At 42.9% G+C, this 109,059-nt stretch overlaps 4 protein-coding genes across 4 annotated transcripts; 2 read left to right on the forward strand and 2 right to left on the reverse strand.

The window, feature by feature from the left end:
- The first annotated feature begins 2,199 nt into the window (after positions 1-2,199).
- On the forward strand, positions 2,200-18,361 carry APCDD1L (APC down-regulated 1 like). The gene is given in 5 exon segments (XM_058814798.1): positions 2,200-2,426; positions 12,917-13,028; positions 13,512-14,070; positions 16,308-17,046; positions 17,049-18,361. Coding segments are annotated over 5 exon segments (1,470 nt in total). The 5' UTR covers positions 2,200-2,389; the 3' UTR covers positions 17,072-18,361.
- A 939-nt stretch (positions 18,362-19,300) lies between these two features.
- VAPB (VAMP associated protein B and C) lies at positions 19,301-56,585 on the reverse strand. The gene is made up of 6 exons (XM_058815004.1): positions 56,294-56,585; positions 40,650-40,802; positions 33,259-33,362; positions 30,995-31,075; positions 29,645-29,821; positions 19,301-27,519 (listed from the first exon to the last, which is right to left on the reverse strand). Exons 1-6 carry the CDS (start codon positions 56,349-56,351, stop codon positions 27,361-27,363), a joined length of 732 nt encoding a protein of 243 aa, XP_058670987.1. The 5' UTR covers positions 56,352-56,585; the 3' UTR covers positions 19,301-27,360.
- A 4,635-nt stretch (positions 56,586-61,220) lies between these two features.
- Positions 61,221-78,059, reverse strand: RAB22A (RAB22A, member RAS oncogene family). The gene is made up of 7 exons (XM_058814435.1): positions 77,873-78,059; positions 75,996-76,075; positions 73,774-73,855; positions 69,804-69,875; positions 69,573-69,679; positions 67,617-67,726; positions 61,221-66,266 (listed from the first exon to the last, which is right to left on the reverse strand). Exons 1-7 carry the CDS (start codon positions 77,906-77,908, stop codon positions 66,169-66,171), a joined length of 585 nt encoding a protein of 194 aa, XP_058670418.1. The 5' UTR covers positions 77,909-78,059; the 3' UTR covers positions 61,221-66,168.
- On the forward strand, positions 77,907-98,891 carry LOC131564221 (serine/threonine-protein phosphatase 4 regulatory subunit 1-like). The gene is made up of 20 exons (XM_058814559.1): positions 77,907-77,934; positions 78,257-78,391; positions 82,182-82,314; positions 82,642-82,748; positions 83,343-83,485; positions 84,019-84,165; positions 85,716-85,823; positions 86,949-87,014; positions 87,583-87,741; positions 88,202-88,395; positions 88,728-89,149; positions 89,812-90,044; positions 90,601-90,693; positions 91,184-91,369; positions 91,643-91,804; positions 92,397-92,497; positions 93,591-93,711; positions 94,207-94,341; positions 95,003-95,144; positions 95,840-98,891. Exons 1-20 carry the CDS (start codon positions 77,907-77,909, stop codon positions 95,989-95,991), a joined length of 2,967 nt encoding a protein of 988 aa, XP_058670542.1. The 3' UTR covers positions 95,992-98,891.
- Positions 98,892-109,059: the final 10,168 nt, after the last annotated feature.

Consider the following 109,059-nt stretch of genomic DNA (forward strand, 5'->3'; position numbering starts at 1 on the left):
CCTCCCGGGACAGTGCACGGCCCAACAGCTGCATTGCTGTTCTGCAGCACCAGGGTGGCGGGAGGAATTCTTCCCAAAAAAAAGAGAGAGGAGGGCTCAGGGCTCGGTTACTTTGATAAGGTCCCTTGGGAGCCACAGGGATGAAAGAGGCCAGATGAATGAAATCTATCACTATGCCCTGTGGGGCTGATATGTGATAGAAGCTTGCGATGGTTTACGTATGATTATTAAAATTTTCAGACACCTGCGTGAAAATTACTCTGCTTTGGTTTTATTCCTTCACCCCAAAAAATGCTTTTAGAATACTCTGAAAGAAATCAAGATTAGTGTTAGAGGCTGGAAGTGTCATATGAGAGGTGTGTAGCCAAAATAAAAGTTTGTTAGTGGTAAAAGACTACCTGTTCCATTATTTTCCTCATTTAAGTTGGCTATGCCTGAAAAGAGTAAGTGCTGGTTTATAAAGAAAACTTCTTGCAAAACTATTTTTTTTCTCTCTATTGTCATTATAAAGGACAAAATTTTTTGCCTATGCATTTGAGAATTTATGTATTTGTAAATATAATAAAACCGCAGTGGTTTGGACATTTACCGAGAATGACTGGTTTGGGGAATTTGAGAAACAAAAAGAGATAAAAACATCAGCTAGAAAAAGGAGTGCCTGCATTACAAATGGACTTTGTTATTTTTTATCTTGGCAAGTATCATTAAACTTTAATTCTTTATGCACCCAGGACAGATAAGTTTGTCTCACTTCACATTAAAGATGTTATGCATTATTTTTGACAAAGTCATTAAACCCATTGCAGTGAGACCTCACCCCAGCATGCTGAAGGTCCTGCTTAGAAAATATGGGACTGTGGAATAAGGCCTCAACTTCTCCCCACTGCAATCAGCAGGAATACTGCTGTGAACTTGGCGACAAGCTTCCTTATTTTCCCCTAAAGTTTCCTTTTATTTGGTGAAACAGCCAGTTTCACCAGGAAAAGTGAGTGTGCAAGGTCCTGGGGTTCTGCCGGGGGCATACATGTGTTTTGATTTCTTTGCCTCATTTGCAAATACTGAAACTAGTTTTTCAGTCTGGAAAAATGCATTAAACTTCTGCCTTTAGTGCCAGCACCACAAGTGTTGGCCTGGCAGAGCCATGGCAGCTCAGCCTCTTCTCTCACTGCTTCCAAAGGCAGCCTGGCCCTCACACTATGGGACACACGCGTTGTTTTATGTGCTCAAAGGGAGAGAACAAGAGGGTTCATCGATACTCACCGAAACAAAGAAAAGTGTTGTTCTGTCCCAGACACATCTAGGTTCAGATTTGTGCTTTGCTTCGTGCCGACAGCTGATTCTGAGTCCTTTGTCAGTTGCAGCTCTGTCCCACAGGCCTGGTTTGAGGAATGGAGAGGGAATGGCTGGCATGGGCAAGCACCACCTGAGGTGGGCATTCTGACTTGCCCTCAAAGGGTCCCGTATCTTTTCTGTCTAGAGTGTTGAGAGGATTTTTAAGGGATTTACCCCATTCTTTTGATGACCCTGGTGACAATGAAGGGTCTGAGGGTGCTAGGGACACAGTGTGCAAGAGGACCAGGCTGTGGGGATGTGGGGACAATTCCCTCATGGATGATCCCCTCGTGGTGTGGGGCATGGGGATGATCCCCTCATAGCTTGGGGACAGAGAGACGATCCCCTCATGGTCCCGGGCTGACGAGATGATCCTCTCATGGCTTGGGGATGGAGGAATGATCACTTCATGGCGTGGGGATGACGAGACGATCCCCTCATGGCGTGGGGACAGAGGGACTATTCCCTCATGGCGTCCCACAGCGCAGACTTGGCCCGCGTTCCCCAACGGCCTCCAAGAGCTCGGGGGCCAGGGCAGCCCCAGGGCCGCAGGGCGGGTGAGGTGGGGCCGGTCCCTGAGGGAGAAGGGCCAGTCCCGAGGCGGGCGCCCACCTCGATCTGTGGTGCCGGGCCGGGACTGCCCTTCTCCTTCTCCTCCTCCTTCTCCTCCTCCTCCTCCTCCTCCCCCGCGTGTGCGGTGCGCGGCCGCATGTGGGGCGCAGGCGGCGGAGTCTCCACCTCTTCTGGCAGCGGGAACCTGTGGCTGCCAAGCTCCATTAAAGCCATCAGCAGCCGGGGGGACGCGCTCCCCGGCGAAGGCGGGGTGGGCTGCGGGGCTTTATTTTAAAATATATACTTTTCTTTTTTCGCCCCCCCTTTATCTCTTCGCAAGGCTCGGGCTGAGCAGGACGCCTGCGGGCTGAAGCCGGGGTGCCGCCGCCGCGGGCACCGGAGCGCCGGAGGCGGCCCATGGCTGCACCGCCGGGCGCCGCGCCCCGCTGAGCTCCGCGGGCACCGGCGGCGATCGCGCCTCTGGCCGGGACACACAGCGGGCACCATGGTCCGGTGCTGGTGGCTCGCAGGGCTGCTCGTAGGTAGGTGCCACTGGCGGCCGGTGCCTTCCCGCGGCGAGAGGACGGGAGGGCGAGCGGGTGGCGGATCCGGGGTCTCTCATGAGGTTCCCTGTCACCTCCCTCACCCATCCGGGCACGGTGAAGGGGCAGGAGCGGGCAGGAGGGTGCAAGGGGTTGGAATGCGAGGGGACTGACTTTATGGGGAATGCGGAGGGACAGCAAGGAGTGTGCAAGAAGTGTGCGAGGAGAGCGCAGCGGACTGGGCAGGAGGATGCAGGAAAATGCAAGGGGAGTGCGAAGAGGGTGCAAAGAAGCGGCGAGGAGGGGGCGAGGGGACCAGAGGAAGTCGCACGGCGGGTCGCGGTGTGGCCGGCGCCGGGACGGGGATACCGGGGTGCCCCCGCCCGGGCAGAGGCACCTGGCGCCCGGAGCTCCCTGCCCAGGTCACTCTCGGTGCCCGCCCGGCCCGAGCAGAGTTTCCCTCAGCCTCGGTGCCCGGGCGGGGGCACTTCCCTCTGTCCGGCCGGGGCAGAGTTTCCCTCAGCCTCGGTGCCCGCCGGCCCGGGCAGGGTTTCCCTCAGCCTCGGTGCCCACCGGCCCAGGCAGGGTTTCCCTCAGCCTCGGTGCCCACCGGCCCGGGCAGGGTTTCCCTCAGCCTCGGTGCCCACCGGCCCGGGCAGGGTTTCCCTCAGCCTCGGTGCCCACCGGCCCGGGCAGGGTTTCCGCGCCATGCGCCCGCGAGGTGCCGGGGGCTCCGCAGCCCCAGCGCCGCTCGCCGGGGCAGGGACGGGAGGGAGAGCCGCGGAGCCCAGGGTTGCTGCCCCCGAGCTGTGCGATTGGGAGCGGGGACAGAACCCCTGGAGCCTTTTCCGAGGGAGTGAGCGCCGTGCAGGGGTGCCAGAAGGGCTGGCCGTCCGGTGCTGAACTGCCCAGGGAGGTGCTGGCAGAGGCAGTCGGGGATCCCCTTTGTCACCGCAGCTCACTCCTGTCCCGCGTTTGGTGCACGGAGAGCATCGAGCAGAGTTTGGCGGCAGGAAGGGCTTAGAGGTGATTTTCACTGGAGCTGGGGATTCTCCTTGGGAGGCTGCAGCACCTGCTCTGGCAAGGGGCAGCCTCACAAGTAGCCTCCTGCTCCAGGGACGTGATTGTGAGCCCCAGCTGTGCAGACTCGCGGAGCAGCACAAGCTGCATCTTTGGAGCTCTCTTTCAGAAAGGCATCTTTCAACCCCATGGTTCTTGGAGCAGTTTCAGAAGAAAAGGATCTGGCTTAAGAGACCATATGGGAAAACAAAGGCAACTGTGCTGTGAAAAATACACAAAATTATTTCTGTTTATGACAAAGAGCAAAGTCTGAGGGAGACTCCTCCATCCTCAGACAGTATTTTCCTAGGAAGTGCAGAGAAGACCCTTGGTTGAGACTCCTGAACAGAAGGGACAGGTGAAAGGAAGGATGGGAGGATGTCCTTGAGGGCCCTGTGCAGTCTGGACACTGAAAATCCAGGCACTTGGCTTCTACTGCTCTTTCTACCACTTAGTTCACTCATCTGAGGTTTTGGGCAGCAAATACCACACTGGCTCGCCTCTCCAGCTCAGGGTTTAGTGATCAAGGCAAAAGAACTGTGTAGTGAGAGCTATTGGACATTACTTGAATTAAGTGTAAAGGACCAGACTATAGAAAGAAATCTCTGAGCAGGGCACTTCTGTAGAGTTGCTTTCCTGTTCTCCTTATGTGGGATCTTTGTCATGTGTTTGCAAAATAAAGCTGAGAAATATGAATCCTCTAAGTATCTTACTAGCTCAAGTTGCTCTGCTCAGGGATCTGTTATACTGCATTATGTAAGTTTACTCACTGAAGTCTAATTAGAATAATTCTTTCTTAAATCCTTATGCAGTTTCTCTTAGTCTGCTCTAACCTAAACTCTCTGCTTCTTGCATCTGATGTCAGTGAAAGAATTTCCATTGATTTCAGTAAGAGCAGAAACTGAACCTCAAAGTAACTGTTTAAATACCTAAGGCAGATCCAGAACTCATTAAAATCAAAGCCAGCTTTGCTGACTGTGAGCAAGACTGGCATTCTGCATTTTGCATAAGGCTGAACATTAGCATGAGCATGACACCAGTGCATAATTAGTTGAAAAACCACTTCAGTTAGGAAACTGGATCTGACTTTGGAGTCTCCTCCAGAAAAGAATCACTCATTCCTGGAAATGTCCCCAGAGACCTGCTGAGTTTTACCTAAGCTTTCATGAAAGTCTGTACATTCCAATAACACTGCACTGATATTTTTCATGTGTAGCTTCTCCTACATGGTTTTAACACAAAAGATCTATTCTTGCTTTCAATGTTTATTTTTAAGTTTAAAAGTGACAATGTTGAGATAAAATAAGATCACCAGTTGCATTCAGTTAAGAGATTTGCAAGAGAATCCCGTAAGAGATAGTACAACACTCAGCACAGAGATGTGTGTCTATTTACACAATAATATATCTGTTCTTACTACCAAACCAACATAATTGTCTTTGGTTCAAATATTTATTTGGTTAATGTTTACTTAGCTAATTTTTTTTTACCCAGTTGGTGGTTATTATTCTTCATTTCTCAGGCCAAAAAAAATCAACAACTAATGTGCTATGCTGGATTGTGTGATATGACTCTATTTGTTCAATAATTATAGGGTTAGCCACGTTTCAGAGTATATGGATATAGATAAAAACAGAGCTCAGAGGTAAAAAAAGCACAAGTGAAAAAAATATTGTGTGGTTTCTATATTTTCCCCACAAGCACAAATTGTTGAGTAAGGAGATTTTCAAAAGCCAGAAATTGCTGTGAAGAAAACCAAAGCTGGAATCCAATGCTAGGGGAGGCTGCATCTGGCAGAACAAAGTTTGGAAGGAGGTTTTGCTTTCAGTGGGATCCTGTGTTTCCCCACAACAGAGCATATGTCATCTATAAAGACAAAGCTTTCATGGGTGAGATACAATCACTGCTAAAATCAACCTCAAAATTAGGAAGCACCTATACAATGCTCTTACACAAGTGCTTTGGTTTTCTTACTCATTTGCTGAGGAAGATAAAGGTATGAAAGAAGAGAAACTTCCTGATTTTAAGTTGGTGTGTCTCAGATATAATAATCCCAAGAAACTGACAGTGAGAACGTGACAATTTCAATGTGTAACCCTTCTTCTGTAGGCTAAGAGTGCTGCCAGAAACTGAAAATATGATTCATAGAACAGCTCCTTCTCTTCCCATTTTAATTTGTGAAAGATCTGAGGGGTTAGTAAGCTGCAATCTGTGGGTTTTTTGCTTTAAGGAGTTAAAAAATCTCATGGTTTAAAATGCAAAATTAGAGAAGTTCTGTTTCTGTGTCTTAGAAAAGAAGCTCTGATATCTATTTGAAATTCCAGAGCTTCAGGGTGTTAAGTGATAAGAGGGCTGAAATCCATCATTATTTTTGAGTTTTAGCAGGGTGATGGTGTGATAATTGTGGCTTTCATAGTGGTGTTTTCTCATTTTCAGTGAATAGCTTATTGAATCATCACGGTTTGAATTCAGCTGAAACTGAGTGCTGCAAAGAAGCTCAGCTCCCATGGCACTGTTAAATAGATATTTGGATTGGTGCAACTTCTACTTAGAGCTGGTGTGAGGGGACATAAATCAACAGGAGAAGGAAGTCTCACCACAGAGTGCTTGAAGAGATTTGCTTGAGTTTAGATTTTAAAATAATGCTTTAAACTTGAACGTATGTCAAGCACTGGAAAAGTCCCCCATGGTTTCTCCTGGGTTAATAAGAAACATTGACAAATGTGTGACATTTTGGCCTTGTCTAACTCCAAGACTGTGGTCTTGGAAGCAGCTTTCTCCTGGCACTCTGGGATCAATGTATACACCAAGCTCCCCACTGAGACAATTGGATTCACCTTGTTCACACTCTCACTAAATCCACAAGTGCTGGACAAGCAAGTTATGGCTTGGCTCTCCCCTGTTGATACAAAAACACAATGACATGTTATTTTTAAAGCTTTTCAGAGAAAAAAAAAACCATATTTCCCAGTTAGGCTGCCTGGAAAAGACAGATGAGAATATAAATGACAGCAAGGTTTTGCTGCAGAAAAGCTCCCAGAGTTTGTTAGTTTTGAGTAGCACAAGTCCTGCTATTAGATTATGCAGCACGTAGGTTGAATGTCAGCTCTGATTTTAGCATCTGTCGGCAGAGTTTAGGAGAACTGGAACACATCAAAACTTGGCTGATGTGGACAGGCAAAACAGTAGACTGAAATTTCAGGCTATCTAGAAACCACACCCAGACCCCAAAACACATGTTAGAAGTAACTTTAATTCTGTGCTCCAGCTGAACAAGTAACCTTTTTCTGTGGTCACTGGTGGCTCTAAGTTAAACATGTGTGTATTGCTGGTGTGGGCTCTGGATCAGTTTCCCTCCTTTCTGCAGAGCTTTTTTCCTGAGGATGCCTTCTGCTATGACTGCTTTTGAATGCCCTTCTCATCCTTGGCTTTGCAGGAGCCAAGTAGCCTCAGAATATTAGATCCTATTAGATCCTATTTTTATTACTATAAACAGTATCCTTGCAGCAGTGCCAAGAGTCCTGTTGTGTTAGGTGCTAAATAAAGAGAGAACAAAAGGATTGCTCTTGCTTTAGTGGGTTTATAACCTAATTTCCTGGACTTAGATTTTCAGCAGTGAGTACTTGACATGGCAGGGACCTGCTGGGATTCCCAGCTGTGTCCAGCAGTTTAGTACCTATTGCAGTTGCTTAGGTCTGTACATCCCTAAATGCCTTTGTGCATCCAGCCTTCATTTCTAGTCCTGTGGAGGCCAGGCAGGGATTCTGAAGAGCAGGACAGTGAACAATGTGCTTACACAGGAGAGCAGCTGTCCCCCGTGGGAGCAGGGAACTGGGACAGCTCCATAGCAGTGGGAGACTGAAAGGCCACTCAGATTATCCTGCCAGCTCCCTGCCAAGAGCGGGCTGTTCCCTGCTGAACTAATGCTTTGCTCAATCCCTCAAATCCTGCCAAGCAAGTGGACTTAGGTTGCCTACTACATTGTGCCTCGAGAAGTTCACTCTGCCACACAAGCCACATGTTTTTCCTCTCTTCATTCACTCCCAACAGAATCCTTTTATTCACTGCAAGGAATTCCTTCCTTTCCTTGGTGTTTGTGCTTTGTGAATATTTATAGGCTGTTATCATATCCATCTTGCTCAGCCAGGCTATATGTACTCTGCTCTTTTAATCTTCCTTTGTAACTCAATCCCTCCCACCCCCTCATCATTTTTGTTGTTCTACTCTCAACTCCCGCCAGTTCCAGTTGCTCATTTTGCTTTGGGTAAATGCTGTATTTATGTTAATATTTTGTGGTGGGTGGTCCTCTCTGCACTCTTGGTCCATGTGAGTGATTTAGACGTCTGAAATGAGGTTGACATTTTATAGCCAAGCCATGGTTGATTACTGGTTCTGCTCTTCAAAGCACTCCAGGAAAAAATATGCTTAGCCATCACTATTACAAATGGCCATGATAGCCACTAATAAAATGTCTGTGCAGGGGTTCAGGGTGCTGCCAAAACCTGCATGGGTGCTCTATACATCCATAACAACAGTGTGCCATTAATTTCACATCCATGGGCTGTTTTTTCTGTTGAGTTTCTAACTCATCTGAATTAAAGAATATAGATTAAATATTTGCCATTTACGGACTTCAGTAAAACTGGGATCAAGCCCTTGAATCCCCTTTGCAGTGTTAGGCTTGGTTGTCTTTGGGGTAAACAGCCAGAGAGGCAGTTTGAAGAAGCCATTTTATTTAAATGTAGTTTATACTGAAGAAGATCTTTGGGGTACTTCTCCTTCCTCCCCTTCCCTACCACAAATCCCATCTGTCTTGTCATCTGTTGCTGGACCTGACACTTAATGAGAAAAAGACATGATTCCATTATTCCAAGAGCAAAATATTTACTTCTCTAGTGCCTTTAAAACCCCCAGGCAACTCACCACAAGCCCTTCACTATTTTAATTTTGGATATGAGACAGATCAGGCAGTGCTCACAGCCTTAGAACAAAGCCAGGCTAAAACCATAGAATGGGATGTCTGAGCTCATGTGCCATTGTGCTAAATGTATGTGGTGAAAGTATGTTTTGAAAACTTCTCTAAAATCCCAAACTACTTGGGACTTTGGAGTCGGCTGAGTTTCCTCTTAGTGTCTGCAGGATTTCACGTGTGATTATGCTCAGCTGTGCAGAGGAAACTGAGGGTGATGCTCTGCAATGATAGCTCATGGGTAGTACAGTTACTGTGCCAGCCCTGAGGGCATAACTGAGAAACATTTAGTTCTCAGTTAGAATTTAGAATTCAAAGCATTTTATGAATATCATGAACTGAGCACCAGAATGGTGAAACAACTAAATGTGAATATACCCATTTTACAGACAAATAAGAGAATGGATGAATAATAGAAATACTTTTCCAGAAACCAAACAGTGCTCCAGTGAAAGCACTGGCATCTCCCTCAACCACTTGACCACATTCTGGCTTCAGTTCAGGGAGGCATTACTAATCAGGAAAAATGCTCATGCACTGGCTTAATTTCAAGCACATGCTTAAGTTTCACTGCAACCAATTAGACTTAAGCGTGTGCTTAAGTCCTGCCCTGAACTGTGTTCAGTTTGCATATAGGCAAAATGCAAGGTTCTGCTGTGATATACTTTTCCATCCCCAGTGGGTTATATTTAAATTTTATAACTTTATAATATTATAATATAAAATTTATCTCTTCCCACAGAGCTGTTCTCTTGAGAATGCCTTTTTCCGAGTGAATTAAAGGCACCACTAACTTAATCTCCACACAAATGCAAGAAAAATTGATTTGCTAAATACAACCATTTTGTTTGCTCCTAAAAGAATGCTTATTCCTTCAGTGGCTAACCCCACATCCATTCTGTGTGCTCTCAGGAGAGAAAAATGCTAAAGAAACACTGTTTTGCTGTGTTAATGAAGTCTGTGTGGAAAAGTATAATTCACTTATGCAAAATACATTGATACATTTCTTATCGTCTATTTCTTTCCAGTCTGAACATTCCTCAGAAAATATCAAAGGTTTTATGTCATCTCTAGATGAAGAAATGTGTAATGCTCCGTGACTTCAGGCCCTGATCTTATCCCTGCGAATGGGTGACTAACTGAAACATTAGAATTATAATTGGGAATGATAAATTCTGGCCATAGGAGGCAATAACATGTAACAGATTAAACAATCTAGCTCTGGAGAAGAGCTGATCCACAGTAACTAATTTGTTGCAAACTAATATATGCATTTTCTCCTCCATTTATGAAGAAACAGATGTGTGACTCAACTTTGCTTTTTTCCAGAGTCAATCTGCTTGGGGGAGCACAAACAAGATTTGTTTCCAAGGAGGAATACGACAGCATTTCTCTCTTGGTTGATGGTTTTTTCCTTTAGAAGTGAGAAGTGGCTCTGCATCTGGAGCACACAGCTCTTGTGTAGCACAAGGCTCTCATTTCCAGGCTTGGCTGTTGCCTCAAAATCTTCCACCTTAATTTTACCAGCAATTTACAGTGAGGAGAATTTGAGAATTTCCAGTTCTGCCCTTTTGATAATTTGATGCCATGGATCTGATTTTCCTGGAAGTGGTTTACACAAGTGAGGGTTGGAATGGTTGGTCAGCAGCTCAGCAGCTGCTGCTGGTGCTGTTTGCTCCAGGCTTGCTTGGGTTTGTGCTGATGGTGGTGACGAGCAGTTCCCAGCTCTGCCACTCCCTGCCTGGGTGCTTGTGCTGCTCCGAGGCTTTGGGCTGCTCTTTGGGATGCAGCACACATGGAAAGCTGGGAAAAGCCCCTGTTTTGTCTAAGGGCTGTGCTGGGAGCTCTCTGGAAACACTTGTGGTTAATCGATACAGACGGATGGCAAAGCGAGAGAGGGGAGAGATCACAGTTGGGCATTTTTTTAGAGTTTCCCATGAATGAGGATTTTTGTCTTGAAGATGAATTGTGAATAATTCCTTCCTCCTGCCTGAGAACTCTATAGAGCAGTTAATTTGTGTCTCTCTTAAGAAAGAGGAGCTGCTCTGATGCGCTTTACCAGGGGCTGAGTAACAGAGTGACATATGAGTGACAGCCACTTTATGCTGCTCTTGGAATAGAGAGGTGCTCTAACTACAGATTTTAGGTCTGGGACTAAACTTTTCCAGCTTGAAAGGATGTTTGGATCTGGTGGGGCTGGAGTATTTGAGAGAGAAAAAAGCAGCCACAAATTTTGGACACAAGCCAATAGCTTTTGGTTTGAGGATGCATCCAGCTTGGAGTCTTGTGCACAATTAAGTAAGACAAAATCCCTAGGAATTCCCATCATGTCAGATATTTACATTCTGGAGGCTGTTTTTTTTTTCCCCATGAAGTTTGGTCCCGATTATAAAAATTCCCTTTTGTATTGAATGTGTCAAAATGCAGTGCTTGCATTGCCAAAGTGTCTCTGCTCCCAAACAATGCGGACTATTAGTGCTTCTGCCAAGAGTAGCACGAAGGGTTCAGCGAGATATTGAAGCTTCTGCTGCAATAAACACACGCAGAGCTCAGTTTGTGACTTCACTGTGTGTATTTTATAGCTGCATTCTGTGTATCTATAGACTGCACTGATACCTCTGGAGTCTTTCTGTGGTTATGGGCAAGAGCAAATTTGACCCTAATGTCCATTATTACCTCTAATACAAATACAGTTATTTCTTAGTTTACTGTATTCTCTAGGATAATAATTTTGTGTTTGTTTGAAGTGTGGTTCAGTTTGGACTGCCCTTGTTCTGATGACTCTCCAGTGTTTAGGCCTCTTAGGGCAGTCAAATGAATCTTGGCATATTGTGAGTGTGAGTTTAAAAAAAAGCCCTGGGAGTAGGAAGCACAGAGGACCACAGAGTAAAGTCATGGCGGAGCTGGGGTGAGGGAGGATACAGATCCCCAGCTCCTCATGGCTCTCCTAAATAGGCACCCATGGGGCAGCCTCACACACACTGCAGCTGCCAAATTAGAGGTTTAACTAATAGCAGTGGGTTTTGTCATCCCATATTTTTCCATTTTCAGATGAATCACAGGAACTGCATTTTAGGAAGCACGAGCGCAAGCAATTGTGAAGGAGTTGGCTGTGCCTGCTCACCTTGTCCAGCCCTTAAGGATGGTGAGAGCAGCGCAGTTGTGAGCCTGCTCCCAAAAGAGCCCTGAACTCTAATAATGTGACTTTCCAGCTGTTTCATACACTCCAGTGCAGGGTGAGGCACCAGAAAATGCAAGGCTGGTTTCCCTGGCCTTTGGGTACTGCTCTCCTGCTTCACTGGGGGCTTCCCTTTCCAAGTATTTATTCCTTTTGTGGTAGTTCAGGCTTTGTGTGCTCAAGTCTACACAAATACATTTCAAGTGCCCTGTAAAACCTTCGCAAATGGCAGCACCATAGTGAAGTGGCTGAATTTGTCCATCAGATAAAAGTCTGAAGTTATTGAGTGGGATTCCCTCTCCTTTTAGAAGGGTTTTAGTGGGGCTCCTTCTCCAGGAGACTCTGACTTGCACAGCAGACATTTAATTACTGAATTCCTCCTACCTGACTTGGTCCAGAGCTTGTATATTGTGACTCTGTGTGTTCATCTCCTTGACTTAGGCACGGGGTGTGCAAACCTTTCACATCCTCATTCAGTGGGAAGGCAACACAGAGATGTTGGATCTTTTGTTCCAGCTGATAAGTGGGCTAGAAAGGAACCTGTGTCCTAACACTGGTATGGAGTGAGTAAGAGTTGGCTTCAAAATGTCCAGCGCACTCCTGGGTAAAATGCAAAGTACAGCTGGAGCAAACGAACCCCATCTGGGCTCGTAAAGCCCTGGCTGGGCTGAGCTCCACTGGAACCAGGGTCAGTTGTACCACAGAGAATCAGTGGGGGTTCGGGAGGAGCTTCACCAACAGCTCATTCCGTGGTGCCATGAAGAGGGAAATCCTGAGTTTCTCAGAGAAGCAGGCCCGCAATGAGTGCCACGGAGAGCTTAAGCAGAGAGTGAATAATGCATAGGAATATATGTACATATGTGTGCGTGCATGTAAAGGTCTTCAGGATTTAGCTGAGTGTTCACACATTCCCTAAGCCAATAACATCCGTTGTTATGGGAAATGAGGTAAGTGACAGAATTACTGTCCTTATGGCGGGCGACAGGCGAGGCCAGCGTTCCCATGCTGTAATTCCCCGTTCCAGCCACTGCCTCAACAATAGCATCAGAGGGGAAGAACACGAACAAAGAGCGCTCCTTGTTATTTGAAGATTTCATCTAAAAACCAGTTGGATTCAGATGAAACTCAAATCGGAAAACTTGAGTGAACTAAAACCCCGTGTGTCCTTAGCTCAGGGTTTGGTGCTGAGCGGGGTCCGTGCACTGTCGGGGGCTCGGCGGTCGGGGGGCTCCGCTCGGCGCTGCCCCGGCCGCGCTGACCCCGCGCCCCCTCCGTGTCCCGCAGCCTGCGCGGCCGCGGAGCCGCCCTGCCGCCAGCAGCTGCGCCACCTGCAGGACAGCGCCGGGATCGCCGCGCGGCTGCCGCCCCGCCTGGAGGGGCGCTGGGTCTCCACCGGGTAAGGCACCCCCGGAGCCCGGGTGAGGCACCCCCACACCCCGGGTAAGGCATCCCCACACCCCGGGTAAGGCACCCCCACACCCCGGGTAAGGCACCCCCGGAGCCCGGGTAAGGCATCCCCGGAGCCCGGGTAAGGCACCCCCACACCCCGGGTAAGGCACCCCCAGAGCCCGGGTAAGGCACTCCCGGAGCCCGGGTAAGGCACTCCCGGAGCCCGGGTAAGGCACCCCCAGAGCCCGGGAACGCGCCCCAAACCCCGGGAAGGCACTCCCAGACCCTGGGAAGCTGCCCCTCTCCCCTGACAATGCGCCCCTAAAACCACGGGGAAGGCACCCCAAACCTGGGAAGGAACATCCATCTCAAGGCGCCCCAGATCCCTGGGAACTCGCCCTTAATACCCTGGGTAAGCCACGTCCTTCTCCTGGGAAGGCACCGCCATCCACTGGGGGCGCATCCCCAGACCTCGCTGCCTTCCCCACAGGTGTGAGGTGCGGCCGGGGCCCGAGTTCCTGACCCGATCCTACCTCTTCTACACCAACCGGCTCTTCAAGGCCCTGCAGTTCTACTACTGGGACCCGTCCTGCCGCGACCCCTCCTACTCGCTGGTGATCAAGGGCAAGCTCCGGCTGCGCCAGGCCTCCTGGATCACCCGCGGCGCCACCGAGGCCGACTACCACCTGCACAAAGTGGGCATCGTGTTCCACAGCCCGAGGGCCATGCGGGAGGTGGCCTCCCGGATCAACCAGACCTCAGGCGAGGGCTGCCGCGGGTTCCTGCCCCCGGGGCGCTCCTGGGCTCCCGGAGCCCTGTACGAGGTGCTGAGCGCCAAGACCGAGCGCGACTGCACCGCGGCGCTGGGCTTCGCCATGCACGAGCTGAGCCTGGTGCGAGTGGAGGGGCACTTGCAGCCGCTGCTGCAGCCGCAGCACAGCGGGAGCCGCATGGTGGAGGAGCTCTACCTGGGGGACATCCACACGGACTGGGCCGAGAGGCTGCACTACCGCCCCACCGGCTACCAGCGCCCCTTGCAGAGCGCCCTGGTAAGGATGAGGCCTTTGCACAGTCCCCTCCTCGCTGTGTCAGGGCTTGGCCAGCAATTCCCTGCCTGTTCCAGCCGCTCCTTGCAGCACTGGGCCCCCGCAGTCCTAAGGACACGCGGGTGAGGTGGGGTGGGACCCTGGGGCATGTGGGGCTCACCCTCTGCCTCAGCAAAGCCAACACGGGAAACAAGGCTGCACTGACATGGGCCTGGAGCTACCAACTTTTGTTTGGCCGTGTTTTCCTAGGAAATGCATTTTCCTTGTCTCCAGCACCAAAGTCAGTGAAGGCTTCAGGCTGCACATTGTTAGAGCCCGTCTGCTCTGCCCTTCATTTGCTCTGCCCTCTCCTTGCTCCTCGGGGTGTGCTCCCGGCTGAGGGGAACAAGGGATCTGCCTTTAGCTCTTCAGCCCTGGCTGCAATGCCAGTAGCACAGGAACTTGTCCCCAATACAATAATGTTATTACATAGGAATCAGACTTCCATTTTGATGTACATAAAACTGAACAGCAGACTTTGGTTGCCTTCTATTCTATTTTGGTTTATAGCAACTTAGTTTATTCCCACGAAAGCAGCTTTCCATCCGAATTGAAGCTGATCAAATCAGAAATATGGTGGTGAAAAAATCTCTCTGAACTTTGTCAGATAGAAAGAAAATAAATGAAAAAAAAATTATTTTGGGGCAGCATTTCCCCACACCTTGAACCACACCAACTGAACTTCAAAAAACACAGAGCAACACTCCTCTCCCTCTCAAAAGTAACATTCTCAAATTGGTTAAACTTGTATTATCTTGGGCCAAAACCATATATATGAGCAAAACCAGATGGTAAACATAAACACTTTTAAAAGTTAATTTAAACCCAAACCTAAAGATACTGAAATTCACTCTCTGAATGCAGCCCTGTAATTAATCAGCCAACAGCTCTCCAATGGACCCGCACATGATGTCACCACTTGGCCATAATTAGAAGCTGCCATACATTAGAAATAACTTCACACAACTGGTTTAAGCAAGTAAGGGTTTTGGCTCTATGTCCATAGTGATAATTTTATTGGGCACAGGATTTTTCTTTTTTAATTTTTTTTTTTATTTTCTGTGAACTGACATCCATTTGCCAGTGCTAGCGAGTTACACAGGTATGTCAGAAATTATTTTTTAACTCTCTTTTTGAAAATATCACTCTTTTCCCCTTAAATTTATATCTGTTTTAAAGAAACCCATTCTCCCCAAATTACCTTTCATTATCAAAGAATTTCCTGCCTAAGGAGAGCATATATATTTGCCAACTTCTGGGATTATTTAGCCATAATGTACTGTGTACTGTCAGCACTCATTACTGTGACAGTAGCAGTAAAGCAAGCTGAAAATGACTAAATTACAGTAGACTCCAATCAACTTGCATGTAAATTACCCACCCTACAGTTAACTACTGAGTTATTTAACCTTCTTGCCTATGACAGTTCAGTAAAGATTAGCTCGTGTTCTAGAAAATTATATAATGTTCCAACCCTGCTTATTTAAAAATAAATCAGTTGTGATATATGAAGTACAAGAAAAATTTCCAAGCTACACAAAACCCCTGCTGGCAGCGGATCAGGGCAGGGCTGGTTTGACTCAGAGCTCTGCCCCGGCGGGGAAGGGAAGGTCAGGGCCTCCTTCTGCACAGGGTGCCTGAGTTTCCTTCCCCCGTTCTGGCTGCTGGGAAACCCTCCCTCCTTCCCGGCTTATCCCGGTCCTCCCCCGCAGCCCTGGATGTGGGACCAGGGGCAGGAACGGGGCCAGGGGAGGCAGAACACCTTGGGCTGTGCTGGAGGCGCTGCAGCCGCAGAGCTCTCCCCGGCCAGGTGTCACCTTGGCTTCATTGCCAAAAGCTGCGGCGTGGTTCTGTTCTGGCACCGCCCAGCGCCCTCATCCTCACCCAGCTCTCCATGGAAACCTGATGGGAGCACCCTGATGTCCCCAGGGAGCGCTCCCCGTCCTGGCAGCGGCTCTGCCCTTGCCCCGGGCTCCTCCCGGGCTGTCCTCAGCAGGGCGCAGCGCGGTGTCCTGCGGCTACCAGAATAGCAAAGAGCAGGGCAGCGCTTTATCCCTTAATCTGTTCGGCAGCCCTGCCAAGCTCCCCGCAGCTCGCACCCTGCTGCGGCCGAGGGGAGTCGCGGCTTTTGAAATATTCTGGAAGGGTTTTTTATTTTTATGCTTCCCAGTTGCAGAACTGTTATTTTCTGTCTCCTGCAGCACCACGTGCACCCCTGCCCGGCGTGCGGGATCATCTCCAGGGCCGATGAGCATCACCCCCCGATCCTGCCCGCCCGAGCCGCGCTGCCCATGCAGCTCAGCGGCAGCTGGGTCAGCACCCACTGCGAGGTGCGCCCGGCCGTGCTCTTCCTCACCAGGTACTTCACATTCCACGGCAACAACCACACCTGGGAAGGGCACTACTACCACTACTCCGACCCGCTCTGCAGGCAGCCCACGTTCACCATCTACGCCTCCGGGCACTACAGCCAGGGCATCCCCTCCTCCAAGGTGCGCGGCGGCACCGAGCTGGCTTTTAAGGTCACCCAGGCCCGGGTGACGCCCATGGACCAGGTGACGGTGCTGATGCTCAACTCCTCGGAAGCCGGGAGCTGCGGGCTGCAGGGCTCCTGGAGCGCCGGCGTGGAGCAGGATATCACAGCCACGAACGGCTGCTTGGCTCTGGGCATCAAGCTGCCCCACACCGAGTACGAGCTGTTCAAAACGGAGCAGGACACGCAGGAGCGCAGCCTCCTCTACATCGGGGAGCGGCCCACGGACGGCTCCAGCCCCGACAGCCCCGACAAGCGACCCACCTCCTACCAGGCCCCTCTGATCCAGTGTGCTGCAGCCTCAGAGGAATTCTCCAACTACATCAGTCTGAAATACGTGGGAAGAAAGGATGCTAACGGGATTGAAGCACTAAAACCTTTGCCTGTGGCCTTTTTATTGTTTATAGCACTCTGTTTTTAAGATGGGACTAGTTATCTCTTCAGGTACAATGCAGAATTCAGATAAATCTTGGTGCTAGCGTGATTTTTATATCCTTCAGATGAGCACATCTGGAATCAGTTTTACTCAGATTTGGAAACACTTTTTAAAAACACCCAATAGTGAATGAAGCCAAGGAGATATGCCTGACTCCACACTGTTTGTCCTGTGGCTTTATTGCCTAATCTCCCCTCTTTGCGTGCAAATTTAATGTACTGACACGGATGCACTGCACATTGCAACAGATAATTTAGCAACATGAGGGGGGAAAATAGTGACATCAATTAAAATTGCTGCTTTGAGCTTTTGACATTGCTAAGATTTAATCAAGAGCTTGATTCAAATGTAATTCAAACATCCCAAGTGTTGGCTGCTGAGTTTCTGTGAGGTTAAGTTCCCTCCCATCACACTCCTTTTTGCTGTTCATGCAAATTTAATCTGCAGAGTCAGTCAGCAATAAACAGTCAGCAAGTGTTCTTGAGAAGGGCACGGTTCACATGCCTCTTGCAGTTTACAGATATTTTCTGCACTTTGCCTGTGTATGTCACATACAGGGACCCACAAACAATCTTTGCACTTGGAGATGCCCAAAACAGCTCTCACTGAGGGCTCGACTTTTCCACCTGACCCCGGGCATAGATTACAGTGGATGGAAAACACTTCTGTGCACAGCTCAGAGCCTCAGCATTCCCTGGCTGCAGCACTGCATCCCTGCTGTGTTACCCAGGGCAGAGCTGGCCTGGCTGTGAGCCACCAGCAGTGTCCCCGTGTCACTGCTGCCGTGCCCAGCACAGGCACTGTCACTGTGAGCCCTGGGAAGGGAAAGATCCCTCATCCCTCTCAGGCCATGCATTCCCACTGCCTCCTCTGCAGTTCTGGCACAGCAGTTGTTAATCCAGCTCTCCTCTCAAAGTGTCACTTCCAGCCTCGTTCCTGTACAGATGTTTTATAAATCTGCCTCTGGTGAACAATGAGCTGAAGAGATGCTCAGATCAGACAGCACAGTCAGGTCAAACTGATTCCTACTGACAAGCAGGACAAACTATGAAATTATATTCCCTGTCTGCTGCAGCTAAGCATCATATAATTTCCTCGAGAAGCCCTTCTCCAGCAGCTAAATCCTCGCCAAATAAGCCTATATATCTTACCCACAAAAGATATTTTGTTAAAGCAGCTATGCAATAGCCACCTTCTTAATGCTGTATTTACGAACTTGCAGCTTGTACTTAGATAAATTATGGGGTTTATAACACAAAAATACTTTGGGGGGATCTGTACATTAATAATTCAAATGAGAAGCTTATTAAATGCATTACAGTTGTGACATAAATGTTGTCAGCATGTTCACATGTTCCAGGCATGACCCAATATTAGTCATGCACATGAACAGTTCTACTTGAAGGTGATAACACAAAAGGGCCAGGCTTGGCTGCCTTGCCCTGGGTTCCCTCCCTAATCCCTGGAGACTTCAGCAGGCAAATCTTATTTCCAATCTTGTTGGCTGTGCTCTGTTCCCTGCTGCTGCACGGAGAGCCACGGGCCACTGAAGTGATCTCAGAGCAGGTGGTGTCTCCTTGGGGATGTTCCCTTCAGGATGCTGAGAACTGGGCAAGTCCTGGGCAGCTCAGCTGCACCTCCTGAGAGCCACACACTGGCAGAACTTTTCCTTCAGGAGTTTCCCATCACTGTGCTCAGCACAGCCCAGGGAGAGGCTCCTGTGGCTCCCATCAGCACAGGTACCTGTTCTGCAGGACAGATCCCATGGCAGGAACAGGAACAGCCTTGTGCTGCCTTTGGAGCTTGGCTGGGAGAGGCACAAGGCAATTCCTGCCGTACATTTACCCCCATGAATCTGAGTTGTGTGCAGATACTTTTTTCATTTACATGGCACCAAAATGGATTAAACTTAACAAGAGTCCAGGCCCTGCACGGTGTAAAAGCTCTTACAAGGCCACAGATCCTCTCCAGGTGGGGATGAGATTAAGGTGGTGTGAAACACCATCCCACACTTACGCAATGTCAGCACAAGCCCTCGGGAGGCTCTGCCCTGCAGCAGCTCAGGCACCACTGGCTCCAGCAGCACCAGTGCCCCACTGCTCTGCTGGCTGCACTGCCCTGTGAAACCTCATCAGGAGCTCCTTCCCCCCTCTAAGGACACCTCTGAGAGGAAAAAAACCCACAGAAGAGCTATTTGCATAAATATCATAACTTTTATTGTTCTGTTCACAGTTTTTGAAGACACATTCCTAAATTACACAGTTATTCTCTCTTAAGAATTTGTGCCTTTTTCCAATTTGAATTTGCCTGGCTTTGACTGCCAGTTGGTGATTCTTGTGTTGCTTTCTAAGATCAGAGAGCTGCAGTGTGCAGTATTTTCTGCCTGTGAAGGTACTAGTGCACTGTAATCAAGACAGTCTCAATTCTGGTAGAAAATCTCAGCCAACTGAGTTTTCTCTCACCCTCTCTAAGGCATTTTCACACTCCACCAGTAATTTCTGAATCATATTTTTTGCATCCATTCCAATTACTCAGCTTCTCTTGTAGAATGTAAATATCCAAATTGCATCCAAAATTCCCAACTCTCGCAGCTGAGACATACAGAAGGATAATCACTTACAGCTAACAGTAATTAAAAACAAGAACACATTCGTATTCATTAGGCTTTTACCCTGGGACTGCACTGGGAATGTGCATGGAGCTGTTCTCATTCTGGTCCTGGCCATGGATATTTCTGTAATGTTTTATCAGTAGTGATTTTGTGCTGTGTTCCTCAGTGATCTGGAAGCACAGAATGTGCCAGGTCCCTGCAGAACCCTGCTCTGGGCATCCCCATTTCGTGGTGGTTGTGTCTGAGCTGCAGCAGTGTGTGACTGAGGGAGCACACAGCTCTGCAGGGCCCTGACACACCCAGCTCACTCTGATCCCAAAGGAACCCAAAAGACAGAATGAGAGGACTCACACCAGGCTCCATCAGGAACATCCATGTCCTTTGCCATCTCTTTCCAGGCTGTCCCACTGCCCACCCCCAGCAGCAGCTCACACACTGCCCCAGGCTCCTCCCTTCCAAATGCTGATCGAGGTTTTTGGGCCTCCTGAATTAAAAACTGTTAATTTTAAATCCTGACCATTGCTAAGGAATGACATCACCTTTCCAGTTCTCTTACATCATCCCTAGGTTTTATCTCCTGCATCTATTTCTTAACAGTTCTTATCCTATTGCAGATTTCCTCTGAACTTCAGCTCCTCATCACCCTCTCCAAGAACTCCAACCCAGATTTTTCTTTTCCTTTGGGTTGTGCTTTCCTTATTTTCTGCATTTCCTAACTCCCATTTTGAATGGATTGCTGTCTGCTTCCCTTTTTCTTATTTGTTTTATATTACTTTCCATCTAATTTCCCCCCTCATTTCATCACTGAAGTAGGATGGGCAGTTAGCCAAAGTTGTCCCCCTTCTCAATTGCAAAATTATTGTTTTTTGGCCATTTAATACCTTTCACTTAGAAAACTGTCAATTCTACTTCAGTTTTTCATCTAATTTCCTCCCCACTTCCAGATCTGGTATGAAATTTGCTCAGCTATGCCCTTTTGAAGCACCAATTAAATTTATTAGCAACTCACATGGCTGTTTGCTGAGCTCCACTGCAATCAGGATTCCAACCTCATTTCTGACATTCATTTATCTTTATCTGGCATAAACAAGACCAAATAATTTCATCCTTCATGTCTAGCACTGCTTCAGAAAAACAGGTCTAGGACACAGACCAGGAGCTTTAATCCTGACTACTGGATTCCTTTCCACCACAAAACAAATAAATACATTTTTACTGTCCCTGTGAAAACCCAAGCCAGTGTGTGCTGGAAGTTGATGGTAACAGGCACATGTGTCTTAGTAAACTCTTCCACATTCACTTCTCTTAGAATAATTTTTAAAAGATTAATTATTTTTTAACCACCCCAAAAATAAAAAATAAAATAATTTCCCAAGTCTCAAACAATTTTCTGGCTTCCTGCACTGAGACTGAGCCTTCAGTACCTTCTTTAATATCACAATCTCCTCAGACAAGCTGCCTTTCCAATTTTCTGCTTCTTTAGCAGGTGCAGAAGTTTAAAGTGTGAGCCAAGTCTGCCAGACAAACAGTCCTGGGTCTGACACACAGCTCAATTAACAGTAACTTATTTTTCCAATTAACCACCTTCATGCCTCCCTGTTTAAAATACCTCAGAATGCATTTTTGCATTCTAGATTTCCCAGATAAAATGAAACCAAAAAATCTGAAGCACTTTTGGATACATTAACAGCATTGTGCTACTGCTTTGAGAAACAATCCACATGGAATATCAAAGTCTGTCCCACACTATAAATAAATCCACTGCACTGGAACAGCAGGGGGAAGCTGGAGACAGAAAGGACATGGGTGACAAGGCTTGTTGCTCCAAACTCCCCAGAGAGTGAGGAGGAAGAGAAAACAAAGAGGAAGCAGGAGGTGAGTGAGTGGCTGTGGGGATGGGGAAGGCACCAGGAGCAGCCAGGTCTGTGCCAGGGAGAGCCCAGGCAGGGCAGGGCAAGCCTGGAAGGGTGATGGGAAGAGAGACCCAGATGGAAAAGGGGCAGCAGGGAAGAAAAGCCATTAAAGATGCTTGGCTGAACAAGGTTCTTTGCCAAGGAGCAGGGAAGAACGAGGATGACTTGGCCTGGAGCACAGCGCTGAGGGAGGGGATGGAGCGAGATGTGACAGCTCAGGCAGAGCAGAGCAGGAGGCAGATTGGGCAGCAGAGCCTCCAGCCCCCACAGAAATGCTCCTCTGGGCTCAGCACCGAGGCAGAGATTCCTGGCTGCAATCACACTTGTGTGTGGCCTCCCAGTGAAATGTGGAAACAGAAATTGCTGCTTCAGCTCCGGGTTCCTCCCCAGCAGGAGCTCAGGTCAAGAATGGGGATCCACACACAGAACACACATGGGGGGTTACACCCAACACCACAGTGCCACATTGGAAATCCAACTTTTAAAAACCTATTATACATAACTTCAGAGAATTTAGGGGTCTCCAAGTCCAGGCACACAAAGCTGGGCAGTTTTGGACAATTTCTGAGCAGTGTCAGCTCAGTTTTTGATCACTGAAATGATCAGACACTGCACTGTGCTTCCCAAACTCACAGAGCACAAACCTGGTTCTGCCATTTCCTACCTCCTGAGTGCTTGACTTTGTACAGCCTTAATAAGGGTCTTTCAAAAGTAGCTCTCTGTGGGTAATTGTGTGTAGGACATTTGCCAAACTAAACATGAGGGAGTTCAAGAGGCTTTTCTAATCTTGTGAGTTTATCCACTAAAGAAAAAGATTTGATTAAAAAAATGAAGTACAGCTAAACTGGGAACAATACTTTACTACAGGCTGTTCTTCATAGGCACTTCAGAATCTTGAAAAAAACCCCACAAAATTAGGAACTTATTAAATCAGAATGAAATGTACCAATGCAGAAACATAAACAGAAATGCCAGATGTATAATGTCAACTTGTAATACACAGCTTCAATTATTTCTTCTTAATTCATTTGTTTTCTTAACTTCTTTTGTTTTGCTCTCTGGAAAAGGCCATTTTCTAATGACAGATCACAGGAGGAAAGATCCAAAGTTCAAGTTTACTCCAAGGAAAAGCAGCCTCATTTCTGTGCTCACAGATCCCGTGTCCCTTTTGTACTTTTCACTCTGTGGAGGCTTCAGGACAAATCCAGGCCTGGACTGTAGCAAAGAGAGCTATGTGGAAGTTTAGGAAAGGTTTTAAAGTTTTACTCTTCAAGTACAAATGTGAAATTAGTTCTTGAACGGGAACTGAAGCCACAGGAAATGGCAGAGAGAGTGACAGGCACACAGTCACCAGCAAGTGTGCAGGTGTGTGCTCACTGGAGTACCATGTGCAAGATTCCTAGCTGGCTCTCACTTGTGTTATTTTAAAAATAATCTTCATTTATCCAGTAAAAACCCCCAACCCATTAATCAACCAACTTTTATAGTTAAGCAGATTTGAGCAGTGGAAACACAATTACTTTGTTCTGTGAAGCTGATCTTCTCCAAATCCCAAACACATAAACTGAATTTCACCCACCACCTGTCACTTCTCAACTTGCTCACTCCAGGACTTGGGCCAGGGATGCTTCCCCATTCCCAAAGCTGGCACAGTGGCTCTTCAGGCTCTGTGCAGCAGCAGTGCAGCAGCAGTGCAGCACCCGTGCAGCTGTGACCCAGCCACAACAAACAGGAGCCTCAGAGTGTTGTTTTACAGGGGCTTTAATTTCAAATGAGGGATTTTTGGTGGTGCTTTTTTCCTCACTTATTTTTTATAGAAAACAGAACTCAGGATGTGGAATTTCAGGATATCACATAGGGCAAGAGAAATATAATTTCAAATTAGGAGCACTACAGTGAAGCCACTATTGTGCCTGAAAATGAGGGACATTCCACTGAAGAGGCAGAAGTGCCATCTTCTGAAGAAAAGGGATGACAGTTTTCTTCCACTGGCAATGAAACATCAAGTAAGCCAAGACACAAATGATCCATTCCTTGTGCACACCATGATGTAAAATTGCTGACAAGAATTGCAAGTTCACATGTGCAGCAGATACAAACCCTTCATAGTTTATTGATGAAAAGAAATTCTAGTGAATTGCTAAGTGAAATTCCAACTTTATCCCACTAACAGCATTTCAGGAGGAAAAAGTAACACCACCATTGAGCTTTACAATCCTGTATTTTTAGAAAATGACATTATGGTACATCAATCCCCCTCAACATAACAACATGACATGATCTTGCTCTTCAGCCCCCAGGCTACTCCCCAGTAACCTGAGCTGCTCCTGGCTTGCAGTGCAGCTGTTCCAGCTGTGCACTCCCAGCTGACAACTGCCATGCACAGCAATAGTTATGATCATCCATGCACGGAGTATTTGCTTTAAGATGTGGAGAACTACATCTTAAAATAGAAGAAATCATTTTCCATTTGTTTCCCAGCTCTAGGCTTCGAGATATTTCAGGTTTCTGTTTATCCCAAATTCGCCAAGAGTGCACCAAGCAGCCTCTGCTGGGTGTTACAAAAATCAACAATAAATGTGCAAGTGGTCATGTTAAAGTAACAGCAAGGACAATAATCAGATTAGTAATAACTTGATTTCTACTACCATGAATCAATCACAGGTTTCTAACATCTGATGTTGTGTGAGGACCCCAGACAATTATCTTATTTAGAAACTCTACATTTTGTGCACAACTTCCTAAGATACACAGTGTCCTTCAGAATAATTCACTTTCTGTGAATACTTCATGAGAACATTTGCTCTTGTGTTGCCATGAAAGGAACAACTTACAAAAAGAGCCAGATGGCTTAGGAATATCCATCCAATCTATATTTGCACTCTATCTACAAACTGGCCTTTTAGGAACCTTGGAAGAAAAAAAAATCCTTAAGATTTCTCTCTACTGCCTATGAAGGAAGGGTTTGGTCAAACAGGGGCTGAGAATTCCCCTGATCAGTGACTTTATTTCAAGCTCAGCAAAGCAAAGCATTACCCAGACAATTCAGGGCTACTGTGTTCAGGCTCTTGTGAAAAATGGTGAGGGAAAACCTCAGGATTTTGCTAAATTCCAAAATACAAGCAGTTAATTTGAGAGTCTTGTTTAGGACTGATGGTGTGGGTCAGCCCAGCTGCAGGTTACAGATGTGACCAACACTGAAATCCTCTCCTGGTCTCCTTGCTCAGTGGAAAAGCATGAGAAGGTTTTCTGGGACCTCTTTATGATCCCAGAGTGCAAACACCAGGCACAGCTTTGCTCATGAACAGCTCCAGGCTGGCTCAGATCACCAAGAGGTCCCTGCTGAGCCCTGGGGAGGACAGAGCTGCTCTTGGCCCTGCCCTGGGCCAGCAAAGGCAGCTTACACTGGGTGTGAAACCTGCCTGAACATTACTTCAGACACCCTCCCAGGAGACCAGTTTAAATCTAAAATCCTCCCCCTTTATCCTGCAAAGATAGCAATTTTTTTTTTTCTTAAACCAACCACTTTTAGGCTGTTTTTAAGCTGAACAAAGGACTCAAAAAAGCCTTATTTTTTTCAAAGTGAATCAGAAATTCTGATAAGAAAACAAGATATTTACAGCCACTTAAAAAAATCTACTTCATATCTCAGTCTTCCTTCAGCAAAGGTTTTCTCAAATATATTCTTCAAAGCCATGAAAATTAATTTTGCAGTGTCACTCACAACCCTGCCTTTCTGAAAAGAATGCTTCATTAGAAAGTTTTCTTCAGCTTCTACTGCCCAGGCAGTATCTTCTTTATCAATTCTGCCCAATTTGTGCCATGAACTCCCTGCTTTGTCCTTTCCAGCTCCTCTCCCTCCTGCCCTGCCCTTTGCAGCCAGGCTGCAGTGGCTCTGTCCCTTCCCTCTGAGCAGACAAGGCACCAGCACTTCAAAATGCCAAAAATACACCTCTCCTTTCTGTTGAATCTCCTAGAAATACTTCCAGACTCATGTTCAGAAGCCGAACACACCAATCACAAGGTTTTTTTCCCACCTATTTTTCTTATTAAGCCTTACATTAAATTTCACTTATTTGCACTTGCAGAGGAGGAAGCCCTTGAGACACAAGTGGGACAAACACAAAGGTCAAGGGTGCAGCAGAGAGGCTGCAGCCCCACAGCTCTCACAGAACCCCAGAACAGGCAAGGAATGACACAAGTCATCTGTAAAAGACTCAGCTTCATCTTGTAACATGCTGCAACAAATTTTGCCACTGAATGGTTTTGGGTCTCCCATTTGAGAATAGATGTGAATTTACCTGCTCAAAAACTGTTTAATCTATTGAATCCATCATGTTAAAACACACTGAGTTTGCTTATACACCTTGTGGTAAAAGGAAGCTTAGAAACAAAATCTCCTGATTCTAAAGGCGCTGTCAAGTGTCTGAACTGCTGAACCCAACTAACCTGGAAGGTGGGATGTTACCTTGTACCTCAGCATGGAGACTCTGAACAACTTTTGTGTGTCAGGCTCACCATGGGATGGTTTGCTTTGATATTAAAATTAGTCTGGAAAAAAAGAGAAATTCACCCTGAAATCAGACTGCAAGCTTCCTTATGCTATGAACAAAGCTGACAAGAGAACACTGCTTCCTCCCCACCTCTAAAACTGTGAGAACAGGACAAAAGTAACAAAGGAAACATTAATTTGGGGGCTTTATTTAATTTTTCTTTTCTTTCTTTTTTTCTTTTTGTTTTTAAGATGCTACATAGTCAAACAAGATTGGTCTTTTTACGGCATAGGACTAATTTACTACTGATATCTTTGTTTCTCCCCTAAATAGACTTATTTACATACAAAAACAGTTTCCTGACCACTGTTTTTCCCAATGCTCAGATGATCAAAACTCCAACAATGGTGTAGTGCCCAAAACACCAGGAGGCAGAAGGATCTTGCACCACTACAGCAGCAAATTTTTAGTTCTCGTCACTGGCTTTGAACAGGCGCCTTCTCATACCACAAAGAATCAGTCAATTTCGTGATAATAAGGAAACATGAGATGAAATACATTAAATAAGTCAAATATGCATTAAACATCTCTGAATAACATTTTAATTCAACTAAATGAACCAACAGCAATGTAGCTTGGTCCCTTGGTGAGAACAAGGCATTGACCTTTATTCTGAACGAGCCCCTCGGTGCTGCCCAGCTCCCTCAGTGCTGCCACACCCAAGGCTTTGCAGCTTCTCACTACTCACTGAAGTGCCAAGAAATTGGTAACTTGCACAGAGTTGAAGACACTGACAGAAACTGTTAAATTCATGAGCAGAATGGTGGATTAACGTATTTTACAGAAGTTATCAACACCTCCTGCCTAACCCAGCTCCAAACATCCCTAGGGCCAGCTCCAGCAGTGGAGGAAGAGGTTTTTCTAGTTTTCCTTTTTTTTAAATTTTTTTTTTTAAAAAAGAGGTAATCCAGCAACATGTACCAGGGCCTAAGAATGTTTAAAATGACATATACAATATTCCATTGTAGTGTTAAATCAGGATTTTCTCCCCCTTTCATCATTGAAGCATATTCTCTTTCATTCATTCCCTCACCGTACATTTTGAACTTTCTAGATTATGTTACATAGTATTTGTGCAGGGGTAATTTAAAGGCAAGACCTGTGAGATGTCATACATTAATTTTTTTTTTAAACATTGTTATGAATAAATTTAATCCAATGATATGGCAGAACCATCAAACCAATTTACAATTTCCAGCATGCTGCCTCTACAAGGCTATTTTTCCTATAATTACACCAAAGACAAAGAACAAAACCACCAAAGCAAGTAGTCTGGAGCTGAGCCCTTCGTCCTTGACAGCAGCTGCAGAAGGAGAGATTGGGTTGTTTGTCTGGGGTACCTTCCTCATCCGCAGTCCATCTTCTTCCTAAAGGAGGAGAGATTGGTTATCTCTACAAAAAAAAAGCTTTAAATATTCATATTTAAATGATATTCTCGTATTTATTTGGGTGGGTGTTACAGAATACGTGAAAGCAAATTGACAGCTAAGTTAGAGCTCTGTGTCCTGAATGATCCTGAGAAGGAAGGGCAGTGAGGCAGGAGGGGAAAGCCAAGCGAGGGGGGAAGCACTGAGGAACCTGCAGGAACTCCTGCCCAAAGCCATCTGGAGATGGCTCCAGAACTTCAGAAAAATGATGGAGGAAATGCCATGAAGGTGCTTTTCTTGCTCTGTAACAAAGGTGCTGTTGGGGAAAACGTTTCTCAGTATAACTAAGAGGAAGTTGCATGTTTTTCACAAGCCAAGGCAATTACACTCCTCATTTTCCATGTCAGATGTCACAAGCAGATCTCCCAGCCCTTGAAGGGAAATCAGCTTCCCCATCATATTAACGCTGACATTTTGACATGAATCTAATGGCAATAATTAGGATATTTTACTTGATAGGAATTTGGCAGCTCACCTGATTTAAAGATGAGACAACAGATAAAACAAAGCAACACCAGCAGAAATTCTCATTCCAGGTGGGAATGATGCTCCCCTCAGCTCTCCCTGAGCTGCTGCACAGCACAGCTGTGTGTTAGCACACTCCACTCACACACACACACTCTGAGCACTCCAGGAGAGGGGAAATGAGTCTTTTGTGACTTAATTTGCGTCCAGCTGAAGCAACAGTGTTAGACTTCTTAATGTGATACAGTATTATAGTGCAAAAGTATAAGGTATCAAAGCAAAAGTCTCCAGTCTCTATCTAAATACTCAAGGAACCCAATTGTAATGAAAGTTACTGCAGTCTTCAAAATTGCCAGGTAAGTGGAGTTCAACGGGCTTGGGGTATGTCAGTGTTTCTCACTTTTGAATTTAAAGGGACACCTACATGATCTGAAGGTGAACTTATTTTTCTATTAATAATTTATTTATTGACTAATTGAAAGCCACAGGCTACCCAACACCTCACTGCTGCTCTAATTCTGAATGGAGACAACTGACTTTTGTAAACAATAAAATGCTGTTTAAATACAAAACACTTGATATAGAAACAACAAATTTTCATTTAAAATATTTTAATTTCCTTCTGACAGTGACTCCAGCCTGACACTGACAGCACTGACAGCAGGCAGTGATTCAGCATTGCTTCCTGGTATTTTACAGGTGTTTTTAACACTCCACAAAGGGACAAAGAGCTCACCTATCTGGGATGTTTATGTAAGACATCAGCTCAATTCTAGATAGCTCTTGTACAGTGTTTAGTCAAGAACAATTTGGTAAAAAATTAAATAAAATCATACAGAATTTAACAGTACTGAGTCACTGGCAAAACAAGAACACAAGGGGAAGTTAGGGCCATGTCTGTTACGTACACATATTATTTCTGTGCAAAACAAAACTGTTTTCAAGAATTCCTTCATGCGTCAGCCAGCCAAGCAGCACCAGAGCTGAGAGAACAGAGCTCCTTTCACTGGGCTGCAGGAGTCACAGCATCCACACTTTCCTTGGTGCTGATACCCATGGAAGTAGACACTTACAGCAAGTCAAGCTACTGTAAAAAGAATTTTTCAGCAGAGTGATAAAGGCTTCTCAATTACTGGATTTCCCAGCCATGTGCTGGATATGACAGGAAGCCCATTTCCCATTCATCTGTCTTAATTTGGCCATTTCAGCAGCACATTACAGGTGCAATTACTGAAACACTCAGTATTTGCACAACACTGCCCTCAAGCTCCCATGGTTTGGGAGAAGGGGCCAAGTCCAACACTGAATGCTTAATTCAGACTGAGAAATTAGGTGGGAAAAGAAAAAAGAGGGGGAATTCACTCCTCTGGGCTCTGGGTTGCTACCCAATCTCCTTCTGTGACTGCATGACTTGTGCCTCCTTTCAAAGGAACCATTGATTTCAGCACCTTCTCGCAGTTTACAGAGAAACCTGAATTATCTTTTACTTTATAGACAGCAGTAAAATATTGTGCTAAGGTCAGGTAACCAAACCTTTAAGATGGAAGCTTCTTTTTCAGGAAAGGGGTAAATCTGAAAAGAAAACAACAGCAATCTTTACCTTAAACTGTTTATTCTCCTCCCGTAACCTCTGAACTTCTACTTGAAGCCTCTTATAGTCTTCCATTACTCTCTTAACTTCAGTGTCATCCAAAGAAGAACTTATTGATTTAGACATTATAGAGGAATCTGTCTTTGTTGCAGTTGTGGATGCAATTTTATTTATTTCTATGTCATGCTGTTAAAAAAGGATAGAGTGATTTTTGGTTAGTTATTAACACCACACCACACACCTGATACATAGGAGGAGAATCAGGTAAAATTGTCTGTGCACACCTGACACGTGCCTGTATCAAAAGAAATAAACAACATTTTGCTTTCTGTAACTTTACTGCTATCCCAGAAAACATCAGATCAGCAGCAGTAAGTGAAGAGAGAATAACCTTGACTTTTCAGACCCTGCATGTACAGAAATGTCCCTAAACCAGGTGCACAACCACGGGTCCCTCCCCAGGCACAGCACAAGCAGCCACTGCAGCACCAGCACAGGCTGCAGCTCCCTCCCCTGCACTCCTGGCTGTCCCCTCTCCCTATTTCTGAGTTTCTGTGAGGATGCAGGAATTTGCAACCCAAGCTGGAAACAAAGTTCAGATCTCCCAACCCAACCCTGCTCCCTCTCCTGCCTTTGGATCTCCTCCATGCTCTGCACTTTGGAAAGGGTCTCCCATAAAACCAAACCTCTCCCCAGCCAATTACATAATCCTAATTACAGATGTTCAGTGCAAGGTAGAACAACTGTGCCTTTAGTACCCGCACACTAGGAAGCATTTTTCAGTTTATTCAATCCATTACCAGTTTTATACTGGACAAGACATATTTGCATTACAAATTATCGTGTCTATTACCCTAACAAGAAAGGATCCTACAATATTACAGATAATAATTTCAATACAATTCCTAACTGCATTTGTGTCTTCCTCATGAGTTTTCTATCAATTCACCTGACAAAATCAGAATTGTTCTAAGGAATGTTGGACAGGCAGTGAAATTTATATTGCTGATGATTATAACTGCTTCACTATAAACTCTGAGCTTCACAACCAGCAATCAGCACCTCTAATTTTTTTAAGTATTCTTTATCCTGTGACCTTTCACTAAATGACAACAGATCAACTCAAAAATTGCTTTGTGCCACTGTTGTATTTATGAAGTTTAAACTGGCTGTTAGTTACACCAAGGATTACCAAGATTTTAAATAGTTTACATTGTGTTTTTAAAGGGTGATGCCATCCAGGCAGTGAACAGAGGGCTCTGTCTTGTGCTTATCCAGCTGTCTGTACAAACATGCCATTTTACAGGATTTACTGTGGTATTAAGTCAAATCACTCAGTATGCATCTGAAAATACTCACAGGCTTATCATTCTCTGCTGGCAGCTCAAACACACACCTAAGTTTCGAATCCATGAGTTCTTCTGGTTTTGCTTCTTTCCACTGGAATAAGTTAATATTAATTTCATATTAAACATATGAGTACAATCAGGCAGATTGGAAATGCAGTGCATTATGTAAACAAATCACATCATTTCACTCAGAAAAAACCCACAGGTGTTTATCACACCACACTCAGGATGAAAAATGAGATCAAAACCAAAACTGAGTGGTATCATAAAGACAGACCAGATACTATGAAGCAAATCATTCTAAATAGTCTGAAACTTCCACAGGTAATTTATGAGAACTGGGAGCTGTATCAGAGTAATTAGCAGAGACTGGGGGGAGTAATGAGCCTGCTAAAAAAAAAAAAAGAAGGAAAAAAATTAAAGAGAGGGATGAATTCAAGGGAAGGGAAAGATAACAAGCCCCCCAAAAAAATCACAGAGTAATATCTCAACTCTCTGGCCAGTGGAGTTCCTATTCAAACTTCTCCAATTTCACATGAGCTTTTCTTCCTGACTGGAATGAATACAGGACTGCTCTTCCCCCTCCTTGTTTTCCAGCATCAATGTCTGAACAGCACCCGATGTGCAGCACACAGAGGGACAACTTCCCCTCACTCCTCCTCTCCCCTTCAGCTGGGGACTCTGCCATAAACAAGATTCCTTGCAACCTTTTTAACAGGGATCAGCAGTAATAAACCATTGCTCAGTATCAGCTGTAACCCTGAAGTGAAGAGATTTATTCTCAGCGATAACAAACAGCAAGAAGTGTCCACTCTTCTATCCTGGAGTTCTCACGTGCTCCTCTTCACTCTGACCATCCTCCTGGTAGCTTGGTATTCCTCAGCATATCTCAAGTAGGTGACAAATTATGGCTAAGCCCATGCAAGCTGGAGTAGTATTTAACTCATCCTAAACAGCTGAATCCAAGTTCAGCTCTGTTGGGGCTGAAGTCAGATCTATTTCGAGCTCCTTGGCTGCCTGGGAAGTGTTGAAAGCTTTATAGTACTCCCATAACTGGTCTCACCTGTTCATCCAGAATAGGAAGAGATCTGGAGAGTGGTAACAAAACTGAGAACTGATCAAAGTGTTACAGGAAAAGGAATCCTATCGGTCTGCAGAGCTTTGGAAAATTGCAAGGCCCATCTAGGTCCTAAAAAACATTCTTTGCCAGCAGAATAACATTTGTCATGGTATAAAGTAACTCATAAAAATTAAAGAGCTCAAAAGAAAGGCAGACTGACATCTTTCTACTGATGCAGACATTTTATTACTATTGCTGTTTCTCCCACTGGATCTTATTTTGAGCCCATTAAACAAATATAGTTCCATAAATCAGTTTCAGAAGGGAAATTATTAACCTGCATAGTGCCACAGCCTTAAGAAGCTATTCAGAAGAAGACACATATTGTGAAGACTACTGTAGAGTATTTCTGGGTTGGCTTTTTTGTTTTTAAGTAGCACACAAAAGCCACACACTTTTAGAAAAATGATCTTTTTCCTTTTTACACTGTGTCCTCAACAGCCACTGGATGCTCTCTCAAGCTAACAAAAGCCAGGCTACAGAGAGCTTCCTTGTGCCTTCTTCTGGGGGCAAATCTTGCTGAAAAAGGAAAGCCAGCAGTTGACATAGTGGTTTACTCCTCTGCAGGTTGTCTTACTGTAGCCTGACATTTTTATGTCTTTTGTCCTTCTCTGCTCCAGCTCCTACATAATTCTACTGCTCTCATTTGTAATCCACAGGACAGAATCTGTGAGGGCCTTTCATTTACAAAGCCACAGCAGACACAGGTAGGGATAAAATAAAACACAATATTTGTAAATCATCCTCTCGCATCTTGCCAAAGGAGCTGCTCAAGAGAAGACTCAAGACTGAGAGTAGGTACATCAAAATGATGCCACAGACTTAGAATATATTCTGTATATCCTTAGAATATATTCAAGCTGCCCTTTCTAAAGAAGGATATAAGGCAAAAACTACAGCTACTTGTTTCATGGTGTGGCATCCCATTACTGACAGCAGCTTCCTAAAGCAGCAACCACAGACAACAACTCAGTGCAAGATTCCTGGGGCTCAAAATAACAGAAAACTCCTTGCCATGCAGAGATGAAAATCTGGAAAAGCTTTTAATGACTATTCTAGTGTGGTTTGACAACACCCCTTAAACAATGCAGTCAAAGGACTTACAACATTCTACAATTAGAAAGAAATCCATTTAAAATAATTTCAATACTTACTACTGCTTCCATATCTGAAGTATCAGCTGGAGCAAACATAGACTGAACCATAAACTTGTGTTTACTTTTCTCATTAGGGTCATAGTCAAAAGGCTGTAGCATCACTGGAAGAAAAAAACCCAGAACACATTGCATTAACATTGCTCTGCTGCAGTCATGCACTGATGACACAGTCACCAGATTCCAGAAAAACAAACATTAAAATGGTTTCAAGTTGTCTGTTGTTAAGACCAAAGCAGCAGCTGAGATCAGGAACCTACTTTAAACCAGAATTTTGAAAGGAGGCAAGAGAAACAGATTTCCTCAGTCTGTCTAGACTTTGGTCTGAGAAATGCTGATCACTCCACATAATTCTGTACACAGCTATAGAAGACAACAATAGTCATTTATAGGAAATAGGATCATTTACATATCTTCTGAGACAGAGGGAAACATTTTCCAAGACAGCATCTTTTTGTCTTGCTCCATCCTTGGGGCAGGAGTAAGGAGCATTTTGATGAGCTGTACACACAATATTGCTGATGGTGCCCGAGAAAAGCTACAGAGGCAAAGTCAAACATTGTAAACCTTGAGGTTCAAGTCTCAGGATGGAAATTTCCTCTGAAAAGTTTAAGAGTCTCGTGGCATTTGATTTATCAAGTACAAGTATTTTGCTTCCACAAATAAGTTACTGAAAGTTTGTTACCAATTTATAGCTTGAAGTTTATAGTTAAATGGGATGCAAACTTTGCCTATGAAAGGTATGCAAGGAATGTATTTCTCTTCACTCAAAAAATAAAAAGCATTCCAAAATTTACTTATGCAGAAAATTACTCTCTTTGGAGAAAGAGAGGAAGGAACAGCAGGTTTAGGGAGTGTGTGTGCTTTAATTTATTTTTTTAAGCAATGTTGGGAATTTCCATGACTTTGCTTTTGGGTTAAAGCAACCTGAAGAGGGACAGATGGGAATTTCATTTACACAGAATAATCTTTAATCACAGTGGTCACTTGGAACTCCCACATTTGCAAATAACACCTGGATGTTCAGCTACTGGGGCATTAAAAACCATGAGCTTGGCTTCACCATGAGACAGAACATGTGGAAATCAGCAGCACAGTTTACACAAACATGTTATTAGACACTGCAAAAAGCCTCCACCCCCTCAAACTGAAAACAAAGCTTGCAAATACTGCCATTACTGCTAACAGAAAAAAATGGTGTAAGGTTTAAAAATTCACATTTTATGACCTCTCTTACTTCAGCCCCTCAATTCAATCACTAAGAAGAGAAGCAGGTCAAAAATTAGGAACATTTTCAAGTACTGGTGCTATTACCATTATGTGCCCAAATTCATGTGCACGAATTGTAGGGGTTTGTTGTATAAAAGCAATATCCAAAATCCCATTTATTGCAAATGAAGGCAAGTCAAACCAATCTGCCTCCCTTAATGAGCAGGGTATGTTATGGCTGTGCCATCTTTACTGTGCACACAGTCTGTGGCCATCAACAACCACATGCCTGTTAAAGCCCAGGGAGAAGGCAGGCAATAAATTCTCTCAGATGAGGTGCTTTAAAAATTATTATACATTTTAAACTCACCTTGCAGTAGTTGGATATTATTAAAAAAAAAAGTTTGCAAATTAACTGGCTACCTTTAAAACTATTTCCCAAACAGGAGTGACTGCACTGTGAAAGCACAACTATTTCAACACTGCCTGACACATCACTGAGAAGCAGCAGCATTGTTTTTTTCCTCTGGAGCAGACACTTAAATAATTTCAATTGTAAGATCCAACTGGATAGCCAGAACTACTCAGCATTTATGGAACTTCCACAGTTGTGGCTTTTTCAGCTTGCTTTGCTGAGTGCACCTATCAGCTCATTTGAAAATCCTCATTTCCCAAGGGACAGTGCTGAATCCATCCTGGAATGCCAAATGATCACTGCTCCCAGCTCCATTCACTGAACCACAAGAGCCAGAGAGGGCTTGACAGCACAGGCGTTGTTAGCACTTGTATTTTTAGATCAATACATGAAAGCCACACTGACACAAATTATTCAGCAAATGTCTTGTAAGCCAGATGGGAAGCTCAAAAAGATGTACTTTTTTCAAGAGGAAACCAAACCATTTTAATATTTATCCACACACTATTGGGGTTTCTGTGAAAGATTAGTTCCATAAAATTGCCCTAATTGCTGGAGAAATTGCCAGTGAGAATGTGGCTCCTTTGTTCTGAATGGAAATCACAAACCTTATGCAAAAATTATGTGAGAAGTATGTTCCTACAGAATGCCTTATCACATCACAGGTCCCATCTGGTCAGAAGCTTCAATTTTCATCAGCAATCAGGCTTTTAAAAAACAAAATTATTAATGTGATCTTCAGGTTTACAGTCAGCAGCATCCATCAGGCAGAGATCCTCAACCACTTCCCAGGCTGCTCACCCCAGAGCTCGAGCACCAGCACTGCTCTACCACAAGCAAAAACTGCAGAGTCACTGAGAGACCCATGCACATGGGGTTTCTCACACATTCCTGCAATATCCCCACATTTTATCCTCAGTAGAGAGGCACTGACCATCCAATGTGCTCTTTCTTTTCCATAGAACAGTTCACTGGCAAAGTTAGTTACAATTAGTTAGTTACAATGATAGAAGCATTAAACTCCTGTGGTTTTCCTAGAATAAACCAGATTTTCCAAAGAACAGAGGAAATCTGAAGCAGGGAACCCCTTTAACACCTGCTAGGATCTAGCTGTCCTTTCCAAGAGCAGAAGGAACAGAAAAGTCTCCCAGCTCAGATGGTCAGCAACCTTCCTCTAGTTTCCATCTAAATTTATTAATGGCCTGTTTACTTGGTCCTGGACCAGCACTGCCCTAATGCTGAAATAGCAGAGAAGGGGAAGAGTCATTTACTTCTGGTGCCCTCCAGGCCATCAATCACAGTAGCTCCTGGCCTAGTGGTAAACCTAAGCCAGACTTGGTGGGTTCTCTCCAGGCCAGGCTCCCCATTCATCCTCTGCACCTGTTTTGGTTTGAGCTCCTCTGATTACACGTGCAGGAAACTTTACTAGAGCCTTGAAGCACAGCATTGATGCCCTCTCACCTCTTCCCTTATCCAGATGTACGGTGCTACATCTGCCTTCCTCACAGCCACATTATGTCTTACTATTATTATTATTATTTCTATTATCTTGCTCACCCCAATCAGGTCCCTTCATTCAACAAGCCTGCAACTGTAGCAAGACTATTTTATTCTCCAAATATGTGATTCTGCAGTTTTTCTAATGAAACTCATCCCATTTCTCTTATTGTAGCCTTCAAGGACACCTAATTCTGCTGTATATCTTCAATCTCTCAACTCTACAACATCATCAGTTTTTAGAGTACTCTTTGTTCCAGAATTGCTTGTAAAAGCATCAAACAAGATTGGAACCAAGAATCACTCTCAAGAAACATCACTAGTAGCTCCCTGCTTTCACATTTCCATCCACATCACTGTTCATTCTTAAGCAGGCTCAATGAACAGCTCAATGCTACCTTTATCAATCATTTTCCCAAATGGCACTGCATGGAATTCTTCATGGTCTGGATGGATCAAATCTACCACACTTATATCACATAAAATACCCCAACCAGAAACAGGGGCAAGCCTCAAGATCCTTGTGGAATTCCATTAGCTCTGGCAGAGGTGAGCAAAGGACTCACATCTGCAGAAACGAGCAGAATCCATTGCACCATCCCACCTTGTTCCATGTTCTCATAAATAAACATAAAATTTCTGTAAATATTTCAATGTTACTAAGAAGTGTTGAATTTGTGAAGATCAAGATAGAATTTTAAAGCAGGCAGGCAAGAACAACCCAGAACAGGGCACAGGAGTTTCCTGCCAAGGAAAGCTTGGGAATGCAGCAGTGGATGGGACACAGTCCGTGCCTGAGGGAATGGGGCAGACCCACTGTGATTGCAGAGCACAGGGCTGCAGCTCCATTCCTGCCTTTCCAAAGTCAGGAAAGCTCAGAAAAGACTAAAAATCCCCCCCCTGATATTCGACAGCAAACTCAGCTGCTCCTCCCTCCCAGGAGGCGTGTTCAGACTGCTCTCTTCAGTGGGACTGAGCACAGATGGTGCCATCTGCAATTCCTCTCTCCTCCTGATCCATCCACTGCAGACTCACCAGCGTCTGCTGGCATTCCTTCACTTCTCCTTTGTAATCCATTCACGGCTTTTATTTTGGTTTCAAAGCCACAAAATCAGCTCTCTGTGCTGGAATCAGAGGTGCTGAGCAGCAATGTGTGCAAGTGGTGCTTTCCCAGCACTGCAGCCCCAGTGCAATGGAATCAGATGACAGAGCTCACACACAGTTACATAAACTCAGCTGTTAAAATTACATGCCATTATATAACAGGTGAAAACACGGGCTCCAAACCCGACATCCCAGCAGGCAGCACATGCTGACAGGGCCTCAAATGCTGGTATTTAGCAAAAGCTGTGATATGGCATAAGAAGGCAGCATTTGAGACTCCACTAGATTAAAGTGAGCTTTATTTTTCTAGCATTTTGTTAAGTCTTTAAATGAGCCATCATATTAATGTGAAATAAAGTGGAACTGCTGCTTCTTAGAGCAAAATATCTTCTCATACACTCACAGCAAAATAGTACAGGCACAGTTTCACAGGAATATAACAAAGGCATCTGGTTACTACAGAGCAAGAAGGAAGAGGCTGCCCCAAATTCAGCTCCAGGCAATAATATTCTCTATTCTAGACTAACAAATGCTGAGGCACTGATTTTTTTGGAGACAAGGTGCAGCACCAATGCAGGGCTATCAGTGGCTGTGAAGGGAACAGATTGCATTTAGTAAACACAACCCAATTAGCTTAAGTGTCCAGAAGTTACTGTATTAACTATATTTTAAATAATTTCCCATCAGTAGTATTTTCACTAGGTTTGAAGGAATTCAAGTCCTATTTATTCAAGTCCTATTTTTATGCCCCTGTGCAAGACTTGAATTAAATGACTGAAAAGATAACTGATTTAGAGGCAAAGAAACAAATTCTATTTATTTTTCACTTCATTAACTCCAAAATCAGTCTTTTGTTCTCGAGCAATATTACTCCAAAGTAAAGGTTAAACACATCTTCCTCCCTTTCTGTGAATCTGAAAACAATTTTATTTTGCAAGTTAATAACAGTCCCCTCTTTGATGCCTCCCATCCAAAGGATCCCATCTGCTGATCAAAACCAAAGACACTGCCATCCCCAAGACCAAAATCAGGTCCCACGCATGGTTTGAAGGAGCTTATCTATTACCTAAGGAACAATGAAAGTGTGCTACTTGCATTTTAAAATACAATGTTAATATAAGGACTGACAATTTAAGATTGTTATTTATTACTACTCTTAATATCAGCATGGAAATATTAGAACACACATGTGAGCTTGTGATTAAATATACCACAGCCATTTTCCACACTAACCAAATCATAAATCACTACAAATAAGGTTATCAGAAAAGGGAAATTCTTAAAGCTGTGTAAGCAAGAGCAGAGCACAACTCAGGGTTAGCACAGCAGTCTCATAAGGGGATACTTTACTCATAAGATCCACACTGTAGCTGGTGTGCCACAGGGAAGGGCCAGGCTGGAAAAGCAATCTGCTGGCAGCACAACAAGAGATGGCTCCTACAACACTTGCCTGCACTGTATTTGCTCAGGGTGGAGCTAAGGGGCACTTGTGAGCAAAACTCAACACTGAGATCAAGACAACATTTCAAAAAGCCTGGTAAGAGCCTGCAAAGGAAGTAGGCTTTTAATTTTCAAAGTTCATCTGCAAGATGAAAAGCATCCACATCTTTATAGCACAAAGATAATTTGTAGCTAGAAACCATGCTAATTTTCATTATCATTTCATTGATTTTAGTGCATTTGATATGCTTGCCTGCAGCTAGTATAGATGACAGACAGCTTTACTTGGGAATTGTTCCGACTTTTAAAAATCTCCATTTCTCTCCAGAGAGCTTTTCCATTTACATATTAGTCATTCCAGAGCTCACTGGGTAGTGCTGGCCCTCTCCTGAAGCACAAGTGCTTTGCCTGCCCCACCTGGAGCTGCCACCACTCCCTGGTTACCTCCCCACTGCCATTCCCCTGGGATTAACTGCAAGGGAGGCACAATCCTGCAGCCCTTTGCACACTCAATTTGACACCACAGAAATCCCAAAGACAACAGATCAATGAGTGTGCAAATATGGGCATGTATAAGAAGACTCATAGGATGAGAGTTGCTTAATTTTACAGTGCAAAGTGGTTTCAGGATCAATTTTTATTTTGTTGAAGCAAGCTCTCTCTAAGGGTGAGGTGTTTAAATATTTTGAATTTTATTAAGTAAGAAACTGAAGTCAATTTTTACATGTTAATTTTTTTCAAGTAAAAAGCATTGGTTTTGGCATCCCAAAGTTTTATCCCAGGCTAAAAGAGGCTGGTAGGAGCAAACTGTATAACCTATCAATAATATTTCTTATCATGCCAATATTAATTTTTTTAGGAATAGCAAAGCAAATCTGAATCTGCAGGTTTACAGGAATAATTTTCTTAACTCAAGTCTGACCTCATTCATCCAATATGCCACAACTACATCCTTTGACAGAATTCTTTATTAAGAACATGCATCAGAGAAGTTATTGAGAGAATATATTATCAGTAAGTTAATAACACACAGATACTGTTTGTAAGAATACTCAGCTCTTTATGCTTTCAAAGTAAGCCACTCCTTTGCCTTTCCATTACCAAACTTAGGCAAGTGAAGAGCTACTGACTCATTAGAGAAAATCATTAACTTTTCCCATGCAACAGCAAAGATTTAGTCATTTGACATTTTTAACACCAAAGGATACTGAATCTTCAAGGCACACAAAACAAGCATGGTTTGAAAGTAAATGTTTTCACTGTTGGTTAAATCAAAGGCAGTTTGCCATCAGCCCACACCAGCCCAAACCAGTGGCTACCATCCACCCAGTTTTATTCCTCCCTCAATGTGCTCAACCAAGCACTTGTTTGACCCCGTGGTGAGCTGGTTCAGGAAGTTAAGCTGGCAAAAAACTGACTGTACAAAAATAATCCCACAGGGAGGGCAGGGCTGCAGCAGGACTGGTCTGGATACGCTGGCTGAGGCTGTTAATGAACCATATCAATCATTTGTGTATTTCTGCCTTTTTCCTCTCCGAAACAAGAAGACCAAACTTGTTCCTGCTAGACCAGGAGAAAGAGAAGTAAGGATACATGAAATTGCTGCTTCTCCATGAAAACAACCTCTTGGATTCACCAAAACACTTTCAGGCTGGAAGGCATTCCAAGAAATAATTGATCATAAGAAGCTATTTTCAATCAGCAAAGAACTGCTTGAATGGCTTACCAGAAACATTAATTGATGTTCCTGCATCGATAATTCCACTGTTGGGCCTTACACAGTATCTACGTGGTGCTGTGGTCTTAACTTTGAAGCACACATTTCTGTCCGTGGGGTTGCCGAGCTTCAGGTTTGTAGTGACCACATCTGTGAAAGGACCTGGGGAGGAGAGCAAAAGCAGACTTGAAATCACACAGAAAGCACTTTTCAAGCAGAGGCTAAGCAGGCTCTAAATCTCTGTTCACAAATCTTATAAAGTAATTAGATGTTCAATTTCCATCTGCAGCACGTCCAGATAATCGTGCACGCAAAGCTGAGGCTGCAGCCAGGCCCCAGCCCGAGAGCTCATCATTAACAGCAAAACAAAAGGGGGAAATCATCCACACATGGTACCAACACCACAACATGGCATTCAAAGGATGCCAAATTCCCTGCTGTGTCACAGTTGCTCCATTCTAGTCCCAGAAGCCCAGGCTAGCAGAGACACCACATACACCCATGCTGTAGGTGTAAGCAGTGAGTACAGCACAGTTTGTTAACCAAGGACTACCTCAGATCCATCTGCACATGAAGCTGGACCTCCACAGAGCCAGGACTCCTCCAGGTTTTCAGGAATGCCATATCAAAACCAGCAAGACAAGCATACAGAGTGCATCTCCTTTTGCCTACCAAGTTCTTTTATTTTTTTAATAAACTGTCTTGGCAACTAGAAATTATAAAGCAAAAGAAATAAAGTAGCCTACCTCGCCCAGGACAGGAAATAACCATGTGGAAATAGGAAAATTTTTAGACATTGAGAGCACTGGTGAAAATTTCCATATTAGCAAAGCCAAAATCAAACCATTGTCAAGTTCTGCAAAACCAAGTGCAGGCAAATCCTTTTCTCTCAGGGTCACCACCGAATTGAAACTCCCAAATCCCTCAGGCTGATTTCCTACAAGACACTGATAAATCAGACAGGTAGCACACAACTACAGTGCTTCACAGATGGTAAAGAAGTAAAATTAAAAGAAATATAACCACACTTTGATAAACTGTCTTCTCCATAGAAGTGATTAATTTGAGGCCTGAATAAAATATCTTCATTTGTTCTCAGGAGTAAAAATAAATTAGTCCAAAAAAAGCATCAAACTTTTCCTTGCAGAAATGGCAACCCTCAAATTGAAAAAGGGTGAATGATGATGATAATAAAAATACTGGCAGGCAGCATTCCACCACCCTCCTCTGCCAGCATGGATGCCTTGATGTAATTTAAGTTTGCTTCTTATTCTACACAAATTTGTCTCCTAAAACAATATTTAATGCAGCTGTAACAGTACTACAGTCCTGCAACCTCTATCCTTGATCCAATTTGTTTAAAGTAATTAGAAGGGGAAAAACCTCAAAAGAATCACACACATAATAACTCCAACCAGGCAACAAGGCAGCACCACTTCTGTCTGCACCCTGAGCAGACCAGCTTGGCAATGCAATGGGAGCTAAAAAATCTGAAGTAATAAAATTTTCAAATCCCATGGCAAAGGTTTCACTAGACCTGTGCCTGGTGAAACACTGAGATGTGAAAGAGAATGAAACACAGCTGTAAAGTTTTCTCTGTGTTCTGCATGCAGGGAGAGACTTTAAGCTAATGGAAAATAACTGGCCAGAAGCAGCCATGAGTTGTTAAAGAAGTTAAAATAAGCCAAATCATCAGAAAAATCCAGCAAACATTTAGGTGTGTAACGACAGTAGCAGATCTTCAAAACAGACCTAACAGGGAGAAATCAAACGTTTCAGAAGAAATTATAGGATGCCTATGCAATAAAGATGTGTCTTTACTAAAAAAATTACAGCTTGAGTTGTTCCAGCACAGGGGGAGGGTTGGCTGTACAAAGCCCTTCATCTGTGGCTGCATCCTCAGCAGTGCTTTACTAGTCTGCATGCTGGGATAGATTTCCTGGGGGAAATACCGTGTTTTGACTTGGCTGATCCACGAATGTGTGCGGGATTTGTGTGCCCCAGCACAGAGCTGCTGTTTGAAATTGTAATATGACAACGATTCTGTGTGGAAAATAATTTCCAAATGGAATTACTTATTGCTAACATAGATCACACCAAAATATTTGGCAGCAAAACCTTTCAGCAGACGGAACTCATTTCTTCTTGTCTGCTTGGTGTTTCCTCTTCTGTTCTGTCCACTAAACCCTAAACATTTTCTTTAGCTACATTTCCCCCAAATTACAGGTTTTACAGCCACCACAACTGTACTAGAAGGTTGACATCTGCTTCCAGCAAACCTGTGGGCAAGCACACTCATTCTTATGGCCCTGCTGCTCAAACTCTGCAGCAAGGCAAAACACAGCAGACAAATGCAGGATTAACGTGCCAATTAAGGTCTCCTGAAGAAAAAAATAAACAGACCACAGGGTATTACTCAGGGGTAACTGGGGCATGGCAGTGAAATATTATCACTTGGCTGGCCTGCCTTTTAAGAGCAAGGCCCATGGACTGCCAGCTGAAATGAAATCTTGGTTGCCTGTAGTTGGATTACTACAGCCAAGGTTACAGGTTTTTGGGGAGGTTGGTGTATGTGGGAGAACTTATCCCAGGAGAGACACAAGGTAATTCTGCACTGGAAATACACCTTTGCTTTCCAGCATCTGGACTTGAGCACTGCAGATAAAGCTGGTGTGGGTTTTAACAGTCATGTGAGATGCACATCAACCCTGCAGCTTCATTTTTCAATGCAAGGCATTGGGACTTTGGGAATCCTACCCAAATACAGGAAGAGAAAACACTACAATCTTTCTGGTAACTTTGTCCTCATTACAAGTGGATGAACTATTGATACAAATTTATGCAACATCTGGACAATGCTTGTACTCCCAAGGTGGGCTGAGAGCACAGTGAAGCCAGACTGGTGCATCTGGATGGTCCTGGGGTGAAAGCAACAAGTGAAGATGAAGATTGACTCTTAAAACCCACAATCCTAACTTAATCACATTATTTTGTTTTGAATGTTTTTTCGATTGCTTATAATAATATTTCTAGGTAAGTGGAACTGATACTAAGGCAGGGTGCTTTCCAAATGACAATTTGCTCTTTAAAATCATCCCAACTGTTTTTCTCACAGGTTTTTTAAAGATCATGAGAAGAATGCCACTGGTGTCATCCCAAGGACAAAGTTATGGGAAACAGGGTCTGTACATGCATCATCTGACATGGGGGTGTCATGGGAGCATGGAAGAATGTAGTAAATTGAATTTGGTGCTGAAAGTCTGAAATACTCCACAAGGGCTTGGTGACTTTCTCCTGCCAAAATAAAGTCAACTCATGTTAATGCAAAGTGGGCATCTAGTGATACACAAACTAGCAGTACTACTGAAAGAAAACGAAATATCACCTTCTATACTCATAAAACAACAAATAGGAAGAGGTATCCTGGTTTTTCACAGGACTACTTTTCAGCAGGATTGTTACTGAACTGTGGCTTTTCACCCACAAATCCAACCCTTCACATTTGAAGATCACAATGTTACCTCAGAATTTTACAGTCCATTTCCTATTCAAACACCAGTGCTGTATCAACCTTTCCTTAGAGAGCCATGCTGCAGTGTATGGCACTGTAATATCCCACACCATTTTAGTAATGATAAAAAAGTCTGGGAATTAGGTCAAAAGATCATGATGTCAACTCTATTTAAATTTTAAATAACCCTCACTGCAATAGAAATTGCCCATAATTGTTTCAGCAAATTCAGGCTGATAACTTTTTGATGAGCACAGTACTCACTGGGAGTTCCTTGCCACTCACTCCTCAGAGAAACCACGTTAACACAGCCCCATCATTTGTACTACATCTGAACACAACCATCCTCACCTTAACCAAAATTCCACGCTTTGGTATGGCAAATAATCAGACCTCATGCTGTTTGGCACATGAAGGAATTCAGCATAAGCGCCAGCAGAGGGAAAGCTTTGATGGCACAGGCTTGGGCAGGAACGTTCAAACCCAGCAGGGACAGTCTCTGCAGATCTGTACCTGCAATTATCACTACATCTTTATCACTAACTACACACATCAGCTGGCCCACAGGGTTGCTTCATTCCTGCATGAGCCCATCTCACTGCTGAGAGGGGAGGTGGTCTGGCCCTCATCTCCACCAGCTGCCTGTGCAAGCTGCACTGCGCTCCTCTGCTTGGCCAAGAGCAGAGCCAGGAGCTGCTGGGGCTGGAAATTAATCCCTCACCAGAGAGAGGGAGGGGGCAGTGGGGAGAGAAAAAGGAGAATCAGTTTTCAGCCAGAACCAGCAGCACTCAGAGCTGGCATCAGGAAAACTGCATTTTCCTGCACAGCATTCTGCCAATTTAAGGCCTCACAGTTGCAGGTTAAAGCTTGCAAGCACATCTGGGCATACGTGCTGCAGTCACACTTGTAGTGCTGGCATAGCTGCTGAAAGTAATTAAGGCACATTCATCATTTTGTCTGTACTTAAATTTAATGCAAATTCTCATCTGCTAAAAGCTAGGCTTTTCTAAAAAATGTAGTGAACTTTCCAAAGAAGAGCACTGCAGGAATACTTGATACAACTGGCAACCATTGATCCACAAGACTAGGAATAAATTCTTATCCAGTTGCCCATTCCCAGAGTGTTTTAGATGCACTTTCAGCATCTTGCCCTGAACAACTTTTGCAACTCCAGCTCACCACAGACATGTATCCAACAGCAAGGTAATTGGAAACAGCCAGCAATACAGGCAGAGCCTCTCATGAGATAACCTCTCTTGTACTTCCTTTGTGGAAAGCAGTGGAATGCAATATTAGGAGGGGAAGGATGTATTTCACCATGGTTTAATCCCACTGATGTGTCAGATGAAAGTCATTAATCACCTGACACATTAATCAGCCATACAAAGGTAACTGAAGAATCTTTAATAAGGGAGATGGTAGAAAGCAATAGAGGGGGAACTTAAATTGTTTTGTGACTATTCTCAAGAGCCCAAATCCTCCATGTGACTGGTAGATGTCCACATGCAGCAGTAATTAATCCAGTGAAAGAGTCACCCTGGCCCTGTGTGAGGGGAAAGGATGGGGCCTGAACATGACACTCATCCCTTCCCCACCCTACACCTACACTGGCCCCTCTCCCATGGCATTAAGTGCCTCCCCCAGCTCTGCCAGCCCCTCAAACTGGGATGCCCCTTGCCCTGCTCTAGAAGGAGGTGTCAGCACCATCAAACAGCCACCATACCCCTGTCTCCATCTCATCACTTCAGTCTTTCCACCTGCAACTTTTCTCATCTTCACATCCGAGTGGTTTCTCAATTCCTTTACTGCCCCTGACAACACCAAGTGATTTCATTTTATTTCCATGGGCTCTCCCATTTTATTTCTGTGGATGTCTATCAGAATAAGAGAGGCAAAATAAAACCAGCAGTGATGTGCAAGAGGGCTCAATAACAGGTGAGGACCCTGACTTACTGCAGGCTTCTTTTAAAGTCATATATAAAGCTGATGACCTTTGAAGATAAACACTGAAATGAAAAGAGCTGAAATGTCAAGCAAGACATCTTGAGCTATCAGCCAGGTGCCTGAGAATCAACAACACCCAAGATCCAATCAAACTCTCCCACCACCTTACTTGTCTTTAGACAAATCACTTAAGGGCTTGATCTTCTGCTATTAAGAGCCTTAAGAGTTGACAGCAGCTCCAAAACAGAAGCAGGTTTGGACCCTTATAGTTTCCCTCTCAGTCAAGTAAGGAGAATACTTACCTAATTACACAGAATCTTGTGAAGATTAGTGTTTTAAAAAGCACTGTGTGCCAAGGTTTAATCATCATCATCATCTGGCTCTGGAGACTCTCATAATTAAGTGAGCATCCGCAACTTTTGAAATCAAAGAAGCCAAAAAATCAGAAGCAAGAAAAGCCTGTGTTGCATAAATATCTGATTTCACAAGTAACTCACTGAGACAGCCCAAATCCCCCAAATTTGGTAATTATTTTTTTAAAAATCCTTGTGTAAACCACATGCCAACCTTTTGACCTCAGCTCAGATTTTAAAAGGAACTAGCTACAACCCTCCAGCCCTGTGGAATCAATATCTTCACTCCCAGCACCCACATCCTCATCCAAAAGAGCCCTTGAAACAAAGTGACAGGAGGAGAGTGGTCCCTTCCACTTCTGCTGTATCAAACAGTGGATGCCTGCATGAAAAAATATTACAAAAATAGAAGCAACATCTACATCACTGCCTATGCAATAGCTGATGCAGTGGAGCAATTTTTTTAAGAAGTATGCAATCAATAAAGTGACCTAAGAGGGGAAAAAAAAAAGGGTGCAGAAACCCAACAAAATTACATGATTCAGATGCCAAAGTTGGAGCAAGGTTGGCAGCAAGTTACTCCATTTAGATGGATTAATCAGTGTCCTTCTCTGGCCTATTCTAGCATAAACTATTTTTCTCAGAGCACGCCTCATGCTTAATTGGGAAAAAAGCCCAAACCCCAAACAAACATGAGACTGAAGACTATTTTCAGGGTATTTGTTAGTATGTAATTTTTGTCACCTTTTATCCCTCAGAGGATCATTAACAGTCTGACTTCACAGCTGTAAGAACTGAGAGGCCACACATAAGCTTGCCAAGAGAAATAGAAGAATATGTCCTTCATATAATTTTGGTACCAATGTCATTTGTTTTTTCCCCAGTTGATCTATTCAGAGTTTTTTTATGACCAAACATTACCTACAGCAAACTTCAGCAACAAAATCACAGAACATGAAATATCTTCTGTGCATCATGGAGTCAAACCAGATTTCTGCACACACTGGCATGAACAAGAGACTGCGAGCAGCCCTGGTGAGCTCTCAGAGGTGGATCTCTGTTTCAGCTGTGCTTTCAGATCCTTTCAGGAGCGAGTGCCAGACAGATTGTATTACCTTGCTCATTCTGCACACAAATATCACAGGAGCCAACTCTGTCCAGGTATGAAAACAGCTCAGGAAACACTGGGACAGCAGCTGCAGCTCTTTCAATAACCATGACGTAGCCAGACTCACTCAGGTAAGACATCTCCTTCTTGCACATAGCCTGGAGCTCCATCCACGGGCTATGGGAAGGACAAAAACAAAGCCCTGGCTCCCAGGAGAAGTGGGGATGCAGCAACACAGCAATGAAGCCTTGATGTGCAAACCTCCCTGACAAAAACACTGCCAAAGACTGAAATCAATGTAAAATGTTTCCCTGGAAGAACCATCCTGATTTTAATCACCAATCCAAGCTACACTTTTTCTTCTAAAGTGATTTTTTCCTGGTCTAATTTCATCACTAATCTCCATTTCAAATGCACATCAAAATGTTAGGGAAGGAGCAACTTAACTGCTCTAATTTTACTCTCACATATACTCCTCAAATAGAGAAATTTGATGTGCAGCTTAAATAGCAAATGAGCAAATATTTTAAAGTGCAAAACTGTGCATAAGTCGAAAATACCAGAAGAAACAAACACAATTAGATATTCAGGGGATGCACAAAGAATAGCTGCTTTGCTAATAAGTTAAAAAACCCAAGCCACATAAAATAGGCAGTGGGATACTATTTATGGCAACAAAAAAAGGAAGGAATCCTGAGCTTAGCAAGATATATTCCAGGGAGCTACTCAGGAAAGGAAAAAAAATGAAAAAAAAAAGGAAAAAAAAACCAAAACAAAATCAGAAATTTAGCCAGCAGCAGAGAGAAAACGTAATCAGAAAAAAAAAAAAAAAAATCTGACGGTTTATATGTGTGGCATAGAACAAGAAACAAATGTCAAGTTGTGTTCTTGAAGCCTAAACTTCTGCCTTTTCCAACCTAAACAATTCCATGATTCTGTGATCATCTGCACCACTGTATGACATCACTAAGCACAGTGTAAAACCAGCTATACAAAAATTAAGGGGGAAAAAATATTACTGCCTTTATATCTCTGCTCCTAGTCTGGTAAAAATACAGAAAGCCCAGAAGAAGAGAAATCACAATTCAGAGGAAATGCAAATGTTTTGAGAAAACACAAAATATATTGTTAATTCACATATCAGAAGAAGCACTAACTGCAAATATCAACAGACAACAAACTGAAACTGCACAAGGGGGAGGGTGAACAGCTGGGAGAAACATCAGAAGCACCAGCAAGGATGAAGGTAACCAGTGTGATGAAAAAAGTAGCAGTCTTGGGAAAAACAAGAAAGTGCATTTTTTTTTCTTAAAAGAATTACATAGTCATTTGACATGCCTTCTACAAGCACAACTAATTTGTCTTTTCAATTGCTTGCAAAAACATAAGATTTGGCTCCACAGTGATCCCCACACCTACATGATTTTATAATCTGCATCCTAAATAACTGGATCACCAGGCAAACCTCCTCCTTCTCCATTTTTCCACCCCTCGTGGAAACCAACCAAGAAAACAGGATTAAATTTAGAATGATAAAATCTTTAATCCATGCACCATGGTATGAGGGACTCAGAAAACTAGACACTAAAGTAGTTTAGCAAAGAGATTATTTTCATAAAGTATTTATGAAAACGTGGGGTAAGTACTGCAGGCAGCAGCAGTACCCAATCTGTACAAATGCGTTTGAGGCCACGAGAATTCCAGCTGAACTGAGCAATTTTCAGAACAGCTCTAATAGAGAAAGAACAGAGCATCCTCAGGCTGGTGGGTGCTGCTGGTGTGAACACAGAGCCACACTCAGGGCAGGTGTGCAGCCCTGAATCCCACAGGGCAGTGGGGATTTGCTGTGCACACACTGCCAGGGACACCAAGGACTGGGACAGCTGCTCCAGACCCACGGCACAAATCCCTCCTTACAAAAGGCTGCCTAGCAGGCCAAATTTTAAACTCAACAACATCCCAGAAAATAACTTACATGGCTCTACATCTTGGTTAGCAGAGCACTGAAAGAGTTTATATATTGAAAAAATACTGGGTCAAATGCCAGAGGAAAAGACTTAGCATGAATCTAACCCCTAGCTCGGACAAACTGGTAGTTAAATATTCATATATGAATAAAAAATAAGCTTTCCTTTCTGCCTCTGGTCATCACAAGGAAGACAAAGGACCTCCAGTGCTGTGGCAGGAACTGTCACAGCAGTGCCAGTCCCTCACCTAGAGGGGAGAGGGCTCTGACTGGGAAGAGTTCCTGACCTCATCAGTGAGGATTTACTGGCAGAAAAAACCCAACAAAACAACTATTGCAGCAGCAAGATGATAATGTTAAAGATCGCGTTTCTTACAAACACAAAGATGAAATTTAAGTCTGAAACAACAGCTGTCACCACAAACAGAAGTGTTGCAAACACCACCAATAAGGCTTTCAAAGCCAAGCAGTCACACTGACAGGCAAAGTAAAGAGGCTGTTATTGTACCAACTATGAAATGCATTCAGTAGTTATTAGCTGTACCCAGCAGGCAGCAAACATAAGACCAATATGGTAACAAGATAGTAGAAAATGAGTGTGACTGCAAGATGTGGGCAGAATTAGCAAGGGTCATTTGATGCCTGCACGGCCTCAGCTGGGCAGAAAGCTGCTCAGAGGCACTCAGCAACAGGACAAACCCTCCCTCGCCCTGCTTCCTACAAAAACTGCATTATAACATATGTACAAGTTGCTCATTTGATCCAAAACTCATTTGATGCAATCAATACCTTCCAGAGCTGGCTGCATAGAACAAATTAAGCTGCTTTTAAAATTGGGTATTTGTTCATAGATGTAAGCTGACCTGAGCTCATGAAGTTGGATCATTTGCTATGGTGATGATGCCTTTTTTCCAGCTAAGTTTCAAAACAGATCTGACAATCTATTTAAAGGTTTGTACTTGAATTTTTACAATCCTAATTCTGAATTAGAGAGCAATTAAACAGAATTCACTCTTGTATTTAATGGTAGCTAACCTATTTTAAAAGAAATAAGGCATTACACGGTTACTGGTAAGTTTTTAATTTATGAATCTTGCACTGTGAGGAAAAATAGGTAATAATTTATTTTCCAATGAGGAGGCACTATCAGGAGCTGCTGTTTAAATTTCTACTCTATATTCCTTTCACGGGTGACAGGACACTGCACATGGCATGCAGGGCAGCAGCTGGTAAATACAATTTACTGCTAAGTACCAGTGTGAACCTGCATCCACTCTGACACATTAAGTGTGTCTTCATTTTGCCATGATAGCCATGCTCCCAGGACTTGAGAGAGCCACCCCTTCCATCTGTATTTTCAATATAATCTGTTATCAGATCTATCTTCTGAAGTGATGAATAGAGGTCACAGCACAGCAACCAAATCAGACTGGCAGGCTGCCATCCTGATGAGCTTTAAATAACAAACTTGAAAAACTTTTTCATGTATCATTACAATAGCTCCATAGCTCAAAGTGAGCTGAAAATCCATGGACAAACACAGGATTCCCAAGGAACAGGAAGTTGTGAATGTATGTGGCCCATTCTGTACAGTAAAGGCAATGAGTTGACCACATTTAAAACACAAAATCCCACAAAACTAAGAAAAGCAATGGCCAAGTAACAATTTTTGTCACTGCATTAGGTCTTTCCCTGAAATAGTAATACTTTGATCCTATTAATGCTCATAACTTCAACTGGAATTCTTAAAATCTGTGCAGTACAAAATTATTCAAAAGTCCTTAACCCGTAAATCACATTGACCAAAGCCTTCAAGGAGATTGTGGTATTTTTGGAAATAGTCTTGGGAGACCTAAATGCATTAATTAAATTTAACAGAAAATGCAGTTATACCTCCTTGACTGCTTCACACATCTCAATTGTTCTTTGGTGCTCCAACCATCCTATTCAAAGTTCCAAATTTCTGTTAATCCTATTCGAAGTTCCAAATTTCTGTTAGTCCCACATGTACAACTCCTCTCTCATTTCCCAGTGGAGCTGTTGAGTGCTGTGTCTCTACTGTACAGGACATCAGCAGATTAAGAAAGCACAAGAGAAGCACAATCTTCAACTTAATTCTACCTTTCAAAAAAGGGATGTATTGTAAGAAATGCACAATGCATCACTACCCTCTCTTACCTCCAGTTTTTTCCCTCAACACCTCTCTTCTAAAGTGAAGAGACTATGCAAAGTGATGAATTAATTCTAAAACCAATGGAGCACGTGAAATCAGAGTAATTCAGTGAGATGCAGCAGGTCTGTGCAACTAAACAAATGTTTAATAGAATAAGTTATTGATTTTAGCTAAGCTGCAAGAAAATTGAGTGCATCATTAACTGCACCAGAAAAAGACTGATTTTCTTTGATAACTGGGATATATTTTAGGATAAATTTGTGTAGATTTAGGAAGCCTGCCTGTTATTTAAATACTATGTCCCCTTTTCAAGACTATGATTTGATAATTAAATTCAAATATGTAGAGAGATGCAAAGGTTTACTCGTATTTAATGCGGTAATGACTTGACTTGGAATCAGGCCAGACAAAGGAAAGCAAGGGCTGGTACATTTTTCAGCAGGAAAGCAGACAGCCATTGGCACAGCAGCCTTCAAAGAGTAAAGAAATGCTAGAACTGGCTGCCATTCTGCTCTGAATACCAGGAGGCCTTTAAGAATTTAAAGAAAACAGCATATAAACATTCAACTTCAAAGATGCACATTAATTATCCTAAACAGCCAACTACTCACAATAATGTCCCTATTTTACATTCTTAAACATGGCCTGTGACTAGAAATTCCTATTTATCCAATACAGGAGACAATGAGCACGAAGTCAAATTCCTCCCAATACCTTCAGTGCAGGAGTGATTCAACCATTCCCAGTGGATCAGGACAGGGACAGAGATGTAAGTGAACAGTGCACATGCCCTGAACCTCTCTTCTGAGACTTGGCAGCAGCAGCTTCAGCAAACACTAATCTCACATCCCAAATGTTACTGGCCTGTTGCACTGAAGAGCCTTAGCCTGCTGTCTGGTAGAAGGGGATATTCCTGTCACACACAGGAGGCTCTGCACACCCTCACTGCAATGAGCAGATCTGGCTGGAGTTCACTCAGCCTGACCTGGAGGAGCTCCGAGTGTCTCAGTAGGGAGTGGCAGCCACCCCACCATGCAAACACAAACTGCACAGGACTGGGGTAAACACTAAATTCTGAACATTTCAATGCTGCAGATGCACTCCTTGACTCAGTACACCGACACAGGCCGAGGCCACACCTTTGGGCTGCAGCTCTGAGGTAGCCAGGGCTTGTCCCCGAGCCAGTGACAGGTGACAGCCCCAGGTCAGGGGCTCTGTTAGCAGCAGAGAGGATCGGTTCATTGCTCTGGTTCATTGTTGTGCCCCTAGCAGAAAGCAAAGCTACACAGTGACATATTGCATAGGTCCAGGATCACATACTGGGGACAGGAACCTGCATTTCCAACTGGCACGACCTGCAGAGTTTAGCAGGCACTAATCCCTGCTTGGCAGTACTGCCGGGAGCCACTTGGGGAGCACGGACAGAGTGCTGAGTCATAAGTCCAGCCTAACCTGGAGCAAACCTCCAGAAACGCCACCAAAATGTCCCTCAGCCTCCGCCACCGCCCATCTGTGCCACCCCTCCTGAGCAACACTGCCCCAGCAGCATCTCAAACACTACAAACCCAGGGCAGTCCTAAAATACCTATATTTTAAAAAATTTTACTTGCTGGCATTAAACAGCCGATCTCTAGTCCTGGTGGGCACATATGGTGAAAAGACAGATCAGCCTCGGTGGGCAGCCATCCTGTGAGGGGCAGGAGGCTCCTGCAGCACAATTCCACATCCTTGTTCAGCTTTAAATCTAGCAATTCTTAAAGTCAGAGCCCCGAATGTTGTAACAAATTCTTGGCAGATTAATGTCATCTCTTAGATTGAAAAAAAGAAGAAAGGGAAACATAAATGTAAATGTCACGTATACCAACAACGCTCTTTTTCACCATTTGTTACCAGTGAATGCTGAGCTGTAAACCTTTAGCTGGATAATTTTTTTGCAACCCTACAATGACCAAGAAGTGGAGGAAGTCACTGGCAAGCCAGTGAAGCTCCTATTTCACACGGCACCAGAGAGGAGGGCAAGAAGTGGGCACCTTCAGCCACCTAATGGTGTTCTGCCTCCCACGACTCACAGCTGCATTTCAGCACAGCACACGCTGATGCTATTTTGGAGCATGTGTGCTCTGCTGTAGGAGATGCGAGGCGGGAGGAAAGACAACCCCTGCTCATGTTCACATGCTGTGAAAAAAAATTCCAGCATGAAAAACTCCTTTGATATTTTTTTCAAACGAGACACAAGCACGGTATTTTGAAACAGAGCACCAAATGAATTTATGAGATTCACTGCAAAACTAAGGGGCTACAAAAGCTTCTATAAAATGGTTTTCAACCCTTAAGAAGTGAAAGTGCAGGCCATGGTTGCAACCCCAAAGTGACTGGGATACATTATAGAAGACATCCTTATTCACTATATTATTCCTGACATCCTACCTCCCTCTAAATTTTATACTGAAGAGCTACACAGAGCCTTTCAACAGCATCAGAGTGAACAATTTTCTGCTTTTTCTACCTTTCTGCATTTGGATTCAGCCCTTCCCCATTTTCAGTATTAGGTTTAGAGCCCAATCTCAGTTTCCCACATTGAGTACCATGTCTTTCAGCACACACCACAAGGATGCCTGTACCAGTCAGCAGCTCCATGACCTCTGTCAGCCTGGATCTACTTGTACGGGGCCAAGGAACACTCTGGAAATAAATGCAACTATTTACAAAGGTAACAATATCATTTCACCCCTATCACCAGGCAGTATGTCATCACAAGATTAGTAGGGCAAGAAATGCTTAGAGCACAATTTACTTCATGAATACTTCAACCTGGTGTTTCCTGAATGAAGGGCAGCGGTCAGCACTGTTTGCTAGAAAGGACTGTAAGGCACAGGTACTGCCAAAGCATATGAACGCTGCCCACAGCACTAAGTCTGTTTGAACATTAATATTTAAGTGTACTTTGAAACTAAGCCATTTAATAGCTGCAGTTAGTCAAGCAGCATTTTATGCCGTAAGGAGCGCGCGCTGCTGGCTAAAGATCTGGCAACCAAAAGCGCTATGGTTAGTTGATTTAACTTCAATGGCTACTGGTTCTTTAGCCCAGAACCTCATCTGAAAGAAAGACAGCCTGACAAGAAAAAGCAGAGTCTGGCAAGGTTTATATCTACTTGTGATGAAGCAAAGAATGAAAAACAAACCCTGAACCACAATTATGTCTCATTAGCAAGTCAGCGCCAATTAAGGGCCCACTTTTTGCCCACCTGAGCTTGGATTTGCTTGTTTGCTGAAAGCAATTTTATCCAGAACAAAAGGTGATTTTAATCTAATCATACTTAACACAAAGAATGTCAAAACAACAATAGTTTCCTTCTTAAGCATGTTTGATACTGCTGCCATAACAACTTCAGCTTACAACAAAGATATATTCATTCCCCCCAGTGTTTATTAACAGGCTGTTTGAGAAAACCCACTTTGTATTAATAGTTCAAATATATTTACTAATAAAAACTGGTAAAGACCTCCTCTATATTTAAAAATGTACATGGAAGCTTTTTTAAAAGGAGTATTATTTTTGCCAGAGGCCAATAAACAGATTCCCATTTTTAAAAAAAGAAGCTTATTTGCCAGATAATCAAGTGAAGCTATAAAACACCTCTGACTCTGGTGGCATAAATAAACTTGCTGATTGCTTATTTGTAATCCCAGAATATTGTATTACAGCTGTGCTGTCAGGCTGCAAGGCAGGAATTTCAGTGCCAGTGGGAGCCCAAACCCATTCAAGACTTTTATTTAAACGATGGATTTTTGCACAGGCAGCCTATTCGTGACTTATTTAGCCAAACAGCTTGCTAAATTATAATAATAAGCAGGAAAAGCCAGGAAGTGCTGCCCAGCACCTGGCCAGAGGCCTCGTGTTTTTGGCCAGAGACATGATTGAAACCCCACACTGCCTGGGACACATTACAGAAGAAACCCTTATTCGTTATCTTATTCCCACCATCCTTCCTGGGTCTAGATTCTATACAGAAGACCCACGCAGAACACTTAAACGGCTCCATCGCTAGCAATTTCCCGATTTTGTCTTTTGATTAAGCCCTTTATCCGTTCCTGGGGTTTGTGGCACCTGAGTTCCCAGTCCCACCTCACGGACATCGCTGTCCTACATTACAGCATCAGATCTTTCGGCCGGGGCCGCGCACACACCCCCGGCGGGGCCTGGGGACGCAGCCCAGCTCCGCCGCTGCCCCGCGGGGTCCCCCCCGTCCGCGGCCGCCGCCCCCGGGAAGGTCAGGCGGGCACAGCCCGGTGTTCCCGCTGCCGCCCGGGCAAGGCGCGGCCGGGACCCCCCCGCGCCGGCCCCGCGGGCCGCCCCCACCCGCGCCGCGGCTGCGGCAGCGCTGAGGGAGGCGCGGGGAGACCCCCGCGGGCCGGGGGCGGCTCCGCGGCGGGCGGGGGGCCCCGGCGGGGCGGCGGGCGCGGCGCTGAAGGACATTTTAGCTGCCGGCGGTGCCCGGCCCCCGGAAAATGGCTGCCGGGAGCGGGCCCCGAGCGCGGCCGCGCCGCCCGCCCGGCGCGGGGAGCGGCGGCGAGGGATGGCGGCGGCCGCCTCGTACCTTTGAATTTGAGCTCGTGCTGCGGTTCGAGGCTCAGGACCTGCTCCGCTTTCGCCATGTTCCTCCTCCTCCTCCTCGGCGGTGGCGGCACCAGGCGGAGAGAGGAAGGGACGGGGAGGGAGGGGAAGGAAGAGGGGAGGGAGGGAGGAAGGGAGGGAGGAGGGAAGGCGGGCGGCGGGCGCGCCCGGTGCCGGGTTCACTCCTCGCCCGGGTGCCGGTTCACCCTCTCCCGGCTGCTCGTTCGCTCTTCGCTCGGGCGCTGTTTCACCCTCCCCTGGGTGGTTGTTCACACTGTCCCGGCGGCCCCGGAGCGGGGACAGGCGCGGGCGGCGGTCGGGCGGCGGCTGGCGGCGCACACGCTGCCGGGCAGGGCGGGCGGGAGGCGGGATGATGCAGCACCGAGGGGCCCGCGGAGAGGCTGCGGCGGCGGCTGACGTGAGCCCGGCCCCGCCGTGAGGGGCCGCGGGGGGAGGCTCCGCGCCGCCGCTCCTCGGGCGCTCCCGTGGCCGGAGGTGCCTCCCCGGAGCGTTTCGGGAACAAAGAGGGCTAATAAACAACGTTTAATCGTCACTGGAAAGCGTGGTTTGTAATAAACGCCTTTTAACCAGAAGCAGCGTGGCTTTTTAGGCCTCTATTCTCTGCGCCCTCAGGGCTGCAGGGGAAGCCCTCGGGCCCCTCGCCGCCCTGCCCGGCTCCCAGCGGAGCTCCGGCCGGGCTCGGGGGAGGGCAGGGAAGCGCTCCCGGGAACAGGAGGAGCTCCCGGGGCCGCCCAGCGCCAGGGCAGCCCTGGGAACCGGCACCGAGCTGCAGGCAATACTCGCTTTTTAATGAATCAAACCAGAACTTCAGGTCACCTCAGATTTTAAGACATCCCTCCTCCCCTTTTTAAAGTTTTGGGTAACTCGTTGGGGTTTTTATGTTTGTTTTGAGGTGGTTTGTGGTGGTTGTGTTTTGGGAATTTTTGTTTGTGTTTAGCTTTGGTTGGTTGGTTTTTACTCCAATGTTTTAAAACATTTCTTTGAAACTTACAGCATGGTTTAATATAGAGTGCAGCTTTATTGATAGCCCTAGGCCAGTGTAATTACAGCAACATTACACTTTTTGCTCCCCTCTCTCCTCGGTTGTTTTAAACATTTGAAAAGTTCCTAAGAATTTATAAAGCATTGCTATAACCTGTCAGAGGCATGAGTTTGGGATGCCCCTCTTAAGAGGAGAAATATGCTGGTCTTAAAAACTGGTAATTTATGTACACTAAAAAGTATTCATTGGACTTTAAACATACTGGACTTTATACATACATGACTTCTGGAAAAGATGAAATAAAAAGATTCCAAAGAAAATTAATTTCTCACACCAGTATAATCTACATGCAGGGCACCTTTCCCTCACACAAATTCTTTGTATCATGTTATTTGACTTAATAAATTCCAAAAATGCGTAAGGTAGCTAAAAGGATCTAGAATTACAACAAGAGTATTGTTCTCTTCCTGGCACTAAGAGCAATGTCAAATGAGTGATGTGTATGTTAAAATTAACACCCCAGAGCAGGACAGTGGCATTCCCTGCTCTGAGCACATCTGCAGTGTTTATACCTCACCTTCAGCTGCTCCTGTCCACCACAATCCCTGTTCTGCTCATGTGCTTTACCACCTCCCATCCTATTTCATCTTTTTTGTTCTCTGTCATCTTTCATTCCATGCCAAAACAAACCAAACCCACACCTGTGTTTAGTACAAAACTTATAGTTTTGCATGATACAAGTGAAACCTGCCAACTCCTTCCAGGCAGGATGATGGGACTGATTTATTCCTTCTCTTTTGGGGAAAGGATGGTCACATAACATCATAAAGGGGTGTATTTTCTTTTCCAGAAAACTAGATTTGGATGGTATTTTTACTCCTTGAGGGGATGTGGCATAATTTTTAGCCTAAGCAACAGGTTGTCATAACATTTTAGATCTCAAGTCAGGAGAGAATTCAGTTCTTACTTAGCAGCTTTCTTGGCTGGTACTGTGGGAAGGTTACAGATTCTCTCTGTAAACCAGGCAGGCTTGGAGCAGTAATTAGTAGAAAAGACAAGCTTTATACATATCAGTAAGTTATTTGCAAACTAACTCGGGGAGTAAGAGAGAAAGCTTTACACAGCATATAGTCATGCATAATAAAAGCCCTAAAGTAAACAACCATTAAGTGTTGCTGCCCAGACCTTTCCGAGTTCTACTTTTCCTGAAAGAAGTACAAAGAAGCCCCTGAAGCGTTATGATCCACCTCTCAAAGGAGTTGCCAAGATGTATCACCTTGCCCTAATTGGCAGCTCTGAACTTACCTGTTTGTATTTGAAGGACTCGCCCATGTTTTCATCCAGGCTGAAGGTTTTATAAAGCACAGCATTGTTTAAGTTGAAAATTTATGAAGTCTAATGAATGTAGGTTGTCACGATTTTGTTGCATGTAAATAATGTGTGTACATTTAATTTTGTACCGGGTGTGCATGGAGGCCACCTGCAGTACCCCATCCCTGTCCCACAGACAGCTCTCACTGGGGACAATTCAGCCACAAGACTAAAAGGCAACATTGTGCCCACAAGAATTTTTGATTTAAAAGAGAAAATTGGGATGAACACTGCAGGGAAATGCTGGACAGCACCTGAAAGCTTTGTACTGGAACAATTTTAAAGAACAAGTTCATTGGTTGCAAAACTTCTACCTAGGAAGCTGTGAAAGTGAAACATTCTCATTGTGTGTGTGCAAACCAGGTGGTTTGCATTTAGTTCTCAGATTCCCTATGCAAACACATGCAAATGGTTTTTTCTCTCTTCCAGCATATTCCTTGTGTCTACATTTCTTATGCTCTCCCTGATGCACATTCATGCCATCTTAGACAAACCCATCTGACACTACTCAAAAGCAGTTCTTTCACATCTAAGAGCATAACTGCAAAATTGCAGGTAAAAACAAATTTAAATCATTCCAGGTGTCTGTTAAACAAAAGATGACATGGTATGTGTTTCCTGCATAGGAACTGCAGCCACTTGCTTAATAAAAACTTGTACCCAACCTTTTCATGTGAAAGAGCAGTTCAGAAACAGGACTTTGTTTATTTAGCTTTTGAAGGCTGCCTTTAAGTCAACAGGTTAGATATGCATCCCAGATTAAAGCAACCAAACCACATCTTTTAAGCATCATGTAAGACAAGTGAGTTAACTGCAGCCAAATCCATATTTTTGAGAACTACATAAGCACCAGAGTAGTGGTTTATAAAAAGCAAGCTACCAACCAGCTGGCTGTATTAACAAACAGGAGAAATCCCTTCCCAGCACAACAGGCCCACAACACTCTGCAGATATTAAAAGCACTTTACAGTTTTGATTGACAGAAACCTGGCCTAAGCAGTTGAGAACTGTGCATTTCATGCAGTCCAAGGTAAAAACAATGTATTAAATAACTTGGCCTTGATAGAATTTGTCAGGCCTTGCCCTGCTAGAGAAGCCTGTGTGTGGCCTGCAGTTTCTCAGGCATGGTGCTGCAAAGAAAGGAAGAGTTACACAAAAGCTGCATTCTCTCTGCTGTTTGCCCACATCCCTTCTTTGCACAGGATCTTCTGCCTTTGTCTGTGTGTACACAGACCAGGGAAAAGCTCCAGTTTCTGCACACCAGTAGTCAGGACTTCTGGAAAACAGCTATTCCAGTCATTTGTACATGTAAGCTATTGCTTACATTCCTCTTCTGTAATTATATTGCTATAGAGACTGTTTTCTAAGATATGGAGAATTTTGGAAGCATTTATAAACAAGCCAGCATATTTATAAACAAAGCATTTTATTAATAAAATGTTTACACCTTTTTTTTTTTTTGCACAATATATCAGACTGGTAGTGATTTAGCATGTTATTACACTATAAAAGTTTATTATGAATGCTTAGGCTGAAAAGGCTGTTTACATTATGTCAAATCAACATTTCTTTATTTGCATTCTATGCACTATATGGGAGTGTAAGGACTCAAACAAAAAGGAGAGAACAAAAGCCTGGTTTTCCTCATTAGCATCTACAAACCAACAATACAGACAAACCTATACACGCTCTCAGGACCAGCCCAAGAGAAGACTAAAAAAAGTCTTAAAACATTCATAAGCTTGGGAATTCATCACTACAATATTTCATCACTAGTAATCTGACTACACTTCATGCAGTGAAGCAATGGGTGGGAATTTGTGCAGTTTACAGTGCTGCAAATGCTCTGTAACTTGGAGCGGCTTAAGTTTGTTTTAGTAAGAGATAACAGAGTAAGAAGGCACAGACCTTTCAACCCTTGGAACAGGTTAGCCCATCCTAGAATGAAAAGGCAGAATGTTGTTACGAGTGACAAGAATTGCTGACACAAAGGTTAACCTTTACACATTTTACAGGCAAACATCTACTACACTGCAAGAGCTCTATGCATATCAGGTTATTTTTATGTCCTGAACACACAAATGAAGTTTCTCTTTCAGAAAAAAAACCTTTTTTTCTTCATTGTCCTCAGTGTGGAGGGTACAAGTGGGAAGATTGCCAGGAGGTCTTAAGCATCTTAGCTACAGAAATGCAATCCATTCCTGTGCTTCAAATCAATTAACTCACCCTCACAGTGTCAGTGTTGGATACACAATTTCAGAAAGAGGAAGTACAAGAAAGGAAGTTAAAATACAGAAGAGTGGACTAGAGGCTTACAATAACTTGTTCCTCCAGGTGAATTTAGCCTTCACTATGTGGTAAAATACAGTCATGGCACAGGTCTCAGCTGCTGGGACAGTTTCATAAGGCTGTGCTAATGAATTACCCTTTTGCTTACAAATATTTGCTGCTGTGACAAATACTTCTAGAACTTTGTGGCAAAAGAGACACTCACCACCTATCCTTGTCTAAATCCCATAAGGAAACAAAGAACAAATTGCCAAGAAAACATAATGGATTTAATAGGAAATACATACTGTAACATGAGTAAAAGTGAGGCAAGATAGTAGCAGTGAATCTATCAAGGTGTCAGAGTTACAGAATATTCAAGTGCAACAACTGGATGGAGTATCACACCCACAGTGAAGAGCATGACAGAAGGGTGGTCTGTGTCCTTCAACATTTGAAAAAGTTGGTTTGTTCAACAATACTTATGTGAAAACATCAACAAAAGCCAAGCAAAGCAAACCCCAAACTTTTTAAAAGAAAATCTTTACAAAGGTAATTAGCTCCTTAAATAAAATTTATACTTAGTGTTTAAGCAAAAACTTAGGAACATCAATTTGCGGGTTGATGTAACAGGAACAGCAAGACTGTTTCTTTCAAGAAGTCTTAATTCTACACTGAGAAAACTCATCCTACTGCCTCGATCCCTCATGTAAAATAGGGAGCACCAAGTAACTCTCAGCCATTAGAACTTCTCTAAGTATTTCTGAATAGATCTTTTAGCATGTACACTCTGACAACACTATGTTAAAAATTCAGGATTGGGTGTGGTGGGAGGAAATGGAGGGGGGAAGGAGGAAAAAGCTGACCCTAAGAACATTTTGACATGTCAGAGGCTAAGCTCATCAGTATTCTTGGATTTCAGGATAGTCTTATGTCCTTGAAAGATTTGTATCCATGACACTTTAGGGATAAAGACTGGTCATGCTTGTTCAAACTTTTCCAAATTGTGCATTTCTGATGGTAGCTGAGCAAAAAGTGGTTTGCATTCAGATTTTTGAGACCTCCAGAATATCAGAAGGGATTTTTCAGAAACAAACATTAGTGTCAGAAGGCCTAAAATAATTTTAGAGAATTACATTTTGGCACCTGAATTTTTGTATGATACACAAATATGTATTTTCAAGCATATTCCTTTCGACAAGCTGGAGCCATATGACTCAAAGGAAAGCTAACATGACTATTTTAACACTAGAACCTTTATTTCCATCTTACATTGGTAATTCACACCATCATCATAGTTCTGTAAATCTGCTGTCACCTACCATCACTAGGCTGTGATCTATTACCAGAGATGGGATCTGAACATGAAACACCAACAGTTTTCTATAGGAATTTTTTGCAGTTTTAGAGACTTAATTCCAAGTATACAATTCTTCTCCCTTGAGTGACTGACTTGTGATGTACAAACCACCTCAGTACAATGACTCCCTGCTAGAAAAGTTAAGCAAGTTTGTCCTTTTCTCTCAACTATGAGCCAAAAGCCATTTCTAGAGGCTGTAAGTATTCAGGAGAGATACATGAAGCCTGTTTACAAAATGAGCAGGCAGTGCAGAAGTTGAAGCCAGTGAATTAGGCAGATTCCCCTTGTTTTGGAGATGATTTTGCCCTGCTTGTCTGCGGCTATTGCTGCTGAGTGAGGTTCACTCCAGGGTGAGCAGCTCCACTGTTCTGACAGCTTCTGTCCTGTAAATCATCCATTCCTGTGCAGATTGCTGACACAGCTCACCACAAATAGCCTACACCATCCTTAACACACACTAAAGACTGTTTCACAAGCAAGTATTCAAACATCACTGCTAAAGCTTCCTTTTCCAACTACTAATGTGTTCTGCTGGAACTAAACACTAATGTGAAGGAATAATTTACCCTTAACAGTGTAAGAAAAAAAATCTTGCTGAGGCCAACTTTTAAACCATTCAAGATTTTCACCGTGAATTACTTTTTGATAATTAAAATGAAGCTTTAACCAAGATTGTAGCTCTCCCTCAACCAGGTTGAAGGATTAGACTTCCAAATCAATAAGTAGGTCCTGTCTCCTCTCCTCTTACCCTCTTCCCAAGCAAGTAAATAATCCTTCTTGAGCAGGCTGGTAGCATTAAATGTAAAGCAACACATCAAAGACTCCAGTCTGCATAAAACACCCTCTAAACCATTAACTGTCTGATCCTGCAGCACCTAAAGGAAGGGTCTCACTGATGGCAGCAGGGATCTGGAGTGCAGTGATTTGTTGGACCTAAAATAAAGTCTTTACCTTCACAGTAACAGCAAAAGTTGTTAGAATTGTCTTAGAACTTTTCAAAGCACCTATACCAATTTTCAGTAGTATGATTACTAAATGTCAGCTTCCAAATTTCACCTACTTGGACACTTGACATACCAGTTTTCAGCATGTATATAAAATATTCTACAAAACTACCTGCAGCACAGATTAAGAACCTGGCAAGTCAGCTAAGTGGCTGTTTCAAGAGAGGGTCAGATGAAGACACCCTCCAAAACTGGAGAGCACATTCAGGTTGCTCCAAAGCTTAAGAATGAAATATTTATCAAATTTAATTCAATTCTATAACTTTCATGAGAAAGAACTGGTGGTGTTCAGAAGTTGCATTAGTCATATTTTTTCAGCTAAAAATGCTCTGGATCAATGATATAACATACACCTTGTTACATTTTTACATACATGACACTTTGCCCTTCCAAACATGTTCTGCAGAAATTAATCTGTGCAATGTGCTCTGGAATGACCCTGCTTGAGCAGGGAGGTTGAAGCAGATTACTCACTGTGGTCCCTTTCAACCTGAACCATTCTGAGATTGTGTAATCCCCTTTGACACCATCTGAAAGTTGAGTCTCTCTGGTGAGCTCCACTCATTAAACAGAAAGACATGGTGGAATAAAACTTTAATCCTGAGCTTTTTTAACAACTTCTTACCAGGAAAAAAGTTATTAAAAATTTAGCTGGAATGGTTGATAATCTGCACTCCAAACACTCCAATACCAACGTATCTCCAAATAGAGAAGCTATGTTAGGACAAAATATAATCAATTCCAGCAAGCCTAGTGCAAGATCAAAGCAGCTGACCTAACAAATTATTAATACAAAAGAAACCACTTTTCTCTACCAAAAATGAAGCAATGAGCATGTGCATCTCATGCAGAGAAGATTGCATTCCAGCATTCAGCAGGGCCAGTGATCAATAAACACTTATCTGGACTCAGAAGAACTTACATCAACTGTCTGATTTTTAAACAGGCAAATATTAAGAAGCAGCCTCACTCCAGGGCTGGCAGTTTGGGCAATCTGGAACACTGGCTGTTACACTTTACCTGCAGCAATCCAAGATCAGAACTGCAGAAAGAGCAGGGTGTATACCCTTGAAGTTGGATTTCTTGGGCTCTCAAGAAGCATGGAGCCTGTGGGACTATGGCAAAGAAGGCAGAATTGGCAATGCAGCAGAGGAAGCAAAATGCATGACCAAAATGTAGTCACCAAATATCATTAAACTCACTGATCTGTCCAAAAACCACCATGTACCAGTTTGCCTGTTCTGCTCCAGCTCTCCAACAATTTTCAGTAACACAAATGAATCTGAAGTACAAGTCCTTTCATTTCTTACAATTTTTTCTACATTTCCTTCAGAGAAAATACTTGAGATGATAGAAAACCAGATTAAAAAAAAAAAAGAATAAGCATCATCATGAGCTCAGTTGGATACTAAAGCTAACCAGCATATTTTAGTATATACTCAAGTCTATTAAGCTCTTTTTCTTCAAAAGTATAAAAGTTTCTCACTAGTGCTGGTAAGAAACAAAAAGTAAAAATAAATAAAATAGCACAAACAGGTATGGTCAACCTATAGTTTAATTGAAAGCCTACTAAAATCCATACAGAATAAGCTAAACACTGATTTGCTAAAAACCCTCACAGATGAAAAACCCCAGGAACCAAGAGGTAATGATCTACATTACCACGTCTTAAGGTTACTTCCTATGTGTATTTTTGTGCCTAAAATAGGAAAGACTGGTGCACCCTAGATGAAAGCTTGTTCAACAGACAGGCCATGTGCTGCCCCAACAGGATGTTCTATTGGCCCTTTCAAATGTCATTGAAAGAGAAAGAACTTCATCTGCTTCTGGATGAACTCACAGTGACAATATCTAAAATGCAGGAAAAAACCCTGATGGAGATTCCCCAAGAGTTTATCCCTAGGTGTGGAATGGAAGGAGTGTAGAAGACTTTATTATTTTTTACCGTTTTTACATAATTTATAACACTTTAAACACTGGTCTCATAAATATAATATGAACACTTTACACATGCCAAGCAATTAAAATCTTCCCCAAAACCTTGTAGGTCTTATCAGAACCACTGGCAGCATCTGTTTACAGCATCTCTTTTTAGTCAGTAACCACTTCATTTAGTCAGATCTACGAGTAATTTTCTTTAACCAATATCTTAATATTAAAAAAACTCATAACAACAAAAAGATGCCTATCAGCATACCAGTTTGCCTTAAAGTGATTACAGTCAGCATGAAAAAGAAGATTGTCTGTGGTTTAAGATCTGTTGCTTGTGTCCCCACCCCCAGTGCAGATCATCCTTAAATAAAAAGTGCAAATGGGATTTGGGGACTGGATGGACTGATTTGCCTACTATTTGTCTTCAGCTGCTTATTCTGTAGCCATCTCACATCAACTGTCCCATCATACTTTGGAGCAGCTACACCAAAATTTAAAATAGGCTCACTGAAGAAAAGGAAGAAATGCCATCTAACTTCCAGACTCCTCCTAACCCAATCTCCCACAAAAGTGCTCATTTCCCTTTTTACAAAAACCCTCCCAAAACCTTGTTTACAAAGCTACGAAAAGATTTCAGTTCTACCATCCATGTAGTCACCTTCCAATCGAGCAAGGCCAAAGAAGTGATGGTGGATTCCCTTTGAAGGCAGGCACACTGCACGCTGTGGAGGCCAGCAGGCTGCCCTGCCCTCTGCAGTCCTTGCTGCGCGCAGGTGTCCGACGAGCCGGGCCCTTCTCGGGGACCTCGCGTGTTTGAACACCAGCAGATAAAGATCTAAGACTGATAGATAAACCCAACGTGAACTATTAACTTCCAAGACCACCTACTGTATATAAAGTTTGACTTTCTAAGGGGTCAGTCAACAGCAGCTGCGCTTTGTCACCGATGGCTGTCGTCGAAGCTTGAAGCCCTTCCCACTGGAGGCGGGGTTGGTGTCAGTGGATGGAATTCTGCGACCTATAAGGAGGCAGGAAAAAGAAATATATAGGAAATGTTAGATTTGATTCTAAGCATCTGGTGTATGCTCTGTATACAAAAATGTGCCTTCAATTAGCTGTAGGTCACTAGGGATGACATTCCTGCCCAGCAGGATGGCAGCAACAGTCTGTGTTATGTCTGTAAGAGGGACGGCTGCACAAAAGGACAGCACAGGCAGTCTGAAGTCAATTTAGCAGCAGTTCCACTTCAGATTCATCTAGACCTGGACAGCTAAGCTGTAAAAGCACTTGGAGAATACTTTGCAGGATGCAATACCATCTGGAATAGCTTGAGAACAACCATGTTGACCTGGATTTCCACAGATTACCTGCATTGGGCTTAACAAAGGAGTGCTTGTAGAGAGAGCTGCTTTACTCATCTCATCAGTCTTTACAATGGACTGTTCCTGCTTGAGCATTCTCTTCTGAGGAGGATTTATTATTTTTTCCCCCCATAATTTATTCAAGACCAATTTCAGAGAGCAACTATTAAGTCAATAAATCAGGAAGCTAATCTACAGCACATAGTTTCTACATCAGCTTCAATATATTCAGCTGCTTCTATAGACCTTTTTTTTTTCCTTAAGTCTGATGTTTCTGTAGTTAGTCCTCTTTTCACAAACAGGCTGACACACCTGCACATTGGTGCTGCTACTTGATACAAATCCTCCAAATAGTATTGCATAGAATTCACTTTGGAATACTGTCTTTTTATTCATACATATAAAAAGTATCATTGTTGTCTTCACCACAAATGGGACAGAAAAGATTTGCAATTTAATATAAAAAACCCCCAAGGTACTACAAAAATACTTGAGGAAAATTTACGTGCAGTAGTTGCTATTCCCCATGTAGTAATTTGGCATTTATGAATTTTTATATTTTTAAAAATACATTTTTTTTAGCCTAAGTACAAGCACTAAGAGTGAGAACTTAATTCATTTTCTCAGATGTATAAAGTCTGGATTGTCCTCATGCCATTTCTTTCCTCCTCCATAACCTTGGAAGCACTAATTGGAACATTCAATAACAGACATGGTAAGATGACACTGACTTCTGACAGGAGTACCAGGCCTGCTGTTTATCCAGCAGCATCACAGTATGCTGAAAACCTCTAGAAGGAATATTTAGAGGTCATTAGGTGACCAGAAATTCATGCGGCCCATTTTGCAGTTTGTAGCCATGTCAGATTGTAATGACTTTAGTATAAAGTCTGTAAATTTTCACCCAAACAGCAAAAAAAAGTAATATAGAAATCAAATTTCTACTCAAGCTTTTTGCAGAAGAAAGTAGTTTAAATACTTACTAATTAAACTGTTTAAATACTTACTGATTTCTATAAAGAGTTCATTAATGTTTATTGCATTTTTCGCACTTGTCTCTACAAATATTGCATGAATGGAATCTGCATAGTCTTTAGCATCTTTTTCCATGACTTCTCTGGGAAAAAAAAAAAATCATGAATGCACAAGAAACCATTACTCAAAACCTTAAGGGACAGATAAAGTTTTTTAGTGTCTCCTATTATGAATATTTTAGCTGTTTAGCATCACAGTGCTCCCTCATGCTGAAGCTGATGCTCATTCTTTGCCCTGTGCTGTCTCCCTGCCTTGAGGTATGAGCACAGTCATGAACTACCCAAGGCCTTCATCCCTCTGACAACACTGCAGTGAATTTGTCTGGAGTGCTCTAAGCTTAGGCCTGCAATCAATCCTTCTGGTGTGCTATTCACCCCACTACCTTTATATGTCCTAAGATCCTAAAGCATTATTTCCAATCATGTTGTGCATTTCTTATGACTGTTTACCAAACCAAAGTATCTCCCAACACTGCACAAATCATCAGCACAGCATTTACTTTGCATGAATATTTAGCTATAAAAAAGGAATGTTTTTATACTGAGCACACAGGTGTACAAGTTATTCTGCACCCCAAAGTAGGCAAGTTGATGATTTTGTATATTTCCTGAAACAAAATGAAAAATACAAACCCCAGTAGCTGCAAGGAACTCTGGACTTTACATTGTATCACTTCATGTACAATTTCTACCACACACAGGCTACTTTCAGTAATGAGGGACTTTAGGATATCAAGAACATGGACTTTGAGCAGTCACTCAAATATTGCCTCTGACTAAAGTACAAGGAATCTTCCTCATTAGCTTGAAGAGCAATGTTTACACTTCTGATGCCAGCTGAGCATGGGAGATGTGAATTCTGTTTCAAAGAATTTTACACCCTATTTCCTTCAAAAAACATGCTACTTCTAATGAAAGTTGTTAGAGCTCACTAGATAACTTCTAGGTATTAACAATTTGTAAAACCATACTCAGAGTAACCTTTGCAGTGGTTCTTTAAACATATAACCAGCTGTCTCCTTTGAGACACCAGCTGTGGTGCCTTTTCCAGCAAAACCTAAATCCAAGAAGTTTACACACACCTTCTTTCTGAATTTTGGCTTATTTAACCAGGACATCAATAAAAAAGGCCTTCTTTTGTTTTTAGTACATGCCTTCCTGAAAGTTTGGCTGTTCATAAAGTTTCTCAAGAGCTTTTCCCGCTCCCTGCAACTATTTTGGCCACAGCCAATTCCACCCCAATATTTCAGCAGGGAAGGAGGGCACCTGAACAAGCAAGTTAGAAAAACCTACACAATGCTTTCCAACAGGCTTGGTGTTTTTCCTAACAAAATGAGGTGCTACAGACTGACAGGGGCACTTCTTGTAAAGTGAGGTAAACAGCTTCTATTACACTATCGTTTCACAGGCAGTTTAGGTTTGTGTAACTTGGCACTGCCACCAGAAAAGGTAATCCTGTCTCCCTGTAAACTGCTCATTCCTAACTCTGCTATCCCCACACCGCTATGCCAGCAAGTGTTCATGGTGTGAGAAAGATAAATATACTTGGATCAGGTTTTTTGGTTTTTTTTTTTAAGGGTTAGTTTTAATCTGGATCTATTTTACAGCCCAATTTACTGCCCAATCACATGTGTACTCACACCAGCACAGGGGAGGAAGTGGGTGAGACCATCCAAGGGCAGACTAACCACATCTTCTGACAGCACAAGCAGCTCAAACCCCATGTCCTCTGACAGCCGAAACAGCTCAAATCCCTTGTGAAACTACAACACTACAGCAGAACAGCTTAAATTGTTCTATACCTTTCAGCTGCTCTAAAATATTAAAATATTTAATGCTAGGGCTTAAGAAAAAGCCTCAAAATATATAATATATAAAAAATATAAAAATATACAAAATATAAAATATATAATAACAGCAGTTATTTACCTGACATCATTAAGATCACACTTATTTCCTGCAATAGCTACAACAATGTTGGGAGGTCCATGCTGGCGAAGCTCTTTAACCCAGTTCTTTAATGTTGAGAAAGTTTCCTAATGTGAGAAAAAAAAAAAGAAGAGGATGGAAAGAATTAAGAAATTAAGAGTCAGAACTGGCCCATGACACAAATAAAAAACCCCAGAAGTTGTAATGCTGGGTCAAGATCAGGTTTCTTACCTCTTTTGTGATGTCATACACTATAATGGCTGCTGCTGACCCTCGGTAATACATCGGGGCTAAAGCTCGGAACTGGAAAAGAGAGCAAACACAAACCTGATCTTCCACTGCCTCCAGAGCCTCACTAGCAGCAGTGGTACTACTGAAAAAAGGGAAAACCAAGATCACAGCAGCGAGAAACTTTCCTTTACAGTCACAACTAGCCTGTGCAGTAGAGCACATAATCTCCCAGGAAGGCATTGTTCTCCTAAGGACAGGCAATAAATCCTGTGGGGCTCAGCAGCACCTACTGCAAACAGCAGCAAAGCAAACTTGATCTTATTTTGCCCAGATTAGAACCTCTCCCTGAACACACTGTCTACACAAACATGCATGTGCTCAACTTCAAACACCAAACAAGGGCAAAAATGCAGGGAGAAGCAAGGTCAACTTTGACTAAGACAAAAATGCTAGTTAAGAAAACTAGCATTTATTAATTTTGATCTGAAATGTTCAGAAACTGCTGTCAACTTCTAGCCCCATGGATCAATCACCAGTCTTCAATACTAGAAATGTTGATTTCTTCAGAATCTAACTTATGGCTTTAAGGCTTTTGCTTCAGTTTTTCCCTCAAATTTAGAAGCATGTTTAAACCAAAAAATTGCAAAAGCCCACACCTATCTGCCCTGTCGCAAATAGAGCTTTAAGGAACATGCTAGATAAAAGGCTGCTTTCTTGTGATTTTCAGAATGAAATCTACAGCAGGTCTGCTTGCTTTGCAGGGCTGTACTTTTGAGTAGACAGAACCTTATGAATCCAGTGCTAAAATAAAGTATTAAAGTAGACAATCAAGTTGCATCAAAAATCTCAATGAAGCATTCTTAAGAACAGTGGAATATTCTGCCAACTTTAAAAAAGCCAAGACAACCAATCTAGCAATCAGAACTCTCCTTCAAAGTGCAGAATAAACTGCATGTATTGGTTTCATGTAAGCATTATGATTTAGAGCTTTTGTGCATCTTATTACTCAGGGTAAAAATAATGAATTGGATACAGTTTTTCATAAAGGCTTATTCATTTCTAATAAAATACCAATTTCCTTTTGCTTAGTACAGTTCAACTGAGAGCAATATAATAAATCATAAAAATCTTGCTATAAAGCAGAATTCCAGACCATTTACATTTGGCTCTCAAATTCTGTTTTGAAAATAGGATTTTGAATGTAAAGTTCAGAATATAAAAATATTTAATAGTGGGAAAGGGAAACATGGGCAGGCATTCAGTTCACATTGGGACATAATCCCTCTCTTCCATCTAAGTACTAAAATATAAAGGGAAACATATTTGGTAAACCACCACTTGGACTGGTTGCAACCTGGCTTTTTGATTATTCACTATTTACATTGGGAATAAACCAACTTTCACTTGCTGATTTTGTATTACTCTCATTTCCTGTCTGCTAACACTTAGATACTTTTTTCCACCTAAGAGCAGTCAGCAGATAAAATATATTAACAAAACAGATGTTACCAGGAACACTGGATTTTCCTTTTGCAATTTTTCCAAAGACTTCAACTTGCCCCCCAGCCTCCAATTTGTGTTTTGAGAGAATTATTAATGCAATTATGCATAATGTAACTATGCAGGGAAACTCAAAACTGTTAGGTAAGAAGGCAAAAGCAAAAATCCTAATTACCATAAGTGACCTCCTATCAATTGAACTCAGTGCAGAAGAAATGAGAGAAGAAATAAGGTATGTGTGTAAATGAGGAGTGTGAATGACTTGGTGCACATTTCCAGCTCTGGAACAAGGCTGTCCAGCCACCCCAAAGCCACTGAGAGCAAGGGGGTGCCCAGTGCAGTGCAGCACTATCTGCATCTGGGCTTTTGAAATGGGAAACAGCAAACACTCCTCAAGAAGCCAGGACTGTGAATTCCATGCATTCCACACCATAGCTCAGCAGAGACATTTCACTTCCAAGAATGGTGTGGACATTTTTAGTATTCCAGATCTATTCCACAGAGGGAATCCCTTCCATAATTCATTGGCAGATATGTTGCATGACCAGAAAACTGCTACAGATTTCAGGACAGGCAGGTGTACAGCCCACTTGTGACAACAGTGACAGTGCTGCCCTGCTCTGGAAAAGGAATCTTTGTGAAGATACTGAATCATTTCAAAGTAAACATCCCTGCTCACATTTCACTGATTCCCTTGATTATATTGCAGTCTCAAGTGACTTCTCTCAGATATGGAATATAAACTGCACAGGTATCACAGCTCCTGGCTCAGAGTCCTGTAAAGACACCTTTCCTTTTTTGATTCAATAAAGATATCAAGCAACTTGTATGGAAGAAAAGTAAGAGGTATCACTGAGAGTCCAAAAATAGACCAGGAACATGCTGGTCATGTACAGAGATGCTTCCTCAGATTAGATGTGCTGAAGCCAAATTCCAGGGTCCTCCCATTGCCTGCACAGTTAAAGTGAACAGGATGGAATGTTAAAACATAATGGATGCTTCCTGCCAAATAGTGGCAGGCATGTTTATAAAGCTTTTCATTTAAGAGTACCAACCTCTAAAAATTCATACTCTACCTCTCAGAATATCACTTTGCAGCAATAACATTCCAGAATGGGCTATGATGTTCACTCAAGACAAACTATTTACAGCAAATGCTGACTGACTGCTGGGAATGGAAGGGCTCAGGATATTTTTGATAACACAGATACTATTGGACATATTCCTAGGAAACATCCCTGACAACTTCAGTTTGCTTTATATGGTGCTGCTGGAAGGAAATAAATTGTCATTCAAAACTGACAGCACTAAATCACAATACAAATACACTTGAGTTACTTCCTAGGCTGTTATCAAGCCAAAAAGCTGGCAGCTCAGCTCCACCAGGAACCCTAAAGGTCAGGTCCCTGTGGACAGGGATGACTGAGGCTTTACAAAGTGTTTGTTTTGTTTGTTATTATTGGGAGGATTATTTTGTTGGTTTGTTTGTTTGGGTTGTTTCTCAAGCCAATCCTGAAAAGCAGTACAGCTGTATTTGCCAATTCTTATCCTAAAGTTCTAAGCCAACCTTTATCACAGTTACCTCACATCCTAAATAAACTCATCTCCAGTAATTGGCAGCTGCCAGCAGTTCACTTGCAGTCAGAGCAAGAATAAGCACTGTTAATGCAGCTACTGTAATTTCTACCACTCTTACTAGTAATCCATAAGCAATCAAGCTCCCTAGAAAAGTCTTCCTTTTAATTCCAAGTGAAAATCATGCAAATTAATTAGCTGGGATTTCATCTGATTAGTCATTTTCTTCAAAGCTTTTGTTGCTTCCCTCAGAACTATTCATGCTGCAGAGATCAAAACCCCAAACTACCAAATTAAAATTTAAATTTCAAAAGAGATTGGACACAGCTTCTAACACCATCAGATTTGATTAGTAAAACTTTACAAAAGAATAAGAGTAGTTATCACCTGCAACACTGCTTGAAACTGCTCTGGAAAACCTAACTCTACATCCTACTCACATTTACAACCCCAACAGTGAAGCTAACAGAATGTGTCAGCAGTTGTATATTTTTCCAGAATACTTGTACTATGAAACATGGTAATTCATCTCACTTTGATTCTTGTGTTGCTGCACTGACAGCAAATATTGCAGTTGGAGGTTTAAAACAGCTCAGAAATGGTACTGGAGAGAGCTGCTGGCTTCCCCCCACAGCAGCCTTGTTCTCTGTGGAAAGACCATTCCCTTTCAGTGAATCTAAACTCAGAATATTGTTTCATAAACTCCTCCTAGGTAATCTTCCTTACCTTTACACTTAAATCATGACAATGAAAAATAAAAACATATCTACAGCACCCACATCTTGACAGGAATCTGCACAGAAAAAAGTGTTCTAATACATGCCAGATCACTTGTGACTGAGGGGCAGAGTAGAAAACAACCCAAACTTTCTCCACAAATATTGGTTATACTTACCCTCTCCTGTCCAGCTGTATCCCAAATCAGGAATTTATGCAGCTCATTTTGATACTGTACAGTCTTGGTCATAAATGAGGCTCTGAAAAAAAAGACACAGTTCATGCTTTTTGAGAATGTAAATATATCCTCAGAACATTATATATATATAATTGAGAATATAAACATATCTTCAGAACATTCATTACCACCATGAGCTTTCAAGAAGGTTCACATTCCAATAAAAGTGAGCCTAGTTGCATTTCAACACCATTAATTAGCTGATGTATTTCTGCAATGAGGGAAGAACACCAAAGTGAGAGGACAGCTCTTGTAAAGCACAGCAGAGACTTTCACTTCCTTCAAGATTGCTGCAAATTATGCATCAAATCTGAATTCTCTGGTCAATAGGGAAACAGTTTCCTGAATCATAGATTCTCACTGAATTTATCTTACTTGGTTCTACAAGCCAAAACATCCTGTGCAGTCAATTTGAACTGTAAAGTTGTGTTTCTGTAATTCACATCCCAACTACACCATCCCCAGTGGTACCTGACAAGAGGCTTCTCAAAATCCTTTGACAATTGAGTGGACAAACCCCTCCAAACAGGAGTTATCCTTGATGACTTTTAGTAGGAATAATGTCTGCTTTGTTATTAAATTTCCCAGCTGCTTCTCCCAGCCAAGTAGGCACTATAACTTGTTTGATATTCCTTTTTGATGCTATAATAAATATCTGGCAGTACCTAAAGTATTTGCTGGTTAAATCTGCCCTCTGCATCCTGAGGGGAGAAAAGCTGCAGAATTGTGACAAGGCTTCTGCAGCTGCCCATGTCAGGAATTGAGCAATGAACATTGACAACAACAAAGTGTGATTGCTCAGCTGATTCTAAGAGGAATGAAAACAGGACAGGAAACAAGATTGTATCTCATGAACTCAAAGACCCAGAGAATAAAGTTGAAACATTCTCAGCTTTAGTTTTGCAAGACACTCTTCTAATCCTTACTTTGTCTTTTCCACCTACTATTCCCAATTGGGAATTAAAAGCAAGGCAAAAAAAAAAAAAAGGTAAAAATTAATTTACTTTAAGTTTTTGGACTGTGTATCTTGTTGGAGCTTTACATAATCCCTACATTTGGGCAAGTTTTGATTCTTTAATATAGCAAATTACCAAAATAACCAGTCCTAAGAGCAGTGAATGATTTTGCTAAGGCTGGTAAAACATAGATTTTCGGTCTATCACTTCAAGCAGCTATAATGATCTCAGTACTACCAATAAACCTCTGTTAACAGAGAAATTCAAACAAAAGCACACTTCTACAGAACATTTTGCAGTTCAACATCAGTATTTATGCTCAAAAAAAGAGGAGGGTGTAAGGGAAAAGAGAGAGACCACAGAGACCCCAATTTTTCAGAAGGACAGGATGAGACACAGCTGATCTTTATCAGCAGGATCTTTTTTGGTAGAAGCTGCAGCAGAGCCTGTGGGACACCACACCTGAGACAGGAAGTTGTACTGACACTCCCACATACCTCTTGGCATCAAGCAAAGTTCCCTAAGCCAAAAATTGATTCTCATCAAAGCAGCCCAAAAAAAAAAGACAGCAAAAGAAAGAAAAAGATCCAGCCACTCCAAGAATTCCTGATGCTTGCTCTTCCTTCCATCCATTCAAAGATTTGAGATCAATAATGTTGCTACTCTGAGGCTCAAATTTCAAATATTCCCCTTACCTATGAGACTTACTGCAAAAACAGTTTCATCAGTTAGATCTGTGTGTGCATTGCCTACAGATGTGTAACACTTTAACTAATTAATGGTGAGACCTACCTGAACTAGTATGTTAACCATCCTCAAAAACCTAGGAGACTTACAGTACTTGAGTCTTAAAATACATGAATTAGAAACCGTGGAGTTGCATAATAATTAGAATTTGAAATTTAAGAGCTGTCCATAAGAAAAGCATGCTGTCCCTTTAGAAGAAGCATCTGTAGTGTAATTTATCCATTGTTAGCTCAGATTAACAATACAAAAATGGGTCCAGACATTACACCTGAAAATGGAAGCTGCAGGAGTGCTGAGAACACTCCCACATGTCCTGAGGTAGCTCACCAGCTTAATTAAGGCTGCAGTTATGTTTATTACCACATTCAGCTGCCACACACGAAGAACTCCCAAGTGATCCATTCAGGTAATTTCATTTAATTCTTGCATAAATCACATTTACTTCATTTAGTTTCTTACCCTATTGTTGGGTTGATGTTGGGATCAAAGCTATCTTCAACAAATCTCCACACAATACTTGATTTGCCCACACCAGTGTCCTAAGGAAAGAACAGAAACAGTTGAAAGCATTATTAATTACTACAGACTGATGATTCTTTTGTCCTCAAATCCTGCAGTAAACTGCAGTGAATAACACATTCCTGCAGAGAATCTCAGAGAAGTTGTGAAATCCTTCAGGTATTACATTAATTTAGTAGAAAATGAAAGGTCTGTAACAAGTTACAGTTTTCTAAACAAAATTGTTAAAATCTGCATTCACATATTATTACTCAAACTTTAAGCTTTTTTACAAAGCTATGCACACCTTCCAATAGAAAAGCAGCAGGAAAAGACCACTTTTGGTAAAACATACAGCAACTGAGTACAGCTTACCAGGATAGAGGACCAGTGGAGTACATGAAATTATACAAGTGTGACACATGCATTCAACCTCTGACTAATGCTGTCCCACCCTGCTTAATGAAAGACTTGAAATTTCTTCTGTGACACACCTGAAACACATTGCAAATGCAACTCTACGTGCTAAAAATGGTGAAAGAGGAAACAAACCATGAAGATTCTGGATTGTGTATATCTTTGCACCATCAACTCCATGGTTAAAAAGCAAAAGATATAGAGAAGTCACATTTAGAAGTGAAATTAAACTCTTAGTGGTAAAACACTTCTCAGTAGAAGCTGGACATTTGAAATTGTATTTTATTTAAGATGTGTGAAGACAAACTTTTTACTTTACATTTCCTGAGTCATTAAAACTTTAAAAAAATAAACCCTTGAAGAATTGCTTCACTGAAAATGAAGTTTTACATCATTCATGCTTTTTTTTTAAACCTCCTGAATATTGCAGTAATTTGGGTACACTATGTACAATTGTGTTCATCTTGCCAAGTTATTTTCCTTTTGAAAAAAAGCACATCACAGCTCTGTATTTTTCACTGTTTGCAGTCTCATTAATCAGAGCAAATCTTAAAAAGACAAACGCAGATGTGGCTCCTGGCTCAGGGAATTCAAGGACAAGTTTTCCTGAGTGCTTATTCTCCTTTTCTTTTGTACCAAAAGGTTTCTCAGGCCAGGCAAACACAAATAGTAGTTATCCCAAGTACCTGCACAACACGAAGGGCACACAAACATATAATCTTCCCCTCTGAAGGGCAGGGTGGCCATTTAAAGCAGAAGACAACTCTGAACAGAGAGTTTCAATGCTGGTAGTGACACCTCCACCTGTTCACCGTGGGGCCCTCCAACCAAACCAAGCCAACAAGCAGCTTCATATTCTTAAATTTTTAAACTTCTGCTTCGCTTTACTCCGCGTCTCCTCCTTCCACCACCTGCCAGACTTTCCTGCAAATGTTCCTACAATATAAGTTCAGGCCCCTCCCTCTCTCCCACCAGTTAGAGTTCAGGTGCTTCTATTTATTTTGTGCACTCCAAGCCCGAAAAGGCCTGCGAGGAAGAGCGAAGGACGCATTGGATAATCATCTTATTTTTTAAAAAGGACAACAGGGCAGAAAAGAAGCGATATTGACCCCTGGCAGACACCTCCCTCGCGGAGAGGAAGGCGCGTCCGCCCGGTCCCCTCAGAGGGACGGGGCGAGGGCCCGGCAGCGCCCGGGGAGCGCTCAGCACACTCGGCGCCCCTCCGGGCTCTGGCAGAGGCTCTCCAGGCTCTGAGAGAAGCTTTCCGCCATCACCACGGAGCCTCTCCAGCCCCTGACAGAGGCTCTCCGCCATCACCAGAGGCTTCCCGAGCTCTGACAAGAGGCTCCCCGCCACCACAGAGCTTCTCCAGTCAGCCCCTCATTTCCCTCCCACGCTCTCTCCCGCCGCCCAGCACTTACCCCCAGAAGGCAAACTTTCAGCTCCCTCAGAGCCATGGCCGGGCAGGCAGCGCCTTCAGCGAGCGCCTGAGACGCGGCCCAGCACGATCATCGCCGTCCCCGCGGCGGCCGCCCCCCGCCCGCCCCGGTTACCCGCACACCGCGCTCCTCCTCAGGCTGCGCGGACGCGCCGCCATCTTGGGCGGCCGCCGGAGTCCCCGCCCGTGCCCCCCGCTCGCTGTTGTCCCCCTTGGGCGCTGAGGGATCACTCGACCCCCGGCAGCCGCTGCTCCTTCACCCGGTGGCGTTTCGGGGCTGACCCGGCGACAGGAAGCACCCGCGGCTCCTCCCTGTGCCCTCCCGCTCCTCCTCCTCGCCCATGTCCATTCCAAGATGGCCGGTAAGTGGGGCCGGCGGGCGGGCGGCTCAGCCCGGGCTGCCGCCGTCCCTCCGAAACCAACCCCCTGGTATCTCTCTTCTGTTTTTTGTTTGTAGGGATCCCTTTGTATTTTGTGGATTTGCAGGATGACTTAGATGATTGTGAGTAACTGTTTTTTATTTTTCTGCTCCCTGTTCAGGCCCGCGCTCCCCTCCCGGGGTCCTCCTGTCGCCCTCTTTCCCCCTCCGCATTTGCACCCCGGTGAGGGCGAGGGGAGGATTTTGTGGCAGTTCTGGCAGGTGAAGGCTCCCGGGGTGTTGGGACTATCCCCGCTGCTTCCAGTGCCCGGTGGGCTCGGTGTAAACAGCAGCTCCGGCAGCCTGGGAAAGGCGCACGGAGGGACGAGGGGATCAGCCCCGCTCCTGTTGTCAGTGGGAATTAGGATACTTAGCCCAGGGATTGCTCAGCTCAGCAAGGAGACTTTCCAAAGCTGCAGGGGCTGTGAGGACGCGTTTTCCGCTGCTCCTGCATCCCGGGGATGTGCTGCGAGCGCACCTCGGGGTGAACCGAAGATCTCCGTGCGTGCTCCGGTTGGATCGCACAAATTCGGGTCTGGGTTGGGTACCGAGCCACGGTCCCAGAGCAGGGAACGGCTCCGTCACACACCCCGGTGATCCCGGGCTGTGTTCCAGAGGAGCTGGACACCTGTCAGACCTGAGCCAGCCTGGTCAGCGCTGTGACTTCAGGAGATAAAGCTTTGACTGACAGTGATACGAACTCCCGATGCCTTAGAAAGCAGCTCTCTCTGTGGGGTGGCTTCCTTGACGCTTTCGATTGACTTTTCTATTTAAAAAGAAAGATGTTGTATTCATTTCTTGTGTGAAACTTTGTTTCTCACAAGACTTTTATTGCTTGATACCGCTTGGAAATGTGAAACAAGTTGACCCATCCCACCCACCTTCCCAGCTGAGCGTGAGAAAGCTGATTTAGGAGAAAGGTGGGGAAATATTGGAATACAACTGGGATCTAAAGTCTTTCGTTTGGAAGATGCGCAGGGATGTTGCCTCTGTGGGAGGAGCTGCTTCTGTGGAATTCTGTTGGTTGTTGCTCTCAGCCTCTGAGGTTTCTGCTTTTCCCTAGTAGGTAGCACTGTGTAAAGTGTGAGAAGCAAAAATAAAGGCAAACTTCAAGGTTGTTTCCTTATGGGTTTTGGCCTTGGACCATCCCTGGGTGTGTTTGTTGTCCATTAGTGTTCACTCCTTGGCTGTTCTGTTTAGACTGTAACAGATTTGTCTGCTAAGTTGATTAAGAGGCTTGATGCTTGTAAGGCAAAACTTGAGTGAATAAAAATGTCCAGATAAAGGCAGTTGTGCCATAAGTGGTAATTCATTAAAGAAGTTACCCATTCCAGGATGAGCATGGAAATAAATGTACCTGTTAGAGATTTATGAAAATTGAACTATTTAAAAATATTCTTTGATTATGTTAATTAATTTGACATTGCCTTTAGAATTATGGAATTAAGAGCTCTGTTGTAGCAGAGTTCAGGTGTCCCATGACTAAGGTAACGTTGTCCAGAGACCAGGCTAGGAGAGAGGTCAGGGTGTGTTTTAGGAAAGCCTCAGTGAAATAAATCACTGGAACTGGATTCTTACTTGCTTGAGTAAATAGGTGCAATAGTGTCATGCACAGTGAAGGTCAATTGTGTTGAAACAGGAAGTCTAGGGACTTATTCTGAATATGAGAAAAAGCTGTAGTAAAATCTAGCTAAAATCAAGTGCAGCTTAAAACTTGTTTTTCATAAGGTAATGGGTCATCTGGAAGAAAGAATTAGCTTATTTATGCCCTTTGTGTAATTAATAAGAAAGTATTTAAATAATTTGTTTTTCCTTCTACAAACACCAAGAGGGAAAATTACCTTCTTGAGCTGATTAAAGCATGGTGCTGGGTGCTGGTATTTACTGGTTTGTGCTGTGAAATCTGAATGGTGACACTGGGGGATGACATTGAATTGCTGCACTAGGTCCTGTGACCCTGAGTTTCTCACACCTCTGAGCAGCTTTTAAGCACAGTGAACTCAAGTTCAGCTGTGAATACTGTCACATTTATTTCTGTTTATGGGTGAACAAATTTCAAGCTCACTTTTTTGATCTAGTTAGAGGAGAAAATACTGAATAATAGATGTACCTGTGAAGGAACATTAGAATAAGAAATACTGGTTCAGTATTTGGGATTTACTTTGTAGGACTTGATGTATTCTGAAACCTCTGAGTATCCATGGTGTCCTATTTTATGGAAAAAGAAAACTAAAATTCTTGAGAGAAGACAAAATGGATTCTGCCATGATTATTTCTTACTTATGTGTAGTGAGAGTGTATGGAAAAAATGTCAGGTATTTAACTCTCAATCCTGAGCATAAGTAGTGGTGCTCTGTTTTCTCTCTGCTCTTGGAAGCACTGGTGTGTGCTTAAGAACTTTAAATGAATAATGGAGCTGCTCCATGCAGTAAAATTAAACATGTACATCATGTTTACAAGATTAGTCCCAGGTGTGGTATTGTAGTCAAAGTTAGAACTGGGATTTATTTAATTGTTGTTTGAATTGGTAGGAATTCTGCACTATTTGAAGTGAACTAATAGCTTTAATTGTTAAAGTGTTTCTAATTAGGGACAGGTGGGAACTAGGCAAAGCTAATGACAAGTATATTGATTCTAATCAGTCTTTCTTTGTGTAACAGGTGACTAAGCTCAAAAATCAGCTACTGAGTGTCTGGTCTGTGTGAATTTCAAATATATACACAATAATTGCACAGACATAAGGATGGCCAGAGTTTGTTGCAACCTCAGAAGGGAAATGTGCAATGCTGCAGACACTGTAACTCCCCTGAGCTGTCAGGGACACAGCAAATCTGCATCTTCCCTCTTCAGCTGCTCTGACTGGGGGAAGTCCTGGAGCAGATTTATCCCAGACAGACCTGAGCTCTGTAAATTGTTTACACTTGTGCAGAAAAATGTTTTGAACCAGACAGACCCTGCTGTAAGGAGCGGGCATGAGAAATAATAATGACCAGTGGAGGGGAATAAGGGTGCCAGTGCAATATGTCATCATTTTAAAAAGCTGGGAATCATTAGCATCTGTTTCCTATTGTGTGGCTGTGGGTTCACTTGTATCTGTGTGCACATTTGAAATGTCAATGTTTAATCTAACCCCACGGTTCTGTTTGTTTGAAATCTATTTGATTTGTTGAGCACGTTCTCTGCGAGAAAAGCAGATTTTGGAGCTTCTGTAGTATTTTAACTCACCTGGGCTCCTTGGAGACCTTAAACCAATCTGCTTTTTTTTTTCTCCTGAAGACCCAGATATAGCATTTTTCTCCAAGTATGTTCAGATGACTTCCTTTTTTACTGAGTTCTATTTCTGACAGTATTTTGACTTTTGCTGAATAATTGGAAAGCAGGGTTTTACATAGGAAATTTGGGAACAAACTGAGGCTTGGAACAGAAGGATTTTTAACATATAAAGTGTGAGAAGAGTGGGTTTACACAAAAAAAAGCCCATAGCTGATAGGTGCAGCAGGGAGCTCCCAGCACCTTCACAAGTTCTGTGAAGCTGAAGTTTTTTCCCAAAGTTTGTGATCTGCAATTGTGTCAGCTGAGCCCTCTTAACTCAATGCATGTGGATCCTCCACTGAAAGGGCAAAGTAAAGTGTTTAAAGCCAAGGATTTTGGCAGTTAAATTTTAAAGCTTGGATTTACAAGTCTGTGTGCAAGTGTTATACTCAACTTCATTAGATACAGTTTAAGATGATTTTGTAAGCTGTTTGCAGTGATGTGCAATTACTTTTCTTTTAAAGAAATAGTTACTGGTTTCTTGTATTTTACATTGTAACATCTCTTGCTGACTCTTGGATTTTTTTTTTTTTTTTTTGGGTTACTTTTCATGTCTTTCAAGTTGGCTTTGAAGATTATGGACCAGACTGTGATAGCATGAGGATAACAGCATTCTTGGATATTCCTGGCCAGGATAACTTAACTCCACTGGCTCGTCTGGAGAAATATGCCTTCAGTGATAATGTATTTAACAGGTAAGGGCACAGCTGGCACACCTGGTGGTGCCTGAGTCTGAGTGCACTGTGCATGTTAAGATGTTACTGTCTTTCATTATTCTCCCAAATACATGCCTGATGTTATTTCTATTTGAATAACTTGTATAACACTTCCATGAAAAGAGATTTTCAGCCTTGATTATCAAATAAGATCTCTTGATTCCATCTTTATTTTGTTGGTATTGCAATGTTCAGAGAACAGCTTGATCTGTTTTATGGTGCCATTTACATGTGATAAGTTCCCCTTGCATCCCATCTAAGAGGCACTGGCTGGATTTTAAGGCAATTGTTGTGTTCACTCCACAGACAAATTATTGCCAGGGGTCTTCTGGATGTCTTTCGAGATTTCAGTAACAATGAAGAGGACTTTCTGACTGTGATGGAAATAGTGGTCAGGCTCTCTGAAGATGCAGGTTTGAAAGTTTGCTTTTGTTTGTTTTTTAATTTGTGTAAGTTATTTTATGTAAATTGCAACATAGGAAATGCTGACTTCCGATTTTGAGAAGACAATGAATGAACTAAGGAAGTTGAATCATCCAGCAGGAAGATCTGTCAGTGGAAACAGATTCATTTTTATCTCTTGGTTTTGAAATATTTTGTATGGTAAATGTTAAATAAAAGGCCTATTCTTAGTATAGGGCCTCAAGCAACATTTTTCAAGAAATTTGTTAAATTTGATTTGTTGTATTTGGTTTAAGTGGCACAGAGCAGTTTTGTGTTTTAATAGTTCTTATGCATACATTCATGGTGACTGATTTTCTAGCTTATCTCATTTTATTGGATCGATTTGGGACCTGCTCCCAAGTCTCTGAACTGTGATGTATGTAAGGCTACTCTGTTTTATTCAGCTTTCTTTTAAGAGCAGGCAATCTCAGTGATGCTATTTCTATGTTTCAGTTATTTTAATTTTCCTCTGTTATGAAAACATAAAGAAAAATGCTACCTTTTTTTTAAGATACCTGATCTTCATTTCATGTTTACCAATGTAACCTGACTTGTATTTCCAGAGCCCACTGTTCGCACAGAGCTGATAGAGCAGATTCCTCCCATTGCCATCTTTCTACAAGAAAGTCGACCAAAATTCCCAACAGCATTTTTTGAATACCTTATGCCCATAGTAGTGAGGTACCTCACAGATGTTAACAATCAGGTAGGAAAAACAAACAACAGGAGTTGAATCCTTGGAAAATTGTGTGGTTCAGTGAATTTAAGGCATGAGAAAGGATAAGAGAAAATTCCATGTTGGTTGATATCTGGCTGTTATGTAGAGCTCTGTGTTTATTGGTTTCAGTACATTCTGCTAGGGAGGTCTGATTTTTTTTTTTTGTATTTTTGGTTTTTGTTTTTAGTACTTCCCTTAGCAGATAGATAATGGGAGACTTCAGGATTTGTCTGACAGCACATGGACAGAATCTGTTACTGGAGTTATGACTTGAAAACTCTGTCTTCTACTTCATCTTTTATCTTATTTTCAGAATGTGATGAAATGCCATCTAATGATTGTATTAAACTTTAATATTTGTTACTAATTCCTTATGATAATAAAACTAAGACTTTTTTTCTGGTTTTTTTTTTTTTTTTTTTTTTTTTTGTGTCCATTCAAAGCATAGAGGCTTTTGTGGTTCTTGTATCTGTAAATGTTGTTTTTATAGTGACAGACTGGTTTTGTGTGTTTGTTTATAGGTCAGAAAGGCAGGCCAGGAAGCACTGCTGATTCTGCTGGAACAAGATCTTGTGGCTCAGAGTGACATTGAAAATAAGGTGTGTCCAATTCTGCTGGACCTCTCTGCTCCTGACAGTGATGATGAGTACAAGGTGGAAGCTGTCAATGTAAGTTGATAACATTAATTTATAGTGGTGATTAAGATGAGGTCCAGGAATAGTGCTGACATTAAAAAAGTAAGCCATCAAACTCTGTGTTTATTCAGTAAGATGTTTGGATTTTTCCTTTAACAAAGCAAGTCTTTAATTTTTATTCTGCATTTTTGAAAATATCAGATTTAAAGAGACCATCTTTATGCTTCAGGATGCCAAATGATGTCAAAATAGTAGCTGAATAGCTTTAAAATACAATTGGTCCTTGGCAGCCTTTTTTAAAATTCTTGTTAGGATTGTTACATTCCCCAGAGTGTTCTTTACATTTGCTTTACCAGGTTTCACAGTAATGTTGTGGAAATGTGACCTGATCTCTGTTCTGAAGTGTTCTGAAAAAAACATTGCCTGGTGACTTTCAAGAAACCAGTTGACTCCACAGAAAAGTGCTGGTGTGTAATTACATTTCAGCATGGATATCTGACACTTGACCTGTAAAATATTTTACCAGCTAGATTTTCCTCTTCCTTGTTTGAGAGTTGGGAATTGCTTAGGCAATTTTCCAGGATGACATCTGAGCACCAGATGCCTTTTAGGAGTTTGAAAATTTGTAGGAAAGTCCTTGAATGGTCTCTTCCTTAGTTGCTGAGCATTCTATTACAAGGACAAGCATTCCTAGAAAGGAATAAAGCTTCTTTTTTGTGAAGGTAGAAAGCTTCAATATTTTTTTAAAAATAAAACCAGAAAGATGGGGACTGTAATCTGATGATGTTTGTGTAAGCATTAAACCCCTGGTGCATCAGAGCCCCTCACTTTCTCCTTTTGCAAACACAAGAATTACAGCTGAAAGGAAACACCCAACCCAAAGCACATGATTTTCACAGCAGAAACATGGTTTGTGTTGGTAGAGGAAACTGATGGTTCCTCAGAGAAAGCTGAATTAAGGAGCATGTTGCTAACTTCCTTTACACTGTTAACTCCTAAAATTCCGTTCATCATTCCTGCAGAGTGTGCAGTGGCTCACATAAATAACTCATTTTTCTTGCACTCCCTTTTTTGTCTCCTGCTGTATGGCAAACTTCTATTTTATTGTGGTATCTGAGCCTATAGAGCTGGGACTGTGCACTTTAAGTATCTGAGCTGTTAAAGACCAATCTCTTATTGCATGCTGAAGCTTGGGATGTTTCTAATATGCTCCAAGAATGTGGTTTTTATAAGATCCTTAGTGCAATGGAGCTTTTTTTCTTCATACAAAATGCCAGTGTTTGCACATTGCAAACACCTTGAAAACAAATCTATTAATAAAAAGTCTATTTAAATCAGATAAAAAAGACAAGGAGTTAAATGCAGAAATGTTATGTTCTGGCATATAATGATTGAAAGTAAAGCTGTGTTTGTGCTTTACATAAAACAGGTGTATGGAAATACAAATAATGTGTAGCAGTTTCATCTGTTTGATTGTAATCACTGTCTTGCTCTCTGAGGTAATTTTTAGGAGGAATATTTGGCTGTGCTTAAAAGCTTTATAATGTTCTTCTCTTTACTCATATTCCTTTCCTGATTTTCAGATAATCTGTAAAATGGCTTCAATGTTGAGCAGAACAACAGTTGAGCACATGCTGCTCCCTCGTTTCTGTGAGCTGTGCAGTGATGGGAAATTGTTCCAAGTCCGAAAGGTTGGTGTGTGTCAAGCCCTAAACCACCTGACAATGAGTTTGTGCTGCTGCTCAAATGCTTTCCTGCATAGCTTAGTTATAACTCTACTTGATGGACTTTCAAAGCACCTGGAAGAGAAGTTTTGATTTATTGACATGGTTCTAGTTTCTGTGCCTCAGTAAGGAACAGACTTTGGCCAGTAGGTCGGGTCCAGTAGTTAAACTGATAACTGGTCTTGCACATTTAATAGTTTTGCACAATGTCTTTTTGTAAGCTGCTGTGCTTGATTATAGGATAGTAGCAACTTTTATAATTTCTAGCATCTTATTTCAAAATTCAGAAGTAATGGACATTTGAGAAATCCTTCCTTTAAAAAGAAATTTGTTATTATTGAAAGGAGAAATCCCCAAAGTGTAAGACTTACTTTAACTCATGTTTGAGTTCAAAAGGAAACTTGTAGCATAAGAAGTATTAAAATAGTTGTGTAGACTTAAGGGTCACACCAAGCTGCAGCTTGGTTTGCAATATAAGCTGCACTTGCTGGAATTTGAGCTGCTTTTAGTGCCTTCTAAATAAGCACAGGGAGTGACTAAAATGTGTATGAACACAGCTCTATCTTAAATGATTTCAGATTTTGCCAACATCTTTTTCTGAGGGGATGTCCCTTTTGCCTTAATGAGAGCTCTGTAGTGGCCTGTAAATGGCACGAACTCGAGACCTTGATTAAACCTTGCTTCAGCAAAGCACTTAAGCCACCTTGAGCCAGGGTAGTGCTGTCAGTACACCTAAGTCCTGACCCTGGTATCATGTTCTGGCCTGCTTTGGGTTTGACAGCTGTTGCTCAAAGTGATTTAAACTTTCATGGGGGCTTATTGTCCCTTCTGGTGGTTACTGGAGCAGATGATTCTCCTCATGCAGAAACCTTTATTGCTATTGATCCCAGAGGCATGTGGTGTATGGACACTTGCTCCAGTGACTCTTTGTTTGGATGAGTTAATATTACATGACGCAGTTACAGGCCTGAAATTGGAAGAGTCAAAACATGTGCAGTTGTTTGATGGGATAAATAATGCATGGTGGAGTTGATAATCAAACTAATGCCCTTGAAAGAGACACAGTGTTATTAATGACTTTTTATTTCTTAGATTTGTGCAGCTAATTTTGGTGACATCTGTAATGCAGTTGGGCAAGAAGCCACTGAAAGACTGCTGGTATGTAAAAACCAAATCAATTTGCAAGACCTGTATTTCTCAGTTCAGAAAGTTTAATAATGAGTTCCTTTATTGTCTTCTCTATAAATTAATCAGTGTGCATGCATTTTTTAATGGATTTGGCTAAGGCCTTGGTTGCAATTACACAGCAAAACTGGGAATTAAGATAAATGCAAAGTTCTTCCTTTGCAAAACATGTTTAACAATGTAATTGACAGCAGATATATATATATACACATATATTTATGTATGCACACATGTTGTAGAATTACCACTTTTATTTTTTCCTGAACTAGATGATCATCAATTCAATTATGATTTCAGGGAAAATTGGCCATTAATAATTCTTTCTATTCTTCCTTTCTGCAAATAGTTGTGTACATATTCCTAATGGAGTAAGTGACAGACAGATGGGTTTTTTCCAATTCCTTTAATTAGTGTATGCATTTAACCTGTCCCTGTTTCTTCTGTTCTTTACTTATTGTCTCCAGTTTTCAAACAAATACTTTGATATTACTGCAGTCTTTGTTTAGTCTTCAATTGGTTTTGGATTGGTGTTTTTTGGCAGATTCCCAAGTTCTTTGAGCTGTGTTCTGATAGTGTGTGGGGAATGAGGAAGGCTTGTGCTGAATGCTTTATGGCAGTGTCTTACACCACGTCCCCAGAGGTTCGCAGGAGCAAACTGTCCCCACTGTTCATCAGCCTGATCAGTGACACCTGCAGATGGGTGAGTAACTCCCTCTGGGCTGGATGCCTCCTCCCAGGCACATCCTAAACAAATAATGGACACATTTAGTAGTGCTCTGAAGTGCATTTGCTGAGATCAGAGCTTCATGTGCTAAAAACTAATCTCTAATGAGACAGTTTGTTTTCTCTCTCTCAACAGTTTATGAATTTAAATACTCTTCTGAGAAAAGGTTGCTTGTGTTAAATAGATGAGTTGAAGTAAACAGATGTCCTTCAAATTTATAACTCCCAAAAGATTTCTGTATAGTGATTGTAGATACATGCATAGTGTATCACCCTTTGCTTAAGTGGCACTTACTTGGTAATTGGTTATAGCTGGTATTAAATGAAGCTGTTATATTAAGAACACATTGATTCTTACTAAAAATTGCACCAAATTTAGATTTTTCAACTCTGTGAGACTTGCACGAAGCCTGACTGTTGCTCTCACACCACCACAGGTTCGTCAGGCTGCTTTTCAGTCTCTTGGCCCATTTATTTCTACCTTTGCAAACCCTTCAAGTGCTGGTCTGTACATTCGAGAGGATGGGACACTGAGTATCCGACCACCAGCACAAGATGTGAATTCCAATCCCTGTCAGCCAAGCAACAATATCACTGTGATGTCTTCCAGTGCCAATGCTGCACTGTCCAGGTAAATCCTGGGAAAGATGGGATGTAGTGGAAGGGGTTAAAAAAAGTGGGTTTTGTTGTTTGGCAAAGATAAAAATTCAATTTGAGAATGCAGTTCCAGAAAAGGTCTGAAGAGTGAGGTCACCCATTGGAGTGTAAACCAGATTATTGAAAAATTCACTTTGGCTTCACAGGAGGGCAAAGGGATAACTAGTGAAGTAAAGCATAGTGGTAGCAAATTGTCTTTCTTGAGAGAAAAGCTTCTGTTGTTGCTGCTGTCTTTTATGAAGTATTTAACTGAAAACTTCTTGTTACAGAGTACTTAAAATTTACTTTCAATAACTTTGTTTCTAGCTCAGAACAACCAATGGAAATCAAACCAGAATCATCGACTTTGGGGACTTCAGCAGAAGTTCATACAAAGCTCTCTGAGGACCTAAATAAAAATTCATTGGAACAAAGTTCAGATTGTTGTGCCAGCCCAGGAGAAGATGTGTCTGGCTTGTGTCAGGGTGACAAAGCTGCTGCTGGTGGCTCTGAAGGCACGAAGGAGAGCAGTGTTCCGGGGCTGCCGCCTGCCGAGGACGTGTTTAACACATTCCTGTACTGGCGCCCTCCTCTGCCCGACATCAGTCAGGACCTGGAGCTGCTGCAGTTCAAGGCTGACAAGCACAGCGATGGCTGCTCTGGGCCATGCAATAACTGTGTTGCTAGCAATGAAATAAAAAAGGTTCTAGAAAGCTTACAGGAGCACATAGATGATCCAGATGTTCAAGGTGGGACTCTGACAGTAAAACTGTGTTTTCTCTGAGCAGGTTTTCTGGCCTTTACAAAACACTGGACTGCATTTTAATTAGCTTGATCTTCATAGGGTGATGAACCTACCTTGAGTAGTAAATTATAGTAGAAGGTTGTGTAACAGCTTTTTTCATAAGACCTAAATTATTTCTAGAGTAACTGGGGAATTGTTCCTGGCTTCTGTTTGCATAAAAATAAATTGATTTAAAGACAAAAGGGAAAACAGCTTGTTAAAGACAGTTTTAACAGGTTTTGAGTACTGTAGATACTGTGGGTTTAGGGACAGTGCTACCTGTTACAAGCTGAATTCATCTAATATTGGCTGACTGAGAATGGCCCTCATTTCAGTTCTTCCTCCTTACCCACCTGAAACAGGCCCTTTGGCCTGATAGTGGGATCTGTGCTTCATGGACCAAATCCTTCTTGTCATCCATAGCCAGCTCAGTTTCTTGTGTTCACCAAGTCTCTGGAGTGCTCTGCAGTAAAATGCCTTTTCTTTCCAAGAGCAAAGGTTTGCTAATACAGCATTTGTGTGCAGCTCCTACTGGGCTACCTTTTCTCTTTTCAGATGAGTTAATTACAAGTTTAATGCCTTTAAATGCAGAAAGAAGACTAAATAACCAGCTTTTGCTTTCTACAGCTCAGGTCCAAGTGCTGTCTGCTGCTCTCAGAGCTGCTCAGTTTGATTCTGTTGGTGACTGTGACACCAAAAAAATGGAAGAAAGTGGTGACAATCTTCAGAACAAAATGAATTTGGATGAAACAGTGGTTTCAGATGCTGCCTGCAAGCAGGTGCAGGGGAACACTCTTTCATCCCCTGCCTCCCAGGGTGACATCAGTGACCAGTCAAGCACCAGTGTGCTGAAAAGCACAGTAAGTACACATTGTGCTCCATGTCTGAGCTGTGTGGGGTTATGTAGTCCTGGCATAACTGATCCACTTTTGATCCAAAGCCTTTGAACATTACTAGACCAAGCTATCACATTCTACTTACTCTAATTAACAAAAGAAAAGCCATTAAGGGTTATCATTTCTGTTTGCACACAAATGACCCAGGAGGTAAAGATTTGCAGTAGTCTTGTGCAAGATTTTTTTCTGATTAAATTCTGTTGAATATAATTTAAGTTAATTTCAAGAATAAAAACTATTTAAAAGTAACCATCCAAAATGTGTATGAATGTTAGGTTTGAGATGTTAGATTGCTTTCTTTAGAAGTAAACCTTAACTACTGCTGCCCTTGTTGCTGCTACAGTCTGTTTGCCTCAGTGTGCAACTGTTGTCTTTTTGTACTTACATAAACACACTGAACAAGGCTCTGCCTGTGCAGGGCTGTTCTGAATCTGAGCTCTGTTCTGCACTGTGATGCTTTGAAATAGCCCAAACACCACCAAATCTCCTTCATTTCACTACCTGGTACCTTCTTTTACAGGACTCAGAGGAAAAACACAGAGGAACCAGTGTCTTTTTGAGGAAAGAGCAAGAAAATAATCCACCATTTGAAGATGACAAGTCAAAATTACAGGTGATTAAAATGGCATCTAATGGATTTAGTGGAGTACTGGAGTAATTCATCTTACCCTTAAAGCAGTGATACCTTGTGCAATGGATCAGCTGCAGAATGTGAAGGAATGCTCCAGAACTCAAGGAGAGCCCTGGTTTAGATGGGAAAATTAGCAACATTCTGTTGCCTTTTTGGTGCCTTAGAGGCAACCTGTGCAAGCAAGGTAGGCACTGAGTGTCTGCTCTGTCACTGATTCTCTGTTTGGCATCACCATAGAAGGAACTTTGAGCTTGGTGGGTGCAAGGTGTTGATAAAGCTGTAATGACTGTTCCTTGCTGACTGCTCTGTCCTGACGAGAGGATAAATAACCACTGGAGCCATGTACCCTTGGTGAGGGTAACACACAGGGGGTGCTGTGTCTCTTGTGTTTTGGTGCTGGCTGATGGGTAGAACTGTAGCACAGCAGCTGTATTTTCTTTCTGCTCCTAAATGGAAGTGTGTCTGTCTGTAGGACATCATCCCCCAGCCTTTACTGGACCAGTACCTGTCCATGACTGACCCTGCTCGGGCCCAGACTGTTGACACTGAGATTGCCAAGCACTGTGCCTACAGCCTGCCTGGGGTGGCCCTGACACTGGGCAGGCAGAACTGGCACTGCCTCAAGGACACCTACGAGACACTGGCTTCAGATGTACAGGTAAGAAAAAAAAGTTTGTAACAAAAATCAGAATTTTGAGGAGGAGATTTTTTTCTTCAGTCTGTACTGTAGTTATAAGATCACATAATTTCATATAGAGGAATAAATGTGCACTAAAAATACAAAATTCCAGATTTAAAGCAGACTTCATAAATATGATTAACATTTCTCCTAGCCCTGTTTGTCCTGCTCTCAGCCCTCACCCAGGGGTAGTTGAAAAGCTTGTTTGTTGTAGTCCTGGTGCCTCACGGTTCCCTTGCTGCCCGTTTGCAGTGGAAGGTGCGGCGCACTCTGGCCTTCTCCATCCACGAGCTGGCTGTGATCCTGGGGGATCAGCTCACAGCTGCTGATCTGGTGCCAATTTTCAATGGCTTCCTGAAAGACCTGGATGAAGTGCGAATCGGTGTCCTCAAACACCTCTATGACTTTCTGAAGGTAGGAAAATGTAATAAATTTCTCAACATGAAATTTTTTCTGACTCCATTTTATGAAGAGTTTTGAATGACCTGTGCATGTCTCAGTATCTAATCAATGTTTAGTTTTTCACCATGCTACCATTTTGTGTGTGTGCCTCGATTCCTTCTTTTAATGTGCCTTGCTTCTCTTTTCTCCATATCCCAACAAAATACCAAGCTGAAAACCCTTTGTAAATGTGGTTGTAAGTGCTGCTGCCTGTTGTAAACTGGGAGAATTGGCCCAGTAGCAATTTGTGTTTGGGGCTGGGAGAGAAGAGAGCAGATCCTGGTGGGCTGCTGTGGAATGCACACAGATCCTCAGCTTTTGGTTCCTCACTCTCATATCCAGAGATGGTGCTTTGGGTGTTGCTGAAGGGATGACTTCTTGTGCTTTGGATGTCACTTGTGTGTGTCCAGGCACTCAGCTGACTGTGCACAGCTTTTAGGGAGCACCTTGTGATTGGTCACTGGCTTTCAAGTAGGAAAATGCACATTGGTGTGAATAGTGACACACCAGAGAACTGCAAGTCTGAAGTTTTATCAGTTTGATACCAGTAATGTTTTTCCTTTAGCTACTTCATGCAGACAAAAGGAGGGAGTATCTTTACCAGCTGCAAGAATTTGTGGTGACTGATAACAGCAGGAACTGGAGGTTTCGTTACGAGCTGGCAGAGTATGTAATTTTGTTAACTTCTGATTTTTAATCTGTATTACTAACTTGGAAATAAGTAATTACATTCAGAAGTTAGCACATCTAGATTAGAAGCTAAAAGTTCACAACCTTTCTTTAGGAAGGAAAAAGCCACTGGCTGTTAGGGTTATCTGGGGGGAGTTGAGGGTGTTTGGGATTTTTGATTTTTTTTTTTTCTTCATGAGTTGTGTTGTAATGTATGACTAAAATGCCTGTGATTTACTAAAATGGAGATCTGGTTCACTTGCAGCTGATGAAATATGACAATGTGATAGATAGTATTCAGTGAGAATTTATTAGTTCAAGACTCTTGCAAAAATTAGTGACATGCATGTAAAAATGTTTTTAATGTGTAGGAAAGAAAAATCAGTTCTTAAAAAATAGGTTGGTTTGGTTTTTTTTTTGGTACTTCTATAAGACTAGGTATATAAACAGAAGTAGATTAACATCCTGCAGTTGTTTTTCTACAAGCCCTGTAGATATTTGCAGCACCATTGTAGCCATAGTTTGCAGATGAAGTCTGATCTTTGTTTATTTTGTTGCTGTGTTTGGCCTGTTGAGGACTTGCTCTCCCTTTGTAGTTTGGCACAACAAACTCTCAGTGGCACAGAAGTTACACAGCAGCTCCCTGAGCCCTGGTGGGGAGCTGCCACTGCCTGGGCTCTGTGTGGCTGCTGCTTCTGTGGCTGGACTGAGTTCTGGGTGGTTCTGTGATAGGAATTATTTTCTGAAATGTAGATTTCTACACTGAGGTAAATATTCAGCGTCTGCTTTGCAAGAATGTCCAGGGTAATTGTTTGAAGCTGGAAAAGGCTTCTCATGCTTCTGTTTGTAGCTTTTCCTTATTCTTTTGGCTAATGTTGATACACTGGTACATGTGTTTGGATCACAGTTTCTCTGGGCCTCCCTGATGGATTAAAGCCTGTGCCTGTAACAAGTGAAGAGAAGAACAAACTGCCCAAGGGCTCTGTAGTAACCCTGGTGCTTTGGTGCTCCTTCCCCACCTGTGAGGGCTGGTGAATGGCAGCAGGCTGGTGCTGCACCTGGTACAGTGATGGTTTCCTTTGTGTTCCAGGCAGCTGATCCTGATCCTGGAGCTCTACAACCCCAATGATGTCTATGACTACTTAAGGCACATTGCACTGACTCTGTGCTCTGATAAAGTGTCAGAAGTTCGGTGGATCTCCTTCAAACTGGTAGGGGATGTAGTTCACTTCCTGGCAGGAGAGCAGCAAAATGGTCCTGCAGAGGGTACCTGAAATCATTGTGTTTTCAGACAGTAGTGTGAATAGGGATGTTTTGATAAACACAGGAATCAATGTGGAAAAAAGTGAAGTGGAAAGTTTATAAAATATTTTGAGTTGTCTGACTGCCACAGATACTGAAATTTTTCTCTGTGGTTGTATGTGAATGAGAAATCCTTTGAAGTGAATGAAAGCCAGTATATGTGAATTGGAAAACCTTCCTCCATTCTATGGAAAAAAAAAACCACAACAAAACACAGAACAACCAACTACTGATCTTTCCTCAGAGTTAATTTAATTTGTTATGAAGCCTACAAGCAGAGCTGACTACATTGAATACGGTGTTCCTTGTAGAATTCAAATGAAATGATGCCTTTTTAAGTCTAAGGGCTGAAGTTTCATTTGTTCTTTTTGTTCCCCTCCTTTTCCCATTCCTCTGGCTCACAGGTTGTAGCAATACTGCAGAAGTTCTATGCCAACAGTGCCAATGCCCTGGGACTGAATTTCATCAATGAGCTCGTGGTGCGGTTTCGCCACTGCTCCAAGTGGGTTGGGAGACAAGCCTTTGCCTTCATTTGTCAGGTTGGAATGTTGTCTCTCTGTGTTTCTATGTGTACATTAAATTTGGGGCTTTGCAGCATGTGGGCAAAGCTGGAATTTGACTCACAGTTTTTTTTGGTTATTTTTGGTTTGGTCAGAGTCAGTGTGGTCTCAGTGCTGGCATCTGGCTGTCCCAGCCCAGGCTGGATCCCTGTCTGGGTCTGTGCTTCCAGCTGCCACAGCTAGTCCTTGGAATATCTGCTATCCCAGAGGCAAACAGAGATGCATGGCCAAGGATTAAACAAATGTTAGGCTAAAGGATCATCACAAGAGCTCCTCACACCACCAACAGGTGCTGGATGCCAGGAGCCATTTCCCTCTTTACTGCCACCACTCACCCCCTCCAAACCAAAAATGCTTACTTGGGTAGCAGTGAGGAGCAAGGGTTGGGCATTCAAAGGGAAAAGGGTGATGACAGGCAAGAGAGCAGCATTTCTTAAAACATTCTTGAAAGAAATTAATCTGCTCTTTCTGGCCTATCTTTGGCTGAAATTCAAAATGGTGAGACACAGGGTGAGGTGTTCTCATTCAGAGCTTTTTTAACAGACCAAATTAAGGACAAGGTGGAAAGAAACTGAAGGAATGGCAAATAGTGTATTTTTAACATAAATCTTGCTTTTTCTGTTCTGTGTTTTTCTCATAGGCTGTAGTAGAAGAGGAGTGCATGCCTGTGGACCAGTTTGTTGAACACTTACTCCCCAGCCTTCTAAGCCTTGCATCAGATCCTGTGCCCAACGTCAGGGTGCTGCTGGCCAAGGCTCTCAGGCAGACACTGCTGGAGAAAGGTGTGGTCCTCCATTCCCTTGGAAAGATCCAGCACCTCGGGCTCTCCTCTGGAGCACAGCTCTTGCAGCTCAGTCGGTGCAAGGCTGTAAAACAGAGCCACGCACTGAAATCTAGGATTTAGATTCAGATTTGAGAGTGCTGCAGTGGCTCTGCAGCCCCGGAAGGTGCGATGGGACGCTCATCCCGAGGGGGCTGCAGGTGCCGAGCGGCCCCACACGGGGGCACTGCGGCCCCGCGAGCCGCCCGCGGCAGCTCTGCCTGCGGGTCCAGCCTCCTGAACACCCATCTGGGCTCTTCTGGTGAATCTCAGATCTAATTTCTGTCCTGCCCTCTGATTATTCAGAGGAAGAAGCACAGAAATCTCCTATCTTTTTGTCAGAATAAAGTATGGAAAATGTTTGGAATGTGTTGTACAGTAGCAGTTTCCTGTTGCTCATTGATACATTTCTATTTAGGGCTTGGCAAAAAAGTTTATCTTAGAAGTATTTAAGTAGCTAATAAGATGAATCAGAAGCAGCATATTTCTCTTTATCTGTCAGCTTCCTTAGTTTCCTGTGGTTTCTGTAAGGAGACTGTAAGCTGGATAAACTGCCTCAGATGGTTTTGGCATTCTCTGTATTTCTGCACTACTTATGCTCTAGGGTTTATTCCTTTGGATTTGATTTAAATTGTCTTTTTTCTCCCCTTATTCCAGCTTATTTTAAAAGTGTTGGCAATCCTCATCTAGAAGCTGCAGAAGAAACCATTCTAGCCCTGCAGTCTGACAGAGATCAAGATGTGTCTTTCTTTGCCACCATAAAACTGAAACAGGATAACATGGACAATATCACCATTGAAAAACAATAAGGAGTTGTTGTGCAGTGAAGGCTGAACAGCAGGATGGTTTTTCACCTAGTTGCTGTTAGTGTGAGTAATGAGGACAGACAAGGTGGGTTTTGTTACCTATTTGAGCAGGAAAGGGGGTGTTGAGAAATGTTGCAGTCTCCATTTCATGACCTTGTTTCATCTGCAGCGGTGTGTTTGATTCCTGTGAGTAACTCCTTCCTTTTGGTTTTCCCGTTATAAATGGAGGTGATAACTCTGACCTCACCTGCACCTCAGTACTGTCTGTAAAGTCTTACACCATACTCTGTGTTTAAGCATAATTGGAATTTACATTTCATTTTTTAACAAAATATTTCTGTTAGTACAAGTTTGCTATAAGCTTAAAAAGATTGCTAAATCTTAAAACCTGATTGTAGCAAACTTACCTGAAGCTGTTCTTTCCTCACTTTTATTATAATCTTTGTACTGTTCCACCTACTGCATTTATTTGAAAAAAAAGTGTATATATGTGAATAGTTTTGAATTGTAACAAAAAATTATGAAGAACTTAATTCTGTATCAGTGGGAATAACTCAAAAATCATTTCATTTTTTAAAGTAGGTTCACTACTAGAATTAAGCATTGGTTGGTCATTTTTGTGTGTGATACTTTTCAGAGAGCTCAAGATTCTTTGTATATTGTGAGGTTTCCATTAATTTGTTCCTTCTGAGCTATACCCTTACAGTGCTAACAGATCATAACAGCAACATTTCTGAGTGCCCTTGCAGGTGTTACAGGTCAGGTTTTGTTGCTGCTGCCTCTCCCAGGAGCAGGCAGAATGGAGAGCTCCTAAGTGGAAAATTCCTCCTCTGCCCCAGCAAAGGTCACTTGAGTGGAGAGATTCAGTTCTGCACCAGGAGCTGTACAAGGGAATTACAGAGAGATACAGGCCTGGGTCTGTGTTCTACATGCACACCTCATTTAACAAACACCTTTTAACCTGCCCACTGCTTAAACCCCAAACAGCTTCTCCTAAGAAACAAAGGAGCTCTAAATTCTGCAAAACCCCAGTGGGGAAATGTTCAGGGGAAAGGTGGTGCCACAGTTGGCTCTGCAGCCTCTGTGGGTTGTAGGGCAAGCTCTGGGGCAAACACCAAGTCAGACATGTGAGGTGAAGTGGGATGGCTCCTGTCTGTTGGAACAGGGGCTTGGAAGAAAGAGCAGAATTGTGTTAGTCAAATTGGCCTCAGAAAAATTGTAAAGCCTATACTTCTGCTGGACCCTGTCTTCTTTTGGATCCCAAATCTGCAATAATGTGGGTCCTGGAAAAAAAACAGTCTTTTTTTTATTGTGGATTGAAACTTTGTCCAGCTCAAAAACTAATGCTTAAACACTAAAGAAATGCTTTCATGTGATAAGTTACTTTCTTTCTGAGAGCAGAGTCCTTTCTCCTCAGCAGACCTGTAAATATTCACCCTTATTTCATGTTCCATAGTAAGTAGTTCACATGGGGGAAGGTTTTCAGAAATACCTGTTCTGGTTTTGTTTGAATGTGGCAATACAGTGAGTAGGTTCCTCAGCTGGGTTCTGTATTTTCTGGCTCACTTTTGTGTGAGTTAACCAGTCATGTATTATAATATGTACAGTATTTGTAGCAAATGTTTGTCTTGAAAGATCACAAAATGCTGTTTGGAAGTTGCAGGCAGAAATACACCACTGCTATTGCAGCAAACAGTGTAAACTCTGCAATATTCTACATTTAATTTTTTACAGTTTTTTTATAATTTAAAACAAATGCTTCTTCAGTACAGACTTTTTATGATTACAATTTCTTAACAAAAAGACCCCTCAAATTAATTTTTTCTAGTTCTAATATCTTTTCCTAATGCTGGCATTATACTGATATTTTCTAACAGTTCAGATTTTCTAAAGCCTTTCTGACAAGGTTTCACTTCTGTTTTTTATTATCAGTTCATTAAATTTCTCAGCACTGAAGAGATTTTTTTAAGTGTGTGTATATGTAAGTATGTTTGAAATAACTGTATATAAATGAAATACCCTGAACATTAACCCAAGCCAGGTTGCTGTTTGTCAGATCACCTTCAATAATTCCTTGACTTGCAATAATCCACTGGGAAACACAAGCTTCCATAGGGTTTAGCATGTTTGGTTAGTGTTCAGTAGGAGTTTTTAACTAGGATGTGTGTCAAGGGTAAGCCACCAGCTATAAAAGTTCACTAAAAGCTGAACAAAGTTCTTTGTTTTTTAACAATATTTTGGTACCTCTCTGGCTCCCAAATTCAGGTTGGTTTTGAACGAGGTGATTTCAGTCAGGTGTTTAAAACCTCCTGTTACACTCCACAGTTGCATGTCCTAATGGGGGCCAGCATAGCTCTGGGATGGGATTTTTGTAGACAATGTGCAGGTCTGTGACCCAGATTTACCCTCTGCAAGTTTGTCCTTTTGGTTTAGTTTTAAACTAGAAATGATTTCAGCATGACTAAAGGCTGCACTTTATGTCTTGTCTAGACAAATGTATGCAATGAGTGTGTTCACGTGCAGTTCTCTGGGTTGTTTAAATTATGCAAAAATATGTATTTAAAAAGTCAGGTGGAGCAAAGTTAGGTAGTCCATCCACTTGCACAGCAGCAGTAAGGATATCACTTTTCAGCATTTCCAGCTAAGGAACATGACAATAACAGTAGTTGGTGCAATATTGCTGGGATGCTGTAGGGAATGAGCCAGCACTTGTGATCCAAAGCATGTTGGTCGTGTTGTTTAGGTCTGAGCCTCCTTGTGGCCCTGGTGGGATGGGCATGTGGCAGCTGTGTCACTACACCGTGGTGTTCAGAGCCCAGTTAAGTGGGGACACTCTGGAAGTGTCACCCATTTGTCAGAATAAAGAATCTATGTAACTTTCTATTTGTATTTATCTCAATAAATCCTGTGACTGTTTTATAAACCAACTTGTGGTAACTGATTTTTGCTGTGGGTGAGATGTGAGTGCATTTCTTGGTTAATGAAACCTCTCCTGGGTGGAAGCACTGTTGTCTGCCAAACCAGGGCTGAATGTGGAATTCCTTGTGCTGTGTAGTAAAAGAATCTTTAAAATCTGCCATCAGTTGATGGAACTTTCTCTACCTGTAGGGATATGGAACTTGCAGGGAAGCCTCAGGCAGCACCTGAGCAGAGTTTTGTGTTCCTGGCAGCTTCACACCAAGCTTGGTCTTGTCTCACCTGTGAACTCCATCCAGCCTGTTGCACATCTCCATTGGAAGCTGAGTGGTGGAGCTTGGCAGCAGAGTTCTGTTCTTGCTTTGGCATTGCACAAACAACTTTTTAGCTCAGGGAGTTTCTAAGGAGAAAGAAAAAGAAGCTGTTGTTACACCTGTTCCATATTTATCAATACACACCAGAGGCTCAGAACACTGTGGCAATTGTTACATTCCCTTCTTAAAGTGAACCAAATGAACAGAAATTGTTAAATGCCAGAGTACAATAAAGCCCAACAGGCATCAGGAAACTGGTGCTGATTGGGCTCTTACATGTTTTCCTCTTGCTTAGGAAAGAGAATTGTAGTCAGCTTGCAATCTCCCTGACATTGTTCCTGATGGAAGCAGACAAAAAGTACCAATGAAACAGAAGAGCTGCAATTTAGTTAATTTATGCAAAACACAGTCAGCATTCAAACTGGGAGTTACCAAGCAGAAATGTATTGATAGAAAAGCTGAAATACTCTGTGCATAAATTGTGAAATATTAAAACAGGATTTCAGAGAGACTCCAGGAATTCATGTAACTCTAGGCCAGAGAAGGTTCAGGAGGGAATTTTGTCAGTGTCAAATTGATGAGGAGGGGCAGAGGGGCTGTGATTTAGTCCCCAGCACTCAGGCCATGCTTCCCTGTGCTGCTCTGCTGTGGCACAAGAGCTTGGAGCAGTAAGAAATAGAAACAGCTTTTCAGAAGAGTGATTAGCAGGGAGGATGATTGCTTATGAGGGATGGCTGCTAAGGAGCCATGGTAGGGAGGGAAGAGCAGTGAGGAGGTGGCAAAGGACTGAGAGAAATGGAACTGCAGATGAACTGGGGCACACAATTCCAAGGGCAGTCTGTCTGTAGCATGTCCACACATTCTCTGCCTTCATTTTCTGAATTTGCAGTGCTGTAGGGTTGTAACCACCAACTGTGTTCAAAGGCAAGCAGAAGCCAGCAGTGAGCTGTGCCTGAGGATCTGCTGACCAGTAAGGTTTGGGGAGGGTGGTGGTTTGCAGAGGGGAGCCAGAAGTTATTAATTTCCTACTCTGCTTCCAGCAGCCTGTTTGGGTTGGTTTGATGCCTAAGCCAGGCTGCAATTGAGGTTTGTGCTTTGGTTTCCCTTTAGGTTCCAGTTCTCTGTACACTGTTCTGTTTGCAGCATTTGCTTGACATGACTGTCTGCTGTGGGTTGCTGGTGTTTTTCTGGAATTCCTGTGTGCACAGGAGCTAATAAAGGAACTGTCAGCTCAGAAAGCCATAAATACAGTTATAGTGGCTTGGGATAGAAATGCAGAGATCCCCTGGCCAAGCCTCTTCCATGGAATTTCTGATGCTATTTCAATTCATTTGGTTTCCAGTAGCCAAACAACCACTGGGGTCAAGCAGAAGTCAAGGTATAAAAATTCATGGCTCTGAGCCCCCTTACCTATGAGCTGCCAGATGTTAGAGGAATGATCTAGACCACAGCAGTTGTCTTCTGTCCCCTGATGAGTGTTTGTATGCATAATTCAAACGTGTGCATGTGTTTGGATCCCAGCTTTTATTGATTGAATTGGGCTCTGATAATAAACAGTATAAATAAATCAGGAGGGAGTTAAAGCACTGATGTGCTAGGGGGTGGAATTAAAATGAGTGCAGTGACCTCAAGCAGGATGTAATTTCAAAAGTGCCTGAAATATGCTGATGACATAAAATAAGGCTGGGGAATTTGGAGGGGCAGAGGAACGTAACAAACTCATTTTAAATGATTTGGATTTATCAGGATTACAGGCAGGTGAGTGGCTCATGCAGTTTATTGTAGGGAAGTGTGAGGTAATGAGACCAGGGACCAAAAGTAATGAGAGTGCAGAGTGAGAGTGGTGTGGGATGTGGTCAGAGCTGGGGGAGGGCAGGTGCAGCACTCGCACTGGTGCCAAACCTGCAGGAATCCTCACGCTGCTCTGGCAAAGCACAAACCTTCCACAGGCTGAGGTGTGCCTGGTGCTTTGCACATGGAGAGAGGAGAATCCAGCTTTTGATGTTACAGCACACATGGTTTGTTACAGAGCTGCCTAATAGTTCATCACGCTGATTTCAGACTAGAAAAATTAAAAAATGATTGCTTTGGACTGATGAGTGCCCTGACAGCCACAGGAAAGCAAAGAGAAATTGGTGAATCCTTCCAGTTGGCTAATCTAAAGGTGGATTTTGTGGTTTTGAAAGTACTTGTTTTCTTCTGGTTTTCTTTCCTTCTTTTTAGTCCTAATGTCTATTTTAATTTTTTAAAACATTTAATTTCTCCCCTAAATTGTAAGGTTTGGATTTTTCTTAGTTGTGGCCAAGCAGCTTTTGAAACCAAATCAAAGGCAGAAACAATAAAATGAGAGCTCTGTGTTGAATTCTATTGATGTTCTCACAGCTTTTATTTGTTCTGATAGAATCCATATTAATTGTCCCTGTTTAAAAGGGCTTTCTCTAACTTGACCTGTATCTCTAAATGTAATTTTTGCACTTATTTTTCACTGAAGAAATAAGATATTTGAAATTAGAATTTTCCTATCTTACCTTTTAGTGCCCCAGTTTTACATATGCCCTGACAGATTCCCAATAGTCCATAATTTCCAGTATCCTAATGCTATCATCAAGGGCATATCAATAACACAGAGACTTCTCTCTTCCTCTGAGCTCTCTATGCTGCATCCCATGAAATCCTTTATTGTCTGGAAGCCACAGCTGAGTCAGACAGTGAGGAGCTACAGGGAAAACACAACTGGGAAGGACAGAAGCTAAGGCAAGTCACAAATAATAACTTCATCTCCTACCGTAATCCTTGTGTCATATCAGAATTAAATCAGGAGTGGGGAAAGAATCCTTGGGGAAGTAAGAGATGCACTTGGGATTTTTTATTTTTGGAGTATTTTCAGAGGTTTGTGGCCTCTGATTGACATGGTGCCCTTCCTGGGGTACTGGGAATGTTCTGGATGCCCTTTGAGATGAGCTCTGCCCCCAGCCAGGCGTGGATCTTGCTGTGATTTTGGTGGTGTTGCAGGAATAAGGACAGAAGGATGCCCTCCATGTTGTGGTATCCATTGGTTCTCAGCAGAGGATCAGTGTTGGCTGCAATCTGCAGCCTCAGAGTTCTGTTGTCAGCTTGGGCTGTTGTCACAACTTAGCTAATACCCTCCAGGAATTTTATTTCTTATTCACATGCACACTTAATGTCCTTAGTCATTAGACTGAAAAATGTTAACCTTGTCATAGTTAGTGACTGGAAGCAGAAAAGTCCATTTAATTCTCAGGGGAATGAATTCTAATTTTCTGCTTGTCAGAAAGTGGCATTTTACATATTTTTCTCTTTTCTTCCCCACCAGTTTAGTGCTAAATTTAAATGTGTATGTCATAGGAATAGACCTTTAGTCAGTGCTAAACACCCCAAAAGCCTTGGCAGGGCTCCAATGTATGAGAGTCTTGACCAGGAGCTGCTGCTAAAGCTCATTTCAGGCACTGCACAGAATGGGGGGTGAGAATGAAAAGTTAAGAGATAAGAGGTCAACTCAGAGGGCACATTAACATTGCATGTCAGGATGCATTTTTCCCCCAGCAAATATGGATGGATGAAAAGCAGCTCATCTGGAATAAAATGTCCAATGAAAAAATAAATTATGTTAATCAAGCAGACTAGTACTAATATTTGTCATTAAAATGTGACGTCTTCTAATTAATGTCACAAATTACTGTGAGCCTTTAAAAACCATACTGGTGGGAAGGGAAGTTGTCTGCAGATACTGAGTTCCCTGATCTATGAAAGAGAAGAGCTTGTCTTGAAAAATAGATGGCATTTGTGGCAAAGAGAAATAATCCTCCCACAGATTACAGCTGTTCACTGCATTGTTATGCTGGTGGTCTTATCTCATCAGTAGATGTTTTATATGGTTCTTTTTATTTTATTTTTTGGATGCATTTTCATAAGGCTGTTCTGAGGAGGACATTGTGAGGACATTGTGTACTGGGAGCTGGATGTATTTTGAGAAAGAGACACCACTACAAAGAACTCTGAGTTTAAATTGCAAAGATGGATGAAGTAAAGATGAGGGATGGTTATTTTGCTTTTTACAGATGGGAGCTGAAGCAGGGGAGGGACTGTTGTGGCCAAAGTCACCCTGGGAGTCCCTGGAATTGCATCCTGATCTTTGAAGTGCAGTCCCAGTATTTTACCATATATTGTCTTGTGTTCCCTTGCTGCTGAGTGTGGATTTGATATGCACATGTGTAATGAGCCAAGCATGTTCTGCACGTGTTTGGCCAAACTGTGACCTCAGGGACATGAGGGGAGAGCTCCCATGGCTGGGCTCAGCCAGGGACTGCAGAGCAGTGTTGGCAATTCCTTTATGAAATGAAAGTTTGGTGTTTTAGCATCTGAGGGTTCTGGAGAGGCCTGGCAGGGCAGTGGGTGATGCTGCATTGTGTGACCCCTTGTACTGTCTGGGCACCAGATGCTGATTAATGATTAGTGTGTAACAAATTAACAAATCAATACCACAGACAAATAAACATCCATTACAGGGGGCTCTCAAATCTCCTCTGGGGGAGAAGGAGACCTGCAGGCATTACATTCTTCATTGCCACAGATGCCTCTGCACTCTGTGCTCTCCTGACACCCTGCAGAGGGAATGTACCCTTGAGATTAATTATGTTCTATAGGTGTTCAATATGTGCTGGTAAAAACCTGACATTTGGGGCTTAGTTTGCTGTATGCAGATGTTCTTGCAGGGAAGGTGAGTGGTCAGCACAGCCAAAGTGGGCTCAGGAGGAGCAAGCTCTGCCCTGAAGGGGTTTATCCACAGGGACTCATTTCAGACAATACCTTTGAAGTCTAAAGTTCAGATCTCATTGCCCAAGCTCCCTCTGTAGCTTTGTGGAGAACAGGGATCCTGTGGTGCATCATTTAAAGTCTGAATTTGGACTGCAGTCCTGAATCATGACCAGAGTTTAAAAGTATTGCATGTGGCACATCAAACACCACTGACCTGAGCCCCTCTCAGCCAAAATCAGGCAACAAATTGGGTTACTGTGTTGTCATCATTGGGCTGTCAGAAGCATAAAAACTTCTGTGCATCTGGCCTTGTTCTTCAGAAATAAAAAAGCATTTAAAGTTGGTGTGGTACATTATGGAATGCAGGTAATTCCATAATGTAGGGAATTCTCCCCCCTCAACTAAGGGGAGAATTCAGACAGAATTCAGATGTGGTTTCTGAATCTGTACAAACACCTACAAATCCAGAATGGGACAGGGGAGTAAATAAATCCCTGATAGGCCTAGCTGATTTTTCTATTCTTGCATAAGAAATGTGTGTGTACTTCTGTGCTATGCTTGGGGCATAATTTATGTATTGCAATAAATAACAAGTATATGTGTGCATAATTAGGAGGGACAATAAAGAAAAGCAGTTGATGAAATTGAATTATGCATAATAAAGCTGTAATTTTTCAGGGAAGGCTGTAGTCATCAGGAGAGAAAGTGAAGCTTGTTTGTTTTGTAAGTGTTGTGAGAGACCTGAACTGGGACTAGAGTCTTGTAAGAATTTGTATTTTCATGTCTCACGGGGTTTGGGCAAGACCAGGTGAACAAATCAACATTTTGGAACCTGAGCTATAGGATAAACTTTGCCATCTGCCCTTATGGGGACTGTTCAGGAGGCTTACAAGGCAATGCTGTGTATTTATCTACTTTTCCACGGTGAAAATATGTAAATCATCATTACAGAGCCCTTCTCCAAAAGAGAAAGATTTGGCTCACTAGGTTTGAAGAGCCATTCTCACATTTGGATGCTTTTACACATCCATGACCACTCTGCATGTGCTTTATTCAGCTTCAAAACAAGTGCACCAACACTGCCAAACACACACATGAGATGAATGTAAAACACATTCCAAATAATCACAGTATTTATGTAATTTGGTGTCTTGTGTGTTCCCGAAACTCTCAACAGCTGGTTAACCCCAGCAGGAGCAGTGAGAACCAGGGAGTGCCAGGGTCTGGCTGCCCAGCACAACCAGCCAGGTCCTGCCTGTCACTGCTGCCAGGTGAGGATGGACTAGCAGTGACTCCAACAGTGCAAATAAAGGAAAATGGAAAGCAGATTTAGGCAATTCTTTCTCCTTTGTGAATCCTTTAAGTGTAGAATTCTGTGTCTGCAGGATATTTTAATTGAGATTTGTTGAGTATGAGGAAGGTGGTTCCCTCTCAAGTTAAACAGCTCTGGCCCAAGGTGAAGGAGTAAGGCTCAAGCTGTCCATTGCTTGTGGCTATCCCAGTAAAATACAGATTTGCTCAGAACTCCTGCTTTAAACAAACAGAAGGGCAAACAAACATTGTGAGAAACCTGGTTTGGGTAAATCTATGGCAAGAGCTTTTCTCATTTGCACATAAGTAACTGGAATTATTGTGGACACAGCTTCTGGGAGAACAAAAGCATCAGCAGTGCTCTTTGGGAACCAGGCTGTTGTCCAGTTTACACTGCAGTGTGTTCCCTTTACCTGGCACCTGGCTCAAGACCCCCAAAAGTTGTAGATTAAAGTGAATTTTCCTACTTTAAATATTCAGGCCCCATCTCCTGAGCAGAGTTCTCTGGCCCAGCAGCACCACTGCCCCTGCACTCCATTGTCCTGTGCAGAAGCAGCAGAGCCAGCCTGACTTCTCAGGCCTTGGCCTTAAGCAGCAAGGGCCGGTTTGTTGGCACAGAGAGCTCCCAACTTGGCCTGTGACCGCAGCCAGGGAGGGAATGAGCTGGGGGAGAAGATCTCCACGTCCATAAACCTTGTCCCTTCGTGCTTCCTCACGTGGCAGTCAGTCGGATCTCACTTCTCCTGAGAGACTGTAAATATGTGGGGTTTGTTCATTAACCTGTGCAGTGCCAAGATGGAGCAGAGAAATCACCCAGCTTCCATCAAACAAAGGACGTGGCTGGGCTCTGGCGAGAGGAGCATAATGGCTGTTTATTTTTTCCAGACAGGGACTGGAGCTCACTGGGTTTTTTTGGGCTCTTGCTTTGTTTTTGTTTTGCTCCAGCTCTTAAGGATGAGAATGTTGTGTCTGACGCGTGTCAGCGAGCAGAGGAGATTCAGAGCAGAGCTGGGCTCGTCTTGCTCCCCGGTGAGGAATAAAAGCGTCGCCCGTCTCTCACTTCGGGAGGAGGAGGAGGGGCTGCGGGAGGTGCGAAGGCTTTGTCAGGCTCGGGTCGGGCTGGAGCATCGCGGATTAGCCGGGTGCCACTCGGCAGCCTGCAGGCATCGCTGGGAAAGCCGCAGACAGAAATCAGAGATGTGCGTGCAGGGCTGGGGGCGAGGCTGCCGTGGCTCGTTTGGGTGCGGGGCTGCTCTCTACGTTTGTGATCTTTGGGGAAAACAAAGCAAAATGGACTGAATAAAGAGCCTTTCCTTTATCAGGGAGCCCTTCTTTTATCAAGGAAGCAGAGAAAATGGCCACTTCTTCAGTCCTGTATTGGAACTCTAAATGATGCTGTTGTTAGAGAGGTTAAAAGCTTAGATTAACAAGAATTGTGTTCACATTTAATTCCAATCTGGTACCGGCAAATCTGATTTTGCACCCAGGGAAGCTGCTGTCAATGGAGCCACCAAACTGAAAGTGGGGTGCTGGTGGGGAGTGAAGATTCTTTGTTCTGTTTATTTCTTCATGGTTGCGTCTGTTTTTGTGCTTTGAAGTCCGCAGGTTTATTTCAACACTTAGTGAATTTTTAGTTTATTTCACTTTAGTGAGGCAGATAAAGCAGTGAGGGGGATAATATGAGGAAAGGGGCTAAATTCAGAGTCACTTGGGCCACATACACAACCTGTGACCACAAGGTATAATTTCCATTAATAAAAGCACATTATATTGACCCATCACTTTCAAATTTCAGCTAGATCTTATCTGGAACTGCACTGTGGCTCACCTAAAACAGGACACATAAGGTTAACAGAGTTACTATGTTTTAAAATTATTTCTCAATACCATTAGTCTTTTCCACGTATGACTGAGGAACAATGTTTTGTTCACTTCCAACCCAATCAGTTTCACAGCACACCAGCATCAATTTCCAGTACAGTTAAATTTATTCCAGTATGGTCCTGTGAAATGGTCTGACATGCTTTCAGCTAAATGACAATTTGATGGGATGTGAAAACCACAGGAGTCAGGAAGAAGGTAATAGTCTGTGAGCAGCCCTTATCTGTCTTGCTACAAGGGCTTGGCTTCAAGGGGAACAAAACACAACACTGAGGAACCTAAAGCAGGAGAGGCTGGGCTGGGTTTCACAGGGAAGCAGAGGTTTCTGGTCTGGTTGCCAGTGACTCTGTTAGATCAATGTTTGTTACTTTGCTACCTTGTACAGGCTGGAAGGAACCAAAAATAATCCTTCACTAAAGGAGGAGAATGATGTGTGTGAATGGGGAGCTTTATGTCTCTGAAAATTGTAAAAATGTAATCTACATCCTCTGATTTGGAAGGAAACAATCTCAGCACTGAGGTTACCTCAGGCAGAGAGAGCAGCCAGTGGGATGGGCTGGAAACAGGAGTTTGTTGTTCAGCTTTAGGGCTGCACTGAGTGTCATTGGGGTGTCACAGATGTCACTGCAGAGATGTCTCATGCAGAGCACTGAGGTTTATTCTCAAAGAACCCTTTTAGGCACTGGATCACTTGTCTGTGCACAGGCTGTGGCTGCTTTTCACTTTGGCTCTTTCCAAATGTACAGCAACCCTTGTATGGTGATTGCAACCAAAGCAGTGCTACTTACTCAGAATCACCAGCAACTATGATCTAATAAAAAAACTTTTTCTCTGTAAAATGCATTTTTAAATAAATAGCGATCTTTTGACTCTGAGCTCCTGGTAAAGTATCTTTTATTAATGAAATTATAAATAGCAAGTGCCAGTTCTGTGCCAGTTCTAACAGCACGGAAAAGAACACATTGTGAAGCAAAACACCAGGTTTTTGTCCCCCAATTTTGTTGTTTGTTAAGTGAGTGCTTGTGAAAAAGATAATTTTGATTTCATTGTTCTTCAACTTAAAAACAGCTGCCATTGAAGCCTTTGCTGTTATTTCATCACACCCAGGAGAGCACCTGCAGGGACACATCCCTGGTGGCACATGTGGGGCTGACCTGTTTCTGGCTCTGGTGCCTGGGTAGCAGATCCAGTAACATTTCTGTGTGTGCAGTTCTGAAGAGCCATCCACAGCTCTGTAAAATGAGTCTGTTAGCAAAGTTTACCTGAAAACAACACTAAAGGCCAGATGGCTTCAGCTTTCTGAGAGTTTTGTCAAGCAAGGAGTTGCTCAGCAGCTCCCTGTGCTCCCCAGAAGCTTTGCAAAGCCCAAATCAAATTTTGGTTGGAGTATCAAAGACATCTAAATACACTTCCATCTTGTTCCCATATTTTGGTTCTGCTCTGACGTGTACAGAAACACAGGTCTAACACTTTTATACAGAATTAAAATTATTTAGACTTTTGTTGCACTTTTGAAGTGATTTAATTTTGTTTTGAAGCATTTTCTGCATGCAGAGTTTACTGACACTGTCCTGACCTTGGAGAGCTGTGATATTTTACAGTGTGCAGTGGCATTTATGTACCCAGCCTGGCTCCAATAAATAGGTTAATTTCCACAAATTAAAGGCCAGGTTTCAAACATAACAATGTGATACAATAATTCTGTAATGACCTTTAGGATTCACAACTGGGCCAGATGACTGGGCAATACTTTATCAGCTGCAACTTCTACAAATTTTTTTCATGTAAATGTTAGAAGTGTCGGGAAAAAAATAGTCAGATTTGTATTTTCACATAACACCAAAACCCTGAATACATGGGACAAATAACAACT

This window comes from Ammospiza caudacuta, chromosome 15 (genome assembly GCF_027887145.1).
Source record: "Ammospiza caudacuta isolate bAmmCau1 chromosome 15, bAmmCau1.pri, whole genome shotgun sequence".
Classification (NCBI taxonomy): domain Eukaryota; kingdom Metazoa; phylum Chordata; class Aves; order Passeriformes; family Passerellidae; genus Ammospiza; species Ammospiza caudacuta.

Excerpts from the sequence above, each read along its gene's own strand:
- VAPB (XM_058815004.1), bottom strand. The coding sequence starts at position 56,351 with ATGGCGAAAGCGGAGCAGGTCCTGAGCCTCGAACCGCAGCACGAGCTC. Across the intron at positions 33,363-40,649 it reads AACATCAATTAATGTTTCTG|TGATGCTACAGCCTTTTGAC; the intron begins GTAAGCCATTCA and ends TTTTTCTTCCAG. Across the intron at positions 27,520-29,644 it reads AGGAGAATAAACAGTTTAAG|GAAGAAGATGGACTGCGGAT; the intron begins GTAAAGATTGCT and ends CTCCTCCTTTAG.
- LOC131564221 (XM_058814559.1), top strand. The coding sequence starts at position 77,907 with ATGGCCGGGCAGGCAGCGCCTTCAGCGA. Across the intron at positions 82,749-83,342 it reads CAGGCTCTCTGAAGATGCAG|AGCCCACTGTTCGCACAGAG; the intron begins GTTTGAAAGTTT and ends TTGTATTTCCAG. Across the intron at positions 83,486-84,018 it reads TCACAGATGTTAACAATCAG|GTCAGAAAGGCAGGCCAGGA; the intron begins GTAGGAAAAACA and ends GTTTGTTTATAG.
- RAB22A (XM_058814435.1), bottom strand. The coding sequence starts at position 77,908 with ATGGCTCTGAGGGAGCTGAAAGTTTGCCTTCTGGGG. Across the intron at positions 69,680-69,803 it reads TGTATGACATCACAAAAGAG|GAAACTTTCTCAACATTAAA; the intron begins GTAAGAAACCTG and ends TTCTCACATTAG. Across the intron at positions 67,727-69,572 it reads TGTGATCTTAATGATGTCAG|AGAAGTCATGGAAAAAGATG; the intron begins GTAAATAACTGC and ends TTTTTTTCCCAG.